General features: G+C 38.6%; 1 protein-coding gene across 1 annotated transcript; it reads left to right on the top strand.

The window, feature by feature from the left end:
* The first annotated feature begins 22,923 nt into the window (after positions 1-22,923).
* Positions 22,924-115,844, top strand: musk (muscle, skeletal, receptor tyrosine kinase). Its single transcript, XM_058997095.1, has 17 exons — positions 22,924-23,147; positions 41,862-41,988; positions 44,349-44,497; positions 48,155-48,282; positions 49,825-49,966; positions 50,984-51,108; positions 57,265-57,424; positions 66,337-66,343; positions 70,721-70,984; positions 73,068-73,240; positions 73,678-73,701; positions 74,958-75,046; positions 86,952-87,111; positions 87,767-87,947; positions 88,069-88,260; positions 106,815-106,963; positions 111,695-115,844. The coding sequence occupies exons 1-17, from the start codon at positions 23,069-23,071 to the stop codon at positions 112,375-112,377; spliced, it is 2,832 nt and encodes a 943-aa protein (XP_058853078.1). The 5' UTR covers positions 22,924-23,068; the 3' UTR covers positions 112,378-115,844.
* The last annotated feature ends 28,335 nt before the right edge of the window (positions 115,845-144,179 follow it).

The following is a 144,179-nucleotide window of genomic DNA, read 5'->3' on the forward strand; positions in this document are numbered from 1 at the left end:
AAATGTGACAGCCGACCAACTAGCACATGAGCTTATCAAAAATGGAAAAGAACCGGAGAGCATCTCCTTCGAACCGTGCCTATTCATAGCCAACCACCACAAGAGTTGACCATGCTATTCACTTTAGATGAACTAAGAGATGGACTAGATTGCTTAAAGCACAGGAAAGCAGCAGGAACTGATGACATCCTTGCAGAAATGCTCCAACATCTTGGACCGCTTGCTAGACAATGGCTCCTAGATCTATTCAATGAATGCATGCAAACAAAACAGATACCGAAGGTATGGAGGACATCCAGGGTGATAGCCCTGCCAAAACCAGGCAAAGAGCCTAAGAGCTATCGGCCCATTTCACTCCTCAGCATTATCTTCAAGCTGTACAAGCACCTTATTCTGCAAAGTATATCACCCATCATTGACCCTAAAATTATATTTGATCAGGCTGGATTCAGACCAGGTCGTTCCTGCGCAGGACAACTACTGAATCTCACACAACACATTGAGGATGGGTATGAACAAAAACTCATCACAGGAGCAGCTTTTGTCGACCTGTCAGCTGCCTATGACACTGTCCAACACCGTACAATGATACCCAACTGCAACCATCTCATCTACACAGACGATCTTTGCATTACCACCCAGCAAAAGAAGTTTGATCACATACAGAGGATACTAGAAGGAGCCTTCACAGAAATGTCAAGTTACTACCGGGAAAACCACCTCAAGCCAAACCCAAGCAAAACTCAGATATGCGCCTTCCATCTGAGGAACTGCGAAGCAAAGTGAACACTGCATGTCAGCTGGAAGGGTGCAAAACTGACTCATCATAGCCACCCTGTGTACCTGGGCATCAAGGCTAAAGTGGGTACACGGAACAGCATCCTGCGAAAACTGGTCAATTCCAAGTGGGGAGCTGTGGCAAAGGCCCCGCCCCTGTGTGCATTTCTGTGTTATATGTTGCGTGTGGTGTGTTAATGTTGCTGTATAGATATGGCTGCACGGGATATAAATGGGTGTGTGTAGCGTGAGTTATTTAAAATGTATAATTGTATTTAGGCAAGGGGATTGCACTTCACGTGCATTTAAAGTATTTAATATGTGAGCACGGGGTTGCACATAATTAGTTCAGGTGCTGGGATTCAAGTGAATAATTAATTAGTAATTGAATCCCGACACAACAGTATATATAGATGTACGTTCTACTCACTCAGGGTTGGGTGTTCGGTGAGTACTGAACGGGAGAGAGAGGAGGAGAAATATAGTTAAAAGATTAGCAATTGCTATTGCGTGCTGGTAGGACCAGCACGATACTTGTTTGTTTATTTTTACTCACGTGTTTGTTTGTCTGTTAGTGAATTGTTTGTTTAAGTGTTAGTCCATTTTGTTTGTCTATTTATTTTGGCGTTAAGTGCTGTGTCCTGTTTTCTGTTTTGTTCAACCTTTTTATTTTTTGTGTGTTAATAAAACACTGAGCGCAGCAGTGTCTCAGATTCACCACCAACTACTTTCTGTCTGTGTACTCCTTTCTGGTCTGATGTAACCACTATAGCCAGCTTGTCACAGGAGCCCAAACAACCACCCTACGCAACACCGCCCTAGCATTCTGTTACACAACAGCAGAATATGCCTGTTCTACATGGGGGCGATCAAGCCATGTTGAGCCTGTCGACATCGCGCTGAATGGTACTTGCCGCATCGTCACTGGTTGCCTTAAGGCTACCCCGGTACACTGCCTGCATGCCCTAGCTGGAATTGCCTCACCAAACATAAGATGAAAGATAGCAGGAGACAATGACCGTTCCACCCGCTCCACAAACACAAACATGTCCACGCCTGTCTTCAAGGAAGAGCTTTCTCGCCTTGACAGAACCACTAATAACCTCAGAGAACAGATCAATAGAATGGAGCGACAGAGGTATTCTACCAGTGGAAGTGATGGCATCTGGAGGCTCCCACCGCTGGTTGTCCTGGAGATGCCTAAACAGACTTCGAGTGTAGGTTGGGAGATGTAAATCCCTAATGAAAACCTGGGGATTGTGTGAGATGGCGGAGTGTGTTTTACAGACCATGCCACACCTGCTTTGCTGCCCATTGGCTTCCCAGTGTGCCGCAACTGATTTGCCTAACCCTACACCTAGGGCAATAGCATGCACAGAATTCTGGGAACTATCCATTTAGTTGGTGCCAGAGACTCGATGAAGAAGTAATTATAAAAAAAGAAAAAAAAGGAAATCACTAGAATGGAAATATTACATTCCACATAAATGTATATTTCAAAATTTGTTTTAACAAGCCTTTGTTAAAAATACATTTCATATTTTGTAAGGAAACTTACTGGTGTATTTCACAATGTGACTTCTGTAATTCATCTTGAAGGTCACTGGCATATGCATTTGTGATCTGAAACATATTTTAAAAATTAGTGGATTACTTTAACAGATTAATTACTTTAATTAATGCAATATCAAAACATACCTTGTTTGTGTCATCATTTGGCATCTGAAGCAGCATCTTGTTTGGTCTAAGATACATGGCTTTAGATGCAAATACTTTGTGAATTAACAACCAGGTTAGGCTTTACCACTTTATTATGAAGTCCCAATATAATTTCAAATCTGCATTTAAGATACAAAGCTGTATTAGAAACAAATACAATTTGTATTTGTATAAACATATTTTAAGACATTTATAATATAATATAAAATACACAATAAGAAAGTGTACATATATGCTAAAAATTGTAAGGTTTTCAATGTAATAATCCCTTCAAATGTATTTTGAAATATCTACAGTAACTTAATGTTACTATTTTTTTTAAAGAAAATACACACTTAACATTCAATGAAAACAAAAACTTTATGCACACATATATACAATCACTGAGGGGTGGAATCAATTTTATCTTGAAAAACCATTTGGAGATGTTCCATTATGGTCTTGGCATCCCAGTCTTTTTGAAACTCCATTGCGTTCTTGACATGACCATTATCAAACAGCTATTGCTTCGTTCCCCATCGAGGAACCAATTCAGCTGTAGGATCTGGGAGTAACACTACCTCCTTTGTGAAAGTGTCAGGACCACATCTCCCTCTTTTTAAGTTTCTATGATAGGAAAAAATAGATAGTAGTGTGGATCATTGAGAAAAATCACAAAGTGTGCGAGCAAGTTTTGGCTATACAGTCCTGAGCTATAAGGAAATAAGATTTGTTTGACCATTCCCGGCTGGTTGGTGTGAATCGATATAGAGACAATTGTTTACATTATGGACATTACCTTATATTGGTCAGCACCTCTGTGGAAACAGAAGCATAGCAGTGCACAGTGAAAAATAAAATCTACAAATTGTTCTAAATTAGAAGTCACATAATTAGTTGAATGGAGTCCACCTGTGTGCAATTAAGGTGTTTCACATGATTTCAGGGTAAATACACCTGTCTCTGGGAGGTCCCACAGTTGGTTAGTACATTTCCTAACAAAAACTACATCATGAAGACGAAGGAACATTCAAAGCAAATCCAGAATAAGGTTCTTCAAAAGCACCAATCAGGGGTAGGATATAAGAACATTTCCAAGGCATTGAATATCCCCTGGAGCACAGTAAAGTCCATTATTAAGAAATGGAGAGAATATGGCACAACTGTCAATCTGTCTAGAACAGGCCCTCCTCAAAAACTGAGTATCCAGGCGAGAAGGGCACTAGTCAGGGAGGCCACCAAGAGGCCTATGGCAACTCTAAAGGAGTTACAGTCTTCCACGGCTGAGCTGGGAGACACTGTGCATACGGCAACAATAGCCCGGGTGCTTCACAAAACTGGCCTTTATGGGAGAGTGGGCAAAATGGACGCAGCACAGAGAAATCCTAATGGAAAACCTGCTAAAGTCTGCAAGAGACCTGGGACTTGGGAGAAGATTCATCTTCCAGCAGGACAATGACCCTAAACTAGAGTGGCTTAAAAACAAAAAGGTCAATGTTCTGGAGTGGCCCAGTCAAAGCCCAGACCTCAATCCAATTGAGAATATGTGGAAAGAGTTGAAAATTGCTGTTCACCAAAGGTATCCATCCAACTTGACGGAGCTTGAGCAATTTTGCAAAGAAGAATGGGCAAAAATTGCAGTGTCCAGATGTGCAAAGCTGGTAGAGACTTATCAAAATAGACTCATGGCCGTAATTGCTGCCAAAGGTGCCTCTACCAAATATTGACTCAAGGGGGTGAATACTTATGCAATCAATTATTTTCTGTTTTGTATTTGTAATTAATTTAGAATAATTTGTAGATTTTAGTTTTCACTTTGACATTATGGACTTCTTTTGTGTTGATCAGTGGCAAAAATCCATTTTGATTCCATGTTGTAACACAATAAAATGTGAAAAAGTCCAAAATTTCAATACATATGCACAAACACCAATATTATTATTATTATTTATTTCTTAGCAGACACCCTTATCCAGGACGACTTACAATTGTTACAAGATATCATGTTATTTTTACATACAATTACCCATTTATACAGTTGAGTTTTTACTGGAGCAATCTAGGTACAGTACCTTGCTCAAGGGTACAGCAGCAGTGTCCCCCACCTGGGGTTGAACCCACGACCCTTCGGTCAAGAGTCCAGAGCCCTAACCCCTACTCCACACTGCTGCCCATAGTAATATAGTTGTAATACAATTCCAATACATATGCCAGCATTCCAATGTAGTTGTGGATATAGCAAGTGATTTTTTTCCTGAACGGCGCCTCATAATTTAACAATAAGTTCAGGACCACTTGACATTGTTATGTTATTAGAGGCAGTAACATGAATTGTACATGAGTTAAAGCTTTATGAATCTGGCTCCTCGTATACAATACCTTTAGATTTTCATATAGAGAAGAACCTCCATTACATAATATAGAGTACAAATAAGTTGAAGATTAAGCTGTAATCATTGCATTCAACTATTGATGAAATAGTCTTTGGGGTAAATATCCTAAAAGGGGCTGATGTTAGGATACGTGCAAAGTAATTTGGGTCTGCAAAACACCCATATTGCGGCCAAAATCATTTAAAAGTGTGATGTGTTTAAAAACACTGCCATTTGAGAAGGTGCAATCAAATCAATTTAAATAATTAGATGTATTATTGTTATTGTAATTAGCGCTATTATTGTAGTGCTTATCGTTCCTCATTCTGGCCCCATTTTTTTTTAATCTAGTTTAATTTTATTTGTTTAACCAGGAAAAAAATCTCCATTGGGAATGAATATACAGCATTCATACACAGCAGTTCAAGACACAAACAAAACTAAGTCACTACACACAATCAGAGCAAACCCCAGAATCTATATTCTCATACAGCTGTTTTAAAGCAGTTAAATGACCTTCTCCACTGGCACATCTGACCCGTGAGGGCTCGGTACGGTACGGGTACGTGTGGTACTCCACTGGCTATTTGTCGAGCTGATCGAGAACCAAACCGTGAAACTACAAGACATCTCAATCTAGCTCAAGCAACATGGCGGGCAGCGAGCGTGATGAGAGAAAAGTACAGCCTTGGGACGCTGAGGAAGTGCAGGCTCTAGTTTTTCTGTGGGCAGATAGAAGTGTTCAGGAAGATCTGGAGTCATATGTCAGAAATGAGAAAGTTTATGCTTGAATTTCTGATGATTTGAAGCAAATGGACATAAACCACAGGAATGGTACACTTAACTCACATACTGGAAAAACAACCCAGGCTCTCCTTAACTGCTCGGTACTCGGTACGGCCCTGGCACGGCTCGGTTGTACAGTGGAAAAGAGGCAATAGATAATGCCAATGTAGCAGGATATCCAGTACAGCAGGCGGTTCCTATGCAGACTCAGATGAGATCGACAGGGCAAGACAAAGGAACCCAATGCACAGTCTTCAGCCCCAAATCTTACAATCTTACACTGTACAAAAGAGCCAAACTCTCTTACAAGAGTTGTTACTGACCTTATATATTTTCCCTTGCATGCATTACCTTATTTAGACCGCAGGGGACAGTCTTGTATTAAACCCAAGTATTACATTACAGTATAGTGCTAAGGCAGAGACCAAGATTTTAAGTTTCAAAGTCTGGGAGATGATAGAAAATAGAATTAATTTTGTTGCTGAAGTTCTCAAAACAAACTTGTTCTTAATTGAAGCTTCTTAAAGTACAGTCTAACCATTAACATAAAAATAGTGTCATCAGCATATACATTTACAACAAAAATGAAGTTGTAAACAAGCAAAAAGAGAGGAAACTAAAGGACCAGATCCTGAGAAACTCCTTTTTTAAGCTCCTAAGTCAGAGTGAATGCATTGGTGGGTATATAATGTGTTAATAATTTTTGAATCCACATTTATTTTGTACCTCACTGTCTGTGCTGCAGTTGCAACATTTATTTTGACAGTCATAAATATTCTTAAGTAACACTGCACTGAAGGTTAAAGAGATTAACAAACTCATAAAATAGACTGTTTTCATGGAAACCTTGTTGAGAAAGACCTATAAGACACAGCTGTGTGCCCTTAGACTGCAGTAATAACAAGAAGACAGTCAAGTTAAACAGTATATTAGCCATAAAAAGTGGGCGCACTACTGTAGCTCATAAACTGAAAGTTCAAGTTTATGAATGAGCTGAAATAAATGGGTTGTCTGCAATCTTGGACTATTGGACACAAACTCAGACAGAGCTGGAAAATATTCTTTACATGCTCCATTTGCACTTTTTGTAAAGAAAATTAGTTTTTCCCACATTTGTAACCATCTCGTTTTTTTTAAATATTTTTATAAAAAATACACCCTGGCCGACCTAACCCTCTCTCCCCGGACGACGCTCGGCCAATTGAGCACCGTCCCCTGGGAGCTCCCGTCCACGGTCGGCTGTGGAATAAATAGCCTGGACTCGAACCGGCGACGTCCAGGCTATAGAGCGCATCCTGCACTCTAGCGAGTGCTTTTACTGGATGCGCCACTTGGGAGCCCAACCATCTCTTTTTAAAACATTAAAACTACTGGACAATACAAGGCGGAGGAATACCAAGTAACAAACAAAAGTCCTTTAAATAATTAATTGTAACAAAAACAGAATTTATAAAAAGTGGTGGAAATAACCTTTTTGGTCATTCCTTGCCATTTGTGGCACAACACTGATACAACACAAGATTCCAGGCAGTAACCTCTTTTGTTCCATGGAATATGTTTAAACTGAGTATGTTTTATACTGTCTTTCACCAGCAGATGGAGGTCAAGGTTATATTCCAAGGATGCTGCTTTTGCTGTGGCCACCCGAAATTGCACTAGTGTGCAGGAAAGTTATGGAAATGACACACGTTCTCATTCAAGTTTTTGACATTTAACTGATGCTGTTATACTTTGTATAACTATAGATTCAAATGCAGTTAAATACAGTACTTACCTAATATTTGTTTCAACCAGCACCATAGAATAAAGTTGATCCTTTAATAAAATAATCTCGAACCATACTCATATATTATCTACAGTATTTTAGTTAATGCAGCCAATTATCAGTTTAAAGTATTTGCTTTGCATTTATACTACATAGTTTCTTTATGCTTACCATACAGCCAGAACAGGATTACAGATAACTCACAAGCTGAACTATAACAAACTGAATTAATACTTGAAACCCTAGTTTTTGAGGTTTTGGTTGAATTATGCTATGCTGTAGTACACTCATAAAGTATTAATTCAGAATACCGTTTACAGTATAAAACTTAAACATCCTTTTTCTATTCTCTACTAAAAAAAAGTCCTCAATTGCATGATTTCAATAAACTATATCTGTCCATGTAAAATAAGTGGCAATTTAGTTTTAGCTATAGTATTACACAACTGTACTCAAAAGATCCAAAATCAAATGTATTATCCTCACTAACCCCTCTGTTAGTGATCATACTATGGATAATTAGTCTTCTAGTCTTTATGCAGTCATTCCTCCAGTGGCCCCCTGCTGCCTGTTCCACCCCTAATGTTAAAAGACTGATTGAGACCATACCAAAAAGGTTGGCTTAACATTCTTGACACGACTGCAAACCTATTTGTATCTACTAATGAATTAAAAAAATATCTAAATTATTTTAGATTCATAACCGGTGTTACTTCTTTAAAGATCAATGTGCGATGTATTGTTTTATAGACCACACAAAATCATATCTTTGCCATGGCCATATCTAAAACAGAATTCACATATTGAGATAACATCCTGGGATGAGAATGTATTGTTCCTATGTTTGAAACAATTGCCACATTTCAAGGGAAGTATTTATCTATTTTTGACTATTTTCGAATGCTTGCCACATATGGTGACAAACATAAATGTTACACTGTTTTGACCTTTGATCTCTCAGTGGCGCAGTTTCCAATGTAGTTTTCTTTTAGCCAGAGAAATTCTTCTTCCAAATACAAATAACCTAATTGATATTGAATAACTTGAACAAAAGTTATTGTATTTCTTGCTCTTATTGTATTACTTGTATTGTAACACTTGAAATGTATTTGCATACGATTGTAAGTCGCCCTGGATAAGGGCGTCTGCTAAGAAATAAATAATAATAATAATAATAATAAAATATAGGAGGGTATATTTAAATGTTTCTGTCTGAGTTCCAATTCGGCCTTGCGTGATGACTGATATCATACAGCTTTCTTAAACTGTGTTTCTACAAAGTTTTTAGATTGTGTTGAAGCACTGCAAGTGCAGCCTGCATCATTTGGCCACCAAAAAAAAAGTTGTGTACTGTCCTTGTAGTATTTGCCAAACATTTTGGACTGCATATGTATTATAAACCCATTATACAATGACAATATTAACAATACACAACTTTCCAAGAAATTAACTTAAATAAAATAAAAGTGAACTAAAACAAGGGGCTATTAAGAGAAAAGGCATATTACCAAAATGTGTTTAAATGAAGCACAAGTCCTTAAAACAATCCAAAATTCTGATGGCCCTACTATTTTTACATATTGCTAAAGAGTTAAGATAAATTTTACAATCATTAAGGAAATAAGAAAAATCAGGCTTTGAATTGGACTATTTACATTTATGTATAAAATATTTCCCTAGTAAAATAACAAAATGAACTAAAAAGACAATAGAATGGTCAATATCAGGATTAACATAACAACAGATATATATTTTAAAAGAGAAGCAAATTAGTATTTTATAAAAATCAAAGAGCCAATGTGTAATTTTTTTCCAAAATGAAATAGAGGTTTTACAGTTAAAAAATAAATGAAAAATAGTTTCAGGGAGAGCTACAAAAGGTGCATTTCATGTCCAAATCAGGATACATTTAAATAATAATTAACTGGGTAAATCTTATGAGTTACAGTGAAGTGAATTTCTTTCATTTTTGGCAAAAGAACATAATCAATAGTTATAGACCATACTTTTTTTTTTCCAATTGATACTACATTTTAGAATTGAATTCCAGAATAAACAAGCTGTAGGTCTAGCATTCTCTAATTTTGTAAAATGTTTTCTTAAAAATATGTTTTTACTAATGTGTAAATTATGAAAGGAAAGTTTTAGATGCAGAGAGAATTTGTATAAATTAAAAAGATGAAGTGGAATTGCTTCAAAGATTGTGGCATCATCTTTTGGTGTCACTGGAAGAGCTCATTTTTGCAAAAAATTGAAATAATTAAGAGGATAACCCTTACTATCAAAAAGGTTGCAAACAAGTATAATATCATTATCAATCCATCTCTGCATAAATAAAGACTTCCTTTTATAGAGAATACCTCTATTGTTCCAAATAGGTATTCTGTGTGGGGAGAAATTATGACAAAAGGCAAGTTTTGCAGCTCTCAGCACCTCTACATAGAATCCCGTAAGCTTGCCAGGTAATTTCCTATAATCAAAATCACATTTCATTAAGAATTTAAGGCCTCCATATTTATGAAAGATTATTTTAGGGATGTGAAACCACATAGAGTTCTCAGATGATTTTTTTTTTTATCCATTTCACACAAAAAACATTAAGTAAATTTGTAAAGTTAATAGCCTATAAACCTCCATTACAGTAGCTATTAAACAAAATGTTTTTTTTTTTTAGTTTGTGAACAGTGTTTTAGACATGCACTTCCTATAGTGTGTGGTATGTGCTGCTACGTCACATAAATCATGACGGGGGAGAGGAAGTATGGACTTTCTAAGCTACATGGAAACCCGGCCAGTGACAGTTAACGAGGTCAGCTGTTATTCAATGACTCTCTACTAAATTGTTTTTTAAAATTTATTTTTCTGATATCAAGGATATTCCCAAAATGGGGTATTTACAGTAGTGTTCAAAAGTTTGGAAACAACAAATGGTTTACAGCAAGACTAGGGGTGGAGATTGTATTGCCCATCGTTCCTCACTGAGACCCCTTACTTACTAAATACTCTGGTAACTCTGAATAGATAATCATCTCTGCTCTAAAAATATGCTAAACATTTTAATGCTCCATCATATATAATCATATATAATAATTCAATGCAAGAAAAGGTAAAATAAAATTAGATCAGTTTTTCTGTATGTGTAAGTTTTAGCATGTGTGTAAGGCTGGGTTCATACTAGACAACCTAATAAAAATGAAAAATAGCAAACCTGACAACCATTCAGACAATGTGGAAAGAAGACATACACACATACTGTATACATAAAAAAGCCCAGACACACATACAGTACCTGACACACACAGACATCAATGCTGAATACACACAGAATGTAACATTTAATGAGTAGGTTGCATTAAAAGGTAATTAAGAAGAACGGTAGTTCCTCGTGCCAATTTATCAACTGCCAGACTCTCTATACATTGAAGATAGTTTACATGTTTTCAGGGTATTGGCGCAGTGTGGAAGGGTATGGGTATTCAATGACACGGGAGACAGAAGTGTATTTGACAACACTGCACAGGTGCCCAGTTTTATTTATTGTTTGCAAGTGCTTTAGTTTAGCCCGCAGAGGGCGCTGTTGTCTGTGGCCTGAATACCAGTGATGGTAGACAGGACCACAGAAATACCCACAGGTAAACAGTCCCACTGACGCACTCGCAGGTGCTCTCTATTTCTACACGTTCCCTGGGATACGTAACAATTTATTTTGTATATTATTTTCTCTTTTGTATATTATCCCTCTTCCCCACCTCTCCGTGTCATCGCCATGACTGACAGATGGATCCTACCAGACTGCTGCCCTCTTCCTGCAGTACCACGCATGTGCCAGATAGTCAGCACAAATCCCCCCCCCCCCCCCCCCCCCCCCCCCCGTTACACGCAGCAAAAGTAAATCAGCCAAAAGCACCATTTCACTTTTAATTTGTAGTTCCCAACACACTTAGGTGAAATGTAGAAAAAAAAGTCAATACCTGTCATACAGTAATATGTCGCCAAAGTAAGATCAAAATGTCATTTTTTTGCAGACCGCAGGCACTTTTATCCAAGCATATGTATATTACAGGACATCAGAGTTTAATGACGATTAACTTGTTTTGTCAACATTGAAATATACTAGGGAACGTACTCATTGTGACATCTATATCATCTGAAAAAAAACACATTGGACATATGAAAAAAAACACCAAGTTATCAAAAGTGCCCAGCCATATAAAGTGGAAATATCAAAAACACAAGCCAAGTTTCAAGAAACCATTGGGGCAACCTTGCCCAGCACAAAGCAAATAGGCACAACTGTAAAACCGATGGGGGCCAAGGCTGCCTCAATTGCTTCTACTAACTTGGCTTGTGTTTTTCATGCAAGTTTGATCCACTTAAACCTTTAGAGTGCAATATATGTACGTGTATTGCTGTTTTGTAAACATCTGAACGCTCATTAATATGAACCATTGCTATGTTCCCCAGCTGTTTGGATGAACGGGCTTCTACTGTATGTTATTCTTAGTTAATTTTTAACTGTTGTTGAAATAATTCTAATGTAATAATTGTATTGTAATGCTTTCATGTTTAGGAAGTAGTACTCCGGGAGAAGGTGTTGAATTCTCAAAATGTTTGTTTTATTTGAAACTACAGAGAATTCCTGACAAACTGAACAGACAACAAGTCCTGCAACAAAGCAATTGTCTGGGTCGTTACAATATATTTTTAAATTTGAAAGTAAAAATATATGAAAGCATGATGACCTTTATGTACAAAAATCTTCACTAATATTCAATTGAACAAGGACTGTTGAGTATTTATTTTTGTTTCATACAGTATAGTTTCATACAGTATATTAAATGACAGTGTTTATTCCTGATAGTGAAAAGTAAATAATATATCAAGATAGATAAAGAAAGAACTGTCTATGTATTGATTTATGTATTCATTTATTTCAATATTTATTAATGTATTTATGTTTTACTTTTACCAAATATATAGGCTATATCCTTCAGCATTAGCTAATTCTCAGAAATTAACGTTCCTTTTTGTCCAGTGGGGACCACAAATAGCACTACTCTCATCAACCAGTATCGAGAGGGAACCGTGCTTCCTTGCGCCAATAGGGACCACAGTGAGGATGAGAATCTCAGAATAATGATGATGATGATGATGATTATGATGATGATGTCCAAGTCCCGAAAATCTGTGTTTTTGATATCGCCATTTTAAATGGCTGGGCACTTTTGATAACTTGCCATTTTTTCACAATTCCAATGTTTTTGTTTCAGATCCTATGTAATACCTAATATGGTTGAATCACATTGATACACAATAATATGTCTCGAGTGACGCAGCCATGAATGCATTACTAGCTCAAAACCAACTCGAGACATATTTTTGTGTGTTAATATGTTCTGACCCATATTATTATTTTATATATTCTATATTTCTTACCTTCTTTCTTAAGCTGTTTTTGTTTGGCTGAGATAGTTTATTTTGTTTGTGTAAACTGCTACAGGCTGCTATAGAAAATGCTGCATTTATAATTATGTCTGCACAATGCTACTAAGAATGCTTTGGAGCGAACTTGGTCAAAGTCATCCCCATTTTTATTAATTTGAAAATTCGAACGGTTTTTGCCCAGGTGTTTTTCAGGTATCTGGTGAAATTCTCGTTCCTCCCACTGTACGCAAATAGGACTTTGTGAGGTTTATGTAAGTAGCCCTAAGTATTTTTCTTCATGTATTTTCATTTTCTTGCTCTTTTAAAAATGTTTGTTTAAATTATTCTGTTATTGGTGTGAACCCTCAGGGGTAGCTGGTGGCCAGAAAAGGCAGAAAAGGCAGGAGAGGCAGAAAAAGGCAGAGGGCTAGGGGTCCTTAAGCCCCCAACAGCAGTATAATCTTATTATTGTATTCTGACAACCCTTTCATATTATTATTATTATTATTATTATTATTATTATTATTATTATTATTATTATTATTATTATTATTATTATTATTTTATTTGGCAGACGCCTTTATCCAAGGCAACTTACAGGTGTTACAGGGCAGTACAGGGTTACAATGCAAGCTTAATATTTAAATACAGTGTAGTTTATAGTAAGTGCAAATAATACTACAGTACTATAATACAATATGAAATAGAATGTTATATATAGGTTATATACATGAAAATTACAACTCCTGTTACCCACGCAGGTCAACAACTTGAAGTCACTTTTTAAAATCTCTTTAAGAAAACTGAATGTGAAATCAAATGATGCCATTTCCATTATTCAACAATTGTCTCATAATCGAGCACACTCAGTTGCAGTGCTCCAGCAGGGGGCGGGAGGGCTTGAGTTGGTCCTACAATTAAAACCAGGGATCAGACCACATCATCAAGTACTGTACTGTGCAGATAGGAGTTTATAACCAGTGTTGCCAGATCAACTTCTAGATGAATGCAAGAAAACCTCTAGAGAAAACATATTTAGTATGAGGGCTCAAGTTCCTGTTTTTCTAATTGTAAACACAAAGAGTTGGGCTGGTGAAATGTTCAGTACATACTGAATTTATTAAGAAACAATTAATGCAAGTAGTATTGAAATCCAACTTTAAATACTATCAGAAGCACATCATATTAAGTCATATTACAGTATATTATTGTTAATTGCAGAGCCCTGGTGCCTTCTGTAACTGTTTTATGCAATTAAAATTGTGAAGTACATTTTTTTGAAATTGTATATTCCTTATTCTGGTTAAATGGAAATGTATGTTCGTTATTCTGGTTAAATGCATAAAACTGTTAGGCACACGGGATATGCATTTCATAGTAATCTACTGCATGTGCATTTTCATAGGAAATGTATTTTTTTAAGTTAACAGGAATATGCAATTATCGTGTATGCAATTCATTAGAATGCACTGTACCGGTTTAATTATTAAACCTATGGTAATACTGTATTATATTGGCACACCATGGCTGCGTTATAAAAAAAAAAAAAATGTAGTTTTTTTTTTAAATTTCCACTGACTGGCACAACATGTAAACACTGCTCTTACAACTACATTTATTTCCTCTGAAACAAGTATTTGGCCCCCACCTGTGGCTCTCGCTCAATAGAAATTAGTGGTCGCAGCTGCCAGCTGGAATGATGTCACAGCGCATCTGCCCCCTTAGTAAAGGAAGGACTTGCACATTATGAATACATTTTAGGGAACATAATAATAATAATAATAATAATAATAATAATAATAATAATCTTTATTTTTAATATAGCGCCTTTTACAATACAAATTTCCGCAAAGTGCTTCATGTGAATAAAAACATTGACATATTAATAAAAGAATGCATGAAAAGCAATAAAAACAAAGGAAACACATAGCACAATAAAACAAGGAAGAGAATAAAAGGAACATCATTTTAGCATAAAAACGCTACATTATAAAAGTGTGTTTTTAATCTTGTTTTAAAAGCAGTGACACATGGTGCTTCCCTTACAGGGCTAGGCAGATCATTCCAGAGTATTGGGGCCCTATAACTGAATGCTCTACCACCTGTGTTTTTTTTTTTTTTTTTTTTTTTGTAATTTGTGGGACAATAAGCAACCTGGCATTCTGTGATATGAGTGGGTGTGTGACGGGGTACACCCTGCCCCTGTGTGTGTGTATTATTTTGTATTTGTTGTGTTATTATTTAAAATGTATTGTTTAATTTGTATAAAACACAATGTTTTGTTATTGTTGTTTTTGCAGTATGGATGGGGTTAAATGTCCCCATCCATGGTAAACCTGTGCAGAATGTGACCATCTCCAGATTGATTGATTAATTTATTACTAATCTGGAGACAGTCACATGTATATAAACTCGCAGCTCTGGCTGATCGGGGAGTGTGTTCAGAGGTGGAACGAGAGACAAGTCATGAGACGAGAGTCTATATTATTAGAAGCAATTGCTATCCGTGCTGGTGGTTTTTTGTATCTGTCTGTTTTGTGTTGGCCACCGTGCCGTTTTGTTTTGAGTCACCGACCAAGGCAATCTGTGACATATGGAGTCAGAGTGGGATAACAGCGCCTCCAACACTCAGGCCAGGGAAAGTACTGCAGATACACAGGTTTTTTTTTTTTTTTAAAGGATTTTTTTTAAAAAAGGATTTTTTTGTTTTTGTTGTTTTTTTTAATGAAGAGGATGGACCAAGAGATGGACACCTGCCTCGTCTGCCTCCCGTGGTGCTTTGCCGTCAGAGAGGTCGGGCATGTGTCATCAGACTGCCACCCCCCACACCAGGGGGTAGAGGTGGCAGCCCGAGCAGGGCTAGTAAGGCACCGGGGCCGAAGAGGAGGGAGGGGAGGAGCGGCCAGCCCAGGAAGAAGGGGAAGAAGCCGGTGCAAGCTCCAGCACCCCCAAGGGGAGAGCCTGAGCACCCAGTGTCCACAAAGGAGTAGCATGAGGGTCCAGGGTGCTCAAAGGCTATGTGGGACTGGCCGGCGGACCCTGAGGGGAGAATGAATAGGGACCTCTCGGGGGTGATTGACCAGATGTGGGCCCGAGAAGGGGAGCGATGGGAAGCCTGGGAACAGCAACACCACCCAGCATCCCTCCTAGAAATCGCAGCCATGGGTACTCAACTACCTGGCTGCAGAGATGGGAGAGGCCTCGCCATCTCCAGTCCCAACGGGAGGAGGCAGTAGGGACGTCCATTATTGTTTTTCTTTTTTCTTTTTAGTAAATGTAACACACTTTCACAGAACAACCGTTCATTCGGGCTACTGTCAGTCACATACCTGAAAACACAAGACAGCTGAGCTGCGTTTACCATTACAGCTACATACTTGGCTTCCTGTACTCCTTTTTATTGCATCTAGCAAAACCAGAGACACCGAAGAGATTAAGTTGTTCTGAATCTTGTTCGAGGTACCCGAGAATACTGTGGTTACTAACAAGTGATTGCTTAACATACTGTCATAGAAAGTATCAGAGAAACTAATTCCACATAATTACGTCTATTTGAGGAATTGGTGCCTTCATCGTGCCCTCTAAAAGGAAGGTTCTTGTTCTCTTTGTGATGTATTGTATCCCTATGCTGTTGTTTATCCATTTGAACATCAATCCGTCTTTGTCCAAAAGTTTTGAGTGTAACAGTGGCTCGCAAGTGACTGGCAACGCTCATGTTTCTGTGCTGACTTTGTTGGATATCCTTAGATTGCTGTTCCATATTGCCTTTTCTGTACTGAACAAAAGACAGTTCCAACAGTATTATTTTTTTTTAATTGACAGCTACCGGTAAACGACAGATGCCTTTTAATAATTACAATTTTGGAAGTGGCGAGTATATCCCTTCCCTTCCTGTGTCGGTTCGCGTATTTGTGACATATCTCGTTGTCTGATGACATTTTTTTTTTATTTGTACAAAAGTCAATCGAAATATTACTTTGACCTTCTCAATATATTTCTCAATAACGCTGGATGGATTTCAAGGCAGGCACAGTGTGCACTGTCTGCATAGATCAGGGGGATGTTTCATTTTTATTAAAAAAATTACTTAGATTTTTTCAAAGATTTTTCCAGTCAACCCTGCCAAGATTTTTCACCTCTGAAGTCCAGTGCATCGTGGGGCCACCCTCAACAACGGGGCCCCCCGCAGTGGCAGGGTTCATGGGAGCCTTTACCCGTCCCTGTTTATTGTTCTCAATTGAACATACCTTGAAATAAACAGTGAAGACTATTCTTAAGTAATAGCTAAACATACATTTTTAAATCACATAAAGAAAAGAAAAAAATCTTAGTGTAACCACCCTGTGTGTATTAATTCAACTGTTTGGACTGGACTTCCTTAAAGGTATGCTGGACCTGTACTAGACTTCCATAGATTTGACCCCTTATGAGGTTCGGTCCTTTCAATCCCTACTGATGTACTAAGACCCCATTTACACTTGCTATTTAAGGCGGCCCACAGCTATATGAACGCTCCAAAAAAGAAAAGGCAGCCAAGGACCGGTCTAGATTTAGGACACCGTTTTGATGCGGCCCAAGACCTGCATATATAGGAACGCAAAGCAGACTTAGGGCCGCTTTTCCGTATCACATGACCTTTGGTATGTAGCTCAGTAGACACTCCCATACTCCCACGCATGTGAAAGGTAAATAGAGCCACCCCCATATTCGTGTGCGAAAATATAAAAAGTGCATTCATAATTACCTTTTCTTCATGTTATTTAGTAACTAAGCGATGAATATAAAAACTGCAGGATTATGGATTTCAATAATGCTGGCGACTTGGCATATTCAGCTGCTATTGTTTATTTGGCACACAACGATATACATAGATACAGAAGTGTTCTTTACATTAAAATGCCAGTCATTTCTTTTAGCTGCTTGCTTTTACACACACATAGAATAATGTTCTCATCCACAAATATTAAGATTGTTGATACACCATAACATTGAGTCAAAATAGTCAATTATATATATATATATATATATATATATATATATATATATATATATATATACTGTATATATATACTGTATATATATATATATATATATATATATATATATATATATATATATATACTGTATATATACCATAAAATTGCTAATGTGCTGCATTGAAAAGAAATATTAATATGAAATATCTGCTACAAATCAAGTATTTATTACTGTGTATCCCGGTAGCTCTTCCATTCTGAGTGCAGGTTATCGTTCCATAAAAGTATGAATATATATATTTGTCACATTTCCGTATATTCCTTTTATCTGACAAATAGTAATAAATAATAATCATACTAATAATTTGTCATTTAGTAAGCCAAATCGGAGTAGTAACAAGCACTCAACCACCTTAGTATTAATTATATATATACAGTATATATCCTTCCCAACAAGCAATTCACCACATTTTAGGCCTGCTTTTCAGTCACATATGTGAACGCGCAAAGGCGCCTTAAACCGCAAATGTATACTGGGCTGCAGACCTAAATATATGGCGGCTCTGAGGTGGTCCTGGGCCAGTCCAGTTGTGTGAACGGGGTCTTAGTTTAGACAGAATTATGAGACCTCTATTGAGGCCTCCGGGGTGCTTTAACCTTCTAAGTTTAAAAAAATCACCAGAATGTGATGACTGGAACAGAAAATAATAGGAAGTGAATCTAAATAACAAAAAATAAATTCATTATGAAAACTATTAGTTCTTACCTATACCCAGTAAAATGTAGGATTTTAAGGCAAAAGGCATTTTGCTGAAAATAACCGAGAATATTATTTATGGCTATTGAGGAGTCTCACCTTATGGAACGAAAATGTACTTATTGAATTTTGATTACATAACAGAAGGGAAACTTGCACAAGTCTTGGTACTGTATGTGTTTTTAGATGAGGAACCATTTTGTTAAGATTTTTGTATAAACTAGTGGCTGCTTACTTAACCCTTGTACGACTGTTTATTTAATATTTTATAAGAAGATTCTGACAGGAAAACAATTTTACTGGAATGCTTTGGTGTGGGTAAAAAGTATATGAGTTAAATAAATGGCTGGTGACATCAGATTTCCATGTGAATTTCAAAAAAGCGCTGAATCTTGTTTTTTTTACTTTAGATTGAAATTAAAAATGAATCTAATCCATATAAAGAAGGAGGCACCATGTTTTATAAAGTGGTACCGCAAGGCTTTTGTTGGTCAACACTGTAGTGCAACCAAATAGACCAACAGAATATTTTGGTGTGAACCTGTTGGGCAACAGTTTATTGTTGGCCAACCGTATTGGTAAAGTAGACCATTGTGCCCTACTTTTCTGGTGTATCGGCAGACATTTTAGTTGTTTAATTGACTATTGTTGTTCAAACTACAGTAGAGTGCATTATATACATTTTTTATATAAGAGGTAGAGGAACCTGAAATTGCCCCTTCATTTAATATACCACTTTAATGCATATTCCAATATAAAAATGTAAGTAATTAAGAGGATAATGAAAATGAGAAACAGGTGCAATTACAGAATTGTAAACTTGGTTGCTTTTCTGCAAAGGAGAATCCACCCCTAACCAATACGTCATCAGTTGACCGCTTAGAGTCTGGAGGAAGGGTTGCCCTCAGCCTGAGGTTTCCCCCTAAAAAATAAAAAAATATGTGAGTAGGGGTTTTTTCCTTACCCGAGTGCTGAGCGGTTCGTATTTAGTTCTGCGGGGTGCGTGGTCGGGTTGGAGAGGCTGGGCTCTCTTCCCCAGCGCAGTCATGCTCTGGGGGATGGGCCATGTCTCAGCTGCTGATTTTCATTAAATTCAATATTTGGGGGATAGGTGGCAGGGCGCCACTGTGGAGCGTGTTAATTATTTATTATTATTCATTCATGGTTTGGCGGCTTCGTCTTTTCGGGGGGAGGTGGCCCACAGCCACTTCTTATCTGCGGCACTGGGATGCATGTAACTGTTCATGTATTTCCAGCCGGCCTCGCACAGATAGCCGTCGGGCACCCATGGACGAGGCCTCCGGACAAATTTATCTTTCACTCGGGCCCTGAGGGCCCATCACAGTTCATAAATCAGCTGCAATTGCAATCACCATCATTCATTCATTACGGATTCTCTGTGCTGAAAGTGAGATAATTGTATTTTTTGGCCTTATAAAATTAGCTAAATCATTCTGTTTGGTTTTGTGCGGATGTATAAAGTTAACAGCTTTGCTCCCAACAAATTTCACCAATAGTGTTATCATCGAAGTCAGGTCGAATGAGTTCAGTGTGAACTTGGCTTAAAGCACTATATCAATCAAAGATTGCCCCGCTAACACTTCCAGTAAATGAATCCCAGAGAAGGTTTACACGTTTACAAACAGTTTACTTTTGAAGTTTACAATAAAGGAATTTCAAAGGACCTATTTTTTTTTTTGGAAAAGCTTCACCAGCTCCTCTCCAGATTCAACATGATCAACTGAAAACCAGCAAACCACCAGCTCCCTCTCCCAGAGGAGGAGGTGCTGCACAGCCTTCACTGTCCCCTAAACAAAGTCCAGCTAGTTTGGGTACAGTATTTCTGTACTACCATGTGCATGGATTGTATTGGCATTCCTATGCTTCACAAACCTGTTTCAGCCCCATGGGCTGTTGACTTGGCATGCGACAAATAGTATACTCAGCCAGTTGCTTACTTTTGCCAACTTATTTACAGCTTTGTCTCATGTTATAATCCAACCACCTGCAGTTTAAATAAAAACCTTGGCCTCTTAACCTTGTTTCCTTGGAAACAGTTACAACAAAAAAATATGTTCCCCTTTAGAAGCAACAGTTGGCTACATTTAGATGAGAACAATAAGCTGTCATCACCCCCCCCCCCCCCCCCATGTATTAATTAATACAAGCTGATCAATTTGATTAGCTGGTCATATTAAAACTACAGTAACTACAGTATTAAGGAGCTTATTGGCCAAAGCTTTGCTCACGAAACACCTTTGTTGCATTTTATTTAAGACAAGATGAAAACACATTCTTTAAAGTGAATTGATGGTATTGAAGTCGTAATTCATAAAAAAAAAAACACTTACAAACTAATTCAAATGTCCAGCCAAAACAGACATATAAACCCACAAAAAAAGAATTTCTAACTAAAAACATTAACACAGCCCGTATTATAGATATCTGATGATTAATGTCCAATTCTGGAAGGTATTGCTTACCTCATTTTCAAATGCAAATGTTATATTGACTGAACTGTTCAAAATAACGGTGTCACCGGAAACTGGTAGACTGTGAAAAAAGTAGATATCACCTTTACTGCGCCTGCACAAATTTCAGAAATTAAAGGAAGGTTCACGCCAGTCTGCATTTTCTATCTGTGAACTTTATGTGTTGAACACCCATATCACCATTTTTCTTTTAAACTGGTTACCTTAAATTGTAAAACATAGCAAACTGTTTTAAACTTTTAAGATGTTGTCAGAATCCTTATTAAAGCTACATTTTAAGTGAAAAAATATCTAGTTAATGTACACTACAGACATAAATCACATTTTTGAATATGATATACAGGTACATTAATTAATATAATAGACCCTGTTTAAAAAGGGTGGTAAGGTAAAGTTACATTTCTAAATGTGACTAATCCTGCATTTACCATGTGATTTTTATTTTATTTAATTTTATTTTATTTTTTTATGTGCAATTAATGAGCCATTCGAAGAAAAAAAAAGTGATAATACCACAGTATTGACATCAAAAAGTGATAATTCCTCTAGAGGAAAATATAACTGAACTTTGGCCCATTCGACTCCTCGAGACCATATCACTTTAAATTCAAACACAAAATGTCTCATTTTCAATCACTCGACAATACCCGCATTACAGAAATGTTCATTAATGATCAACAAAATGAGAATACGTTAATACTGCTAAACCTCGTCTTCTTTAATATTAGCATCACAAGGGTATACATGTATTATGAAAAATAATAGATGGGCCTCTTCAGTGAGTTACAGGAAAACAATTCCATCTTGGGTTTCTGTGACAGTTTATAAATTACTCGACCTTCGGTCTCGTAATTTATGACGTCACAGAAACCCTGGATGAAATTATTTTCCTGTAACTCACTGAAGCCCATCTATTATATATATATATATATATATATATATATATATATATATATATATATATATATATATATATATATATATATATATATATATATTAATATAATTAATACATTGAAGATAAAAATAAATTAAACATGAATTTACTTTACACCTAGATACACATTTCCTGTGACACCGGAAGGGAACAGACATCTGTCTTCATGGCAAACAAATGCTTAAAGCCTCGTCATTCTGTGCTTAAAATACAACCATAAAGCCTGTCAGTCATGAAACAGGTGGAACCTTCCACACAAAGGCTGTTAGTATGATTATAATGAGAGAATACCAGACCAAAATTAGATTAAGGCCAAGCAGCAGTTGCCAAGTCCCCACTCACAAAATGTGAAATTTCTGTCTCACTTCTGGGAAAGGCATGACCCATGATAATGTTAGAAAGAAATGAATGACACCTTAATAGCTAGTTTTCTGGGGACACTCCCAGAAGTAAACAGCTAACTTGCAAGATATACATTTTTACAACACTTGTGGTTTCCGCACTGCCCACATCCTCGGCACACGTGGAATTTAAACTATACCTATGTTCCACTACTGTAAGCACTTGTCCAAGACATATTTAAAAAATACTACATGAATAAACTGTCTGCAGTAATTGTATTGTTGTGGCTTATTGGCTCCGACAGTGAAGTTTTATGTTGCATGTGACACAGTCTCAGTTTTGTCTGGTAAGGTTGGTCCTCTATCTAAAATAACTTATTAACTATGGTCACTCATACATGACACTGATCTAGAGATGGTAGTCCTTAAAGACACTGTTTGTCTTTGATAAAGTTAACAAGAGTATTGTTACTTCAGTCTTTTTTCCCCCTCCAGAGCTGTGCTTCCACTTTCTCTTGTTTCAGAACGGCCCACATGCTTCTGAGTGGAACAGCACCAGCTGCCCTTGTCCATCTCAACAGCCAAGTCTGAAAATTCCGGAAAGTATACTAAGAGCCAAAAGAGCGGCCTACTGTAGAGATGGTTAGATGTATGAGAACTCCGTAGCAAAACAGGGTTTTAAAATGAAACAGACGGATGCTATTGAACAGTTTGTTTGAAGTGCAGCCTTTAATGGAATAACTATGAAGCTTGCAGAACACATTCCAGTACTACAAATCCTCTTCCTGGCACATTTCAGCGTTAATGAGGCACTACAAAAAGGTTTGTGTAATGGGAATATATTGAATTTGCTGCCTTTTCTGGACCAGTATAAACAAGATGAGATATAATGTCCACTGCCTGGACCGGGATGTAGCTGTTCAATTCAAAAGCTATACTTGTATTACTGCTTTAATTATATGAGTCAGATAGGATTAAACACAATGTGTTTGATTTAACTAAATTCTATTTTAAGATTTAAATGTAGTTGATGTATTATGCTCAAGAAGAATTACATTTTCATCTCACTACATTGGCTGATATATACTAAACTGCTAAAAAAAAAAAAATAGCCTTAGCCCCTTTCCCTTGTTTTACCCTAATTTATGATGATAAAGCAACCTGTAATGGTAAAATATAGTGTCTAATGTGTTTTCAGTATACCAGGGATGGACACAAAATTATACAATACTATTAGTACAGTTTAGGGCTGTTTTCAAGTTGGTTAAATTGTTCTGGAGTAAAGTTTTAATATTACTTTAACTATTTAACTGTTACCCTGGATTTCTGAAAATATGATTATTGTATTATCTATCGGTTCAGCTCTGTCTATACAGATCAACCAAACAACTTCAAGATCAGATAATCCCCAATACGCACATTTGTTACTTCAATTTCATTAAGGAAGTTCTCCAGAATGGCCCATAAGTCAATCACTTATTTCCTCATGAAACATCAGTCGTTAGTCTTAGATATGGAAACACCAGTCAGCTTAGTTTACTATCAGCCTTTATCAAAACTTGTCGTTTTCTTTCCCACTGTAACTGATACAGGGAGATGCAACTTTTAAATATAACAGCAAGTCAGGGGTTTCATTTCTTAAATTATTCAGACATTTGAGCAACAGCTCATTTGCACACAGATGTGTGCTATAAGAACCCCCTGAAATAACAGGCCATGACATTACATTAACACACAATAAATGAACAGAAAAGTGAATATTTGCACAACAAAAAGTTAATGAAATTGCAAAAATTAATAGGTCAACCGGGGTTACAAAATAGAATAGGTCTAGAAATGTTTTTAATTTCAAATCAAAACAAATCCGAGAATAGGGAAAACACTGCTGAAACACTTTCGATTAGATTGCTTGAGCAATGTGAGTATAATAGTAATGACGGCTACATCGTAGTTTAAATAGAGAAGGATGGGAACTGTTTCTTTAGATGTTTAGGCGTGGTTTTATATGGTTCACAAAATAACCATCGAACAATCAGAGATAATGTAATAGAACTAATGGAAAGCAATATGAAACAATATGAAATGTACATCGACTCAGTGACCCATATTGAAAAAATGAAATTAAGTGACGGGAGTATAGATTCTTGGGCTACAGAGGCACAAGTTTTGCAGCTGCAGACCTCCTAAATAGGCCCATACATGTATACATAGACTTAAAGACTAAGGATTATTTTAAATATGAAGGCACAATAGAAACTATTAAAAAATAAGAACAATCCAATTAATCTCTAAAATAACAATAACCATTTCTCAGTTATTGTATTTAAAGACAATGAAACCGGAAGAAAATCTGAATACTGTGGTATAATTAAGAAAGATAATAAATACATATCACAGTAAAAATAAACCAGTTTAAAGTAAAGAATGCAAAATAGAGAATTAAACATCTCAATAAAACAGAAAGATATAAATGGTACCAAGTACACTAAAGATAGGACAGAAGACATAGTATTATTTATCAAGTAAAACTTTAACCACATTCCAAAAAACAGTATTGAGTAAAGGACTTAAGTCTATACTGACTACAAAATACATCGATAAAGATAAACTGTCCACTGAATTAAAGGAGTGGGAGAGACGCATGAGATTAGCAGGATATTTTTCAATTAAAATATCTCAGATTCAGAGGGTAATTATGAGCATGGGATTAAGGTTAATAGTACAAGCACTTGGACTCCTCTGGATGGAAGAGATAAATGGTTAGATATGTATATTGAAGTAGTTAAACAAGAAATATTAGTAGGACTAAAGAAAAAATGTAAACTTAATTTAACCAATATTGAAGAACAAGCTATAACTGAGTTGTTAAATGATGACGGTAAAGGTTCGGAAACAGTGATCATGAACACAGATGACTATAGGAAATCTGTAGAATAAATAATATGGATACATATGAAGTTAAAAGCAATAAGATCAATAAATCGGTAAGGAAATTGCAGAGAGACTATACAATAAAGGAATTATATCAAAAGAATTAAAAAAATACATGCAGCCACATAATGCAAGAACAGGCCTAGCAAGAGGAAATCCTAAAATGCACAAAGAAAATCATCCTATGCGAATGATAGTCAGTACAATAATCCAACACACATAATAGCTGAAATAACAGAAAAACAACTTAGGTCGCACGTTGAGAAATTACCAAGCAATGTTAAGGATACAACACAATTTTTAAAAAGACTTGAATCAATAAAACACAACCTTCCAGAGAATACAATTTTATTTTGCATGGATGTAAAATCCTTGTACCCAAGTGTCCCTTGTAAAGAAACTTTAGAAGCTTGTCAAAAAGCACTAGATAATAGACTAGATAAATCAATACCAACAGCAGAGGTGTTAAACATGATCAACGTAGTTTTAGAAAGTTATTTTACATTTGTTGATAAGAATTACAAACAAAACGATGGTACAGCAATAGGATCTAAATTAGGAATGCATTTTGCCAGTACATACATGGGAAAATGGGAAGAATAATTACTTACAAAATCGGAAAGAGAACCTTTAGAATACATTCAGTTTGTAGATGATATTTTGGGGGTTTGGACACATGGAGAAGAACCTCTTTTCCAGTTTCATAAAATGGCAAATGAAATACACAGTAATATTAAAGTGGACCTTCAATGGACAAGAAAAGAAATATAATTTTTAGATGCCATAGTAAAACTTGAAGAAGGTTCAATTGAGACTGACCACTTTTGTAAACCTAGTGACATGCATCAGTATTTGCACATGTCCTCTGCACATCCGATACACACTAAAAGGGCAATCCCAAAGGGTCTTGGAATAAGAATACGAAGAATATGCTCAAAAGAAAGTGACTATGTAAAACAAAGAAATCTATTAAAAACAAATCTTAAAAAAAGAGGATACAAAGAAAGAATTATAGAGAATTATAGAGAGTTAAGAACAGTGGTCAAAATAAAAAATAGAGATAAAAAGGTCAAAAGACTCAAAACTTGTGCCTAATATTTTTAAGATAGTTTGGAAACACTTGCAGATTCTACATAATTAAAAAAAAAAATGAAAAAAGTATTTCCTAAAGTCCCAGTTGTTGCATTCAAAAGAGAAGCTAATTTAGGTGATATTTTAGTTCACAGTAAACATAAAACAATAATTGACAGAATAGGTTCTACAAATACTTGCACTAGTACATGTAAAGTGTGTAAATAAATGGACAAAAGTATAAATATATTTAAACATAAGAACAACACATATCCACTAAAAACTAATACATTTAGCCTGTGAAAAATGTGATTAAATAAAATATGTTAGAGAGACTGAAACGACTTCATATAAAAGAATTCAGCCACCTTTCATTAATCTGAAATAAGAAAATTCACGAACCAATAGTACAGCACTTCACCAGTCAAGGACATGACATAAATGATGTAAAGTTTGTAGTATTAGAACAGCTCAAATTAGACAATGTGACATATAGAAGAATAAAAGAAATTAAATAGACTGAACATGATTATGCCAGCGGGACTCAACAGAAAAGAATGAACTAATTAACTCCAATAAATATATAACATTTAAATAAATAAATAAACAAACAAAATTCATTCAAAAGTCGTGCATGCTGACACGCTGGGGAGACCAAATCAAGGCTGATCCTCAGAGCCAGCATTGCATGATAATATAAATATAAGTTTATATAAACTAATATTAATTAGAATTAATACAGATTTAAAGATAGAAGTAAAAATGATGTCACAGTATATAGAACACCATTACATCATGTAAGAATAAATCATGAATTTGAATATAAACAATAACAGAAATAACAGAAAGATATGTACAACATATCTAAACGTTGGGAAGCTGCGCTAATATATATACAGTGCCTTGCGAAAGTATTCGGCCCCCTTGAACTTTGCGACCTTTTGCCACATTTCAGGCTTCAAACATAAAGATATGAAACTGTAATTTTTTGTGAAGAATCAACAACAAGTGGGACACAATCATGAAGTGGAACGAAATTTATTGGATATTTCAAACTTTTTTAACAAATAAAAAACTGAAAAATTGGGCGTGCAAAATTATTCAGCCCCTTTACTTTCAGTGCAGCAAACTCTCTCCAGAAGTTCAGTGAGGATCTCTGAATGATCCAATGTTGACCTAAATGACTAATGATGATAAATAGAATCCACCTGTGTGTAATCAAGTCTCCGTATAAATGCACCTGCACTGTGATAGTCTCAGAGGTCCGTTTAAAGCGCAGAGAGCATCATGAAGAACAAGGAACACACCAGGCAGGTCCGAGATACTGTTGTGGAGAAGTTTAAAGCCGGATTTGGATACAAAAAGATTTCCCAAGCTTTAAACATCCCAAGGAGCACTGTGCAAGCGATAATATTGAAATGGAAGGAGTATCAGACCACTGCAAATCTACCAAGACCTGGCCGTCCCTCTAAACTTTCAGGTCATACAAGGAGAAGACTGATCAGAGATGCAGCCAAGAGACCCATGATCACTCTGGATGAACTGCAGAGATCTACAGCTGAGGTGGGAGACTCTGTCCATAGGACAACAATCAGTCGTATACTGCACAAATCTGGCCTTTATGGAAGAGTGGCAAGAAGAAAGCCATTTCTTAAAGATATCCATAAAAAGTGTCGTTTACAGTTTGCCACAAGCCACCTGGGAGACACACCAAACATGTGGAAGAAGGTGCTCTGGTCAGATGAAACCAAAATCGAACTTTTTGGCAACAATGCAAAACGTTATGTTTGGCGTAAAAGCAACACAGCTCATCACCCTGAACACACCATCCCCACTGTCAAACATGGTGGTGGCAGCATCATGGTTTGGGCCTGCTTTTCTTCAGCAGGGACAGGGAAGATGGTTAAAATTGATGGGAAGATGGATGGAGCCAAATACAGGACCATTCTGGAAGAAAACCTGATGGAGTCTGCAAAAGACCTGAGACTGGGACGGAGATTTGTCTTCCAACAAGACAATGATCCAAAACATAAAGCAAAATCTACAATGGAATGGTTCACAAATAAACAATAAACGGGCAGCAGTGTGGAGTAGTGGTTAGGGCTCTTGACTCTTGACCGGAGGGTTGTGGGTTCAATCCCCAGTGGGGGACACTGCTGTTGTACCCTTGAGCAAGGTACTTTACCTAGATTGCTCCAGTAAAAACCCAACTGTATAAATGGGTAATTGTATGTAAAAATAATGTGATATCTGTATAATGTGAAATAATGTATAATGTGATATCTTGTAACAATTGTTAGTCGCCCTGGATAAGGGCGTCTGCTAAGAAATAAATAATAATAAATAATAATAAACATATCCAGGTGTTAGAATGGCCAAGTCAAAGTCCAGACCTGAATCCAATCGAGAATCTGTGGAAAGAACTGAAAACTGCTGTTCACAAATGCTCTCCATCCAACCTCACTGAGCTCGAGCTGTTTTGCAAGGAGGAATGGGCAAAAATGTCAGTCTCTCGATGTGCAAAACTGATAGAGACATACCCCAAGCGACTTACAGCTGTAATCGCAGCAAAAGGTGGCGCTACAAAGTATTAACTTAAGGGGGCTGAATAATTTTGCACGCCCAATTTTTCAGTTTTTTATTTGTTAAAAAAGTTTGAAATATCCAATAAATTTCGTTCCACTTCATGATTGTGTCCCACTTGTTGTTGATTATTCACAAAAAATTACAGTTTCATATCTTTATGTTTGAAGCCTGAAATGTGGCAAAAGGTCGCAAAGTTCAAGGGGGCCAAATACTTTCGCAAGGCACTGTATATATAGTAATCCGTTGTGTATCCGCCCGTCACATATCCGCCCTAGCCGTTTATCCGCCATGATCAACCTGTTCAGCAACATTAGTTTATTATTGAACAGAGGAGATTAGTTCAGATATTGTAGATCATAACTAAGTTTTCGTACACTGTGTTGTATGTGCTCCGTGCGCTGCCATTGCTGGTAGTGTCACGTGAACTGTTCAGTGTGTTGATATGTAAATAAATCCCGTTCACCTGTGGGGCGTATCCTCTTCAACCTCTGTCTTGATCTCCTGCCTGTCACTCAGCAGAGAATGCACACACCCACATGGCAGATGGCTACTCTGTCAAAGGAATTAGTACCCTATATCTGAATCTCAAAACAATAATTGTGTGAATATAGTAATTGTAACAGCTGTGTATTATGGTATTTAAAACAGGACTCATTCATCCGCCTTTTTACATATCCGCCCTTACTCTGGTCCCAGTGCAGTCGGATATGCGATGGATTAATGTAGTAAATATGGACTAGACAGGAGAGCTATAGTGTAAAATTATTGACCCGAGGGAAGACTATTCTTACCGACAGGGGGCTATAATACCCGAAGCCAAATATATACACTACCGGTCAAAAGTTTTAGAACACCCCCATTTTTCCAGTTTTTATTGAAATTTAAGCAGTTCAAGTCCAGTGAATAACCTGAAATGGTACAAAGGTAAGCGGTTAACTGCCAGAGTTTAAAAAAAAAGTTTAGGTTACCAAAAACTGAAAAATAATGTATATTTCAGAGTTATACAAAAAGGCCTTTTTCAGGGAACAAGTAATGGGTTAACAACTTACAGCTGTTCTGCAGCAATGGAAGTAAATTAAGCCTTGAAAGTTGATGCTAACAATTCCTACAGGTGTCCCAACTTTTGTTGATTACTTACAAACTCTCTGTCTGTATAAAAGCAGTGTTGGAACAGACTTTGTTACTACACCCTCTTAAGCATTATTTGGACAGTATTGTAGTGCAGGAATTAGTATATTGCTCTTATAATGGCAAGAAAAATGCAATTAACAAAGGAAGACAGACAGACCATTATAATCCTTAAAAGTGTAGGTCTTTCCTTTAGAGAAATTGCAAAGAAAGCCAAGGTGTCAGTGAGTACAGTTTCCTACACCATCAAAAGGCACTTGGAAACTGGAGGAAACTCTGACTCTGAAATCTTCGGTTCATCACGCAGGGTTTTTGTACGCCGTTGAGTAGGCGAAAGGATGGTTCCTCGGTGTGTGACACCAACTGTCAAACATGGAGGAGGAAGCGTGATGGTCTGGGGCTCTTTTGCTGGATCCAGAGTCGGCGACTTGCACAGAGTGAGTGGCACCCTGAACCAAAACTGCTACCACAGCATTTTGCAGCGCCATGCAATACCCTCTGGTATACGCCTAGTTGGTCAGGGGTTCATCCAACAGCAAGATAATGACCCAAAACATACCTCCAGGCTATGTCAGAACTACCTTAGAAGAAAAGAACAAGACGATAGGCTTCAAATCATGGAATGGCCAGCACAGTCTCCAGACTTAAACCCCATCGAGCTGGTTTGGGATGAACTGGACAGAAGGGTGAAAGCAAAGCAACCTACAAGTGCAACACATTTGTGGGAACTTCTGCAACAGTGTTGGGAAGAACTTTCCGAACAATATTTGATTTCCATTGTAGAAAGAATGCCACGAGTGTGTTCGGCTGTTATATCTGCAAAAGGTGGCTACTTTGATGAGTAAAAAATTTAGATTAAATTTTGTTAAACAAAACGATTCCATGATTTCTTTTTTATCTCCAATTGTTTATTTGTTCTATGCTTTAATTTCAGAGTACATTGAGACATTAAACTGCGTAAATTTCAATAAAAACTGGAAAAATTGAGGTGTTCTAAAACTTTTGACCGGTAGTGTGTATGTATGTATATATATATATATATATATATATATATATATATATATATATATATATATATATATATACACACACACACACACACATGTTTTCTTTTCTTTTCGGAATTTCCAACAATGAATTGTGGCCTTGAATGTTTTAAAAGAACTAGAAATGTTTTGAATAATGCAAAAGCATAATATAAAGGTAAAAACTGCAATTTTCAGATTATACCATGCACCCTTTTTCACATTTTGGGTTTATTTATGCTTGTTATACTTGTTACGAAATATATACAAGGTGTGCAGTACACTTGGGTTGGTGTTTTGATGGGACATTATAGAAGAGTGCTTGTTATAGAAGTCATAAGCATTATACACAGGGTGTGCTTTATATTTTAAAAATCAGTTATAATTATGATTATGTTTAAGAATGTTAATGAATTCCTGATTATGAGCCCTGAGAAATGTATTAAAATTTTTAAAGCCTGGTTTTATTTGCAACACAGATTTCTGGAGATTGGTCTGAATTAAAGCCCTTTTAGTGTTTGCTGAGAAGAAAGTCCACACTACTTGGACAACTTATTGTGAATGCCGAAATTCTCCAACCACCATGTTTCTTAAACAGGATCAGACCTTTGTAGAGAAGAAGCCCAAACCGCCAATAACAGTGCGTATAACCAAGGTCGGGGTTTTAATTGTTGAAGAAGCCAAAACTGCATACGACCATGGGCCTCATTTACGAAGCATTTACCGTACGCAAAACATGATTACCATGCCCAGTTCTGTCCCTGTCCTATTTACTATTCCCATTTCTGTGCGGAAAACAAGTATTTAGTGAATGCTAAAAGAAAGGGGCGGAATAGCACCACCACCTCGTGTACGTATACAAAGCAGCATGTTAAACACATATAATGAGTTGCCATACATTCATGAGCTATTCATGAGCTATTCCTGAGCATAGGTGGTGGAAGCTGTCTACGATTTTGGTGGTGAGGGGGGGGTGGTGAGGGGAGGGGGGGTGAGGTGAGGGGAGGGGGGGGGGGGGGGTCGTCAGTGTTCTTTTTGGTGTTCCAGCTAAAACAAAAGTTTTACGTTAATATTGAACATCATTAAGACCCTGCCAAAAAATGAGACATACAACAAACAGCTCTTCATTGTCTTATTTCATAAAAATACTGATTTGAAATAGCAGATATTTAAGGTCCTGTATAACCAGAACATGTTAATGTGACACTATGATTTATTTTGGACTAATTGTAAGTAGACTAAGAAAAAAAGAAAATATGCTTCGTTTCAATTTAAAATAATACTTTATTATCTACGCATCCTACAATGCATCAGCATGGCTTGTTTTGTACTGTAGGCTAGACTAAAAAAAAAAAAAAAAAAAAAAAGCCTAAATAATAACAAAATAACTAAATTAATTCAGCATATATTCTTCTCTCTCTCTCTCTCTCTCTCTCTCTCTCTCTCTCTCTCTCTCTCTCTCTCTCTCTCTCTCTCATATTTGTTATCCCTGCCGCTACCAGTAAGTAAGGTCTGTCAATAGAATAAATACTGTGCGCAGTTTTATTTTGTATTTTCGTGTCACGTGGTTCTTTGTTTACATTAAATAAATCTTGCATGCCTGAGGGGCATTGTCAACATCACCTCTGTGTGTCTCCCTGTCTGTCTGCGGATACCCACACCCGCTATGACAATATGTTCACTTACTTTCTTGTTACGTGAACAGTTTATTTTGGTACATTTTGTATTGCTCATTAAATAAGGAATCACTTTGAGCAAAGTACACAATTTCTGAATGTAAGTTCTACATTTCCATTCAGTCCTAGTCCTTTTTTAACCTAGGACCCCAGAGGTGAAGAGCTTTTTTAAGGCAGCATATTTCTGTTGCCCTAAGCTAGACCCTGCAGTGAACCTTTCACTCCAAAGTAAAGAATGTAACTGCTGTTCAGGACAAGGACTTGGCATGCACCAACTAAAGGAAATCCTGCTGCTTGAGAATGCCTAAATCTTATTTAGAGGTATCTGAAAAACATTTACAGATAACCTGTACTTATGATCAATCCAAGACTCAAAAACAACTCCAAACTTAAAATATAGCTTAAAAGCATTTTGGCCTCTTTGAAAAAAAAAACATGTAAAGATAACTGTGGATAATTATCCATCTGAAACCTGAAATTACTCTAAATATATGAATATCTTCAAAGCACTTTGAAATAACTGAAAGTTATTTAAATCCTTGCAGATGAAGCCAAGTTGTCGTTTGGCTCTGAAAAACATTTAAAGATAGCATAAAATAAGAATACATTTCATGACTGAATTTTAGGACTTTAAAGAAATCTGGAAATAATTCATAAAATGATTAGAAATAAATATGGGCAGCTAGCATGTCACGGAATAGAAGACAAATAATTTAAATTATTTTATTTAAACTATTGCAGCCATCACTTTTGTACATGTTATTTAAAAGTAAGAGAATATATATGCATAGAACTGACGTTTCAAATGTAAAAGCACCTGTGACAGACCGTATGATGGAAGAAAACAGGTTCATGTATATTGTACTATTGTAGGGTTGCAGTTTTATTTTTTGTGTTTTTACTGGTTAATTTCTAGTTTAACCAAGTCGTTGCCTTCTCCCTGTAGTTGTGTCTGTGGCAGCCCTGAATATGCACATGCAAAATCAGATAATTGTGTATGTTATGGTAAAAGTTAAAATCTGAAATATATTGCTTTTACCGGTTAATCTTATAATTTACAGAAGCTTGTTGTTAAATATTTGGAATTATGATCAATATAGGAAGCTTTAATGAGGCAGTCTGTGCTCTGCTGTTCAGAGCAGACCCTAACTGTGTTAATTAGTAGAAGCTCGATCTGTTTGCCTGAAGACAACCTTTTGTAGCAATAGAAATAAAAAGTGCATCCAGTGTTTAAATGCATATCTTTGACTCATGAACTCCATATCCCAAATGTCCTGCCCACTAACTTATCAAACCTCCGGGCAGAATATATGGGTTCAGAGCAGGAACCTGTTAAGAGACCATTAAAAACTTTAAGCATGTGTTGTCTTCCATTGTGTTGCTTCTTATACTTGTTGGTTTTCAATTTGGTTTACATGTGAAGTAACTGGAGTGTTAATGGTTCTCCATATACTAGTACAACAGTTTGCTATTTTGGCTGTTAGTTATCTGTGATTTGTTTGTAATGCTGCCATTTTTAGATATGACCTACTGTAACTGGTTTTCAAGTGATCTTCTGTGCTTCCTGTAATTATTTGTAACCTAAAGATGTTCCAGCAATCTGAACCATGCCTGCATACTCAGCACCCCATCTGCTTATAATTAGGGCTTGAAGTTTCCGGTTTGAACCGATAATACTGAAAAAACGCCCCCAAAGACCAATTTAGAAAATTCAGTTTATTTTTTTAATCTGATAAACCTGGGTTTTGGCAATATATTTTAAATAATGTCAACCATTCACTTCTCTCTACATAAAGAAAACAGCTTTCAGAAGACGGGCAGTGTGCAAAGACATTGCAAATGACCAATCATCAATTTTTGTGGACCTAAAATGTGTCAGTGATGACTGCACAAATTGGGCATTTGCCGTGGGTCCATGGCATTGCGTTTTTATTTGCTTCCATTATTCATGCTCCATATTTTGCTGTCTTTGATGACTGCATAAACATTTATTTTTATTTATTTTTATAAATTTAGTCGTCGCCAATTATTTTCACCCCGGTTTTCACCCCAATTTAGCATGCCCAATTATTATCTGTATCCCCGGCTCACCGCTCGCAACCCCCCCGCCGACTCGGGAAACGGAGCCTGGAACACGCGTCCTCCGAAACGTGCTCCTTCCAAGCCGGAGGACAACACAGATCTGGCGGCTCCGCTGCAGAGCCGCAGGCGCCCTATCGGCCACAGGGGTCGCTGATGCGCGGTGAGCCATGGATTCCCCTGCCGACCTAAGCCCTCCCTACCCGGGCAGCGCTCAGCCAATTGTGCGCCGCCCCCTAGGAACTCCCGGTCACGGTCAGCTGTGACATAGCCTGGATTCGAACCTGCGATCTCCAGGCTATAGGGCAAATCCTGCGAGGAGCGCCTTTACTGGATGCGCCACTCGGGAGCCCGCTGACTGCATAAACATTTAAGCAGGCAGAACATTCATAAAAACAATTGCACAGTCAATATTAGATTAAACAAAGTTACAATAAAACAAAGCATTAGACAACAATTTATCAACACAACAATAATAATTGGTCAAAGCAACTTCTATAGAGTTCATAGCAAGAGATTCTCTTATCGCTTAGCTTGGAAACTAAGTTGCATGCAATTACGATGGAAACTCCTTCATAGCTTACCATACACAAAACAAGAAATAAAACAAGGTTTTGGTTCTTTAAGTGCAATGCTCCATAAGTGAAATATCTGATTCTGTATCATAAGATATTCTCTACAACATGTAATATAGTATTACTTACATGAGACATTCTCTAAAATGACTTCACAATGAATACCACAAGTTACCACAATTACAATATTAACTTTTTTATTTATACAGTAAGATACCTGTTATCTAATCACATATAAGCATAGATTTTTACTCTACATAAAGTTATTCAAGTTATGAGATCATGTGAAGTGTAAGGGAAAAATGCAGACGAAAACAACACTTGAACATTAAAACTCTTGCCAGCTCTTTTGTGGCAAAAAGTATAAACTACATTGTTATACAGAGCAGTCACCACTAATTGTTTTTATACTACTTTATTAGCAGAGGCGTTATGACATTGCTGCCAACACCCTCATTTGATAGACGCTTTGAGATCCAGCATTCTTGAAGATGCACTCCATACTGTTAAGCTATTCCCTTCACCATGACTCTGCCGCTGCTGGATTCGATAGGCTAGTACATCCTCAGAGTTAATGTGATTTATTCAATGGGCCCAAGCACTTCTCTTCAATGTGATCTTGACATAATGTTTTTAAATATGGAGATCCTGAGATAATTTTCCTTGTGATCACAACATAACACATATCTTAAAGTTGACTTGATCACAGAGCCGATGCTATCTTTGTATGTTCTACTTGTGTGGTTTATAGTGACCAATATGTAGTACTAATGTAAATGCCGGTATAACATAGTGTGCAGGAAATCTACTGAGATTTGGTGTGATAAGATGGCTGAACAGAACTCTCAAATTCCAATGTTCAGGCAGCCAGTAGGGGGTTCATTATTGGGTTTATCTAGGTTCTTGGGCAAACCTGATAAGCATTAGCTTCATACTTACATGTGTAGACAAGTCATGTAGTTCTGTTCAGATAAAGCAGTGCATCTTAAGGCAGAGAGACCAGGATCCATGGTACACCTACTCGGCAGCTTTGCAGCCATTTTGAAGGGAAAATTTTGTGTTGCTAAAATTCAGGAACAATGAGAGGCCAGAGAGAGTTCCTGAATAGTTAGTCCTATCAGAGCCTAGACACTGTTAGAAGTAGAGGGGTCAATCACTGTCTCCTGTGTCAGCCAGACTTTGAGTAGGACCCCGTTCACACTACTGTGCTGGGCCAGGCCCCTCTGTGGAGTGACGTCCTCGGTCCCGTCTACCGAGGGAATAAGTAGTCACTCCGCAGAGCTCACATCCTCTTTTTGATATTGTTATATGTAAAGTTCTTGCATTATTTGTCTGAAGTTGAAATTGGATTACAAGCAATAGGAGTTTAAGTATGACTTGTGTTAGTTTTCAACCTATTGATTAAGTTGGTCTCAGGTCACAATATGATCTAATTAATTAATAAGTGTTGTTTATTTACCCTATTTTCACTGTGTACAGGAAAATCCCCCTGCAGAGCAACATCTTGTTTGCAGATGCTCCCAGCTGTTGTTACAACAACTTGAGTCATCAACAATATTACTTACAGTACAACAAAATGACAGCAATCCCAAAATAACAAACATTCCCAAACATTTAAACAATAATTTGATTTATGTGTGCAATAATTAAAAATAGTAATACATTTTCCTGTTGAAAAAAATATTACAGTAGATACATTACATTGGTTATACCAGATAAGTGTTATTTGTTTAATAAAGGCTTTCTACAATTCAATGACCTATAACAGGAGTCATAAGTTTCATCAAATTATTCAAGTTGCAAGATCATGTGAAGTGTAAGGGAAAAATGCAGACGAAAACAACACTTGAACATTAAAACTCTTGTCAGCTCTTTTGGGGCAAAAAGTATAAACAACATTGTCATAAGTTATACAGAGCAGTCACCACTAATTGTTTTTATACTTTATTATTAGCAGAGGCGTTATGACATTGCTGCCAACACCCTCATTTGATAGACGCTTTGAGATCCAGCATTCTTGAAGATGCACTCCATACTGTTAAGCTATTCCCTTCACCATGACTCTGCCGCTGCTGGATTCGATAGGCTAGTACATCCTCAGAGTTAATGTGATTTATTCAATGGTCCCAAACACTTCTCTTCATGATTTCCATTACATGAGTGTAGATGTTAAAACTTCATGCTGATTTGAACTCGGCTCTCGCCAAGATAAGCACCAACTAAGACGTAGCTTTACAGTAAACTAATGTGATCCATCTGTGTCTCCATCCATTTGCGTTTCTTTCCATATGATGAAGTAGATATCCTTCTGCCTGGTGTTGATGGCTGAAGTATAATGCTGGCTCCAGGGATCAGCTTATTTGACTCCCTAGCGCATCAGCACACACAACGGCTGCGATGCTGGCTCCGGGGATCAAACACAGTGCGGTCTCCCCAGCGCATCAGCATGACAACTGTCTGGATTGAGCTAAGTAGGGAACATCTCTAGGGTCTTCAAGTGGGCACCTTCCATCCTCAGTGTTTCGTCGACTAGCCCACAACACCTCAAGAGGGCTCAACGGTGATTCTGGCATCTCAGCATCACCCCCCTCCATCCCCCACTCAACTCAGCCCAGCTTACTTACCCGTACATCAGCGTTTCTTTCTTTCTATTGTGCTTGAGATCCCCAACCATAATCTTTCTGTCTCAACCACAGCCAGTTGCTGCTCCTCTCTGCTGCTTCAGATAAGTTCTTCACTGTGCGACGCAACTCTTGGCCACTAAATCTGACGTCTCTGAGAAACCGGGTTGTAGAGTGTGCCACAAATCCACAACAACCCACCTCCACTGGGTAAACCCAGACTCTCCATCCTCGCTGTTCCACTTCGGCGGCTAGATGAGCATACCACAGTTTCTTCCTCTCATACGCCTCATCTACAGCATCCTCCCATGGCACTGTTAACTCTACCAGGTGAACAAAGCATGCTGATCCAGACCACAAGACAATATCTGGTCGAAGGTTAGTGGTAGCAATCTCAGGTGGAAAAATAAGCAGTTGACCACCATCTGCCAGCATTTTCCAGTCTCAAGCAGCTTCCAGTTGTCCTGCGCAAGGCTTGGTTTTAACACCTTTTCTTGGTGGTTGCTCTCCTGGGTGGAGGAATGTTGTCTTTTGTGTGTAATGTTTTGATGGAACTGGTGGCAACTTATTGGCCATGTTATGTTTGTCTTCCAATGCTAAACAAGGCCAAACATCACAGCACCTGGTCATGGCACCAAGTAAACCGAACCACCTTACATCCTGTCGAAATGTGCCTTAATGTTGCAGGTGATGAACACAAAGGACATGAGGGATCCTCTCCTACCGAGAGGTTTAGGTTCTGTGGTGATGGGAGAACATCATATGTTGACCTGATGAAGAAACTGCTCCTGCTCTGTTCCATTGCCCATAGGTCTTGCCAGCTGATCTTGCGTTGTTCCACACTCTCCCATCTCATCCATTCTCCCTGCTTGGCCTGGGAAACGGTCTATGCACTTCATCCTCTCCTCCTGCTTTTGCACCTCATTGACTACCAGCTTCCTCCGTTGAGCTGTGACTGCCTTGTGCCATATAGGAGGAGCTGAACTGAGACCAAGACCCCCTCTTCCATGCTGAACTTGCCCCATGATATCACCGATTCGAAGGGCAGCCTTAGCATCTTCCATGGCTTTCTTTGCTGCCCACTTCCAGTTTTCAACACAGGTGCTGCCTCCCTTACGCATTTGTCATGTGACTCTACTAATGTCATTTCCAGTTGGACCTTGGCGCACTTAAACTCCTCGGTTAGAGCGGAGACTGGTAGCTGCAGTATTCCTTTACCATAAAGTCCCACTCTGCTGAGGCTGTGTGGAACTCTCAACCATTTCCTGATGTATGAACTGATTAAAGCTTCCAGCTTCTCAACTGTTGTCAAAGAAACCTCGTACACAGTCAGTGGCCACAGCAGCCTCGACAGTAGACCAAACTAAAAGAATCAGAGTTTTAGTTTGCCTGGTAAAGCGTTGCTGTCTATGCTCTTCAACCCTTCCACTGCTTGTTGTCTAACTTTTCCCACACAAACTGTGCCCTTTAGATCCCCGTCGTACCATCTCCCAAGACTTTTCACTGGCTTCTCAGACACTGTTAGTATTGCCTCACCATTAATGTAGAACATTTTATCTACTACTTTACCTTTAATTATAGAGATGCACCTTGATGTAGTGGGCTTGAATTGAATTTGTGCCCATTCAATGTTATTGGTTAATTTGCCCAATAACCGATTAGTGCAGGCTACTGTTGTAGTCATGGTTGTCATGTCATCCATGTATGCTCGAATTGGTGGTAGTCGCATTCCAGAAGCCAAGCGCTCTCCTCCCACTACCCATTTTGATGCCCTAATGATTACTTCCATTACCATGGTAAAAGCCAGTGGAGAAATGGTGCATCCTGCCATTATTCCAACTTCTAGGCATTGCCATGTAGTGCTGAATTCGGAAGTTGAAAAACTAAATTGCAAATCTCCAAAGTAGGCTTTCACTAAATGTGTTATTGTCATCGGTACACTGAAAAAATCAAATGCTGCCTAAAGAAGTTCATGTGGCACTGAACCATATGCATTAGCCAAATCCAGGAATGTCACATGGAGCTCCATCCTCTCCTTTTTAGCTGATTGAATTTGTTGCCAGATCACATTGATGAGTTCTAAGCATCCTGGGGAACCTGGAATGCCCGCTTTTTCAATTGTTAATGAAGCAGTTCTTTAATAGATAAGTTGACAATCGCTGAGCAATAATGCTGAAGAAAATCTTGCCTTCTACATTTAATAGGGAAATAGGGCAAAACTGACTGATGCTTGTAGAATCTTTTTCTTTAGGTATAAAGACTCCACCTGCTCGGCGCCATGCTCTTGGTAAAACCTGTTTTTCCCATGCCACTTTTATCTATTTCCACAGGATTCACAGAACTCCTGAAGCACACTTGTCCACTCTGTACGGAACTCCATTAGGGCCTGGAGATGATGAAGCCCTTGCTTTTTTCACAGCTCGCTTTACTTCTTTCCACTTAGGTGCACAGTCCTCCATTTGGTATTCTGGTGGATTGATAGGTGGGATGTCTGAAGGAATTGACATAGGCTCCTGCCTTTTTGAATCTGTATGTGTTTTCTCCATACTCATATCCGTCTCCGTTCCTAAGTCGTTAACTGTGTTGTCCAACTTTGAGTCATCTTCCGCCCCCGCTCTCGCAGACTCTAGTTGTATTTTTCTCTTTAATTTCTTAGAAGCCTTGGGCAGGTGTCTCCATCATCCTGTAAACACAGAGCTGGATACTGCCGACAAGGGTAGTTAACCCTTGCCAGCCCCAATGGGGTCTCTTTCCTCCTGTCAGCTGTCTCTCCAGGCTGTCACAAGGTCTTTCCCTTGTTGCCAGCTGCACTATTCACAGCAGTCACTGGACGTATCCAGATCTTCATGATTTCCATTACACGAGAGTAGATGTTAAAACTTCATGCTGATTTGAACTTGGCTCTCGCCAAGATAAACCCCAATTAAGACGTAGTTTTACAGTAAACTAATATGATCCATCTGTGTCTCCATCCATTTGCGTTTCCTTCCATATGATGATGTAGATATCCTTCTGTCTGGTGTTGATGGCTGAAGTGTAATGCAGGCTCCAGGGATCAGCTTATTTGCCTCCCTGGCGCATCAGCACACACAACGGCTGCAATGCTGGCTCCGGGGATCAACCACAGTGCGGTCTCCCCAGCGCATCAGCATGACAACCGTCTGGATTGAGCGAAGTAGGGTACATCTCTGGGGTCTTCAAGTGGGCACCTTCCATCCTCGGTGTTTCGTCGACTAGCCTACGACACCTCAAGAGGGCTCGACGGTGATTCTGGCGTCCCAGTATCACCCCCCTCTGTCCCCCACACAACTCAGCCCAGCTTACTTACCCGTACATCAGCGTTTCTTTCTTTCTATTGTGCTTGAGATCCCCAGCCAGAATCTTTCTGTCTCAACCACAGCCAGTTGCTGCTCCTCTCTGCTGCTTCAGACAAGTTCTTCACTGTGCGACGCAACTCTTGGCCACTGAATCCGACGTCTCTGAGAAACCGGGTTGTATACACACAGTATATCAAAATGCTCCTAATAATTAATTTCTTACCTATTTGATATCATATTACACATGTGTTCAATATCTTCTTATTATGGTTTCCATTTACTAACTCAGTTGCAGAGCGGGCATAAAGAAAGTATTCATTTTTAAAACCCTCACTTCAAATTAAATATTCCAAACAGGTAGATTCTATGAAGTATTCATGTAATACACATTCAGTCTTAAGCTTTATTTCAGTCTCTTTTATAACTTTCAATAGTTACTGCAATCACAATGTATTGAACCGTGGTGTGGTAAAGCGAAGGATTTTCGAGTGAATGTGATTGTTAAATGGATGTTTGTTTCTCCTCAGCACCTCGCATTGCCACCCCCCTTGAGACAGTTGATGTTCTGGTGGAGCAGAATGCCACTTTTATATGTGAGGTGAAGTCATACCCTCAGGCAGATATTGTCTGGAGTCGCAATAACTTTCCAATTCGGTAAGATTTATCTTAAAATGTTTTCTTTTTTTAACAACATTGTGACCTTTATACTACCATATGTAGTTAAATGACTGGTACCAAATACATTTTCAAACATTTTCTTAACAGTAGCAACATTATCACAGGTCCTCCTTTTTTGTGTTGAAGATACTTTTTGTATATGCAAATATTTTAAAGACAACGCTGTAGAATTAATAAAAAATGCTGCTGCTTCTTGATACTTACTGTTTTGTAGTTCAGTTTCACACAAATGGTCACTTTCTAGTAAGGGCTTTTCTGTAGATTACTATTATAAGGAAATCATAGTTTTTATATAATTATTGAAGTATTTAAATGCATTTCTAATGTTAATAATGTTTTATTATGTAGCATGGCTTTAATGCTTTTATTGTATACGAAAAAATTTAAATACAGAACCCTATTAAGGAATGTTTAGTTTTTTTAAGCACATTTTGATAATTAAACAAAGTTTTCAGTTCATGAAACTGTTTTAGAATTTCTCAAAAAACATTCCTTAAAACAATACTTCAAGTTTTGTAAATTGGCCTACAGAGAAATGAAAAAGGAGCAGAGCAGATTGCGATTTTACTTTAACAAAAAACTAACAAGGTATGTTTAAAACACAGCAGTAAAATTAAGAACAGAAACTAAGAAAATAATTGAAAAGGCTGAGGTTTATAATTCTATTGCTATTCCCCACCACCTCTACATATTCAATTTAGGCGACCTCCAAGGGACGCATAGTTATTTTACTCAGCTTTTTTTTAAAGCTGAAGGTTAAATAGTTGTGAATTAACCAGGAAGCCAGGTGGTAGATCCTTTGAGGCAAACCATTTCCTGCTGCGGTTGCTACCTTTTCTGCTATCTCCTGTGACAGACACAGCCGCGTCATTAGTTTGCATTAAAATCCAAGGTCATGGGAGTCTAACTCACGAAGCAGACATAAAAAGGGATATCAGAACGTTGTCATGGGAGACCTCTTCATACTGTTTCGAGAGGAGCCATTCTAAAGGAAAGCAGTACCATATGTATTGGCCCTAATTACTTTAGGGTGTATTTTGTTCAATTTCCATTTCCATATGTGTAATTTGATATCAAATAGGTAAGAAATTAATTATTAGGGGCATTTTGATATACTGTGTGTGTGTATATATATATATATATATATATATATATATATATATATATATATATATATATAGTATATATACACACACACACAGAGCATATCAAAATGCCCCTAATAATTAATTTCTTACCTATTTGATATCATATTATTATTATTATTATTATTATTATTATTATTATTATTATTATTATTATTTATTTCTTAGCAGACGCCCTTATCCAGGGTGACTTACAATCGTAAGCAAATACATTTCAAGTGTTACAGTACAAGTAATACAATAAGAGCAAGATAAATACAATGACTTTGGTTCAAGTAAGTACAAGTGTGACAAAATACAATTCAATAATACAGCAGATAACAGTGACAGTGATAGTTACATCAAGATCTGATTAAATACAAAATACTACAGATTAAACACTTGGCAGATTACAGTACTCTGAAGTACAGGATTAAATACAGTAAAATAGGGGGCAGATAAGAGCAAATAAAGCGCATTTAAGGAAGGGTGATAGTGTCCCAGGGGAAAAACAGAGGAGTTCTACAGGTGCTGTCCGAAGAGGTGAGTCTTAAGGAGGCGCCGGAATGTGGTCAGGGACTGGGCGGTCCTGACATCTTACATATTACACATGTGTTCAATATCTTCTTATTAGATAGTTATTTACCATGCATACTATTCCAAAAAAATGTGCAAATTGCTAAAACATTATGCAGTGTGTACAAGAAACAAATAATTTCATATTTTCTGCACCCTGTGTTGTTTGTGAACATCAGCTGGAAATACATTTCTCAACTTTTATTCGGGAGAGTTCATTTGGAGAAATTTCTCTCATGAACATAATAGTGTAACCAAAAAATGCTCCCTCGTTAAGCAATGTTGTTACTCTGATTGAAATGAGTGGCTATTGTTGGAAAAGAAAACAAGCAGAGTTGCAGGCTGAAGCATTATCTGGATACACTATGCTGAATTCTCTCCTAAAAATATTATAACTTTTTTTTCAGCCGATTTAATGACCCTGGAAGTATGAATAAAAATATCATCACAATACAACTTGTTTCTTGTAAACACTACAGGGTGATCTGTAACCTTTTAATGCTCGTCAGTATTTTATTTTGTATGCAGTCAGGGATACCCCGGCAAATCATAGAGATTTGTGTAAGTTATGTACCAAGAAATACAGTAACAACTGCAGCAAAAATTAATAAACAGTTTTGCTTCCTTTCCATACAGATCTTTTGATACTCGATATAGTATCAAAGAAAATGGCCAAATGTTAATAATTACTAATGTGAAAGATACGGACAATGGAGTGTACTGCTGTGTCGCCAGCAACATTGGAGGGTCTGCAGAAAGCTGTGGGGCTTTACAGGTGAAAATGAGTAAGTTATTTAACATCTTGAATACATTGACAAGGTTTTGAGTCAACATAAAAGATTCACCAATTAAGTGTTACAGCCCTTCCTTGCTTTTGCATATCTTGTGGGGTATTTTTGTGGTGTGGTCTAAAGAACCTATAACCACATGTTAAATCTGACCCCACGAAATACATTACAGTAAATGTATTTATAAACCATTTGTAAATGTTGACACTGTTTAATCTTACCAATACATTTTGACATAACCCATGTTGTGTTTACAAATGGTTCCTTGTGCTGGGGTGTTTTTTTTTCTTTTTTGTGGTGTTGTGGAACTTTGCAACTCCACACTACAAATAAATAGCTACTGAATTTAATATGTAAAATGAAGCAGGCTCCACACAGGCAGTAATTTCATTCTCAAATTCAACAGCTTTTTAGCACAGGACAAATAAAAAATAAAGGACCACTGTCCATCATGGACCACTCCAAAGTAAAACCAAATAATAAAAAACTATCTCCCTGTGCTAAATTCCAGTCTACCTCTTGCTCTCACTCAGGCAGCCTCCAGCTCTGTCTCTTTCTCTGTCACTCACTGTTTGGTTTCGTCTTCTCCTCACACAACTCATTCTCCAACTTGCGCACACTCAGGCATGCACTCATATTTATCTCTTTGCATTAAACCGTGCCCTCCATCCGCCTTCGCCAATCCCAGGCATGCCATTCAGACCCCAATCTCCCGCCAGCATTCTGGGGGTGCAAATGCATGTCCAGGATTGTTGAGCCCAAACAGACTGTCAAACCCCCCCCCCACGGTCAATGTCACCAAGGCCAATTTTTTCAATTTACCAAGGGTCAGATTAAAGCATGCTGACTGTATAATCTCTTTACAATATTGAATTTACACTCATTTCCACAAGACTCGAGTGAAGCGAGCAACATGAAAACCCCCCCGAAGCTTGCATCCCATGTATTTCAACATGCGTGTCCATATTGCTGGGAAGAGATAGCATCTGTAGCAAGGCAACTTTCCCGATCGCTCTCCACAGCGATTTTTTCGCCCTTACCCACTGCCAATGCACAGTAGCCAATCATAATAAAGCAGCAAGTGTGGAGAGAGAAAAACATGTCAATCACAACCATGTTGGAGAGAATATAGTTACAGAACAAAACTATATAATTGTGCCCCTACTTTTTTACAGCATAAATTTCAAGGAATAGATCTGCGTATCAATTTTACTACTCTTGCATTATTAATAGTATCTTTTGAACTTCATGTGATACTGTTCAAGATGCAAGCCTTATTGTAACATGAATGAAAAATGATTAAATGTATATATAGATTAGATTGCTATTTATAAAGCTCACTAGAATCACCATTGACAGGAACATGAAGAAACAGTAATACTGGTCTCTCAAAGAAGTGATGTACATGTACATCAATGTAAATGACAGTACTACAATTTTATTTTTCATTTGTAATTATTATAAAGAACAAAACCACCACTAGATGTTTCTTTTTATAAATAATGTGCTTAACAACCCCCCACTCCCCTTATGTAATGTCATGTTATTAGGAAGCCCGTCAGGAACATCATCAAAAAAATCTTGCTACTTTGACTGCTGCCATTTGGTTAGTATTTGTTGTGGAGGTAAAGTTTTGGCTCAATTGCTTTAAAAAAAATAAAATAAAATAAAATAATTTAGCCCCCATCCAATCGTCAAAAAGCTGATGTTATTACCTGTCTCAGTGTGGAAATAATGTTGAAAATAATGTTGGGTAGGCTGCACAGAAAATCCCATGTGTCCTACTGTCGTGATTTCCATTACATGAGAGTAGAAGTTAAAACTTCATGCTGATTTGAACTCAGCTCTCGCCAAGATAAGCACCAACTAAGACGTAGCTTTACAGTAAACTAATGTGATCCATCTGTGTCATATTATTAATACTGTGCAAAGGAAAGACTAATTGAAAACATGTTTGATGATAGCGGTTTGCAGCTGAATGAATCTCCAAATTGATTCTGAACAACGGTATGGATTTTTATAGGTACTGTAACTTTACAGTGCTATTACTCCTGCATTTGACTGATACAGTGAGTGTGATGTATTTGTGTGGTTGAACTTTGACTTAAAATTTAAGGCAGTAGTATTAAGTTAGGGCTGCATCAGTTTTCCAACAGTAGTAAAACAGTTTGTGTACCCATAGAGACGCGTTGTAAAGCATAATTTTTATTAGAGCTTCATTTTGTGTTTCTTACGATCTCAAGCCAGACCCCCTTGTCAATTTTACTCACAAAGTGGTATAATGATTGTTTCGTAAAATAGTGAAACTTTAATTTGAATTAATGCTAGTAGCTCTGTCACTGTTGACCAATCAATACGGTACTTGTTGGCAGCAGGTGCAGAGGAAACGTTTTGTATGGACAGCTTTTCAAATTGGAAAAAGACAACGAAAATGCAACGATCACCAAAAAAGCAGTTCACATGTTTCCATAGCTGTGAATTTGTTTTGCCCCGACACATTTTGGACCCAAATCCCACGTATGACCAAAGCATTATAACCATGAAATGCTTGGTACACAAAACCACGTTGTCTCATTGAAGTGTGTAGTATAATGTGTGAAGTGGCCACATCATTTTATCTAAGCACCATGAAAGAAATATGGTTTATATCAGGTTGCATAAATAGTCTTAAGCTTTGCGAATATGAGCTTTAAGGTCAGGCCCATCATGGGAGCCAAAGGTGAGCCCATTGCCAATTCAAAATGAAGTGTTATAATCTAATTTTAGCTCTTGAAATTTAGGGAAGATTCACTAGAATAAAGAATGTTATTTTCATTAGAATTTAACCCACTTTGATAAAGTGATTCCTATTTATATGTTGGATCATATAAGCAGTTTCAGTATGTTATTTTCTACTGTAAATATTGAATGCCTAGTAAAGTGGCTTTGGTTGAAACATAATGTAGTCTACAGTATGAGGAAGACATGACCTTAACACTTACCTATTGCCAGACCGCTCGCTCTGCACCCCACCTCCAGATACACAATCTGTTAGCTTTGATTTGCGAATGTGTTTTGATTGACAGTCCGACAATACTACCTTGCTACGGTTTATTTTTCTAATCCCAGTAGATTAGACAGTGCATATTATGTTTTGTCATTAAAGTGGGCAAAGAAATTGACTCAGAGCTGGGGGCTGGGGGCTGGGGGCTGGGGGCTGGGCTCCCCCAAAGGCTGTTGAATCCCTTGCACTCCCCCTAGCCATGTATGAACTTTAAATCATTGTTCACTCTTTTAATAACACAAAGAAACAACATTGTAGATGCTATTTTCTGTGTGCAAAAAGCATTCACAGTTATATTTTTATATACAGAAATGAATAACAGATGTATAGTAAATAGCAGGTGCACATACAGTGTATGTGTAAAGTGGTGTATGTCTAAATCTGCCTTTAGACTGCCATTATCTAATAATTGGTTATAAATTTGTCTTATACATACGCCACTGAAGTTTTACAGGAGAAATGTGTGATTCTAAGACTGCCGAGTAGGCCATGAACAATGGAATGATATGGAATTATGTAATAGAACCATGTAAATAGAGTAGGAGTTTCACACAGAGCCAGACAGGCAGAATTGTTTTTTTTTCTGCTAACAAAATGTACTTTTATTCCAGAGCCTCAAATCAAACGACATCCTACTAACGTCACATTATTAATTGGCTCAAAAGCTGTGTTGCCATGTGTCTCCGTGGGTAACCCCAAACCAGATATCTCCTGGATTAAAAATGAAGTTGTTGTTAAGGTAATGTTGAGAAATGACTGTATTTTTAAAAGGATTTGAAATGGAACTGAGTTCATACCCCTCAATGGTGAATATTGGGTAGAATTCCCAAAGTATATGAGTTTTTCTTTATAATATAATTAAAATAAACAGCATGGGAATTTCAATAAGTTGAAACTGCAAACTGGATTTTAAAATACTTGATTATAATTATGTAAAAACAGTCAGCATTGGTGCATATGAGAATCTAGGATACTAACCTTAATTTGAAGACTGTGGTTGCATTCTAAGGAAATTTTTGCCAAATGTGTTAGCAACACACTATATTCCCTGCATGTGCCCTGACTGCAAATGGAATACCTGGTATTCTTCATAGTTTGATATTGGATTCGTGGTGCTGGAAACATGGCATCAGTCAGAGATGAAGTACTTTGCTAAAATAAATACATACCCAGATAAAAATAGTAGAATGATTGTAGTCAATTAATTGGTCAATGCTAATATTAGACTGCAACATAAAACTATTTCAAAAGGTGCCATCGAGGATAAAAAGGGAGGGGTGGGTGGGGGTTACACTGTTGTGTGATATTTGTTAAACACTTTTTATAACAACATGGTGATTCAGTTCAGACTACAAGAGTAGCATTTAACTAATCTTTTCAAGTGTGCAGTCATTAGTAAGAAAACAATATAAAAGACCACAGAATGGTCATTCAGGGTGTTTTAAGGGTGTGTCTGGCACAGCACAAACCAGTTCTAAAAAAATATTAAGCAGTTGTTTGTATAAAAAGCACAGTAAATTCTTATGATAAACAGTTACAACACTTAAAATAATTATAAATGTATATGAATGTCCTACCTTTGCAATCTAAGAACTGAACCAGTGCTACTTAAATGAAGATACTGTGCTTGGGTACAAAAACATGCCCTTACATGCTCCATTACCATTCAGTATAGAAGGTGTACTGTATATTGTGCACTTTTAAATATATTTTAAAAAATCTATAAAAATGTGGTCATATAAATAAAGTTGCCGTGTTCCACAATCTTATTTATACAAAAAATATATTTCTAGGTGGTGTTCTTCCAGAGTTTGCCCTGCTGTGCACTTACTGTAACTAGAAAACCAGACCTTGTTGGTTTTCCATTTTATTCATATTCACTGGTTTCAGCTTGTCATCCTGCTCAATGGCCCACATACCTATATTTTTTCTAGACAGTTAGACATACTGCATTGATTAATTACAGCAGCTGCTGTCACATTTCCTCTCAAAAGTTTACCATAGTAAAAGCATAGTAAAGTATATAAAGCATAGTGAAAGCACTGTACAGCATAGGTAAGCACTGTAAAACCCAGAGAGGTATGGTAAAGCATTTTTAAAAACATGGCCATGGGGAAACTGCAAAAATACTGTGCAAATTTACTGTGATAAACTTTTAAAAGGGTCAGCTCATCAAATTGATCAGAAAATGTAATTACATGCACAGTTTTGTTAAACAATTACAAAATTTAGCAAAGTAAAGTCCCTTTTCCAATGACTAAGCCATTGAATCTACTTGCAGGTCAATGATCGTATCTCCATTCTTGATTATGGAACTTTAAAAATCCATGATATTGAAAAAGCCGATGCTGGGCAGTACCGCTGTGTAGCAAAAAACAGCTTTGGCTTGGAGTACTCAAAACCTGTGACCGTGGAAGTGCAAGGTAGGTAAAATGTATCTGAATTAAGTTAAAATATACATTCTTCCCTTTATTGAATAAACAAACTTTATGAGGTGCCCAGCTTAACTTCTTACAATGTTCTCCCATACTGTATGTGTCAGCAAAATCGCAAAATGGAGGTGTGACAGGAGGAAACGGTACTTGTTTTCATTCAAACTCAAATTGTATAATTAATAGATGTGCTAAGCAGGTAGTGGCTGCTTTCTAAAAGGGAGAGGAGGCACTGGACAGTGGACAGTGGATATGAGCACACAGTTGTCTTCAAACAAGCTAGCTGTGTGCTCCTTTATTGTTAGTTTGATAGCTGTTTTGTTTTCCTGTGATTAAAAAAACTTTTATTTTATGTTTACCTGTGGTCAAAAGGTGAAATAATGGGACCAGTTCCCACAAAATCCAATAATGCCTTGTTTTTCCTGAAGAACTCTGCTTGTCCTGGTGCCGAGGTCATCTGCATTTACAGAATACTTAATTTTGTAGCTGTTTAATTTCCTATTTACCAGTACATATGTTTTGTATGTTGTTTTTGCTAAATTCCCTATTTACCAAACTTTAACTAATATCTGTTCTCAAACATATGGTCTCTTCTAAAAAGCTAAATTTCTGAAAGAGGTTGTTTCAGAAATCACTGTAACCTCTGACCCCTCTGCAACTGTGGCACTATTATTTTTAATAAATGTTTATAAATTACAGTTTCAGAGGGGACAGAAATTAAAGCTGCACACAACTAATTGTGCTTTTTCATACATAGTGGCTATAATACTGGAATAGTTAGTAAGCATGGTAAAAAAAAAAAAAACTAAGCAGAAACAACAATAGAGAATGATAGATAAATTAAAAAAAAAACTAACTGGATATCAAACAGGTAAGAAATACAATAACAATTGTAACTTCAAATCTTAGTTAATGTGACCATTTAGACAGGTTTACTGTAGTTATCTTATAATCTTGTTTATGTGAATGTTAACTGTTGTTTAAGTTTTGATGTTTTGCTTTTAACAGTTCCTGCCAGAATATTAAAGGTTCCCGAAACAAAGAAAGTAGCTTTTGGCTCGGAAATTACCATGCAGTGCAATGCTACTGGTGATCCAATTCCCACTATAACATGGCTGGAAAATGGAAACACTGTAAGTACCAATATAAGCAGGACACATGGTAATCTATTGTAGCAGTCGTATTTAATGAATCTTTTTGTTAAATCTGCCAGGTCTAGTCAAGGGCCCATTATCATAAACAGCATTCTAACAATTCAAGTTCATAACCCTGTGTACTCATATATAGATCATGCATTGAAACATTGTATCCATTACTCAACAAGACCTAAGTAAAACAGAAATGTAATGCTATCTATTTTCAGGGCAAGCCAAGCAGCGTACATTAACACACAGTGTACTGCACCTGTGCTACAGGGCTTAAACAAAGCCCTCAAAAATGCATGATGTCATAATGAAGCCATATGTTGATTTAGCAACTTAGAAATTATCTCCCTAGGATCTGTAACAGGTCCATAATGTACTAATTGTTTAAAAATACTACCTTTCATTCAAAAAGTGCCAATTTCTATAAACTATAAACTTTCCCACAATACCAGGTTTACAAATCTCTACAACATAAAGAGTAATCCGAATTTACAAGTAAATATAAATTTACCATGTAGTAGCAATGATCTTTTCAACTTTGACTTCCCTAAATCTTAAATAGTATTATTATTAGGCTTCCAAGCTGGCTTGGGAAGCCTGTTGTTATTGTAAAGATTTTTTTTATTATTTATTTATTTATTTTTATTCACGGGGCGGGAACCAGGGCTGCGAGAGGAAGGGAGTGTTTTGCAACTTGGGAGTCGAGGCTCAGCCTCTAGAGCAGGGGAGAGAGAGAGAGAAGGACGGGCCGGACTCCAACCGAGAGAGCCTTCCCTATGGAGTCGAGGCTAGCTCTAATGGCCTCCGGGCCCCTGAAAAGACAGAGTCCTCTGACTTCTCGGAGAGTCGTTATAGACTCGACCTCGTGACTGGGTCCTAGTTAGCGACCGAGGTCGACCCTCTAAGGACGGAACGGCTCATACAAAGCCTTGACGTAAGGAAGAAAGAATCTGAAAGAACACAAGTAATTGTTAGTTATTATTATTATTATTTAGCAGACGCCTTTATCCAAGGTGACTTACAGGGACTAGGGTGTGTGAACTATGCATCAGCTGCAGAGTCACTTACATCTACGTCTCACCCGAAAGACGGAGCACAAGGAGGTTAAGTGACTTGCTCAGGGTCACACAATGAGTCAGTGGCTGAGGTGGGATTTGAACCGGGGACCTCCTGGTTACAAGCCCTTTTCTTTAACCACTGGACCACACAGACTCGAGCAGTAAGATTAAGAGGGCCTCATCCCAGGAGGGTAAAGGAGCCTTCTTTCGTGAGGCAAGATATATAGCGCATGAGCTGCGAAAATTAGTGTGGCCGGTGGTCTCCTCTGACCACACGAAGACCCTGCAGAGTTACTAGAACTCAAGGTCGGGGAAGTGAGACTCACTATCCCCCCAGAGGGGACCGACACAGAGGCATGCGGCATATGAAAAAGTGAGGAGGAGGAGGGAGGAGGAGGGAAATGACAGACAGGTGAAATTAGTCAATGATGATAGGCAGGTGAAATTAGGAAATAGCAAAGCCCTGGTTCACACCCCCGAATTTTCACAAGTTAACATTTATTGTTGTTTTTCCTCCCAAAACTTTAAACTGCTCCTGTTCGCACACTGTGTAACCAATCAACATGAAACTTGGCAGGTATCATTCCGTGTAGATTACAGTTTGCACTCCTGCGTCAACCAAGATGGCGCCCTGTCGCATTTTTTGGAAAAACCTTTCAAAATCTTCTTCTTGGGAACCGGTGGACCAATTGATCTGAAACTTTGCATTAGTCATCAGCAACCAAATTCGCTTCAAATTTGCGAAGCAGAAGTTGCAGCGATAAATTTTAATATCAAAATGGCTGCCAGTAAATTCACTGAAACGCACCACAACCATCAAACTGCTTCTGTTTGAAAACTGTTTAACCAATTAGCTCTAAACTTGGTAGGCATCATCCTGGGGACAAAAATTGTGTTCTTTTGTAAAACAAGATGGCCACCAGACCTACATTTTCTTCTTAAATTTAAAACGATTCAGTTGAAAAATTGTTTATTTGATTAACTCCAAAGTTGACAAGCATCATCCCTGTGTCAATACAATTGACTTTTTCAAAATTGGTGTTTGTACGTAAACCAATATGGTCACCTGACGCATTTCTTTAAAAACCTTTCAAAATCTTCAGTCAAATGTAATACTAACTTATAACTCCTTACAATGTGCAGATAGTTTAATGGTTACTATGGAACATACAGTATATAGTAAAACATATGTGCTCTATCCAGAAATTACCTTGCCTGTGACCTTTGACCTCTCCTTAAGTTAAAATGTAAAACTAGCTTATAACTCCTTACACAGTGTATATAGGTTAATGGTTACTATAGAACACATATATGAACCCATATATGCTCTATCCAAAAATCACCTTGCCTGTGACCTTTGACCTTTCTAAGGTCAAATGTAAAACTAGCTTATAACTCCTTACAGTTTGTAGATATGGCCATGGTTACGTTATAAAGCATTGTGAGATAATGAACTAATGCGGTATTTTGAATTGAAACTGCTCCATAAAACTGATCTGTTGCTGACACTTGTGCTGCAATGCTACAGCTTGCCAAAATTTCCAACTGGTACTGAGCTTGGAAGCCGTAAAACTGCCTGGCAGTTCTAGTTGGTATTGTTATTGTTATATAATAATAATAATAATAATAATAATAATAATAATAATAATAATAATAATAATAATAATAATAAGTGTATGTATAGTGTGCACATACCACAATTTATATTTAATATCTGTACATTTAAGATTTCAGTTTAGTTTAATGTAACTGTAGTGCTCAAAATTGTGCGATTGGAAAAGAAAAAACAAACTGAAAAATATATTTAGAAAGATAAAGCTAATTATAGAGACCTGGTGATGTGTAACCCAGGATTAAAAAATACAGTTCCACTTTTTTTCATAAAAGGACAACAGGAAATGGTTTATGCTGGGGATACAGCCAGCGCAAGATGCAAACACCACTAGGAACATCTTACTGTTTTAGCGGCATCTCATGTTATTTTTGACCTTGATTGCACAATACATCTCTTATAAAAACAACATACCACAATATATCTCTTATAAAAACAACATACATTTAGTTACTTTTGTGTTTACTTGTGTGTGTAAATGTAGATGTTCCTGTTCTACCTAAGTGCTGTATTTTCATTCTTTTAATATCTCTGTCCCTTGTGGTCAACATAAGTTGTGACTGATGAACTAAGTGTTAATTGATCCCAGCTGTTGCAGTTGATGTGATGTTGGCTCCATTTCGGAAGTAGCAAGCTGAAGTGACCAGAATATATTACACATTGGCTCAAATGAGAAGGCTCTTGGTTCCACACAGCATTCAGCACACACAGTTTGTTCCAACCAATATGCTACCAGGACGTTCCCGGTTCAAATTCCATCCCAGCAAGTCACTTAGCCTCCTTGTTCTCCGTGCTTCGGATGAGACCGAGTTGTGATGCATAGTTCACACCCAAGTCTGTAGTCGCTTTGGATAAAAGCGTCTGCTAAATAACTAAATAATAATAAAACTTTGACAAACCGCTAACCGCAGTTAACAAAACTGTAATAATAGTGTTTTCTTTTTTTTGTATTTCTTCTACTCATAAATAGAAAATGCTATTAATTACAGTTGTCTTAAGTGCAATTAGCGGGTTGTCAAAGTTTTGATTTGGTCCCAGCCCTAGTTAAGAAAGCATCTGTTTAATCTATGTTGTTTTAAATACTTTATGTTGTACTGATTAAAGGTCGACCTACGAAATAAGTATGTTGTGTTCAATTATGTTTAAAAAAAATACAGCACGTAATTGAAAAATAATTCATTGAAATACAATGACCTACAGATTCATGCTAGTATTATTACTAATGCTGTACTCATATTAAGCATACATGTAGTGTATGGAAAACAGTGAAGGATTTATACACTTTGATTATTTAAAATGCTTCTACCTTTTTAGTTTCTTTTTTTTTATATATAAATTTAGTCGTTGCCAATTATTTTCTCCCAATTTGGAATGGCCAATTATTTTATTATGCTCAGCTCACCGCTACCACCCCTGCACTGAATCGGGAGGGCGAAGATGAACACACACTGTCCTCCGAAGCGTGTGCCGTCAGCCGACCGCTTTTTCTCACACTGCGGACTCACCATGCAGCCACCCAAGAGCTACAGCGTCGGAGGACAACGCAGCTATCGGGCAGCTTACAGGCAAGCCCGCAGGCGCCCGGCCAGACTACAGGGGTCGCTGGTGCGCGGTGAGCCGAGGATCCCCTGGCCAACCTAACCATACCTCCCACCGGGCGACGCTCGGCCAGTTGAGCGCCGCCCCCTGGGAGCTCCTGTCCTCAGTCGGCAAAGGAATAGCCTGGATTCGAACTCGCGAAATCTAGACTTTAGGGCGTATCCGGCACTCTACGCAAGTGCTTTTACTGGAAGCATCACTCGGGAGCCCTAATTTTAGTTTCTAAATACATTTTTCAAAATGACATGAGTCACCTGAGGCTATATATAGCGCATATTTCTAAGCACATATATCAATAAAAAATACATTTTATTTACAATACCGAAAGTTCACATTGAAACCATGGCGATGAATACATTAAAAGCGTATATAATCACATGGACAAAATACCTTAAAACGCTGACGCATGTGCATATCTCAAAATTAGGAAAAATTCAGCACGACAACACCACTAAAACTTGAATAATATGGAAATATACAGGCTTCCTGAAAAACGAGAGATGCTGGTAGTGATGCAACCGATGACATAGAATAAACTAATTCTGTTTTATTTTTGCTAATACCCTATTTATAATTGATGTCCTGTGCATTAGTATCACCACCAGGAAGATATACTGTGGTTTACAGTATTTAATGTTTATATATATATACTACATTAAAATGCATCAACTAAAATATATTTCATGGTATAGATTGTGTATACAGTGGCTGTAAATAAAATGCATAATGTAACAAAACAAGGAAGGCTTGTATAAAATATTGTATGTTATAAAAATATACTTGCATTGCAGTGGTCAGTAAGTATTTAGCAGTGAAACATACTGGCCATTTCTACTAACTTTAAGCACATTGCTTAGCCCATTGATGATGTTTACAAGCAGATGCCGTTTCCTAGGTGGTCAGTCAAAAAAGTTTTTTGATCAGTTAACCCTTTCTTATGCAGTGGATTGTGGGATACTACTAGTAGAAGACTAACCCCCCATTTCAAAGTGATGCTCCAGCAGCTTGCCGAACTCAATTGAAATTAAGTACGCATTACAGCCACACTTCATTATATTCCATGAACCAATTGAGTTCATACTGGTGAACTGAAGCGCGCCACACTTATTCCAAAGCAATCTCCCACAATGCAGTGTAGTAAATAATGACAAAACCAGGAAGTGAGTGAGTGTGAATGTATGTGTTTGTTTACGTTTGTTATCGATATTGTGCAATTGTACCAAATGAAAACATTTACCCACTCTATCACATAGCACTCCGTGTTCTAGCTAGCTAGTTAGATATGGATTCAAGTGATAACACAGTGAATCATTATTTGGAAGATTCTTCAAGAGACAAAGAAAAGAAGAAAGATGATGGCTATTCTCAGCATCATGATGGCAACAAGAAATTTCTTCATGAAATGCTTAATTACAAGTGTGAGACTCATAACTGGTTGCTCCTCATTGATTCTGGTGGTAACAGGTGACCAGTGTAGCATTGTGAGACACATGATACTCTTTAGCATATCATTTGTTGTGAAATATAATACATGGACCTCCCATAAGTTTGGCAAAAATCTGCAGAGCCAGGCCCATTTTTTGGCAGCAAACTTTGTGGTTCCTTATGTATGTTGGTTGACTGCTTTATAATTTATGTCTTACCCTCTGCCTAATCTATGCAGAAGTCTGTTTCACCAACTCAACACGTTGACCCACCATGTGCTAGAAAGTATGGGTCTCTTTTATAAAACCTAAAGTACATTTGTTTATTCATTTCTTTGTAAAAACAGAGTTATGATAAGCAGAAAAAAGTGTATCAACTAATTTGGAGTGTTGTTCAAAAGGCTCGATAGTAAAATGTATTTTGTGACATATTCCTGTGTGTTTATTACAGGTTTCGGATGCATCAGTAGAGGAGATTATAGTTGAAGAGGTTATTAACTCTACATTGAGAGTTGTTGTTAACAAACCCGGGCTATATACCTGCATAGCAACAAACAGACACAGTGGAGGGGCCAGTACAGTGAAAGCCACTGCAAAAGTTACCATCTCAGGTAGGTCTAAAATGTATTTTGCAGTTATTTGAATATGAAGTATCATTTGCATAGCCAATAATAATTCAAGCAAAGGCCAGTGGGAGTCAGGAGACTTAGGTTTGAATAACATTTAGGCTATTACATGTGTAAAATTGGAAAGTAAAAGTTACTCTGGGGGAAGTAAATGTAGGAGGATCCATTGAAACAAAAATATTTGTGAATGATATAACCTAACTTGCTAATTGAATCACTTCTAGAAAACATTATTGTAATACCATTACAATACCACAGTGGTCATGATATAGTAGAATACTGGTACTGATATGGTACCATGGTACTGTGTTGAAATGGGTTACCACAGTGTGTATTGGTTTCTTCTATTGTGATACCATTGCTAAGAGAAAATCTGAAAAATGTTACAACTTTGGTACCTATCAATTAATGGATCTCATTGGGGCTGCTCTTTGTGCTACCAAATACATTGTCATTGTAGTGTCACTGCATTACTGTTAAAGATTATTAAGACGGGGTTTCCATATTCAGTTGTGCAAACATTGGGGATGTCCAAATACTGTAAAAGTATAAATGGGTCACTGCTCTTAGAGACAAAGATAACATCATCTCTTGTGTACCAAAACCACATAAACATGATTAACTAAAACATATGAGGTAAACTACTTTTTGTTTGTATAATTTTATTTAGTATTAATCGTCTACATTTCAAAATCACTCATATTGCAACTGCACTAAAATTAAGCTGTTTTCTAGAGGTACAATGTTATTAAATGTTGACCACAGAATAAAGTTGGTAAGGGTTTAATCATAATAAGGATGTGTACCCAGCATGATCTCTTTCCTCATCTAAAAACTCACTGTGCTTAAGTAATGTAAGCCATTTGTTTGTCTGCGATGCCATAATGAAACACTGATTCTGAGAAACATGACAAATACTGAAAATCAATGCTGAAAAGTTTTAATTTAAAGTAAACATTTGGAACAACCCAGTTAAACACTATATTTTAGTTATTTTTAGTATCCCCTTTGATCTACGTGTGAGTGTGTTGTTGACCTCACGGTACCAACAGGAACTCCATCTGACAGTTAGCAGCTGTTGAAAGCTGTGACAAGGGACTTCACAAGTGGTGGTTAGTCATTTCAGTGCTGACTCACAACTTCTATGTTCAGAGGAATTAAATAACCCCTTTTACCTAATTTCTGTGGTAGAACATGAAATTAGGTATAATTATCTGTTTTTAGAATGCATCACATTTCAATATAAATCATGTATATCAACAGTTGCCCACTTCACTTTTTCTAAATAGAATCTTTGTGGTTTTTTTTTTTTTTTTTTTTTAAATGTTATTATTTGTTGTTCTGTACAGCTATGTCCAAAAGTTTTGCATTACTCTATAACACTAGTTTTGTTTCATAAAGTCAAATGAAACCTGCTGAATAATGTTACTTTAACATATTGAATTACATACCGCTTTGCAGTTTTCCATATACTTAATAAAAAAAAAAAAACTGCCAAAAATTGAAGAATGTTACATTTCGAAATCTAACATGAAATACTGTACTACTATTTATTATGGCTTCCGGGTTGTTTTTGCGACATCATAGTTACTTTGATTACATGATGTTAAATAACATACACCCACACACACATTATATATATACAGTATATATATATATATATATATATATATATATATATATGTTTAAAGTATGTCTCAATCCTAAAATTCTAGGTGATGCAAAACTTGTGGCCATAGCTGCAGGTTGTCTAGAGTTGTAATTTTAGTAGTTTAAGCAACTAGAACCACACAGCAAGCACACAAACTGCACAAGATGACATCTCTTAAGCCATTGGAGGGTCACAACGTGTAAGGGTCACAATTAACTTGTATCAACTTATATTTGTTTACATTCAAAGTAGCTGTTCTGAAGTTCCAATATACAGACGTGCTCAAATTTGTTGGTACCCCTCCACAAAAAACGAAGAATGCACATTTTTCTCTGAAATAACTTGAAACTGACAAAAGTAATTGGCATCCACCATTGTTTATTCCATATTTAATAGAAATCAGACTTTGCTTTTGATTTTTTATTCAACATAATATTGTAAATAAGAAAACAAATGAAAATGGCATGGACAAAAATAATGGGACCGCTAACCTAATATTTTGTTGCACAACCTTTAGAGGCAATCACTGCAATCAAACGTTTTCTGTAGCTCTCAATGAGACTTCTGCACCTGTTAACAGGTAGTTTGGCCCACTCTTCCTGAGCAAACTGCTCCAGCTGTCTCAGGTTTGATGGGTGCCTTCTCCAGACTGCAAGTTTCAGCTCTTTCCATAGATGTTCGATAGGATTCAGATCAGGACTCATAGAAGGCCACTTCAGAATAGTCTAATGTTGTGTTCTTATCCATTCTTGGGTGCTTTTAGCTGTGTGTTTTGGGTCATTATCCTGTTGGAGAACCCATGACCTGCGACTGAGACAGAGCTTTCTGACACTGGGCAGTACGTTTCGCTCCAGAATGCCTTGATAGTCCTGAGATTTCATTGTGCCCTGCACAGATTCAAGGCACCCTGTGCCAGGCGCAGCAAAGCAGCCCCAAAACATAACAGAGCCTCCTCCATGTTTCACTGTAGGTATGGTGTTCTTTTCTTTGAAAGCTTCATTTTTTCGTCTGTGAACATAGAGCTGATGTGACTTGCCAAAAAGCTCCAGTTTTGACTCATCTGTCCAAAGGATATTCTCCCAGAAGGATTGTGGCTTGTCAATATGCATTTTAGCAAATTCCAGTCTGGCTTTTTTATGTTTTTCTTTCAAAAGTGGAGTCCTCCTGGATCTTCTTCCATGAAGCCCACTTTCGCTCAAAAAGTGACGGATGGTGCGATCAGAAACTGACAGACCTTCACCTTGGAGTTCAGCTTGTATCTCTTTGGCAGTTATCCTTAGTTCTTTTTCTACCATTCGCACTATCCTTCTGTTCACTCTGGGGTTGATTTTCCTCTTGCGGCCGCGCCCAGGGAGGTTGGCTACAGTTCCATGGACCTTAAACTTCTTAGTAATATTTGCAACTGTTGTCACAGGAACATCAAGCTGCTTGGAGATGGTCTTGTAGCCTTTACTTTTACCATGCTTGTCTATTATTTTCTTTCTGATCTCCTCAGACAACTCTCTCCTTTGCTTTCTCTGGTCCATGTTCAGTGTGGTGCACACAATGATACCAAACAGCACAGTGACTACTTTTCTCCATTTAAATAGGCTGAATGACTGATTACAAGATTGGAGACATGTGTGATACTAATTAAAGAAACTAATTAGTTTGAAATATCACTATAATCCAATTATTTATTATCTTTTCTAAGGGGTACCAACAAATGTGTCCAGGCCATTTTAGAATATCTTTGTAGAATAAGCAATAATTCATCTCTTCTCACAACGTCTTTGCTTTATTCTATGACATACCAAAGGCATGCAAGTATACATGATAAAATAGCTTTTAATTTCATCACTTCTCAGGAGGAATGAAGCATTATTTCAATGAGCTGTAAGGGTACCAACAAATTTGAGCACGTCTGTAGATTGAATCATAAACCCATTCACTTAAGCCTCTCATTTTATTTCTGGAGGTATATTAACATTATTATGTTATAAACTACCATTTTCATGTCACATGCCATTTTTTAACCTGGGAGCAAAGATCTAATAGCCTTGCACTAAAAACAACTAATGTCAGTATTGTGTGCACACGGGTCTGCATGAATCTGTCTCTTATTCAGTACTGGCTTGGCAGAGGAGCAGTTAAAAAACACAATCATTGGAAATACCTATGGCTGCATTTTCAAAAACTTTAAATGAAGCCAGATAGTAATATTGGTGTTAAGCAAACCAAAATGCAATCATTTTATATTGGTCCTACAGTGGTTACATTTTCATAAGTGGACAAACTAATGGCACCACAGTTTGCTACCATATAATTTATGGTAATAATATTTACCCATATCCTTCCAACACTCTTCCCCTAGTGTGTGCAAAGTGGAAAACATTAACCTTAATGTTGAGACCTTTGTGTGCTAGACATACTTAGAGGTTAGATAAGATTCTGAGATATATTTACCTTAGCTTGTATGAGTGGAAACACATGTGACATTTTGGGATGAAAACAAAACCTTTACTAAAAAATGAACCCTTTCATGCCAGTAGTGTATAAAGCTGCATACTCATTGCATTGGTGACCGTGGTATTGATCTGTGACTCTCACATATCCATTTTGCTTTATATGCTTTGTTTTTATTCTCAGAAACTCAAGTTTCTAATTCAGTCATTGCTTTTAATTTGCATTTGTGTCTTTATGTTCTCCGGTGTTCCCTTCCTGCTCGTTGAAACACTGATACAGACGAATTTGTCTACACCTGTGTGGCTAGCACAGATAGCGTTTGTTCCTCCTGATATCAGTTCAAATTATACATTTTCAATTAACTGATTTATTTTTATAACTAGCTTCCCCAGAACCCTTATAAAGTTGATAATAGCGAAGAACCAGCATGTCTGATGAAATGTAGAACAGCAACTCTAACTCTAACAGCTGACCCTTCATCGTCATTGCCACTGCAGTAACAGTCAAATGAGAGCTAGTGGAGTCTGAAAAACATTTGGAGCAATTCTGGGTCATCAACAAAAACTACTTCAGATGGCCATGATATTATATTTAATGCAGCATTTTGAAGACCCCCTCCATATACATATAAATATCAAAAGTATTTGGGCAGTTACTTTTTTTTTTTTTGAAAAACCACTAAAAAAAGTGATTTTTATCATTTCTAATTGTTCTGTAAGACAAAGAGAAGGAGATGTGATACCTTTTATTGAACTAACTAAACAATAATTAATCACAAGCTTTGAAGACCTCAAATGTCTCTTCTTCAGGTGAAAGTAGGAAAGAGAGATCGATGTTTACATTCAAATGTGGCATCAGAACTTTAACAAAAAGAGCCCATTTTGATCACTACAATTCCATGCAAGCAAAAAAGCTGTGTTGAAAAAAAAACAGGATGAGTGGCTGCATAATAAACAATGACAATAACAAAGACCAAATAAATACATTATAAGAATAAAATGTAAACATTTTAACAGTAAATACTAATAAAGGGAAATAATAGTGAAAAAATAATTGTTCTATTGAAAGATATAAATTAAAGTAGAGATTCAGCTTTATAATAAAACAACAAATTATTACATAACATGAAAAACTAATTTCATACTTTGACAAAAGTATTTGGGCACCCTTACATTAGTATTTTGTGTGCCCACCCTTTGCTTCCTTTACAGCTTGCAGTTTTTTTTTTGTATTTTGAAACCAGTTCCTGACATCTTTCCAGAGATATTTTGCCCATTCTTCAACACATACAGCTTTGAGTTCTGCAATCGACTTTGGTTTCCTTTTTTTGCAAGAGCAGCCTTCAAGTCAATCCATAACATCTCGATGGGATTCAAGTCTGGGGACTGAGATGGCCAATCCATAACTGTAATCTTCCTTTTTTCAGAATTTTCTTTGTAGACTTCGCAGAATGCTTAGGGTCATTATCCTGCTGGAAAATAAACTTCCGTCAAATAAGCCTTCCAGCACTGGGTAACAAATAAGAGTGCAAAATGTCTTGATATTTTGCACCATTAATTGATTCTTCCACAATACAAAGGTTGCCAGTGCCTGAGGAAGAAAAACAAGCGTATACCATCACACAAACGGCACCATGTTTAACACTGGGCGTGATTAACTTTTCTTTTCTCCTCTCTTCCTCCAAACATGTTGCTTACTTGGTGAAAAAAAATTATTCTGGATTTGTCTGACCATAAAATCTGGTTGAAGAAATCGTCAGGCTTCTTAAAGTACAGTAATCCGTCGCATATTCGACTGCGTTGGGGCCAGAGTAAGGGCGGATAAATGAATCCTGTTTTAAATACCATTATACACAGCTGTAACAATTACTATATTCACACAATTATTGTTTTGAGATTCAGCTTTTATTAGGAAGCTCCCCTAAATCCCTTGTTTAGAAAGATACAGGGTATTAATGCTTGTGTAGCCATCTGCCGTGTGGGTGCATGCATTCGCTGCTGAGTGCCAGGGAGGAGATCAAGACAGAAGTTGAAGTTGATACATCCCGTGGGCGAACCAGATTTTTTTTACATATCAACACACTGAGCCACTCACGTGACACGACCAGCAATGGTTACACACGAAGCACATACAACACAGTGTATGAAAACTTTGGTAGGATCTACAATCTCTGAACTGTACTGTGATTCTTGAAATGTATTTTTTGTTTACGACTGTAAGTCGCCCTGGTTAAGGGCATCTGCTAAGAAATAAATAATAATAATAATAATAATAATAATAATAATAATAATAATAATCTTCTCTGTTAAATAATAAACTAACGTAGCTGAAGTGATTGATCATGGTGGATATGTGACAGGCGGATACGCGATGGATTACTGTATTCAATTGAAAACTCCAATCACTTTCTTTTGTGTATTGTTTTTAACAAAGGTTTGCATCTTGGTTTTCACCCATGGACATTCATCTTGTTAAGGTATTGTTGAATTGTTCGCTCGTGAATTTCTTGACCATCTTCTCTCAATTCTTGTGTCAAATCTTTGAAGTAATCCGAGGATTTTGTTGGCTGCTCGAACCATTTTTCTTCCAGATTTTGCAGAAATCTTTCTTAGGCTTCCAGACCTGGAGCTAGCTGCAGTAGTTCCTGCTCCCCTGTGTTTGTCAATAATAGCCCACACAGTGCTTTTCGGTAAACCAAGTCCTTCTGCTATTTTTCTGGTAGTTTCTCCTTTTTCGTTTAGTTGTATCACTGCCATTTTGAGATTGTTGCTGTAAATTTCCAATTTATTTTTCAGCATTTGATGATTACACCGTGTAACAATTTTTTTTTTTTTGTTTGGTTCCTGGGTAGTAAGTGTTATTTCCTAATTGCTTATGCCTCAAAAGTATAGAAAATGGCTATTATTCCCCACAAACTTTGCTTTTGTGACCAGGACAGTGATATTTTGAAATTTACCTATTTTCTAGAACATTCCAGATAGATTCAGTGCTGAGTAAACTTGGAGTAACTTCTAGAACTTTCTAGAACTTTCCAGTAATATAAATAGTAGTATAAATACAGGGGCCTTAAGCCCACCAGTTCAGTTTAGTTCCAGCTGCCTAAGTGGATACATATCTGCATTTTTCTGAGATGGCATCAAGGTCATAGGAGACTTCAAAACGGTGGCATTCCTGATGGGTCTCCAAGGCGGTTTTACCAAGTTTCCCTGCTATCTTTGCCTTTGGGACAGCAGGGACACCAAGGCGCACTACCACAGGCGGGACTGGCCACAGCGGACCGAGGTCTCTGTGGGGAGCAACAACGTCAAGTGGGAGCCACTGGTGGACCCCCGGAAGGTGCTGATGCCACCACTGGACATCAAAATGGGCCTTATGAAACAATTTGTCAGAGCTCTAGATAAGGAGTTGGCAGCCTTCAAGTACCTTCCAGACTTCTTCCCTAAGCTGTCTGAGGCAAAGGTCAAAGCCAGTGTCTTCGTCGGACCACAGATAAAGAAGATCCTGGAGTGCAATGAATTCCCCAAGAAGCTCACTAGTAAGGAGAAAGTGGCTTGGAACAGCTTTGTCCGCCGCTACCAAGGACAGTATAACGAGAACATGATGGGAGACTACATTTGGGGGCTGATTCGTGAACGTGATTTACAGTATAATCGTAAATCTCGAAAAACAACTCACTTCTAAATCTTTTGTAGTCATTTTTGTATTACTTTAGAATAAATACATGTTAATTTGGATTCATATGTTGTTTTTTTCTGACTTTATGTGAACGAAAAGACACAAATTTGCCCGTTTTCTCATTGAAAATAGGTACATTTCAAAATATCACTGTCCTGGTCACAAAAGCAAAGTTTGTGGGGAATAATAGCCATTTTCTATACTTTTGAGGCATAAGCAATTAGGAAATAACACTTACTACCCAGGAACAAAAATTGTGTTACATAGTGTTATGTATTTATTCTACAATTATCATCAGGTGTTGGTTTTCAATCATGATAATTGTCAATAATTATCAACAAATGGGTTTCATGCAAAATATGTTGATTGCCCAGATACTTTTGTCAATGTATGAAATTCGTTTTTGCATGTTACTTTTCATTGTATCTGTGTTATGTAATAATTTCTTGCTTTATTATAAAACTGAATTTCTATTTTATGTCTTTCAATCAAACAATTAGAAATTACAGAAATCACTTTGTGGTTTTTCAAATTAACTGCCCAAATACTCTGTGACTGTGTGTGTGTGTGTGTGTGTGTGTGTGTGTATGTGTGTGTTTATATATATAACACTCATGTTTATAGTTATTGTGAAAAAAGACAACACAATACATGTTGTTTACAGTTTTCCTTATTTTTTTCAATTTCAAAGATTAGAAACAAAAATAATGTACAAGCATATTACAATGTAACAGAGAAAGAGAGATATTAATGGAGAAAAAAAAAACATAAGCTGCTTCCCACTTCCCATTGCTTGTCCTATTATGTGTCGTGAGCAGCTGGGTTTTTAGAACTGTTTTCTTTGTTCAGAGGTTTCTATGAAGGAAGTGTTACCAACTTTGTTTTCTCAGACTGTAACAATCCAGCCCTCGTCAGGGCCTATGCGCCTGTTAAAATTCACACCTGTTCCCAGACTCCAGGTCCCAGACACAATCCCAGGCTGATTCCATCATATCAGCATGGTTTGCAGCTTCTCCATGCACACACCGACCTCTCTCATTAATGGGTGGAAACTATGTAACCTTCTTTTTCTTCTTTTCTCCAATTATTCTCCTTGTTTATACTGGATCCTGCCGCTTCCCTATAGAATGGAGGTAAGCAATTAAACATTTATAATCAAGTATTTTAAAGTATAATAAAACGATGGTACCTTAGAGGTTATCAGCCATTCTGTTACTTCTGCCTGATGCTGATACCAAGTAACAGAAGTCAATCTAATTTGTGACTTGTAAAGGAACCACAATGAACATTTTAAAGCATCCATGTTAAAACCTTTGTATTCATATAATTATTGGTGCTGTATGTATAAGGGTATATGTTTAGTTTTACGTAAATTGACACACAGATTACATTTTGTTTGAAGTTTGCTAATTGCAATAGATGGCCAATAGGCTTTATGCTCATGCAACAGTGGTCAGTGATTTATGTAATCACAGTAAGTTACAGTTTTCCTTAAACTGAACAGACCATACTTTTATATACATGTGTGGCAGGGCAAGAGCCCTGCCTGTGTATGTACTGGGTATTCACAGTGTGTGTGATTATTTTGTAGTGACCATAGTGGTGGGTTGAAGTAGGAGTCTGTGTGAAGTCTGAAAGAAACTGTAAAGGTACTGTGTGAACCTGGGTATTCAGTGTAAAACTTGTATACCGTATGTAACAAGTGGTTTTGTTGAAACGGGTAAACCACTTAGCGGTCCCATGCTAGTGTAAGTGTGGGTAAAAGTTTAGCTAGTGCTCCAAGTGGGACCTAGGCTTTTGTTTTGTGTTCTGTTTATTTTGTTTATCTGTGTGAATAAAAGTGCACGAAAGTGCGAAACGTGCAGTTCTGGTATCTGGGTCTGCTGTTTGAAACGTGCAGTTCTGGTATCTGGGTCTGCTGTTTGAAACATGCAGTTCTGGTATCTGGGTCTGCTGTTTGAAACGTGCAGTTCTGGTATCTGGGTCTGCTGTTTGAAACGTGCAGTTCTGGTATCTGCGTCTGCTGTTTGAAACGTGCAGTTCTGGTATCTGGGTCTGCTGTTTGAAACGTGCAGTTCTGGTATCTGGGTCTGCTGTTTGAAACGTGCAGTTCTGGTATCTGCGTCTGCTGTTTGAAACATGCAGTTCTGGTATCTGGGTCTGCTGTTTGAAACATGCAGTTCTGGTATCTGGGTCTGCTGTTTGAAACGTGCAGTTCTGGTATCTGCGTCTGCTGTTTGAAACATGCAGTTCTGGTATCTGGGTCTGCTGTTTGAAACGTGCAGTTCTGGTATCTGGGTCTGCTGTTTGAAAGGTGCAGTTCTGGTATCTGGGTCTGCTGTTTGAAAGGTGCAGTTCTGGTATCTGGGTCTGCTGTTTGAAAGGTGCAGTTCTGGTATCTGGGTCTGCTGTTTGAAACGTGCAGTTCTGGTATCTGGGTCTGCTGTTTGAAAGGTGCAGTTCTGGTATCTGGGTCTGCTGTTTGAAACATGTAGTTCTGGTATCTGGGTCTGCTGTTTGAAAGGTGCAAACCAGCGTTAGCAGAGATGCTTTGTTACTTATGGTCCGTGCACTACAAAATGATCACACACACCATGAATACATCTGAAATGACTGTTTAATGAAAATGTGTAGCAGGGTATGTTCCACTGCATAAATTTGCTAAAGGAACTGATAACACAGTTATTAAAATGGTTTATTTTAAATCATCAGTGTTTCAATTGGGGATAAAGCAAAGCAGATGGAATAGAATTTGAATAAATGTAAATTTATGAGATGCAGTTCCCATGTCAAATGTTGCCTCCAAGTAGGTTTGTGTGATTTATGTGAGGTGTAAGAATGAATTCCATGCAAAAAAAAAACAAAACAAAAAAGGGTTCATAGCTCCACTGTCTTCGGTAATTAACAAATAGAAAATAAATTATTTAGTAAAGGAGTAAATAATACATAATATATACAGTTCTATTAATAAAAAAACATCCATAGTTAATAAAAATAGACTTTGTATTAAAAAAACATTTAAGTAAGGAGGTAAATACTCACTCGGTTCCTCATTTCAAGCTAAAAATGTATGCGCTTTAGTTTCAATACCAAAATTACAGGAAGATGGTGTTTTGTTTGACTGACATTAAAAAATCATTTTTCATTTGGATTATTCTGGCTCTTAAAATGTATTTTTAAATGTTGTAGAAAACAATACAGAACCAGCAGTATTTATTTTTGTTTAAAAAGGTCTTTCTGTGAAAGAAATAATTTTCTGGTTGAGAGGAAGTTCTAGAATCGAGAGTCATATTTTGTTGAAATCTAAGGATCCATAGTTATCCAATCCAGTATACTGGAATCATTTCATGGATCAACTATGGTTCCTGTTTATGCAATAAGCTCCATTGCAGGATGTGCTTGTCCCGCAATGGATGAGAAATACATATTATTTATGTTTTCAAAATAAATAAATATTACCAATGAAGCACAGTATAATATTTGTTATACGTAGCCAGTGACAAGATAGCACTGAGGCCCAAGATGGAATTTGAGACTCAGAGACAGAAGCTGCAGTGAAGCACTGTTGCGCACATTTATTTAACACAAAAACAAAACACAATAACAAAGTGAAAAGGCACAAGGGTCAAAACAAAAGGTTTAAACAAAATCCACAAATGTACACAATCACTGCTGTCAGACTGGGCATTCGCCTTCACTGACCTGATACAAACACAGTTTTACATACCTAATAAAACCTCCCTCTCATAAAACAAAGGCTTTAACCAGGGCCGGCCTTAGAGCAAGGCCTAGGGCCCCACACCTAAGGGGCCCCCGCGCGCATCTTCAGAGTCGAAACAGTCTCGCAAGTATTATGTCGGCCCCTCGCACAAGTCAGGCCATTGTAAAAGTAAAATTAAAAATATAAAGAAATTCAAGTCAACAAGGAGCTCTGCTGTCGTATCAAGACAAACTGGCAAATAAAAATCTGCTTCGGGAAGCAAATGAATCCGATTCAGACTCTTCACAATAATCATCTCCAAAATATTGATTTCTGCTTACCAATGTAACGTTACCACATTTGCACTTTCTGACAGACAAAGTGGACATATTTCGTCATGTGAGTGTACTCGATCATAAGAAATTTATTTTTAAAAATGCAACATCTGAGGGTTAGCTGTCTGATAGGCTAATCAATAGTCCCTCTTTACATTCCACCGAAAAAACCAAGACACGGTGCAGGACAGTGCAGCATCGTCTTTTAGTTTTACTGGAGGCTTTTCTTAAAGTGAGTAGGCTACTATTAATCGATAACAAAATCGAGATTGTGTGTATTAAAGTAAGACGGACCACCACACCAACGGTCTGAATAGGTATCTGCAACAAATGTTTGGAAGTACACTCGCAAATGCAGCGTGTGGGATAGTGTTTTTTTTTTGGTGGGGGGGGTCGTCACCCTCCAGGGCCCTGGCTTTAGCCGCATTTTATACATGGGGCCACTCCCCAATTAACACTCAATTACCTAATAGGGAAATAGCCACACCTGTGATTGTTGGCAGGGACAGATTTAATCCCATCCCTGCCAACCTTACATTCCCACACACACACTATTTACATTTTAGAGCTTTCGCCCTGCCACAGAGCCCTATGATGAAGCAAAGGCACAAGTAATGGTACAAAACTAGCAAGACACAACTTGGTTAAAATACTGTTCTGAGTATCTTATCACCAGAGCTATACAAGTACATTTTTTCCTCCCTGAACATGTTCCTATGCCTTTGTCCATGGTCTACTCTACCAGGATCAAAATGTCTATTGTAACTTTCACAATATATCTGTATTTTGTATGGAGAGTCAATAGTCTGCCACAAACCCTATAGCTCCATATGGAGGTACAAATAACATATAAAACTATAGGATACTGGGCAGATACAAATTTCAGCCTTTAAAATGCAATTGTGAAAAAAAAAAACACACACACACACTTTGGTTGGGCTGGATCAGTCTTGGATTTCAAGGGCACCTAGACTAAGAGTACTGTTACTGTAGTATTTAAATGGGTTTATGCAACTGCTGTTGAGATCTGCAGTCATAGAACTGGAATATGCAAGTCAGAATATGCAAGTCAGAATATACTAGTAATATCCTTATATAATGTGTCAAAGTATTACAGTTATAAACTTGAATCTAGTTGTGTGGACAAATATAATAGACATCTGTGGTGGATTATAAACTACATTAGCCTACATACTGCAAGAGGGTGATATCAGTTCAGATTCAGTAAGCATTTGCTACACAAAGTACTGTAGGTAGGCTCTCTTAAATAAACACACGTTTTTGAATATTAATTTAATGTATCCTTTCAGAAATACAAAATGAGTGCAAACATTTGACTGGGCATGTTGGGCACCTAGTTTGCTCAAGGTACAACTCAAAAGCAGCAGCATTCTGTCTTGAATCATACTTCTAAAACCAGTTTGTTGTGCCACAAAATTGTACTTGTGTTAATACCTGTTGTTTTTATGCACCAGGTTATACAAAGGTAGTTCAGGCTACTGCAGCACCTACCGGGGTAGCGTGTGCAAAGGCTCCTTGCAGAAAGAATCCCTCATTTTCTTCAACTCCTCGTATGCGGATCCTGAGGAGACCCAGGAGTTCCTTGTCCAGAGTGCCTGGGCAGAGTTGGATGCAGTCAGTTCCTTCTGTCGTCCGGCTGCAGAATCCTTGCTGTGCCATTACATATTCCAGGACTGCAACCCATCTGGACTGGGGCCAGCTCCCAAACCAATCTGCAGGTATAGTGCAGTATGTTTGTTGGATATTGCTTTGTAAAGTAAACTGAACCAAGCAAGTACTTCATGAAAACAAGTATTGTAATTGTATCATACAGATAGTTATGGATGAATGGACTGACAGACTCCTCCATTTATCTCCACAATCATACATATACTCAGTCACTTTTGCCAAATAATGTTAATACCAAGTTTCATGATAATTGGATAATCTGTTCTCCAGATGTATGAAATAATCTGAAGTGTGATATATGTACGTACGACTGCCTTCACTGTATCCGCTTCGCAGGGCATTTCATCCCCAATGGGGGATAATAAGGGATGTATTTAGAAGGAAGGAAGGGCCTGACACCCGGATGAGTGAAAAAAGGTTCTTCAGAGAATGTAACCCTGTTATCGGGGTTTTTTTAATACACAAAGCCAGCTGACCCACTTACTTTATTCCCAATGTTTAACAGGGTGAAGAGCCTGTACATTTATTTGTTTATTTATTTTTAGAACGGGGCTTCCCCCTCCACCCCGGTGTTATTTTGTATTTGTATTATGATTTATTTATGTTTGTAAATATGATGCCGAAGGGCCGTATGTTTTGTTATTTTGTTTTATTTAGAACGTGTTCTGGCAGAGGCGAGATTGGTGCTCGTCCTCTGCCAGGAATAATTAATAACCTTGTGCAGATTGTGGCCGAGGGGTAATGAGATAATTGATAGTTAACCCCTCGGCCACAGTAAATAAAAGCCTGCAGCTCTCAGCACTCGTGGTGGGTGTTCAAGAGGAGAAACGAGAGCGAGCAAGGAGCGAGAGATTAATCTAAAAACGAAACTAAAACCTATAGGTTCCGTGAAGGCTCCTGCCCAGCCGGACCTCAGTATTGAGTTTTTGTGTTCGTGATTTGTTTTGTTTAATTATTTATTTTCACTCTGTGAGCAAGTTTCTTTCTGTTTGAACTTTTTATTTTATTTTTGTATTTAAATAAACGGCGCACGGTGCATCTTTTTGCTCTGTAGTACTTGCCTTTGTTTGTTTTTGTTCCTGGTGCTGGCCTGACGTCACCACTTAGCCACCCTGTCACGCCATGTAATAGGCAGCTACCCCTTTTGGCCTCTCTTACACACCATTTTGTGTTATTCAAGAATTGTAGTTGACTTGGTCTTTCAACTTCTATATATTATATAAAGTAGTATTATTAATTAAACATTCCCAAATGTTAAAAGTAAAAGTATGTTTTTAAGTTTAATTGTTGATAATTTATGATTTACTTTTGATTACTCTGAATCTTGCAATATGTTTAGTTTTTAATAGAGAAACACTGAAGAGTATGTCTATGGTATCCCAATGCAAGACTAAAATGTGTTCCTCGTGGGCACCATAAAACCTACTGAGACAACAATATCCTTAAATGTAATTAAGATAAAAAAAAAATAGATTCCAGCCAAAATGGTTTCTGGCCTTTGCTTTATAAATTGGTTTTAGTCTAAGTAAAAAGAGATAAGCTTACGGTCGCTCATCAACAATGGAATGTGAACCAGCAACGGAATGTAAAGTTATTGATCATTTTGCTGAACCGAAAACAGATGAAGACCTAAATATAATTGCCTGTGATCGGTTTTCAAGAAGTACTCAAATGTCCTTTTAATTTCCTGTTATACATATTCACAGGGATGTAACGGTTAAATAAGTGTCAGAAGCCATCTACAGAGTTCTGTTTATTAATCTGCTAATATGTATTTTGTAGTAATGGGATGAGCAAGTAAAATGGTTAATGTAATGCGATAATTGTTAATTGCTCATTACGTGGCTTACTGTGGAGGCTATATCGACATCGTGTGGCTAGAGGACTAAATTACAGGTTAAAAAACAAGTTGTGAAAAACACAGGGCCCTACTAATGCACGCGTAAACCCCTTGGTCACATAAAAAAATAGTGCCCATAGTGTCTAAATTGGAGAGTAAGTTACTCAATGATGCAAAACCTTATCTGGAGTGCTGGGACTGGTTCTTTCTGGTGTTGCCCAATAGTGCTCTTCTGGAGTTTTGATGTGGGGCATCCTGAGAAAAAAAGGTTTTTTTTTGTTTGTTTGTTTCAGAGAACACTGTCTGGCTGTGAAAGACCTCTACTGCTACAAAGAATGGCTTTCAATGGAGGATAACTCCCGTAAAGGGATTTACACCTCCGGATTGAGGCTAAGCCTGCCTGACTGCAATCACCTGCCAAGCATGCAGAAGAACCTCTCTACCTGTACTGGAGTGCCATTCATTGGTACTCAAGAAACCTTATTTATAATCACAACCATAGCATTAGCATTGACAAACGCAGTTTCTGTATGTGATGTACCACTAGGGGGCCATGATAACTTGAGTATGTAAAACAAAGAAATACCATATCAAATGTTTATATATTGGATTTGTTTTTGGTTTATAGTTACATGTTCTCCAAACAGATACTGTACACAGGACATATTACATTGACAACATTATTTAGTTAACTTTGTATACAGAATTTGAAATATACTTTATAAATCATACCGTTGTTAATATTGTTCATCCTGTAATGATAAATGCATGATCTATTAAATGTACAAGGTACAATATTAATGTTTAAAAGCAGTAAGCAGCTAAATGTTTCTCTGTGCTCATACATTTTTTCATAATCTACCCTTGGCAATTCATATATTCTCCCTTTTTTGTTTCTTGTAGATATCAAGAAAGATCAGGTCACTAGTAAGTACCTATTTTGACTGTTTCCTAGTACATGGTCCTTCCAAAATATTTTTTCAAGTAAATCTTACCTAATATATATTGCTATAAATTCTTAGATCTCAGATTTTCCTATAGAAGAACATGCACATTATGGTAAAGGTGATGTTTTTATTGGTAATTTGTTGGAAGATAAATGTGTTTATCGAACGCTCCTTGCAGATGCAGTACTTCAATGCTGATTCCGGTCACATAGTCACATGAAGGAATGAAGTTGACACAGGCGTGGTTTACATGCAGTTTAGAAAATCCGAATTATCTCTCCATTTGTATCTTAATAAGTGCAACATTATAAAATATATATTATTGTTTACTGATATTGATTTGGGAGTCACAAAGGCACAGTAGCACAAATGAGTTGCAGAGCAGCAAGTTCGCTGCTGAGACGGGCCACTCAAACTGAAAGCGCATCACTTATTCCTACCCCTGTAACTCTGAAATCACACCCGATATGTTAGTAATTCAAAGTGGTGTGTCTTCCTGACACAAAGCACTAACCAATCATGGACGTTTTGAGCATTTGGAAGGTGGTTACAACTTCGAAATACCGCTTCAGAAAATTAAAATTAGGTTTTTTTTTTATGTTCTTGCTGTCAGTCAGGTCTTCAGAAAAGCTTAAATGGTATTACGTTTACTTAGATGCATTTTGAATGTATGACATGATCTGGACCAATGTGGCCAACTCGAAATAGGGAGACCGCAACTGAAAATTGCGGTGCCACAGACATGTCGCAGCTGCTAAGTCTCGACTGCTCATGAATATGCATAACAGTGGCAATTTCTGTCTACACTTCGGCGATAAAGAGCTCTTGTCAGGCCAGGTCAAAACATTGATTATAGAAATAATAACACATGTTTGTTAAGGAGGGATGTCTCTAAATAAATCTAGGTGAATCGTGTTTAAAAATACAATCATTTTAAATAAAGAGAAGGCTTGGAATAGGAAATGAGGCAGATTTTGCATTATATAGATAGGGAAAAGTTGCTACCAAAACTCTTTGCATTCCCATGATGCACCACTCAGGCATGGACGGAACTTCCTATGTTAAATCAGCAGAGTTGACCATCTTGTCTATATACAAGATTTTTTGTACAACAGTTTCGCCAAATCAGGTTGTCCAGCAGTGTTGCCAAGTCTCCCAAGAAAAAAAAGCGACACTGCCTTTCAAAGTCTAAAGCTCCTCACCCTCTGATCTGCATTACTTTCTTTTGTTTTAAAGAAACCTGTTACAAGGAGAGAGGAAGATTTTACCAAGGGATTGTCAATGTCACAGTTGCTGGTATTCCCTGTCAAAAATGGAATAAAACGGTGAGTTGTCAGAACTGTTTTATCAAGTCCTCAATTAATCTGAAATACAAAAAACCTACTGTCCGGTGTCTGGCTAGTTTCCAATTATACTGTTATCCACCAGAAAGAAGTGTTCTCTATATATTCTAAGAGCCACCTAGTGCCTACAGTTTTATATGTGAATAATTTTCACCATTTTAGTTATGTTTTTATTTAGAAATTTGTTTAGACACCAAAATTCAAGCAGAACTGGACAAAGCTCACAAGAATAGTAAAATATATTATTTTCTCAAATGACTGTTTAATGCCTACAGTGCAGTGTTGCGTAACTGAATACTGCACTATTCTCCTACTGTACCCATTAACAAATGTGTTAATTAAATTAGTGAAGTGCTCCCCCCATTCCCCTGCTTTCTTCCACAGCAATATGTAAGAATCTAAAACATACTATTAAAAACCTAAGCAATACATCAATAGCTGCCATCTTTCAAGATACCAAGATGCCTTGCCAGATATTGTAATCATCCGGTTCACAGACTATATAAATGAACCGAGTGCACTTGCAAACTGTGATGTCAACAGGACCAAAACAATTAACTTTAGCTTGCATCCAAACGAACTCGGTCCCTTTGCTCGTAGATAAGTGTGAACCACGCACATTGATACATTGTTTCAAATGAAACTAACCGTTTGAAACAGACCTAGTGTGAATACAGCCAAAGAAATGTCTTTAGATCAGTTAATACTTTCTTATGCAGTGGATTGTGGGATACTGGTGGTTCTTTATTTTTTGGGGTGTGTTTAGTTACAAATTGTTAGGACTTTCTCCCAAAATAAATCTGGATGTAAGTACGGAACTTGGACCCTAGTCATCTCCAGTCTTTTGTAGTTACATTGGCTTTTATATTACAAATTATAATACTGACGGCAAGGTACTGTTAAATTATTTTTGAACTGGATAATAACACCGTGTAACAATTTTTTTTTTTTTTTTTTGTTCCTGGGTAGTAAGTGTTATTTCCTAATTGCTTATGCCTCAAAAGTATAGAAAATGGCTATTATTCCCCACAAACTTTGCTTTTGTGACCAGGACAGTGATATTTTGAAATTTACCTATTTTCCAGAACATTCCAGATAGATTCAGTGCTGAGTAAACTTGGAGTAACTTCTAGAACTTTCTAGAACTTTCCAGTAATATAAATAGTAGTATAAATACAGGGGCCTTAAGCCCACCAGTTCAGTTTAGTTCCAGCTGCCTAAGTGGATACATATCTGCATTTTTCTGAGATGGCATCAAGGTCATAGGAGACTTCAAAATGGTGGCATTCCTGATGGGTCTCCAAGGCGGTTTTACCAAGTTTCCCTGCTATCTTTGCCTTTGGGATAGCAGGGACACCAAGGTGCACTACCACAGGCAGGACGGGCCACAGCGGACCGAGTTCTCTGTGGGGAGGAACAACGTCAAGTGAGAGCCACTGGTGGATCCCCGAAAGGTGCTGATGCCACCACTGCACATCAAATTGGGCCTTATGAAACAATTTGTCAGAGCTCTAGATAAGGAGTCAGCAGCCTTCAAGTACCTTCAAGACTTCTTCCCTAAGCTGTCTGAAGCAAAGGTCAAAGCCGGCGTCTTCGTCGGGCCACAGATAAAGAAGATCCTGGAGTGCAATGAATTCCCCAAGAAGCTCACTAGTAAGGAGAAAGCGGCTTGGAACAGCTTTGTCGCATTGGTTCGGGGCTTCCTGGGCAATCACAAGGCCGAAAACTATGTGGAGCTGGTTGAGACTCTGGTGAAGAACTACGGCACAATGGGCTGTAGGATGTCCCTCAAAGTCCATATCCTTGATGCTCATCTTGATAAATTCAAGGAGGACATGGGAGCGTACTCGGAGGAGCAAGGCGAGCGCTTCCACCAGGATATACTGGACTTTGAATGCCGCTACCAAGGACAGTATAACGAGAACATGATGGGAGACTACATTTGGGGGCTGATTCGTGAAAGTGATTTACAGTATAATCGTAAATCTCGAAAAACTACTCACTTCTAAATCTTTTGTAGTCATTTTTGTATTACTTTAGTATAAATACATGTTAATTTGGATTCACATGTTGTTTTTTTCTGAACGAAAAGACACAAATTCGCCCATTTTCTCATTGGAAATAGGTAAATTTCAAAATATCACTGTCCTGGTCACAAAAGCAAAGTTTGTGGGGAATAATAGCCATTTTCTATACTTTTGAGGCATAAGCAATTAGGAAATAACACTTACTACCCAGGAACAAAAATTGTGTTACATAGTGTAATTTAGAATATGTCATTATTAATGGTATTCTTTCAACCTTCTTTTCTCTTTTAGTATGCTCGAGTAGTTTATTTCTATTGAGTTTGTCAACTCGTTTGAATCCTTCTCAATAATCTGTTTATAGCCTCTTTTTTTGCATATATTATTATGCCTTTTTACCGAAAGTTTTGTGGGACCATTTTTAATTTAAGCTACAAATCTTTTATAATCTGCCCATGGTTTGAGTTCACAAATTATTTAATAGAAACATTTCTTACAAAATATGGTCTTGTTACTGCAGGGCTTTTGTAGACCACCCAGTGTGTGGCCTAAATTGTCTTGGCATCCCTCCATTTTGACATCTGTGCTAATAGTCCGTAAATCAGTTATTGATACAGCCAGATTACAGTGTGTTACTACAATAAACCAAGCTGCTGACAAATGTCAACAACTGTAGCAGATCACTTGTGTATATCAATTGTATATTACCGTGGAAATGTACATTTAGCAACCTATTAGGTGTTATATTTATTATGACAGTAACTTGTCCAAACGGAATCCTTTTAAACTGCAAGGCCTTAACAGTGAAAATATTATAGCCTGTAAATATTCAGAAGACTGTAAGATTCAGGGGAAGTTGTCAAAATATTGCTGTGCATTTTTACATTCATTATATAGCTTTTTTATGATATACTCAATAACTTGAGCTAAAGAAGGTACTTGGCACATTTCATTCAATTAGACACACAACCCTCTAAATGTAGAGTATGTAAAAATGTTAGTGTGATATGACAGTGTATCCCAAGCGGGAGATAACAATCCTGGCGTACACTACACCAGTACAGGCCATTGAAGACTTAATAGTGATGCAGGATCACTTTCCTTTTAGCTATTCTGCTGGCTGCTGGAGCAGTATGGCTTGCATTGAAAAGGGCATGCATGTTAAAATAGATTAACATTCTATATCTAAGAATGCTATTTTTATTATTTAATATACAGTAGCTATTATAATACATGAGTTTGGGCTCAGATGAAATCCTAAAGGCTGGGTTTGTCATTTCAATGCATAGCATAGCACAGACCTTCTCATGAGAGCTTTGTATCCTGCCCTCATCTGTCGTTATTTACAGAAACAGTTTTTGAGCTGGACCCTGCCTAGCCTCGGGGTTCCTGGATTCGGACCAGCCGAAGGATGGCCTGTTACACCCTTATCTGGAAGCAATTAGTCTTTGTAGTAAGAAAGAAGTGATTCTTTGTAGTTTATACCCCCTCATGAATAAACAACCTCTACAATTTCTTGTGTGCCTTAACTCAATTAAAATGGCTTATTATAAATAGGGCATGTTTCAGATCAAGCACTACAGTTCAAAAAATGAGTTGCAGCACACTAGTTGTATTGTTCATCGCACAGCCTTCTCCTGACTTAAGTTAGTACTGTATGTGATTTTGTTTTTTTCTCAGAAGCTACCTCTGTTTTTGTAATTGTTGTTGCTGGTAAGGGAAACAAAATATAGCCTCTAATTTACAACCAAGGGTTTCTGCATTTAGAAGGTAAAAGAAATGTAATACAGCAATCAGATTGGTTTTACATCTCATTACTGTTTTAGCTAAATGTATTAGAGCTAATCAGGGTCTGTGAAACAAGCTGTTAATTTTGTAAAAGTTTTCTTTCCATCTTTAAAGGACAGACAGATGGGATATATAGTTGTAGTCAAAAGTTTACATACCCCAATGGAAATCTATAATTTCTAGAAATTTCTTGAAAAACAAAGAATTTTAGGAAACATCTTTTGTAGCAAAAGTTTTGCTTTTGTGGATAAGGAAAAAAAATTACAAGAAATAGATGTCTACAATTATTATGTCAGCATTTTTTTTTAAAGAACTCAAAAAGTGCTAATTCAAAACTATTTATACCCTTTGATGCTATCATAGTATTGTCTACAAGGTGCTAAAAATTTCAATATGATAATGCAGAACCTAATTCTAGAAAAGGCTAGAAAATGCTGGATTGTAGGAGAACATTCCTAGATAGTTTAAAAGGGTTAGGCATAGGATGATTGCTGTCATTGCCAATAAGTCAATATGAGAAAAAGTAAAGAGCTATCTGAAGACCTTAGGCAGAAAATTATTTATTGTCATGGATAAGGGTGTCTGCTAAGAAATAAATAATAATAATAATAATAAAGCTGAAGATTTGAGTATCCCAATTTCAAATATTGTTTCTATTATCAAGAAGTACAGCACTCCCTCGGTCTGGAAGAAAGATGTTCTTTCACCAAGAACAAGTAGAGGAATTGTGAGGAAGGTTAATAACAATCCGAGATTGACCGCCAAAGAAAGTGAATTGACTGCAAGTGGGACTGGGGTTTCCATTTCAACCATAGGTCGAGTATTGCATGGTGAAGGTGGTCGCAGGCCAAGGAAAAAGCCACTCTTAGGAAAAAGTCACAAGAAGAATCGCTTAAAGTTCTCAAAACGGCATTTGAATAATGGATATGAGTTCTGGTCAAAGGTTTTGTGGAGTGATGAAACAAAAATTGAGTTATTTGGTCACACTGGTAGTCGTTACATTTGGAGAAAGTCTGGTGAGGAGTACAAAGAAAATAACACCATACCTACTGTCAAGCATGGAGGTGGTAATATCCTTTATGGGGCTGTTTTTCCTCTAATGGCACAGGAGATTTAGTTCCAATACATGGTGAAATTTATTCTATAGCATACCAAAAGATATTGGCCAATCATCTGAAACCCTCCACTACAAAACTTGGTTTAAAGCGCAACTGGATGTTCCAACACGACAACGATCCAAAGAACACATCAAAATCTACTTCAGAATGGTTAAAGAAAAATAAAATCAAGGTTCTGGAATGGCCTAGTCAAAGTCCCGATCTAAATCCAATTGAGAATATTTGGTATGAGTTGAAGATGGCTGTGCACAAGAGAAGTCCTTGGAATTTGAAAGAGCTGGAACAATTTTGTGTTTAAGAATTATTCCAAAAGCCCACAAATATCCTAATTATTCAAAAGAGGTTATTTTTGCTAAAGGTGCCTCAACTAGATATTAATTAATTTTTCCTTGTCAGGGTATTAATACTTTTGAATTAGCATTTTTTGAGTTTTACAAAAAAAAAATGATGAAATAAATGATTGTAGAATAATCTAATTCATCCACAAAAGCAAAACTTTTGCTACAAAAGACTTTTCTTATAATTATTTGTTTTCGAGAAATTTCTAGAAATTATAAATTTCCATTGGGGTATGTAAACTTTTGACTACAACTGTGTGTGTGTGTGTGTGTGTGTGTGTGTGTGTGTGTGTGTGTGTGTGTGTGTGTGTGTGTGTATATATATATATATATATATATATATATATACAGGCTAACTTCACTATAACAAACCCTCATGGGACCTGGAGAAATGTTCATTGTATCAGGCTGTTCACAATAATAGGGTTTGGCAATTTGCTGCATCAGAATATTGAAGAAACGCCCAATTTGAATTGAAAATCAATATATATATATATATTACTTTTATGAAGATTACTTCACATTGATCAACATTTAAACAGTATGTTTAGAAGAAAACAGTAAAGAAATGAAAAAGGAAAGAATGTACACTTACATGCTGAATACAGCAATTACATGTCCTTTCGCTTGAAAAAAAAAAAAGTCCAGCGTAGATTGCTTCATATTTTCTGTGCTTTTCTCAATGCACTGTTTGCAGTCGCCTCCTCACGCCCGTTGCCTGGTTGCAGTTTATGTGAAGATGGTGAGCAGGCAATGATTGCATAAGTCATGCACGATTCACACTACAATAGGTTATCTTTGAATTAGCCTTATCTTTAAATTAGCCAACCATGGTCTTGGTTTTCACTGAGAGAACAGTACAGTGTCAGTCAGTACTGAGATTGTTTTATCCAGTTAAATCGTGTAAGTGATCATTCTTATAGGGCTGATTTCCATTGAAAAAATTGGTTAATGTTGGGATCGTTAAAAACGGGGATTCGTTTTAAGAAGGGTTCGTTATAGTGAAGTTAGCCTGTACATATGTGTGTGTGTGTGTATATCTATATGTGTATGTGTATGTGTATGTGTACACCTCATCATAGGAGGAAAAATAGATTGAACTATGGCCCTAACATACTTACACCACCGGTCAATAGTCTTGGTCTGTCATGTGATTTGTTCACATCACTGTCAGTCCCGCCCCTTTTCAAAGGAATGCCTTTGTCCCCTGCACTCTTCACAAGAGAAAATGGCTGAACATCGATTCTGTGAGTTAGCAGAAAATTAATTACAAAACATACTACAAAAGAAAGATGCTCCAAACACTACCATGGTGATTAAAATGTCAGTGTCACTGTTTTCTGACATTCTGAAATTCACACAAATTCAACTCGACGATGTAAACAAATATGACGGGTAGGATATAAAGTGGATTATGCAGCAGTTGGCAAGCCAGATGGAGAAATGTTATTTATTTCTGTTATTTATTTATTTACTTATGCTGTATCAGCTATATTTAAACAAAATACATAAAGTCGTATTTACTGTCCAACCTTGCCTCGCTTATTTTCTTGACTGATTCATATATTAAATACGTATTGCAGACTGAGCCATAGTGGAAAATTAAATGCCCTTCAGGAAGACTATTGTTACCTCCAGGGTGCAATGCCCTCAGCCTGTGGTTTCGGGCATTTAGCCCCCCGTCGGTAACAATAGTCTTCCCTCGGGTCAATAATTTTCTACTATAGCCTTCCTCTCCAGTCCATATTTACTATAGAGATAGATAGTTTAGTTTTAAAACTAACCTTTATTATTCAATTATAATCAACAATCATATACAACAATACATTTTACAGTTCAATTTTTTTAATTAACAAAAGATTTTAAGAACAATTAAACATACAATATCTAAATATTTACCATCCCATTATTATACCCCCCCCCCCCCCCCCAATTCCCCACACCTGCTGAAACACTTCAATCTGGTGGGTGAGTTTATAGTATGCAGACTCCAGCTTCAGTATGTGCACCACAAGTACACAGTAATCACATCACCTGTCAGGACATCAGTCACTTTATTTGTTTTGCTTTTAATTCCACCTCCAGTCCCATAAATAGATCTGATAGGATCCTGAGCAGTGGCTGTAGTTTGGGGCAGTACATAAAATAATGAAACACTGTCTTTCTCTATAAACAATAAGGGCACTTCTACTCCTGGAGAATGACTGCCAGAAAATAATTTGTGGCCACGATTTCGAGTAAAATTCTCCATTGTAAATACCCAACTCTTTTCTAAAGTGGTGGCTTATATAGACTCCTCCAAGCTGGCCCTACCCCCTCATCTACACTTAGTATCTCTCTCCAATGTGTATCTGACAACTCTCTTAGAGATTTATAATGAGCTTCTTTCACACAAAGTCTTTCTTTTCTATTGACCTAAAACAGAAACTCCAGAGTAGTTCGAAACTCAGGAGATGTCCTGACTGATCACCATTCTGGTTAACAACTGGTCCAGCCTGCAGCTCAAACAGTGGAGGCTATGCTTGTATAGAAACATCCCCTGAAAAAAACGGACTCAGGACCCTCAGACCCTCCGAACAATTTGTTGCGCAGAACTTAAAAACTGTTTCAAATCAGAGAAATGCTCAATTACGCTAAACCCTTGTCTGCTATTGATAATTTCTAAAAAAAAACAGAATGCTTTCAGCACTATATCCACCCCCTTACTCTGTGCAGTAGTTATTTCTTGTTGGCAGCAAAATAAACAAGGGGCAGAACACTGCACAGCCTTACACGGTTTATGTGTATTTTTAATTGTACTGTAGATATACAGTTTATTAACACTAGTGTTTTTCCATTAGTCACGCCCGCTTGATCAGGATACTGATAATCAGGATTTGTGCTTAAATGAGACATAACTCTGGGAGACAATTCTTCCTAATGCTATTTATGTCATTTAATTGGGATGTCACTTCATTTAATTGGAATACAGTATTTTCAAGTGATGAACGCAGATCGCTTTTCAAAGCAAGATAGGTTTGCGTAGCACAGTGCAGTGAGTATGTGAGTGAACTCTTGAAGGAGCTAGAGGGAGTCTCCTGTGATTTCTCAAGCTGCTGTGGCAAAGAAAGTCTCGCCTTGTGATAAGATGTAATTTCTTTATTTTTTATTTAATTTAGAAATAAAAAACAGCGATTCATTTTGTTTATGAATTAAAAAAAACAATTGACAATGTATTTTAACATGTATTCCTAATGTAATTTCATTGTGTTCCTTTTAATTTTGAAATTTAAAAAAGTAGAAATACTTCTCTCTTGCACATGAATGTAAATTATGAATATAAGTGTGACTAAGGTCATCTCAAATGCCTCATTAAATTGGGCCATCCGCTTACTCGGGATTGTGGCAAAGTGGCTGTAGTGCGCAGGTGTACAAGTAATGACAAACAAGTGATTGCAAAAATGTTTTATTTGGGGCAGGCTTTGTAATCCAGGTCGTTTGTGACCGTAAACAATAATCCTAGGCAATACACAGTAATGTGTATTGCACTTTTTAAACTACGGGTTACATTCCCGAAATAATATACACAGTATTAAACACACACAAGACACACACACGATCATAAGTCCACAGTGAGTGCTAACGTGCAAGTGGTGTAATTACAATTTATCTGTGAACAATGGTGAAGTGTTGTTCAGGTTTGTGCTGGCTTTAAGAGACAGCTCTGGATCGTGTTAGCTGTCTAATAAATAACAAACAGTACAATTAGACTCGACAAAACAAACACTAAACACTCACGGTTATTTTTCTTTCATCCTTCAGCGTTTCTCTCTTAACCATAAACAAACGAAGAGATCACCTAGCCACGTCCTCTTTTGTACCGTCAGTCACGCCCCCTTGGTTAGCGAGTACAACCATTTCTCCTCCAATCTGCAGTTGCCACATCACTTCCCTTCTGGGGTGATGACTTGTTGTACCGTAGCTCCGCCCCCTTTCTAGATGGCCGACTTCCACCTAACCCTTGGAATGAATTGTCCGACCATCCAGTCTGGGGCACTCTGTTCCCTTTACGCCACGCTCTCACAGGTCGGGAGGGAGATTTATTTATTTATTTATTTTTATTCATTTTTTTTATTTAGTCGTTGCCAATTATTTTTTTATTATTTTTCTCCCAATTTGGAATGGCCAATTATTTTTAGGCTCAGCTCACCACTACTACCCCTGCGCTGACTTGGGAGGGCGAAGACGAACACACACTGTCCTCCGAAGCGTGTGCCGTCAGCCGACCGCTTTTTTTCACACTGCGGACTCACCATGCAGCCGCCCAAGAGCTACAGCGTCGGAGGACAACGCAGCTCTCGGGCAGCTTACAGGCAAGCCCGCAGGCGCCCGGCCAGACTACAGGGGTCGCTGGTGCGCGGTGAGCCGAGGACATCCTGGCCGACCTAACCCCCCCCTACCTCGGGCAGCGCTCGGCCAATTGAGTGCCGCCCCCTGGAAGCTCCGATCCTCGGTCGGCAAAGGAATAGCCTGGACTCGAACTCGCGATATTCAGACTATTGGGCACATCCTGCACTCCACATGGAGCGCCTTTACTGGATGCGCCACTCGGGAGCCCCCGGGAGGGAGATTTATAACCAAGATTCATTCTTTCTCTGTCACAGGGATATTTTTACATCTCCAGAGTCATCCCGATATAGCGGCGCCAACTTCATTTCTGTTTATACTGTATGCATTACATACTTTAAATAAAATATATGTATGCTGTGCATGAAAGGAAGTGACCAAACACAGTTCTACGGTCAAAACCATCTTCACCTTTCCATGAGCAAATAATAATGGGCTGGTGGTACACAACAATGGGGTCCCGAAATAATAATCCAAAACAAGACAATACAACACTAACAAACAAACACACAGTCACAAGTCCGGTGAGTGATTTAGCAGGGTGCAATGGGGTGGGGTTGTGGGGTAGTGAAGTCCGGGTTTGATGCTAGCCTCTGAGCTACAATTCCTAGGGTGTAAGGTTTTAGCAGTCTAGCAACGACAGCACAAAACGTTAACACATACGCTAATAACACACTCAACACTCATGGTTTCTCCTTCAGTTCGTCAGTCCTTAATTAGCCACAACAAAGGAACAGTTTAGTTCGCCACACCCCCTTTTATACCGTCAGTCACACCCCCTTGGTAGCGGATGCAATTGCCCTTTCTTCAATCTGCCTTTGCTACCACGCCAAACGTGCAGGCAATGACTGCGGTATTGTGGCTCTGCCCCTTTTCTGAATGGCCAACTTCCAACTTTCCCTGGAATTAATTGGCAGCCCATCCAGTCCAAGGCACACTGTTCCCTTTACACAGCACCCTCACAGGTCGGGAGGAAGACTTATGATCCGGATTAATTCTCTCTCTGCCACAAGTTATTATAAAGCAAAATACATCTTCCCTTATTTCACCAAAAACACCACAAGCTCTTCACTTGAAAATCTGAATGCTCGGTTTTCATGACTGCTCCGTGTTTATTAAATACTTTTGAGAGCTTTGTGGAGGACATGTGAACTGTGTCAGCAGTGTGGAGTAGTGGTTAGGGCTCTGGACTCTTGACCGGAGGGTTGTGGGTTCAATCCCCAGTGGGGGACACTGCTGTTGTACCCTTGAGCAAGGTACTTACCTAGATTGCTCCAGTAAAAACCCAGCTGTATAAATGAGTAATTGTATGTAAAATAATGTGATATCTGTATAATGTGAAATAATGTATAATGTGATATCTTGTAACAATTGTAAGTCGCCCTGGATAAGGGCGTCTGCTAAGAAATAAATAATAATAATAATAATAATAATAACTGTATTTTGAAAGGGATTACAGTGCCTGCTCATGACGAGACATAAGATACACAAATAATATGAACTTAAGACCTGCAATACAGCATTTAAACATGCATTATATCGTCTAGTGCCCACTCCAGTTGTATAAAAAAGATTCATTAATCTGAACGGGCATGGGCAATATTCCATGCCATAACAAAACTTGCTTGAGTTGTTACATCACCTTCTTTACTGAACGCAGGAATGAGCATCTGCTGACTGCTGTCGTGCTTTTAAGGAGTCTGGTTTGTTTCTCCTCAAGTCTGATCCAGGAGGATAGTCAGATGAAAATGTGTTGTGATTTGTTTCATAGACGTTTGAGGTTGCTTGCCTTGTACAGACTACAGTGTGTAAGCAATTTGTTGCAGATAAGACACAGATGTTTACCACTGTTTTCAGTGAAAGCAAACTCTTTCTCCCATTCTGGTTTATTACTCGTAGGGGGTTTACTCAATGTCATTGTCTCCACAAAACGAATAAGCGCTTAATTCAAAACTGACTTTCAACCACACATCCTGCTTTCACTTGAGGTGATTGAAATACGCATGTGCAAGCACACAGTGTGGAAGGTCATAATAAACTCGTATTTTTCATTTTTCTCTCTTATTTTCACTTTTGTTTATTATTATTTCTTCAGTTCATTTGAGCCACAAAGTGTGCGTAACCCAGTAATTCAGCGGAAGCCGCACTTGAACTGCCCGCGAGCCGTGATTTGGCCACCTCTGTGATAGACAGAGAGATAGATAACTTCAGTCCTTGAATTTATTCTCCACAGGCCCCTCATTTCCATAGACTATCACCTGAGGTTATCCCAGAGCTTAAGAACTCAGAAAACTATTGTCGCAACCCAGGCGGAGAGAGTGAGAGGCCATGGTGTTACACAACAGATCGGACTGTAAGATGGGAGTATTGCAATGTACCTCATTGTGGGGATGGTAGGTACAAAACAATACATTGTAGACAGTATAAGGTGTTTCTGGACAGGTAGACCAGGGAAACATTTTCAATGCAATGCAATTCTGGGAAAATTATGCCACAGGAAACTCATGGAATCATTGTACTGTTATCTATTTCAGCATGGGGTCCCTTAGAGGCATGCTAAGATTAAATAGAATTTAAGAATTTAAGTTTATGTGTTTATTGATTTTCAAATGAAAGTTTTGAACAATAATGTTATTTATGTCACAATTCCTGGAACTCTACGGTAATCATTAATTATTATTTTTTGTTTAGGTTTTATAATCCTATGAGTGAACTAGTTCAGTTTTAGAAATGTATACACAGGGTCCCCAGTGGCTCACTTAGTAAAGACATTGACTCGTGGAGTGCAAAGTGAGTTGTGCAATCAGGAGCTTACATTGGAACTACATACCAGCAACCCCTACTGACCAGGCAGGGAGTTACTGAATTCAGTAGCTTGGCGACATCCTCTGCTTGATTTGTTGGATGAAAATAGGCAATACAAATGTTCATATACAATAAAGTACTGTTTTCCCCATAAATTATACTGCACATTAAACATGATTGCATTGTACTTTTAAAATGGGCTAATGTGGTTTTCTTTGTTTTTAATTTTTTGTTTTATTGCAGTTTCAATGCCAGTGGCTGCACACCCCAAATATGCTACTCCAAACTTGCCTCCCTCAGTTTCTCCAGCCTACTCCATGACAGTCATTATATCCATAATCTCTGGGTTTGCTGCTGCAGTGTTTCTCATCATTTTTGCTCTCATGTGTCGACGTAGACAGAAGTTGTGGAAGAACAGGAAAAGGTTTGTATGAAACAATAATTGTTCTCTTCATATAATAATTACTATAACTGGAAATATCAACTCACAGAGACCTTTAATTTAATGAATTCAGCAAACTCCTCTCTTGCCTGTGTATTGCCAGGGAGATGGAAACTCCAACTCTGACCACCCTTCCTTCAGAACTGTTGTTGGACCGTCTTCACCCCAATCCCATGTACCAGCGCATACCTCTACTCATCAGCACCAAGCTACTCAGCCTGGAGTATCCCAGAAATAACATTGAGTATGTGAGAGACATCGGAGAAGGGGCCTTCGGAAGGGTTTTCCAGGCAAAGTAAGCTCAGCTGGAGTTATACAATACCTAAAAATGTAGATCGAAGAGCCTGTCGTTCTTAAAAGCTGGAAATAGTTACCCTCTTTTTTAATAGACCTAACAACATTGGTGCAGTTAAAAACAAGGGAAGCTTGGAAATGTCTTGTAGTATTATTGCAAATTAGTTAGTTGTGAATGTTAGTTGTTTAATGTCTGGTTTTAGAAGTGGAAGTTGTGTGTGTGGATTGCAAGAATTCAAATGTGCTTTTCCTGGTATAGATTAATTTGAAATAAAAGAAGCAGTTAATAAGACACGTCTTATTCTGTCTCCAGTATAACTTGTATTGCATCCTTTCTCTGACGTAATGATAAATGAGGGCTTTCGATACCACCATTGCCCTATTATCTTTGACTGGGAAATGTCGCTGTTTTGAATTGTTTAAAAAACAAAACAAGTTGTAAACTCGAACTCAGTCAAAAGTATACTAGCTATAATATTTGGCATCCCCCGAGAAAAAAAGGCCATTCTACAGGGGATGGCAAATACTATAGCTGGTATACTGCATATAATATCATGGGTCCGGTGGGACCAGGCACAGTGTGATATGCGTTGACACCATTCCGTAGTGTACCTCTGCCTTTTTTCTCGGGGGTATGTTGCTATATTAGTTGGTATGTTGCTATAATATTTGGCATCCCCTGTCTTCAAGGGTTAAAATAAACTATGACTGGGGGCTCCCGAGTGGCGCATCCAGTAAAGGCGCTCCACGTGGAGTGCAGGATGTGCCCTATAGTCTGGACGTCGCAAGTTCGAGTCCAGGCTAGGGTGTCCTCAGCTCAACGTGCACCAGCCACCCCTGTAGTCTGGCCGGGCGCCTGCGGGCTTGCCTGTAGCTGCCCAAGTGCTGCGTTGTCCTCCGACGCTGTAGCTCTTGGGTTGCTGCATGGTGAGTCCGCAGTGTGAAAAAAACCGGTCGGCTTACGGCACACGCTTCGGAGGACAGCGTGTGTTCGTCTTCGCCCTCCCGAGTCAGCGCCGGGGTGGTAGCGGTGAGCTGAGCCTAAAAATAATTGGCCATTAACAAATTGAGGAGAAAATAATAAAAATAATTGGCAACAACTAAATTTATATAAATAAATAAATAAATAAACTATGACACAAATTGAACTTATTTTGTGAATATTTATTAAACATTTATGGTATGCATCTGTAGCACATGAAAGGGGTCTGCATATCTGCTGGCCTATGTCTTGATTCTGTGCAATTCCAGTGAAAACACAGGTTGCTGGCATCACACACAATCTGTAAAAACAATCAAGTATTAGAAATGGAATTTCTTGTGCCGTGTTGTACTAAGAAAACAAAATAATAAAAAAAAACGTGTAATATACAGGCTTACAGCAATGACTGAATTCAAGATGCCAGTTTGGCCTTAAAGTTATTATTATTATTATTATTATTTATTTCTTAGCAGACGCCCTTATCCAGGGCGACTTACAATTGTTACAACATATCACATTATACATTATTTCACATTATACATTGTACAGATATCACATTATTTGTACATACAATTACCCACAAAGTTCTTGGAAGTATGAAGTTTGTATATATGAACTGGCGTGCAAGGTAGCTGGACCTAAATACCATGCACTTCTGTAATGTGGGTTACGTATTTCAACCAGTCAACAACAGCTAGAATCACTGCAGACTGTATTTATACCCTGAGGTGAGCAAACAGTCATTGATCTCATAGGACCTCATTAATTATAATCTGGGGACATGCCTTATCTTGTTTTTTTTGGCATTATTATTTATAAACAGTGCTCAAAATGTATTTGTTTAAACTATGTATCCCTTATCTTGGCCACTGTATAGACCAGTCTCAATCCTGGTTCTGGGGACCCCCGTGCCTGTTGTTTTTTGTTCCAGCTGAGCTCACAATTAATTAATTGAACCCTCAATTGCACAAACAATTTGCCTATTCAAAGCAATTTAATCATTTTAAAAAGCTATGTATAAAATTGTACAAGGAACTCGGCATCTCCAACAAGCTAAACTTTTTTTTTTTTTTTAAATCTAATTATTAGTACAATTGAGTGTTCAATTAAGTAATTGAATCTAGAGTATATTTGAAAAAGAATATTAGTTCCAAATTTATAGTATGGAAGCATGCAAGGTTAGCGTAAAACAATAAATACCTTTGGAACAATAAACAAAAGATGAACATTGATTTTATGGAATAAAGAACACCAAACTTGAACATGAACATTGTATTAAACATTTTAACTCTACATGTCTGCTTTGTGAGAATGGCATCGGCTCAGAATAATGAATTTGCCATTGCAGTCACTAAATACTTTAACTTAGTTTAAATTTCTAGCTTTGCTGAACACAGTACTTCAAAAGACTGAAATACTGGTTCTCAACAATCTAATTATCACTACAGTTTTGCAGTTTTCCACTGTTTATGTCAGTTTAAAAAGTAAAAGGTGTAGAAATTAATATAAACATTTACCTGTCACTATTTACTAATAACTTAAATACCTGGCTCATTTATTAAACTCTCAGCTATCTGCCTCTGAAATACATTGACAGCAGCTGTGCTGCTCTGGAAAACAACGGCGTCTTTATTCAAATTAAACTCTGCAAACTACAGTATAACACAAATATTATTTTTCAAAAATTAAACAAATGTATTTAAAATGTGTGCATTGTTATGTTTATGTTGCAGTTTTGTCCCAACTGAAACAAAATAAAAATAAATAAATTATTATAAATATACTGTACAATTATAACATGCACAAACTATGTTAAATAATTGTTTAAAAGTTATATGTGACGAGTCTCAATATATTTGATTGTCTGCTTTCTATTATATAATTTAAAATATCACAGAATATTACCTTGCACACAAAAACTCAGCAAGAAATGCTGTCCTGATGTCTAGGGTGAGCAACAGTCGAACATGACCACCTAGATATTGGCACACCTTTTTTTCTCAAGAAAGCTCTTAAAATGTAAAAAAACAAAAAAAAGAAAAAGAAAAAAAAAGCATTAGTTAAAGATGTTTCCTACTAAAAATTACAAAAAGCTTTTGTACCAGAACTAGCAACAGTTACCAGATCAGCATCATTTACATGGAAAAACTGTAAATATCTGGTGTAAAGAATTACTAAGTGGATGTGTTGGAAAAAAGGAGTGCATCTCTTTCCTCGCAGTACATTTGTAGTGAGCATCGGTCTTCAGGTTAAAAAGAAAGTCAGTCAAGCCCCAAATTGAGGTTGAAATATGACTTAGTTTATTTCAGATAAGCAGGATTCATCTGTCTCAGAACAACAGGCCCAAATGAACACACAATACAATTTGTTACAAGTTTTTATACATTGAGAAAGACCCCCCCCCCCCTCCTCTTGAGGAAGGATGGTCGGTTGTAAAACTGGTTTTGTTTGTGGAATCATGTTCACAAAGCCGGACCCTCTCTAAAGTAGTTTATTTTTGAATATAGGCAATAACTTACTTCCCCCTCTAACAATCTGTTAGCTTAAGAATCAACAACTCTTGTTTCATTAACATACAATGTGTTATCTTTTTTGGCTTCAGGCTACTTGCTCTCTGCAAATGTTCTTTGAAAATGTCATAAGGTTAGCCAAACCTGGCTGTTAAAACCATTTCTCATTTACCGGCTTCTTGTTGGAGCTTTAGCTTAACACGGAATTTCATGTTTAAATTTGAGTGAACATTAGATTTCTCCTAAATCTGCATTCTCTCAAACTATAATTTCATATTTCTATGTTCCAACAGGATGTATAGCATATTTCATTCAAAAGAACTTCTTACAGCCATTTATGGATACTATATGTGACGCACTGAGAAGAACTGATAATCAAATACCTTGTGACATCTCTGCTCTTTTTAATCTGGGAGTTTAGCTCTCCTAGAGCATTGAGGTACACTGCCCTCTTTTCACTGGGATAAATAGCCTATAACATAAAAAGTTATATGTAGATACATATCATTTTGGTTTATTATATGCTTGAACATTGCCTGTAGTGTTCAAAGCCATTTACATTTCAGAATAATTGCAACACAGACCCTTGTAGTAAAAGAAAAGACCCCTGTTATTCACAGTAAACCTCACATCTGAACAATACTGTAACTGCTAGTCTGGGAAACTAGGAAACACTTATCTAATATTACTGGTGTTGCTGCACAATTAGAATGATAGGTGTACAATATTTTCTGAGCTATCTTTATTTTAAAACATAAAATTGTACTTTTTATGTACTTACCACTAATGCCCGGTGCTGACTATCATTGACAGCCCCAGTAGCACCTTAAACTGAATTGGATCAACCTAAAAAGAATTGTCAAACCATTAACTTATATAACTCTTTTTATCCTTTTAGCAATAGTATATAGCAATAAGATATGTTGTTTGGCACAGTTACTAAACTTTTTTTATGCAATACACTGTACATCGATTTACTAACTTGTCTCATTAAAGGTTTCTTCCCATCCCAAATCTGTGTCATAGCATAGCTGTCAATAAAGCAAGCTTTACCTGCTAAGTGTCCATTGTGTGTTCTTATTTTAGAAAACAGGTAGGCATTAATCACCTGCAATATATCATTGTGTTAGCTTCTGTGGTATTTAATAATGTGCTTTAAATGACTGTATTTACTTGCAAAACAGTTACATTAATCCATTGCACATACCAAATTTCCAAATACTTATTTTAGCAATACTGGTTTTACATGAATGCTACTCTTTACAGCTATGTCCAGAATTAATACCTACACAGTTCCATTAGTGAATCAGAAACAGTCACTGTGTCAACAAAGTTGGTAAGTCGTATTCAACATGAGCAGAATTAAGTCAGTAATGCATAGAACAGTTCCCTAACTGACAAAAATGAATACGTTTAAATACAGAAGTACCCCACTTTCCAGCTCCTGGCCTGGTTTCAGCTTTTGGATGTTGGTGTTGAATATTTTATAACACCCAATTTTTGACAATAATATGTGCCCTCTTATGTGAGCCCAAGCATCGGAAATACCTGAAAAATAAATATAAATTATAAATGAATTATCCAAAATGTTAGTTTTTAGTTTTTTTTTTTTTTTAAATCAGCTTAAATTGGGAAGTACTTTTAGGACATCCAGTGGTTCTTTTGGGTCTGGGGACCCAGTATCTGCCTGTAGAGGTGGTTCTTCTGGGTCTGGGGACCCGGTATCTGCCCTTAGGGGTGGTTCTTCTGGGTCTGGGGACCCGGTATCTGCCCTTAGGCGTGGTTCTTCTGGGTCTGGGGACCCGGTATCTGCCTGTAGGGGTGGTTCTTCTGGGTCTGAGGACCTGGTATCTGCCTGTAGGGGTGGTTCTTCAGAGTCTGGGGTCCCAGTATCTGCCTGTAGGGGTGGTTCTTCTGGGTCTGGGGACCCAGTATCTGCCTGTAGGGGTGATTCTTCTGGGTCTGGGGACCCAGTATCTGCCCGTAGGGGTGGTTCTTCTGGGTCTGGGGACCCGGTATCTGCCTGCCAATTTTGTCACTTTGCCCTTCAATAGATTTTGTGGAATCCGTTCAGTGGAATCTCTAAAGAGCTGCAAATGATCGATTGATTTTTGAAAATCTTTTTCCACTTTCGCTCCAAAGATCCACCAGCTTTCCTTGAATATGCTCCACAAAGAAAGGACCCAAAAGGCTTGGGTCCAGTTTGCCCCCTTTTCCTTGTCCGTACGTTCCTTGTGTTGTATATTTCTCCTCAGCACCTTGTCTCCAATCTTTAAGAGTGACTGCAACATTTTGGTCTGGCTTTCTTTTTTTCCCAAAATCCCTGATTGTTTTTTGTGCGTGTTTTCTTTGACAACACCTAATATTGTGTCGTGCAGATGAATACAGTCTGCAACTGTTTCACATGAAACAACGCCTTCAACATCAACTGCAGTAATCTGAAAAAAATAAAATTTTACAAATGTCATTAAAATAATCAATCATTATTAAAACTGTGGATTTTACCATCACTGGCGAACAACACTTTGCAGATATACTACATTTAAACAAATATACCTATTTAATAAAGATGAAAGACAACATTTAAACATTATGAATGAATAATTACAACAACTCTTTTGGAGCACTGGCCTGTTTAATAATATTTTTTAAGCAGTTAGGTCTAAACATGATAGTTTATGACGTCATTCAGGCATTTGTTTAAAAAAAAAAAGATGTTGTGAGCTCTTCATTGGCACATGAGCAGGTTGAAGGAAACAAGTAATGTGACCTGTTTTTTTTACAAATTGGTTTTACCATGTAACCCAACCCGTGGCTCACATGTTGCCCGCAGCCCCTGTAAATAATATACCGTATATGTTTTTTTTTTTTTTTCATTTCCGATCTCAAATCGTATTACGGTAAAAAAAACAAAAAAAAACATAATGATAATCCCTACCTACCTCCCCGCCCATTACACAGTACCAGTTGAGTGGCAGGCAATTTATACAATCCGCATTAGGAATGTGTTACGTCACGTTCCCATGACAATGGGGCTTCGGTTTCTGAACTGTATTTCCTTGTGCGCGAAAGAGAAGTACAGAGAGCTTTACATTTTAATAATGGCCTACCGTGACACAGGTCCTCCACAAAAGAGAGCAAGAACGTACACATACAACTTTAAAGAAGATTTTTTCTTGCCAAGCTCCCACGGATAGTGTGTGTGCTTAATTTGTTACGGACATGTCAGTGTGGCGAAGAGATGCAACGTTGAACGACATTTTACCACACACCACAAGAAGTTTGCAAGTGACCTCTCAACAATCTATTTTTAAGAAACATGTTAGTAAGTCTAAAGCAGCTACGATTGCATCATTCAAAATTGTGCATGTTCTTGCAAAGAACAAGAAACCATTTGAAGATGGTGAGGTCATCAAGGAAGCCATGCTTGTGGCTTCTGAAACCTTGTTTCAAGACTTTAAAAGCCATTCTGAAATTGTGTCTGCAATTAAAGATATTTATCTCTCTGGAAATTCGGTAACAAGGAGGACTGAAGCAATGCATGCTAAAACATGATTTAATGCGCTGCAAATTTTTCAGTCTACAAGTTGACCAATCAACAGATGTATGCGACAGTTATGCATTTTTCTCAGGGCAGTTTTTGAGGATTGTAGTGTGAAAGAGGACATACTGGCTGTTGTACCATTGACAGACAAAACATGCAGTGACGATATTTATCAGGCTTTTAAGCATTCTTTACAGGAGATCGATGCCCCTCTGCAAAAACTTGTGTCAATAACAACTGATGGTCCACCTGCAATGCTAGGAAAGAAGATCGGCTTCATTGCTATGTGCAATAACGACCCTGACTTTCCTGATTTTTTTTAACTATCATTGCATCATCCATCTGCAGGCTTTGTGCGCAAAAGTACTCAATTGTCAGCATGTCATGAGCGTAGTTGTGAAGATTGTCAATTCAATCCGAGCCAGGGCACTGCAACACAGACTGTTCAAGACACTGCTCTCTGAACTTGATGTGCAGTATAGTGACCTTATTTTGAATTCAGAAGTGTGATGGCTCAGCAAGGGAAAAGTTTTGGAGCCTTTTCAGGAACTCCTTCCAGAAATAAAAAACGTTTTTGGAAGAAAGAAATTAACACTACCAAGAGCTCAGTGATCAACAGTGACTCACCGATTTAACGTTTCTTACTGATTTGACTTCTAAACTGAACACCGTGAACCTTTAGCTTCAAGAGAAGGACATAACTTTGACACAGCTAATTGGATCAGTGAATGCGTTCCGAAGGAAGCTCAGATTGTGGAGCGCTCAAATCAAGAAGGGAGTTTTCACACACTTTTCTGGCCTAGCGAAGAAGCAGGAAGAACATGCATCCTTCGACAAGGACTTTTATGCTGAACAAGTTGAAAAAATTGAAGTAGACTTTGAAAAATACAGTATACAAACGTACAGTGTATAAAAGAGAGAGGAGGAAGGAGAGGCATGCCCAGCCACAGGGAGGTATATTAACCTTTTCACACTCGCTGTTTATTTTACACGCACTGTTTAAAAGTAATTTTATTCACAGTAAAACAGGTTTAAAAGGCACTGCATATCAACAGGACACTCAGTACTGCATCTCCAGCCCCGCCCCACCCCTTGTTTGCTGTATTTATCACATATCTCTTCACAGTAGTGCATACTGATAAATCATCTCCTGATCACTCATTTTATCATCAAACTCCTCAATAATGCTATCCAAGTCATTATTTTATTACTATAACATCTCAAAAAGCTTGGCAAATGTCAGTGATATTCTTTGAGCGCTGTCTTGTTTGTTTATGTCCGTGTTATGTCTGTGGTGAAGGGACTATGCGTATTGCTCAGATCCACCTCCTTTTTTTCGGCTTCTCTCGGTTTCTATCGGACTTAATCGGCCATTGAAAGCTTTTCTCAGCTTTTTCCGGAGAAAAAACAACTAGAGATCTGTGCTTGATGTCTTTTTGATGATGTCGGACAGGGTCTGACATCGGACCGGAAAGGAAAAATTGTAATGTCGGACCTGGTCCTACATAGGACCGCAAAGGGTTAAAAAAATGAAATGTCAGGGCTATATTATTTTAAATGTTCTATTACCTTGTTGCAAAACTCTTTTCCCTGGTCAGTTAAATGTGTTTTGGTGCTCCAAAACGATAGAATAACAATGCAATCAGCTACTGCCATAGTTGATTTGCTTTTTAAAGGGTAGGCTTTGGTCCATTTAGTGAAGTAATCTATTATTGTACAGATGTACTGATTGTCTCTTACAATTGTGGTCAGTTTGCCAATGAAGTCCATACCCAGCAGCTCCCATGGTTCATTGACCTAGCAAAATAATAATAATAATACATGTTAGACTGCAAAACAAAATACCTTTCTTTTTTTGGTGGAAATTAAATGGAAAATAAAAGTCCATATACCAATATTGTGCAGTGTTCTGTAGGCGCCTTGATACTTATCTTCCTTTTCTGGCATTCAGAAACTTAAAGTAAACAGCCGTATAAATTAGTTCTAATTAAATGGAAACAAAAAATAGTACTGATTTGTATTGCTGAAGAAACAGATTTAGGCATTACAGGCAAAATGAAGGTCATTTTAAAACAAAAATTTAATTCTGCATTTCATTTCTACATTTCTAAACTTTTGGCATCTAGTATGCCCCCATACAAAACTCTTTATAAATTACTGTTTGCAAAGGTTATTACCATTTAGATAGCTTTTAGCAGCTATAAAGCATAAAACATGTTTTTTTAGAAATTATAACAAACATAAGGTATAAATGCATACAAACACAAAAGAAACACTTACCCATTTTTATATGTCAGCATTCATAGCTGGCCAGCAATAATGCTAGGAAATTACATCAGAAGTTTTTATAATCCCGCAATGTGCCTTTACTGGACTGGAATGAAATTCCTTAAATATGTAATTTGCTTCCTTGGCGCAGGAAATTACTTTAGCTGCCCATTTCCTATCAGTCAGGGCATGCAGAATTCAAGGGGATGCAGAATATTACACAACACCGGAACAGAAAAGAATCCGGTTCGTATCCCTGTCTCTGCCTCACCAAACAACACGATGCTGAAATTGGCTTCTTATTCAGTCAACTTCTTATTCGCATCCCACAGATGTAATTGGGGTATTTCAAGGGTAAAATTGCTTTGGGCCACTGTGACAGTCTGGCTCGCAGTGGTGACGTCACGAACCAGGAAGTAAAAACCAAAACAATGGATGGGGGGTTGAAGCTGAGTGCAACGGCACTCAGCGTATTTATTAATAAACAAAACAAAAGATTTAAACAAAACAACAAAACACAATACAAAAAGGCACAAGGGCCAAACGAATAAACAAATACTGTTTAGCAGTCGTCTTTAACTGTCGTTATTTTTTTCGCTCGCTCTCTCCGCTCCCAGTACTCTCCTCTGTACACTCCACCCCGAGTGCAGAGAGCTGCAGGTTTATATATTCTAGTTGTTAATTATCTTATTACCCCTCGGCCAGAGTCTGCACGCGTTTGGTAAGGATGCATGACTGTCAGCTAGTTAAATAATCAGTAGCTGATCAGCCATGCATCCTCACGGGGTTTTTAAATATAATAATAAAAGACGCAGCGCTTTTACCCGCGCCGCAAACAAAAATACAAATAATAATACATAGGGGCGGGACACTCCGCCACACATGCCCCCCCTTGTGCGCAGCACACATGGCCTTTTCGGCCACCTCCCCCCTTAGTCCCCAAAGTCCCGGTTAGCAGTCCCGGCGCAGGAACAGGGGCAGCAACGGGCCAAAGGTGGCGGCCACGGTGAGATGTCCTCCTCCCACCCAAACAACTGTAGCGTCCCAGTGGACGACGCACAGGCCGGTTCCTCCCTGCCCCCCCTTCTTCATGGCCGGCAGCTCCCCTCCGTGGTGCTCCGGCTACCCTTTCTCCTGCAGCGAAATTGCTGCGGGGGAAGCTGGTCTCCTGACCTCCCCCCCTTCTTCATGGCTGGCAGCTGCCCTTCACGGGGCTCCAGCCACAGTATTTCCTGCAGCGAAATTGCTGCGGGGGAAGCTGGTCTCCTGACCTCCCCCCCTTCTTCATGGCTGACAGCTGCCCTTCACGGGGCTCCAGCCACAGTATTTCCTGTCACGAAAGTGCGGCTGGGGGAGCTGGTCTCCTGACCTCCCCCCCCTTTTCCGTGGCCAGCAGTTCCCCTTCATGGGGTTCCAGCCATAGTATTTCCTGCCGCATGGCAGGACTGGTAGCGACCCCAGGCAAAACAGGACCCTCGGGAGGTGACGGCAGCAGCTGCAAACCTTCGGCAGGCGACGGCAGCAGCAACGGACCCTCGGGTGGCGATGGCAGCAGACCCTCGGGAGGCGACGGCAGCAGCAGCGGACCCTCGGGAGGCGACAGCAGCAGCAGCAGCGGACCCTCGGGAGGCGACGGCAGCAGCAGCGGACCCTCGGGAGGCGAACTCGGGAGGAGAGCCCCTGGCCATGGAGGCGGCAGCAGGAGCTCCACTTCTCCCTCGTACCCTGTAACTGGTGGCTTTCCAGGCGATGCGGAGCAACAGGCAGCCCCAGGCGATGCGGAGCAACAGGCAGCCCCAGGCAATGCAGAGCAACAGGCAGCCCCAGGCGATGCGGAGCAACAGGCAGCCCCAGGCGATGCGGAGCAACAGGCAGCCCCAGGCGATGCGGAGCAACAGGCAGCCCCAGGCGATGCGAGACAGGCCTTCTTGGGCGAAGCGAGGCAGGCATCCTTGGGCAAAGCGAGGCAGGCATCCTTGGGCAAAGCGAGGCAGGCATCCTTGGGCGAAGCGAGGCAGGCATCCTTGGGCGAAGCGAGGCAGGCATCCTTGGGTGATGCGAGGCAGGGCAGGAGCAGTCCTTCCCATGATGGTGGATATGGAACCAGCAGGTATTCACCCTCTGCTGGTGGAGATGGAGATGGAACCAGCAGGTATTCACCTTCTGCTGGTGGAGGTGGGAGGGGCAAGCAGTCCTCCCACAGCGGTTGAGGCGGAACCAGCAGGTATTCACCCTCTGCTGGTGGAGGTGGCGGAGGCAGCTCCTGCTGCTCTGCTCCTTGCGGTGGTGGAGACAGAAGCAGCTCCTGCTGCTCTGCTCCTGGTGGTGGTGGAGATAGAGGCAGCTCCTGCTGCTCTGCTCCTGGTGATGGTGGAGACAGAGGCAGCTCCTGCTGCTCTGCTCCTGGCGGTGGTGGAGACAGAGGCAGCTCCTGCTGCTCTGCTCCTGGTGGTGGTGGAGACAGAGGCAGCTCCTGCTGCTCTGCTCCTTGCGGTGGTGGAGACAGAAGCAGCTCCTGCTGCTCTGCTCCTGGTGGTGGTGGAGACAGAGGCAGCTCCTGCTGCTCTGCTCCTGGCGGTGGTGGAGACGGAGGCAGCTCCTGCTGCTCTGCTCCTGGTGGTGGTGGTGGCGGAGGCAGAGGCAGCTCCTGCTGCTCTGCTCCTGGCGGTGGAGGTGTCGGAGGCAGAGGCAGCTCCTGTCGCTCTGCTCCTGGTGCTGGAGACAGCGGCGAGGGCTCCTCACCCTCTGGCGTTGGAGACAGCAGCAATGGCTCCTCTCCTCTGGGCGCTGGATGCACGGGCTCCCCCCCTCTGGGCGATGGATGCACGGGCTTCCCCCCTCTGGGCGCTGGATGCTCGCGCTCCCCCCTTCTGGGTGCTCGGGCTCCCCCCTTCCGGGCGCTGTAGCCTGTTTCTTTGCCTTCTTGGCACCGCCCCTCCTTCCCTTCTTCGGGACCAGCTGTTCCACCTCCTGCCACGGAGGGGGTTGGTCGGGTGGTTTGTGCCCGACCTTGCCGACGGCAAAGCACCACTCCTCCCCTTTGAGGCAGGTGAGGCAGGTTTCCTGATCCACCTGCGGCGATGGAATGGCCTTCAGGTGGATCCACTCCACCACAGTCTCCACCTCACCTCGATCAAAGGCCTGCACAAAGAGGGGGTCTTCATATGGGCACACCTCAGGGAGGTGTCCATACTCCAGGCAGGCGAGGCACCACTTAGCCCCTCCTTCCTTTAACTCCCTCTGATGCTCATGCCACCTCTTCATGTATGCATCAACTTTATCCATTTTTTTTTCTTTTTTTTCAAACACAAAAAAACACTATTTGAAAAAGAACAAAAAAAACGTCCTTTCCTTTCCTGGTCCGGCTGTTGGAGGCGTTGTTTGTCCCACGCAGGACACCATATGTGACAGTCTGGCTCGCAGTGGTGACGTCACGGACCAGGAAGTAGAAACCAAAACAATGGATGGGCGGTTGAAGCTGAGTGCAATGGCACTCAGCGTATTTATTAATAAACAAGACAAAATATTTAAACAAAACAACAAAACACAAAACAAAAAGGCACAAGGGCCAAACAAATAAACAAATACTGTTTAGCAGTCGTCTTTAACTGTCGTTATTTTTTTCGCTCGCTCTCTCCGCTCCCAGTACTCTCCTCTGTACACTCCACCCCGAGTGCAGAGAGCTGCAGGTTTATATATTCTGGCCGAGGGATTAACTAGTTGTTAATTATCTTATTACCCCTCGGCCAGAGTCTGCACGCGTTTGGTAAGGATGCATGACTGTCAGCTAGTTAAATAATCAGTAGCTGATCAGCCATGCATCCTCACGGGGTTTTTAAATATAATAATAAAAGACGCAGCGCTTTTACCCGCGCCGCAAACAAAAATACAAATAATAATACATAGGGGCGGGACACTCCGCCACAGCCACTTATTTCAAAGTTGATTCTCACAGAGGGGGATTCCCTCTATGTCACCCATATGTATTTATCGAAGCGAAGGGATTTTTTGGCTGCTAGCCCCTAAAAATGTATTTATTTATTTATTTACATTTTTATATCGCCTTTAACCAAGGCGCTTTACAAATTTAAACATAATGGTACGAGCAAGAAAAATGGATGAAGAAAGAATGTAAGTTATTGGGTTATGGTGGGGAGATACAATTAAATGCTAATATGAAAGCAGAGGGCCAGGGGCTAGGTCAGAGTCAGGGAAGCAGGGTCATAACAAGAGGCCAGGGTCCAGGAGTATTAGTAGGATGGGCTAGGGAGAAGAGATGCGTTTTGAGGGAGAAGCGGAAACTACGCAGTGTGAGTGACTGTTTTCTGATAAGTGGGAGTCTATTCCAATGAAGGGGAGCAAGAAGGGAAAAGGAACGGAAATGGGATTGGGCACAGGGCGAGGGTGGGACAGAGAGGGACAACAGAGATTGAGAGCGTAAGGGACATGGAGGCACATAGTAGGTGATCAGTGCAGCCAGATAAGGGGGTGGCAAGACTATGGAGAGATTTGTATACAAGGGTAAGGAATTTGAACAGGCAATGATAGCAAGGCGACATTTGCACAGCAGTTTCTGAAGGACCCTTAAACCGGTTACTAAGCAACACAACTCAGAGCTTTTAGTATGTCAGTTAAAATGCCACAAATAAACTGTCAGCGAATTACAGTATTAAGAACAAATAATTAATTTAAAAAAAAAATTAAACAGGAAAACACACACATGGTATTGAAATAATATTTCATAAACGTTCAGAGAATATCCATCATTTATTTATTTATTGAAAATCGTAGTATTATAACCTTCGACGTAACACTGTAGCAGAACCTAGTAGCTGCTACAGCCAAATCATACCCGTTGGCATCTCTGTATATGGTATAACAGTAAGGACCCCAAGGGTGTCCTTCACAGTGCCATTTAATGTCCCAACCATACTGTTTACAAATTAACCATCTTGAAAATAAATTAACCATACTGTTTAAATTGACCATACTGTTTGTAAATTAACAATCTTAAAAATAAATTAACCATACTGTTTAAAAATTAACCATCTTGAAAATAAATTAACCATACTGTTCATAAATTAACCGTACTGTTTGTAAATTATTATTATTATTATTATTATTATTATTATTATTATTATTATTATTATTATTATTATTATTATTTATTTCTTAGCAGACACCCTTATCCAGGGCGACTTACAATTGTTACAAGATATCACATTATTTCACATTATACAGATATCACATTATTTTACATACAATTACCCATTTATACAGTTGGGTTTTTACTGGAGCAATCTAGGTAAAGTACCTTGCTCAAGGGTACAACAGCAGTGTCCCCCACTGGGGATTGAACCCACAACCCTCCGGTCAAGAGTCCAGAGCCCTAACCACTACTCCACACTGCTGCCCGAAACATACTGTTTGTAAATTAACCATTTTAAATGAACCATACTGTTTGTAAATTAACCATTTTAAAAATAAATTAACTATACTGTTTATAAATTAACCATATTGTTCATAAATTAACCAATGAATTATTTCCTGAACGGCACCTCATATAAGCATGTATCAAATCTGATGAGATGCATTCGGATGGCCGCTCTAAAATAAGTTAAACTGCTTTCTTACCCCTGGCTCTTATTGTAAAGCCCATGCATGACAATTTTTTTTCAGCAATATGAGAGTAGTCTAATATCCCTAGCTGCTACTGTAGAACAGTTTTAAAACATGATGTTGTACCGCTATGTGTTTATTGTAGCAGTAGTTATAGTATGTAACTGAAATGTTTACTTAACTGGGATATCGAAAGCTGAGAACAGAGCAGTTCAGTTAACGTTAAAGCCTTTACCCACTGTAAAGATTTAAATGAAAACGATGACCATAACGTTACACATTTTATTACTATAAAATGAGACTTAGGCCTGGACCAAATCAAAACTTTGACCCACCCGCTAATTGTCAGAAGGTTATTCCTTCTCCCCCAGAAGGAACCTGCTATTAATACTGGGTTTGTAATATGCGATTAGCGGGTGGGTCAAAGTTCTGATTTGGTCCAGGCCTCAGTGGAATGACATTTTAGTTTGTTATAAACCAGTGCCATTCTTTTCCAAATACTTGTGTTGCACATTTTATATAATTTATTTTCAGAATAAGAATGATGTTGACAAAGCGCAGCACGCTATCTCGTTGTAAACTGGCACAATTACTGCCGGTTTTTCACATTCGTGATGCTATTTGGGACATAACTTTGCCCCCCCAAATTTTTCTGAAATAACGCCCATGGTCCCAGTGCTCAGAATGTTGTTGGTATTTCATTTACTGTATAAAACACATCCAGTTTGACAAGAAATACAAGCAGTGATATATTGCTATTGGAGAATAATTTGTTTCAAGTTTTATTTTAAACAGCACTTTCATAAAATCATTTTTCCATATATATTGGGACATTTTCAGGTAATTATTAAGGAGATTATTAGCTAGACATGCAAGTAGATTGTGTTTATTTTATTAGATTGTAGTTTTTATTTGTTCCTTCGAAATGTACTCCCATATATTGTCTTTCAAATCTGTATCTTTATAATTGTTATGATCTTTGTCATAAAGCTCTGGGTATTATTGGCATTATTGTTTTCTCTGTCATTTTGGATACTGCTTCACCCTGCTGGACCACATGCATTGAAGCTGTTCTCTGATTGCTCAATGTCCTAGTTGATGCGCATCAAAGCTAAAGACTATTGTAAACTATGACTTTATCTAGCCTACACATTATGCTAGAAAATATGTATCCTATTTCTTCAGTTAGTTTGTTGTGTGAATATTTTCTTTTAAAATAAATGTACTATTTGCGGTTTACAAAATCACCTGCACGCACAAATCATATAGACTGTAGAGACGCAGTAATAGTGCTCTAGTTTTCAAGAAATTTCACATTGTTTTAATGCTCTGTCTGGGCAGTTTTGACTTGGTCCAGAAGCATTTTATTGTATTATTTTAGAATACAGCCAAATCAATGTAAAACGTCTATATGAGGCTAGGAGTGTATGACAGAAATTTGGTGAAGATTTATGCAAAATGAAGCCAGTTATTGTGATGCGACATTGCCAGTACAGGTATGTTTCAGTCAAAAAGCAACGTTAAAGGCTACTACCCACCAGATGTGGCAAGCAGATCTGTGCAGTGATGCGTCAAAATAAATAGAACCTATACTTTTGATAAGTACCTTTCACACCAGAGGCAACACGACAGGCGACGCGAGAGCGACACCAGGCCTGCACCGGAGCGACGCGAAATAAATAGGATTGAATCCTATTTTTTGCGATTTGATGCGCATCAACTAGGACATTGAGCAATCAGAGAACAGCTTCAATGCATGTGGTCCAACAGGGTGAAGCAGTATCCAAAATGACAGAGAAAACAGTAATGCCAATAATACCCAGAGCTTTATGACAAAGATCATAACAATTATAAAGATACAGATTTGAAAGACAATATATGGGAGTACATTTCAAGGAACTAGATAAGCCTGATTTATTGCCATATGTGTTGAAATACAGTCAGAGAAGGCACTCGTAATTACTACATCATGTTGACGAATATGTATTAGTCTTGCTCATAGGTTGTCAATAGCAATTTTTAACAGTTGTATAGATCTGACAATTTTCAAACCTGTCGCATCGCCTCCGTGTCGCTTCTGGTGTGTATGGGAAAGTGTCTCGTAGGCAATTTAAAAATTTAAGTATTTTTAGGGAAGATTGCAACAAGGGATATATTTTTTCAGACATCTACCACCCATCCAGTATCAATATCAATATAGTTTTTGCCCCCTCTTCCCTCTAAACCTTGCATCCTTGCAACACCCCTTGCTCAGGATATGGATACTCCTGGGAATACAACTGGGGGCTATATATATTGCATGCAATCTTCCCAAAATAGAGACATTAATACTTAAATTAGCCAGCTGTACATTAGTTTCAGTCTAAAACTTCCCTGTAGACAACTCTGTTAGAACTGGCTGGCAAGGAATCTATAGATAACTTAGCAGTAGTGTTTACTTCATTTAAGACCAAAAAGGGATCACACAGACTTCCAGGAAAGGAGGTGGCTGGCTCATATGACTTGCTAAATTATTTCTGAATGGCAGCCATCTTTACTCAGCTGTGAGTCTACTTTTCATTTCATTAATGACCTCCTTATTCTCTTTAATACAAATATTTACTTAAAGTACATGCTGTTTTTTTTTGTTTTGTTTTTTTAATGAGGAGCTGTCGTGTCCAAGTTGTTAACATTTAACTGAGATCGGCTGGAAATGTTGTTCTGGGGTAGATCAGCCTACACCAGGAATACTTGGAACTCAAAACTGGCAACAGACTTGCTTTCTCTTTCTCTCGTTTCTACATTTATTACCGCAAGAGTGTATTTTCCCCCTGGATCATTTTTGCTGTGGAGAGGCAGATCCTTAGTTGTACTTAATCTGTTAAAGCACCTCAGCACCCTTGTCACCCATAGTTGTTTTCACTGGCGAAAGCTGACCATTCATGTCAGCCTTGATAGTGATTGAGTTTGGAAGTCCTAAAATAAGTTGCTATTATGTATGTTTATTAGTGTTCGGTGGCTACCTCTAATCAAATTGAGAGTGTATTTCAACTTGATTAGAGGAAGCCATCGAACACAAACGTATTATAAGTTATTAAATCTAAATAAAAAAACACAGAAAAGCTGATTATAACATATTCTGTTTATACAGTGCCTTGCATAAGCATTCACCCCTGTTGGGCTTTTCCACATTTTGTAGTGTATAAAGCCTGTTGTTCTTTAAACATTCAGAATTATTTGTCAAATGTAAAAACTAAACTTTCTATCCATTTAAAGTGGTAATAACCAAGGCTTTTACATGTCCTGTACTTACTTGAACTCCCTTATCCTTTATACTGCCACAACACCGTTCACATCTAGTCCAGCTTTTAACAGGGAAGATCTGAAGAGAATTTAAGGTGACATCAATTGCCCTCTCTTCTGACCAGTCCTTTAGCAAGCTACTGCAAGAAGTGGTAGAGCTCTGCCAGTAGAGGTAAAGTAATACACTCTTTGTGAAGAATGAGAACTTCAACCTGGATAACAATTCCATTAAGGGACCAAAAGTTTGGTCAGAATATTGCAATTTCAAATGCAATTAGAATATTTTTATTGCAAAATTATTATGCACAGATCTCTCTCCTCATTAATGTTTTTGTGTATTTCTCCCAAAGGGCCCCTGGATTACTTCCTCATGAACCTTTCACAATGGTGGCTGTGAAGATGCTGAAGGAAGAGGCCTCGGCAGACATGCAGGCAGACTTCCAGAGGGAAGCAGCTCTAATGGCAGAGTTTGATCACCCCAACATTGTCAAACTTTTAGGTAACAAATTATTAATACAGTTATGCTGTTTTATGCAGGGTTTCTTTAATTTGGTAATGGGGATATTTTATTACATATGGTTGTGGGTTGGCTATAGGTAGGTAGTTAGAGCTTGACCAAACTTTGTCGTTACCACACATACTAACACGCCAGTCCTCTAGTGGGCCCTGCATCTTGGTGAAATATCTCACCAGTCAAAGGCTTACTTGTAACCTGAAAATGATCTGAGTTGTTTACAGGGCTAATAGTTATAGATTGCAGAGTCAATTTATAAAGACCAGAGTAGACTTATTTAAGTTTACACTAGAACATTTGCATAGTGATATTCCAGTTTACCACTTGTACATACTTATAATATACATTAGCCACACTCTACCATGCCTTCCTGATTGTCTGTGCTCCCCTAGCTTTTTTAATTCTTCCACTTTGCTATTCTTTCGCTATGTCATACGACAGCTGATTTCACTGTGATATACAGCAGTTGCAGTCCAAGCAGCTTTTTTTTAAAACGCTTTACTTACATTAATTAAACCTTAAAATATGATGTTTTGTACTGTGTGCTTTCAGTTATTTTTATGGAATTAACTTACACAATATTAAAATATGGAATCTTACACAATATTAACGATAATTCCTAAAAAAAAAAAAACATATTATCCTACATACAGAAAGCTCTATGAAGAAAATATGGTTAATTGACATCAACATTTGGCCTTGTTTCTTTAATATTAATGTTTCAGTCCATCCAGCTTTGAACATTGAAAGCAAATAGGACATTGATCTACATGACCCATTTGAGTTATATTTGGTTAATATTTTCCATAAGAAAATGTGTCTTTATACCTTAAAAAAGGAATGGATGCTTAGCTAAGGATAGTTTCATTAATTTGGATACTCCGTTTTATACTACAGTTATAATTAAATGGTTAGATGGTTTTGTGGATAGGGAAAAAGAAGCAGACGTTGTTCTCAAGCCGATCTTGGCTTATTATGTTGCAATTAAAAAGACCTGATGAGATAAATAGTTTGAACAATAAATGGTTTGAAAAAGTTGAATGGGTGGTCCAGCTTGTATAGTATTTTGAATGACCTGAAGATTAACCGAGCAAGAAATGTGTCAATTTGTCTGTCAGATTTTGATTTTAATAGCCTGCTAATGAATACCATACAATTTCAACATGCATGGATTTTGTTCATTCTCTGCATTCTTTTGCTAAACACTACTGCTCAGTTATAAGGACTTGATATTATGGTGTAATATACTAAGTTGACAGAATTTAAAAGTGAACATTGATAATGTATTATGGTGTTTTCTGATTTTTATATATATATATATATATATATATATATATATATATATATATATATATATATATATATATATAGTTCAAATATATATACATTTCATAGCAGTAAGTTTGACCCAGAACATAAGAGATTCTTCATTTTAAAACATTACCCAATTGAACGTGCGCAACTCTGGGCCAGTCCATTCAAGCATAGAGACTTAATTGCATTAGTTTGATTTTGTTAGTTTAACAAAAATAACTAAAATTTGCTTGCAAATATTGCATAATTTTTTCAAGTTGCAGATTTTTATTTTATTCTGCAAGTCTACAAAGGGCAGCAACCTGAAATTCTACCACTGGCACAATTTTAAGTATAAATAATAATAATTAAAAACGCTAACTTTTCTTTGCAATAGACCTACTCCCATTCTGTGGGCACACTGGCCATACTTTTGCATATTTACTTTGATGACATAACTCTTCACTGTGGAAAACAGAATATTAAAGCTGAAATACAAAAGCAAAGCAGATTTAAACTTTTAAATGATAAAAGTGGATACATTTACTCAAAATCTATTTTCCAAGTTTGGATAATCAAGCATTGGAGTTTTTAAATGAGCTAGTTGAAGAAACAAATGCAATAAATAAAAGTTATGCATAGTCACAGTCTGCTGGAGATTTTTTTTTTTTTTACCAGCATCCTGGTAATTTAGCCCTAATGGATTATATACAGCTATTAAATAACTTCACACACACACAAGTATATATTTTTTGCTATTTATTCTTGTAACTGTTAAGATTGACTTCATCGAAATCAAATTGAAATTGAGAGGTTGGAAGCCATGGAAAGCAATGTTAAATATAAACAGACATCAGAAACAGGGCACAGACCGACGACCTAGCATACCGCAAGCAAGCGTCTTAATCATTATGTAAAAGAGCCGGGCTCGTCTGCATTCGTGGTTATAGAGTTTTTAACCTCATCTCATCTCGCCGACAGGGACAGAGTCTGTAGCGGCAGTGCATCTCCCAACATTGCCAATTCCACCTAAATGTACAGAACAAGAGGAAGGTAGTTTAATTGCTAATAAACTTTCCGGTACATTTAACAGTTCACACGCTTTCTTGCACAGAAGTACCCTCTTTCAGTACACGTCATTGATTTTACAGGCAAGTACCTAGTGTGGGGTTCCATGTGTGGGGGTTCACCTCATGTCTGCTGCTTTGGTACTCGGACGAAGTCAGTGTATGTGGAGTGTTTCAGGTCTTTTACAATTGGGCTGCAGTCTCTGAGACTTCCCTGAAACTGTGCTGTATTATAAATTCTCTATATTTTAAGGTTGAATGATTCCTGCTTTCAAGATTAACATTGGTACAGCACATATAGATTGAACTTGAGTTTATGCCCTTGAACCCAGTTGCTAACAAATTGCTATGAATTCCAGCATAATGCATGGAAATGGGGTCATTATTATACAGGAAGGGAATGCACAACACATTTAAACTTGAATAGGATTATGATGAATGGGCTAACAGTATGAAAGTCTGAATGTAACACGAGTTCATATGCTATAATCAAAAACTGGAATTCCAAATGCATTACAGAGAAGGGTGCACTGTAGCTCAATTATTATACTATTTCTCAATAGCTCCATTATAGGATCAGGAGTACACATGTATTATTTTTTATAAATAAAATCTGGTAAATGTAGCACAGCAAACAATGTTATCATGGTTGGACTCAAGCCCATTGTATTTAATGTAGCTAGCCATCTCTTGTTTTTCCTGTATAATTGTCGTGTTTGTTTTCTGTGATCACTTCTATTCCTTGGGATATTCACTCTTGTTTTATCTTCTCACAGTGATATACAGAGGACATATTTTATAATTGTCAATATATAAAAAAAATACATCTGATTTCTAGTGTAAGAGTGCAAGTAGTAAACATATTGTAGAGGAGGGTAATTGCATTTTGCTTAGGGATTAACATGAATATAGTCTGCATCAACCCTTATAAAAGGCACATTTGTATGCTTATGTAGCTGTGCAACTGAAATTTCTGCAACTGTGGCAACTTTGGGTTAGAGGGAAGACTTTTATGCATCTTATTTTTTTACAGAAGCTCAGGCTTTTAGTTTTGTTCAGACCCTGTGTTTTGAAATTATTTTTTTTAGCTGGAGTGGTTAGAAAACATATTAAATAATGATCTAAACTAAAGGTCAGCTCGGGTATAAAAATAAAACGGCCAATCCGAACCTGACCCAAGCCTGAGACCTTTAAATTTTTTTTCATACCCGACCCAACCCCAATATCGCCATAAATAATATCAAACATGCTATTGAAATACAGAAAGCATATTTCGAGTCAAAACACAAATTAAAAAGAAAACAAATACTCTCAGCAAAGCATCCAGTTAGATGAACATTTTACTTGGTTGGTAGTCTCAGATACAGACATATAGCATCTTGTTTGGATAAACCTAGCTAAAAAACAGCAAAGTTACTGTTGAACATCAAATTATATGTCGATGACTTGTCATTATATCACACCAGACTTTAAACTCAATGCCAGAGTTTTAACAACAACAATGTTTCCACTGGAGGACACCAAAACTGGTGAAAACAATGTCATTTAAGTTTCTCAAACCATGGAATTACCAGGTTCAATGCAGGATACTGGTCTCCCTCAAATTCTCTCTAAGCTTTGTAAAATGGTCGAAGGAAATCAACCCTAAACTGCAACACATCTGGGGCGATGTTTTCCAGCCTGTAATTTTCTCCACACTGTTTTTCTCGGTCTGTACAAACAAAGTTATGTACGACTGACTTGGCCCTGCTGCAGGGCAAGTACCCTTTCCAGCGACAGAAATTTCCACCGCTAAACATTCTCCAGTAGACAGCTTTCTTTTTATATCAACAGCCTCCATACTTAATAATGTAGAATCACTTTTTGGCTGTATCTTTTACAGCATAAACACGAGAACGCAGAGACGCCTCTCACTGCACGCTTCATACTTTATGCTTTGCTCACGTGGGATCCATGATAAGGCAGAAGTAATTTTAGGAGGCATTTGCATTTGCAAGAGGAAAAAAACTCGCTAAAATAAAACACTGAGCCAGCCCAGCCTGGCCCCGACCCAAGCCCGTGCTTGACACAGAATATACACCCGACCTGAATCGAACCCGACACATATAGTCGGATCCCTTTGGGTTCGGGTCGGATAGCCAGGCTTTAATCTAAACAAAGCAAGAGAATGGGAGAGAACACACATAGCATGATACCATATAAGTAGAAATTAATTATGACATAAATGTAGATATAAAATAAATGTCATTTGATGAAGAAAAGTAGATTATGTATAACAAGACAGTCTTTGTTCTAAAACTTGTATACTGAGTGACACTGTGAATTCTAACCTCCTGTTGGCCCTTTTCTCTCACAGGAGTGTGTGCAGTGGGGAAGCCTATGTGCCTGCTGTTTGAGTACATGGCGCACGGGGACCTGAATGAGTATCTGCGCAGGTGTTCTCCAAACCAGATGCGCTGCTTCAGCCAGACCAGCTTGTCAGGAAGAAGCACCTCGACCGAGTCAGAGTTAGGTTCTCTCAGCTGTGTGGATCAGCTCTCCATCTCCAAACAGGTGGCAGCGGGCATGGCTTATCTCTCTGAGCGCAAGTTTGTGCACAGGGACCTGGCCACTCGAAACTGTTTAGTTGGGGAGAGCATGGTGGTGAAGATTGCTGATTTCGGGCTGTCAAGGAACATATATTCTGCAGACTATTACAAAGCCAATGAAAACGATGCCATCCCCATCAGATGGATGCCTCCGGAGTCCATATTCTACAACCGCTACACTACTGAGTCAGACGTCTGGGCTTACGGTGTGGTGCTGTGGGAAATCTTTTCGAATGGCATGCAGCCCTACTATGGCATGGCCCATGAAGAAGTAATTTACTACGTGAGAGATGGCAATATCCTTTCCCAACCAGAGAATTGCTCGCTGGAACTGTACAACCTGATGCGTCTCTGCTGGAGCACCCACCCAACGGACAGGCCCAGCTTTGCCAGCATCCATCGCATTCTGGAACGGATGCACGAACAGACTGTACGTGCCAGCGTAGCATGAAGCAGAGTGGTTGGCCTGTTTCAAAAGTTAGATTTATCCATCTCCCATCTGCTGCATATGATCTAGTGTCAATGCTTTGACTTGATGCAGAGATAATCGTTCCTGGTATTATGCACGACTAGTTATGACATGTGCAATAAGGCTAAATATCAAAGGAATTTCTAAAAGAAACATATATTAAGTACACTATTAAAAAGCTTTGACGGGAGTATATTCTGGTTTATATAGAGCATCTGATACTGTTATGGGAAATATTGGGCCATATTCATAAAGCATGTTTATCTCTTAGATGCTTGTAAAACAACTGTGCCCAAAATCCAATGGTTATTTTTAGTCGCTTATTCATAAAGCATATTTATCTCTGCATGTGCTTAAGTCTGTTCAAAATTGTAGACACGCTAACCAAAATACAATAGAATGTGTTCAACAAGGGTAGAGCTTGTTTAAGGGTTGTTTTAAGCTCTTTCAGTCACATTTATGCAGAGCTGAAACATTTTACTACTAATTTAAATAATCAAATTTGCCATTATAAAAAAATGACATCATTTTTTGTTTTGCAATTTTTATTAATACATTAACCAACGGCAATGAGGTGTAAACGCACCCATCCCAAAACCCTTTGAAATCCCTGGGATCACCTCACTGTATTTGATAACTGAATTCTTTAGAGTATCCTTCTTATTACCTGCTACAGTACAATGTTCGAAAATATGATTGTATTATTTTTTCTGACTTTCATGAGTTGCAAAAAAGACATGTCTTGAATGCTGTAGGCTGCTACTATAGCGCAGCTTCTGTATGCCTGCAGAATAGATTGCTGAGATTGTTGAAAACTAATATTGCTTCTTAAAGTATTGCTTTATCCCTACATATTCATGTTTAGCCTTATGCAGTCAATTTCCAACTTCAGAATCATACAAACATGAAGCTGTGTGGCAATGTGTGTATATTATAGGGATGCAAGCTGGTTATGATTGGTTCGTTTTTTTTTTTGTCAACTCTTTCAGCTGTTTTTGACAGCCAATCAGTTTTCATTAAAACCAAAATGAAAGATACAAAACCGAAAACCGAACAGCATATGAGCAGCCAAGAGAATGGAACATTCCATGATTACATCCTTTTTTTTGTGATAAATAAGCATATTACAGTGTTATTGTATCATTCATAACAATTTATTATACAATTAGACACAACGTAGAAAGAATCAAACACTGTATTAAGAGACATTAAACTTTTGTATGTATTATTTTCCTGGTACCTCCATTGTTACTGCAGCGGATTCTAAATCAACATGCAAATCAACGTTCTGGCTTCAAAGTAACTGAGATATATGGCAGCATTTCAAAATAGTTTCTGATGAGAAAATGTAAACTAAAGCTAGAACTCGGGATGCCGCCAGACCTCCATAAAAACATATGCAAAGTTTGCATTTAATATGCTGGTTTATTATGGCTATTACAATAATACATGTCTCAATATGCCAATAGAATGCAACAGCAAAGTAATCAGACAATCAAAATTAATTTCAATACATGCACATAATGGTGCTACCTTAATCAAAATGAACTGATCTGCACAAGGCTTTCAGATATCTGTCCACAGTATCCCTTTCACTTGTTTTGTAGCTTCGCCCAGTTTACTACTTATTCCAGTTTCACAACGGTTTGGGATATCAACTAATGTTTTACTGTCTTTTAATACTGTTTAATTTGGCTGTTTCAGTCAGTTTATCATCATTATTTAGTTGTGACTAGGTCTACACTGAGTAATTAAACAGAAAGGACAGATTCAACAACTTCCAGCTTCAGCTTTTCACTTCTTAATATGCTTTTTTAACAAACGTTTAAGTTAGGGTACACAGGCTGAGTGCGTATGCCTGCTAGTACTAGCAACACTATCTTTCAAAAGAAAGAAAACCGCCTTAGACATATAGTATGAACACCCAGTCTAAGTAGGAAGCTGCGGTTATCCCTACTGAGGGCAATCAGATAAGTTCTGTCATCATTTTGTATTATAATATCATATTAAAATTAATAAGGGATGTTAATATGAACTGTCTTCATGCAATAAAGTGTGCAATGAGTTCCCGAAAATGCCACCTGCACAATGCTGAGACTACCAACGATTTTTCATTGTACAAAAAAAATTGGTTCGGTTTTCTCTTTTTTCGGTATTGTTCATTCTGGAATTTTATGCAAATGTCAATTTTGGTTTGGGAAACTCGTAACTTTTGCATACCTAGTGTATAACACTGTAGCGAACCAGTTTTTCAGGAACAGTGAAAGGGTTAGAAGAGATCAAACAGGAGACTGTAGTTTCAGCCCGGAAATTAGGTTACACTGCACACAACACTCACAGCAAGCTTCCCCAAATTCTGCCCCAAAGAGCTTGCAGGCTCCCCTTAAATAATCAAATACAATGTATCACCTTTTCTCGCCCCTGGCTCTGTGTCCTTACTTTTAGTCCAGGTGCATCCCAGATATCCCCTGAATCCCTTAAATCCCTTGAATTGCCTTGTCAAAGGCTCACCGCTAGTGCAGGAATGTGCCAACGTTAGCCTATGGGGCCTGTTCGCGGCAGCCCATGCAAACTCTCTCTGTTGCCCGCCCCCGGGAGCGACTGTAAGCAGCCTCCCAGTATCGCCTCATTAATGGAGTTCCTATTTGTTTTGTTATGTTTTCTTATATGTGTATTTCACGTATTACATTTACTATGGGTTTGCTGTTTTCAGAAGGTTAGGGTTAGGATTTCACCATAACAGCCTATGCTCCACTCACAGCTGTTTAAAAAATTGTGATTGGGGGTTGTTTTTCTCAACCTGAAATACTGTAGTATAAACATTAAAGAGTAAGTAGCGATGTTCCGAAAAAATATAGTGTTGCACGTCCCCAGGTGTTGCTACAACTGTTCAAATAATGTGCCTGTATTTTTTTTTCTTTTTATTGTTAACATCTTGACAATTTTTTACACTTATAACTTTAAAGTCTGTTTCAAAGCTCTTTTCAAAATGGCCACTCTAGTGCGCTGTTAGTACAAGGATTATTGCCCACACTGTTAAACAGGTAACACAGCAATAACGATCCATGATGTGGTATGGAACAGAATAGCCAGAGTACTTGGTGTTTTTTTGTATTTTTTTATTGCTCTTACTGCAGTGATTTACAGGACAGATCTCAAACCCAAGTGCACTAGAGCAGACATTTTGAATAGCGCTTTGAAACACTTATAAGTGTAAAAAGTTGTCAGGATGTTAACAATGAAAAGAAAAATTACAGGTACATTATTTGAACAGTTGCAACACGTGGGGATGTGTAAGGCTATATTTGTTGGAACCACGCTACTTACACTAAGTTATAGGATGTCCTCATTTCAGGATACTGGACATATAGGTGCAATTAAAGTTGACCAATAGCGACAAGCAATGATTTTTAAAAGTAAAAATAAAAGCATTCTAAACCCACAAAAAAGACTACCACTGCTTCCTTGGTTTTCCACTGTCAGTTGATAAACCGTTGTTCTTTGCTTCTCTAAGATAAGTATTGGGAGTACAATGACTTATCCAAAATAAAAAAGGACAATGTCACTATATACCGGAAACCAGTGCTTCTAATATACCAGAGCAACTCTCATCCTATTGCAGTTGAATTATGGATGATTTATTTAGTTTTGTTAATTTCCAGTAAAACCTGTACAACCCTTTCTGCTTGCATTCAGGTTTTCTCTGCTGTGTTTACTGTAGCCATCTTTTCAGAATGTCTAAAATTGTTTTTCTTGTGATTTTACGTTTTTCACAGCTCTTTGTGTGTTGATTTAGGCTAATGATCAGCTTTTTTGATAAGTGCAAATTTTAGCTCATTTTGTGGATGTTTAAACATGTATTTGCTGTGTATTAACTGCAATCAAAATTGAATACTAGTTTTATACTTAGAAAAGAAAAATCACATGACCCAGTTCTGGATTGCACAGTTAGATTTACATTGATTTTAGGCAGAAGAAACTTAAAAATCATGCCAGGTTCCGGATTGTAGAGGGTATCACACCACTTATTTCAATAGGTATTTTGTCAGGGCCCAAAGATCATGGAAAATTATACAGATGTAGAGGAGTTGGATTAGACCTGTTTTACTGTAATTTGAAAAAGGTTGTGCTCAATGATCAATAAGGTGTATCATAGTTAACAAATCTGTCTGTCCTCAGAAGAGGACAATGGAAGCTTATGGATAATGTAATGTATGTTTCAAAACAATAATAATGTTTTAAAACAAAACAGGAGGTTAGCATAGTTTAAGGCTGCACACAGGAACCTGGCCAAAAAATATCTCAACATCATTTCCTTGATGATATATAACATGACTGTTTTAAAATGACTGGTATACAAAGCAGTTTAAATGACATATAACTCACTATAACATAAATCTTGATTTTTGTATATAGCATTTAGTGTAAGCAACAAATCACTTTACTAGTCATCAACTTCTAGTATTAAACACTGAATATATATAATCTTGTGTTACCTAATTTGACTGTAACGTATTTCTGTGTTTTTTTTATATGTAACATTTTTCATTCCTTTTTTCATTATATATATATATATATATATATATATATATATATATATATATATATATATATATATATATATATATATATATATATATATACACACACACACACATACAGTGCCTTGCATAAGTATTCACCCCCCCCCCCCCCCCCCCCCTTGGACTTTTCCACATTTTGTAGTGTTACAACCTGGAATTAAAATGGATTTAATTGGGATTTTTACCATTTGATTTACACAACATACTTAACAGTTTGAAGGTGCAAAATATTTTTTTATTGTGACACAAAATTAAACAAAAAAAAAGACATTTGTTGGTTGCATAAGTATTCACCCCCCAGAGTCAATACTTGGTAGAAGCACCTTTGGCAGCAATTACAGCTGTGAGTCTTTTTGGGTAAGTCTCTACCAGCTTTGCACATCTGGAATTTTTGCCCATTCTTCTTGGCAAAATTGCTCAAACTCTGTCAAGTTGGATGGGGAACGTTGGTGAACAGCAATTTTCAAGTCTTGCCACAGATTCTCAGTCGGATTGAGGGCTGGGCTTTGACTGGGCCATTCTAAGACATTCAGGTTCTTGTTTTTAAACCACTCCAGTGTAGCTTTGGCTGTGTGTTTAGGGTCATTGCTGGAAGGTGAACCTCCGCCCCAGTCCCAGGTCTCTTGCAGACTGAAACAGGTTTTCCTCTAGAATTTCCCTGTATTTGGCTCCATCCATCTTGCCCTCAATCCTGACCAGTTTGCCAGTCCCTGCCGATGAAAAGCATCCCCATAACATGATGCTGCCACCACCATGCTTCACCGTGGGGATGGTGTTCTCAGAGTGATGAGCAGTGTTGGCTTTGCGCCACACATAGCGTTTTGCGGCCAAAAAGTTCAATTTTGGTCTCATCAGACCAGAGAACCTTTTTCCACGTTTGCTGTGTCTCCCACATGCCTTTTGGCAAAATATGATATGGGTTTTTTTTCAGCAATGGCTTTCTTCTCGCCACTCTTCCATAGCCCAGCTTTGTGGAGCGTCCGGGTTATAATTGTCCCATGGACGGTTTCTCCCATCTCAGCTGTGGATCTCTCCATCTCCTTCAGAGTTACCATTGGCCTCTTGGTTGCTTCTCTGACTAATGCCCTCCTTACCTGGTCACTGAGTTTTGGTGGACGGCCTTCTGTAGGCAGAGTCGCGGTCGTGCCATATTCTTTCCATTTTTTAATAATGGATTTAACGGTGCTCCTGGGAATGTTCAAAGTTTGGGATATTTTTTTATAACCCAACCCTGATTGGTGCTTCTCCAGAACTTTATCCCTGACTTGTTTTGATAGCTCCTTGGTCTTCATGATGCTGTTTGTTTAGATATGCTCTCTAACAAACTCTGGGGCCTTCCAGAAACAGGTGTATTTAATCTGAGATCACGTGACACTTTAATTGCACACAGGTGGACTCCATTCAACTAATTATGTGACTTCTGAAGGCAATTGGTTGCACCAGAGCTTATTTAGGGGTGTCACAGCAAAGGGGGTGAATACTTATGCAATCAAGACTTTTCCGTTTTTTTATTTATAAATAATTTTGAAAAATATGTAGATTTTTTTCCCCACTTCGGCATTATGGACTATTTTGTGTAGATCAGTGACAAAAAATCCAAATTAAATCCATTTTAATTCCAGGTTGTAACACTACAAAATGTGGAAAAGTCCAAGGGGGGTGAATACTTATGCAAGGCACTGTATATAATATAATATTTGACCAGCCCACAATTGTGAAATTTACCCAGTCAATGTACCTTCAGTAACAATACCTTACCTTCAGATTGATCTAACAACAACCATGCTGTACAACAAGGCTTACAAATGTCTACACAAATCCATTCTGCAAAGCATTATGTTCCTTAACATCCCCCAGTTGATATAAGAAATACCATTCAGAACAGAAGTGGTATTTGTTGTTTTCAGTAGGGGCAGAGTGTTGCAGGGGCCAGATTGTATCAAATGTACTTAAGAGATCAGACATATTTCTGAGAGCTATATTGAGGCCACAGTGATGCTTTAAACTTAAGAACTTTTTAGATTGTAATGACTGAAAAAGAAACAGATTCAGAAAGTGAATCTAAACAACAAACAGATGGAAGGATATGGACTTCATCCATTGTGTGTTTATGGTAATTGTGGGCCTTATAACAATTCAATGAATGGTACTTGTCTAAAAATGAAACTTGCTTTATTAATGCAATGTATAAGGTAAATGCAATATGTATATGTATAAAATAAATGTAATCCAGTTATGATAAACAGATTTTGTGGTTTCTGTATATAATGTCTAACAACATGTATATTTGCATGCTATTGATTTCCTTCACATATATGGGGGGGGAGAGGGGCTCGCAGTCACAAGCATAATACTTAGGCCCTAATAACACCTGCTCAGTTAAACAGAAACATCACAAGCTTGTTGAATCAAATATTTTCTACTCAATCAATTGGATGTAAAATTTCTACTTTTTGGTAGAAAGACTCCATTATGTGTGTTATTAGATTAAGTAGTGAGGTTCTGAAAAATATAGCGTTACACGTCCCCACGTGCTTTATAAAAACGGTTTAAATAATGTACCTGTAATTTTTCTTTTCATTGTTAACAACCTGATAACTTTTTACACTTATAACTTTAAAGTCTGTTTCAAAGTTATTTTCAAAATGCACTGGGGTTTGAGATCTGTCCTCTAAATCACGGCAGGATACGCGATAATTAAAAAACAAACAAAAAAAACAAACATAAGTGCTCTGGCTTTTCTGTTCCGTACCACATCATGGATCGTTACTGCTGTGTTACCTGTTTGACAATGTGGGCAATAATCCTTACATTATCAGTGCACTATACTTATAAAGTTAAAAGTGTAAAAAGTTATAAGGATGTTAACAATGACAATAAAAATTACAGGCACATTATTAAAACACTATTTTTGGAACCCGTACTTACTCTTTAAAGTCTGCTGGATTAAGACAAATATATATTTGTTTGCTTTATTATTTAGGGGATTCCTTGTTTATACCATAATCAGTGTTGGTGTATTTTAATTATATTTTACAGATGCCTTTTTACACAGGGGTAATGACATGAAAAAGCTTAAGAAGCACTTGGTAACTGTCTTTTTAATATGTATGTTAAAAAGGAGGATGGAAGGGGCCCCTATGTGCGGTGCCTGTGGAGAGTTTGGGCACGTCCGGGAGGTCTGCCCTTACGGGGACCCCCAGTATGAAGAGGCATGGAACCAGGGTCTGGTGGGGGATGCTGCAGAGTGGTTCTGGGCAGTGGACCAGACCCGGCCACGTCCTGCGCCTGAGAGGGAGGAGTCAGTGCGTCCACAGCCCAAGAGGGGGGAGTCGGTGCGTCCACAGCCCAAGAGGGGGAAGGCCGAACGTCCACAGCCCAGGTATCCGCCAGCAGAGGGAGAGTTCCTGCTGGTTCCGCCTCCACCTCCGTGGGAGGACTGTATGTCACTCCCACCTCCGCCAGCAGAGGAAGAGTACCTGCTGGTTCCACCTCCATCGCTGTGGGAGGACTGCGGGTCGCTCCCACCTCCACCAGCAGAGGTAGAGTACCTGCTGGTTCTGCCTCCATTGCCGCCACCAGCAGAGGGAGCATGCCTGCTGGTTCCGCCTCCATCGCTGCCACCAGCAGAGGGAGTATGCCTGCTGGTTTCCCCGTTGCAGCCAGAAGGGGAGGAGCCCCTGCCACCTTCGCAGCCAGAGAGGGAGGAGCCCCTGCCGCCTTCACAGCCAGAAGGGGAGGAGCCCCTGCCGCCTTCGCAGCCAGAAGGGGAGGAGCCCTGCCGCCTTCGCAGCCAGAAGGGGAGGAGCCCTGCCGCCTTCGCCAGGAGCAGAGCAGCAGGAGCTGCCTCTGCCTCCACCACCACCACCTGAGGGAGAGGAGCAGGAGCTGCCTCTGCCTCCACCACCACCACCTGAGGGAGAGGAGCAGGAGCTGCCTCTGCCTCCACCACCACCACCTGAGGGAGAGGAGCAGGAGCTGCCTCTGCCTCCACCACCACCACCTGAGGGAGAGGAGCAGGAGCTGCCTCTGCCTCCACCACCACCACCTGAGGGAGAGGATCAGGAGCTGCCTCTGCTTCCACCATCACCCAAGTGAGAGGAGCAGGAGCTGCCTCTCCCTTCACGAAAGGATGGACCGGAACAGGAGGCTAGCGGTCCGCAGCCGCCCTTGCATAGGCTGCTGAGCACAGCAAGGGGGAAAACCGCCGGGTTGCAGCGGCTGAGAAGAGGGCCAACCCTAGCACCGCCGCTAGTCCTGGCTCCCCTCCTGCAATCGCCTCCCGAGGGTCCGCTGCCGGTGAAACGCCGCGGGTTTTGTTATTGTTTGGTGTATGTATTTAGGATGGCGTAGCTGATTTGTTTGTTTGTTTTGTTTAGTAACGTGGGTAGCCCCATCCACAGCAGTTTAATTTAGAAAACTCGTGCAGCCACGGTATATAAGCCTGCAGCTCTCTGCGCTCGTGGTGGGTGTGTTAGAAGCGAAGAGAGCGAGAGGAACGAGAGAGAGAGAAAGAAACGAAACGAAATGAAACTTAAAAAAATAACAATCTAGGAACAGTGAAGTCAATTGCTCAGCCTGACCTGGGTTTTGTTTATATTTTGTGTTCGTTTCATTTAAACCTTTTATTTTCGCTCTGTGAGCAAGTGTTTTTGTTTAAATATTTATTTTATTTTTGTATTTAAATAAAACAGCGGCCAGCCACGTCTTTATTATTTGAAAACTGCAGTGCCTGGTGTCAGTATTTTCAGTTCCTGCTTCTGCCGTGACATCACCGCCCAGACACCCTGTCACAGGTACTAATTTGCATAATTTACTGGTAACGTCACCATAGCTACTTGTTGATATTTGATTGAAAATCCTATTATTTTACAGGTAAGCCATATAAATTGAATAAAACATTAATATGTACTTTAAAAATATGTTATATAGAACAGTAACCATGTTTTTATAATTTAAATAAAAATAAATGTTGTTTATTTACACGTAATTGATGCTGCTTGCGAGTAAGCTTGCATTGCAGCAGCACTAACTGCAGCGGACTTGGGCAAAACAAACTTCATTTAACAGTCACCGTTCCAAGCAGGTTATCAGTCACAGTCACTTTTTACTACTAGGACTACTACGACTAATAATAATAATACGATTGTAAAGTGACCCCAGAGTGGATGTGCCTCCATGATTCATCAACAAACGTTTGCACAGTTTGCATTCAACTTTTTTTTTTGGTTATCTGGGCATTTAACAAAAAAAATCCCAAAAAGCAGAGGGGTTTCAAGACATTTCTTTCAATACAGCTTACGCTATACAGCGCTTTGCTGTCGAGATGGCGAATAAAGAAATTTGCCATCTGGAGGGAGGAGGGATGGACAGTGCTCAGTTTTTTCGAAATTAAAATTATTAAGTTTTAGCGTATATTTTGTATGCTTCAAACATATTCTACCATAGCACTTCTCTTACATTGTCTTGTACAGTAGGTATTCAGTGTATTCAGTACATATTTTACTGAAGCACTACAACCACTATGGGTCCCGTCCCCCCCCCACTACAACCGCTATAGGTACCCCCCCCCCCCATCTCTCCCCAGTGTTTTGGCACACTATACCCTGCTTCATACATGACAACGGCGCCATATAGAGTTGCTACATATAACAATTTGGTAGTGGATTTTAATACAACAACTTTTGTTTAAGTAATATGCATTATACAAATCAAAAGATCGAATTTTGCATGTGAGGGACATTTAATGTGTGATTTATAGTATTCACACATTGTCAAACTTTTTGTGTGAACAAAAAAAAATGGAAAAAAAAAACATGAATGAATGGCATCTGACGAACCTTCGAAGGTTTAAAACAATCTTCGAATTCCTGGCTAGCGAACCTTCTAATACAGCCCTAGCTGATTTTATCTGATTTAATCTGTTTTGCTTGTGTTTACACTTACTGTGATTTTATTACGTGCTTTATTTTATTCAAGGTAGCTGCATTATTATTGCAGCAGTATTCAGGAAAAATGCTGACAATGTTGTGTCTGCAGTCCTTTTATGGCCTAGGGGGCGGGCACGACTGCGTCACGGGCACTGTGTGCAGCTTTAATATATCTTTTCAGGTTTTATGGTCTTTAAGGATAAATACCCATTTGGTAATGGATACATTTCTATTTCAGAGAACCAGGGTTATGATGATAATAAACTAACGTTTTCAATTCAACAATATATAATATATGTTATTTCAATGGATAGCTTTTTTTCAAAAATTGAGGCGATGTAAATTAGGAACTACTTATAGCGAGAAAAAAAATAACATGCATTCTCTTTTACCATAATGATAAGCTTTGACTTTTTTATTACTCTCCCCCATGAATTTATGAAATATTAATAACGTGTAGATTAATTGGCAAATAATGGTAATGTAGAAAAGAATATAAAGAAATGCAAGCAATAAAACAAACTCAAAAGGCAGTTCTTAACTTAATCCAGCCATATTGTATATGATATGGATCAGAAGTGAATGGGCCATATGCACAAAGCATTTACCACCATGCTAAGTCTGAAACTTTTTTGTACTTGTTTTTCTGGTAATCTTACAGAACTAGCAAGAAACAACTAAGGTGCATACAGGAGCTGTTACATTAAGCATGAAACTTTAAACCTCAAGGTGGTGTTATTTAAATGATTAAAATAGGACACCCTCGGCATTCTGTGATTAAAAGTGAAGTCACATGTGGAAGTACATTCACCTGCACCTGCGAGTTATTAAATCAGAGCAAGTAGGTATCAGTTTCACCAAGATAAAATGAAATAGTAGTGGTGGGGACCAACCAAGACATAGCTTTGCTACAACATCTGCACACATTGAAGTAAGAGGTGAGCCTCCAATGCTTTTCATCTGCCAGGAAATGTGGATTTCCTATTGGCCTGGATGTTGATGGCTGAAGTGTAATGCTGGCTCCAGGGATCAACCAAAGTGTGGTGTCTCTATTGCCTCAGCATGGCAACAGATGAGTCGCACCGGGTATTATTATTATTATTATTATTTGTTTATTTAGCAGAAGACGCCTTTATCCAAGGCGACTTACAGAGACTAGGGAGTGTGAACTATGCATCAGCTGCAGAGTCACTTACAACTACGTCTCACCTGAAATACGGAGCACAAGGAGGTTAAGTGATTTGCTCAGGGTCATACAATGAGTCAGTGGCTGAGGTGGGTTTTGAACCGGGGACCTCCTGGTTACAAGCCTGTTTCTTTAACCTGGTTACAAGCCTGTTTCTTTAACCTGGTTACAAGCCTGTTTCTTTAACCACTGGACCACACAGCCTTCTTACATACAGAGCCCTCACGGTGCGGTTTTTCCACTGCAGAGCAGAGCCTTACTGACGTCACACGCAACGAAAGACAGATGTTATTAATTAACTCAGTTTGCTAAAATATGCGCAAACGGTGTTCAAAAATTAACAGACCAATGGTACAGTTGTATCTTGTATTGCTATATTTTGTAAATATATTTAGAAATGTCTTTATAATCAACATAATCAACGCATTTTACTGATTATATCGACTTACTAAAGTTAAATTAATTCTGTTGAAGGGGAAAAAAGAAGGTTTTAAAAATATGATTTGCCAAAGATATCTCGTTTAAGGATAGTTGGACACTCCAACAGAGGGAGCCCTGCTACCTGTGTGCCTGGATCACTCCAACAGAGGGAGTCTGTACCCAGCTTACCTGTGTTCCTGAATCACTCCAACAGAGGGAGGCTGTACCCAGCTTACCTGTGTTCCTGGCTCACTCCACCAGAGGGAGCCCGTACTCTACTTACCTGTGTTCCCGGCTCACTCTACCAGAGGGAGCCCATACTCTACTTACCTGTGTTCCTGGCTTACTCCACCCGGAACAGACACCTTTCACTGCTTGCCTGTATTGCAGTATCCAGGCATTCTACAGGAAGAGCCTGCAGCAGCTTGGTCGTCATAGAATAGCATAGAGAGGGGAGAAGAAGTGAGTTGGTTAGTGGCCTGTACAGGGCTTAGTATGTTTTGGTTTAAGTTAATTCCTTTATAAACATTGTAAATAAAGTTACTCACCTGACTACGCAGCGTGTCCAATTCTGTCCGTGGGGAAGAAAACGCCGGAGTATAATAGCACCACACTACCACTCGTTTACAGGGGATTTTGTTTCATTATCATAGAAAGGAGACACGCGGGGTTTAAAGATAAGGGGAAGTAACCAGAACCCCTGGGTAGAGGTGGTAATTCTACTTACCTGAGTGTACGTTTCCTTACGGGTTCATCGAAGGTGTTGGCCAGTCAGCGGTTTGAAGTCCGGGTGGTGGGTGTGGTGAGATCCTCGGCGGGTTCGGGCTGCGAGGGAAGCGGACATCGGGGAGAGGGGTCTCTTGGGACCCCCCGGAGCTATCAGAGGCTGATTCCTTCTTTTTGGCTTTTCCGCCATTTTGGTCAGTAACCTTTCCTTTTTTTAGAGAACTACCAACAGGAGGGGACTGCCTGGTGTGTTTTTTTTTAATTTTTTGTGGCTTTCCCTATCTTTTTTTTTTTTTAAAAATTGTTGCTGTGTGGTTTTTAGTATTCTATTTTAACCCTTTTATACCTACCCAAGTGTCCAGTATGTGTATATTGGAACCCGGGGATAAAAAGAACCTGCACATGGGAAATTACTATCTACTCGGTCATCAAGGTCCTTGTCCAAGGTGGCATAGTCATTACAAATTCTACAAGCAGGTTTACTACGGTTAACAACAAACGTTTTACTACAGTTAACAACAAACATAGCATGTGTCACAGGTTACAACCTGGCATGGCATGTGTCACAGGTTACCACCTGTGACACATGCCATGTTTGTTGTTTTTCTTTCTGGAGTGTACTGACTGATGCAATGTAATAACCAAAATCCTTAACCCTGCCCCTGGCTCAGCTTGCAGCCAGATTCAGATGTCTTCTGAGGCTAGAGTTTGACGGTTTTGTTCTCGCTCGACTCGACAAATAGCCAGTGGAGAACCACCAGGGGTTTTAGCTCCACCAGGAAAACCAAGCGTGCTGAGACTGATTGCAGGACAATGTCAGGTCGAATGGTATTTGTAGCAATGGGTGGGAAAATAAGATGCTGGCCAACATCTGCCAGCAGCCTCCAATTGTTCCAAGCAAATCTTTGTTTCAATAACCTTTCCTGTTGGTTACTCTCCCGGATGAAGTTATATTGTTCTCTGGATGCCAGCTATCACTGATATTGATGACGAGCTGTGGTAGCCGAACTGAGACCAAGGCCTCCTCTTTGCTGCTGTACTTGCCCCGTGATGTCACTGATGCAAAGGGCAGCCTTTGCATCTTCCACCGTGTCCATTGCAGCCCACTTTCTCCCAGTTCTCACTGCCGGTGCTACCTCCCTCAAACACTCGTCGTGTGATTCCATCAGTGTTATTTACAGCTGAACCTTGGCGCACTTGGAGCTAAGACTAGCTGCTGCAGTTTCCCCTTACCATAGATTGCTACCCTGTTAAGGCATTGTTTAACTGCCAGCAATTTCCAAATGTATGAGCTAAGCAAGGCCTCCAGTCTCTACGTTGACAGGGAAACCTTATACAGTGGTAGCCAAAGCCAGCTATTCACCCGTCAGAAGTGCGCCAACGCAAAAATATCGATTTGCAGTCCTGTTTTTTCTGACCAACATTGAATTGGCGGCACTTCATTAGTCCTGCCACCAGGTAGCAGAACAAAGCAGAAAATGCATTAAGCAAAACAGCAGGCAGCACTGTGGACTTAGGGCCCCATTTTCAAACGAGAGGCGACGACACAGCGGGGCTTGCACTGCTTTTTTTGTGCACAAGGACAGAGTCGCAGCTGCGTCCGATTTTCAGTATCAGAGTTTGTGGCAAAGTGGCTGATTGGAAACAGGTGCAGGGGTGATGCAGTGTGGTAATGAACAGACAGAGAGGATTAATTCGGTTTGGAAAGTGATGCTTTATTTTTGTATCCAGGTCTGGTGACCAACAATAATAATAATAAACAATACCCGGTTTGCAGACTCAAACAATAACAATAATCCAACACGTATCCACCCCACAATTGTACATACACGGTCACCAGTCCTAGGTGAGTGGAGTAGTGCTTGTGGTGGGTGATACAGTTTATTTGTGACAGTTGTGCAGTGCTGTTGCGGATTTAGTGCTGGCCCTCGGCGACAGCTCCGGAATCGTGTTAGCCGTCTAGTGCAGTGTAACAAACAAGATGATTACACGCAGACAAACAAACAAAACCCCCATGGACCCCTTGGTAAACGAGTGCAACCGCCTCTCCAATCTGCGGCTGCCACGTCATTTCCATTCCGGGTCAATGCGTTCTTGCAATGGAGTCTCACCTTCATCCAGACTGTCCGACTTCCCGACCCTGGGAAAGAACTGTCAGACCAGCCCATCCAAAGAACTCTGTTCTCGCTGCTTAGCGCCCTCACAGGTCGGGAGGGAGATTTACAACCAAGAATCATTGTATTTCTGTCACAGAGTTGCACTGAAAAACTAGCCTTGCGTTTGATTCAGGTTTTGTCAGAACTTTCTGGGTGTTTCAGGGTGTTCTCTGTTTTTTTGACCCACCTCCCAGTTAACCTGCAATTTTCAATCGCCAGAATGATCGCATCTGGCCAAGTTGCGTTTCGTTTACTTAAGTCTGCTCAGAGTACTTCTAAAGTAATTCACAGTTGTTAAGACCCTTAAAAGCTTTGAATGCAGAATAACTGAGTTTGTTAAGTTTGTAATTAATGACAGCAATATTTGAGCAGAAATACTGGCTTGAATAACAGGCTAATGTGGCAATAATAATAATAATAATAATAAGCATTTTATGAGGTTAAAAAAATAATGTTTGTAGGTTTGTTTTAAATAGTAAAAACAACAATAATACATAGTGATTTTCCATATGTAATTGATAATATTCAGTACGACCATTGTGAAATAAATGTGAATTAAGTGTACCAATTAAGGGAACTATGTAAACCTAATCATTATAATTGATCACAGCATGTGTGAATGTAACAATTTGTACTTAAATACAAACGTTCACAACCACTGCTGGAGCTGTTTAGAATTGTGACAAAACGTGGCATCACAAGTTTTACAGTTCAGAATGCCAGACCAGAGTGACGTTCCTTGACGAATCAGATGTACATGTCGTGCAGAGATACAGGCTTGATAAATAGGCTATAGCACACCTGTGTTCTGAGTTGTGCCATACCAGTGCATGGCAAGATTACAACTGCCTTAACTTTATTGTTTTTATGCAACTGGCCCATTCCAAACACCAGCTGGGGATATTTCTGGTATCCGTCTACCATGTCGAAATGCATTAGCCAGGTGACGGCTGCTTTGGTTAAAAGAGCAAATACATACATCGTTTTTCCTATGACCCCTGTGCAGCAAATTAAGGTGAAGCGTGAGTTTTATGAGTTAGCATAATTTCCGAATGTACTCAGAGCCATCGATTGCACACATGTTCGTATTCCTGCACCTGAAGACATTTACCGAAATAGAAAATGTTTTCACTCCATGAACATGCAGCTGTTCTGTGATGCAAGCTGTCTCATCACCAATGTGGTCGCAAAATATCGCTGTGTTACTTCAGGAAGATCTGGAGTCGTGTGTCAGAAATGAGAAAAAAATATAGGTGGAGGATAGCTGCTGGGTATGTATAATAACATGATATTGACAGTAGGCCTATTTACAAAAAAATACATACTAGAGTCCTGCGTGGGTCCGATTTTTTACGACCTGCTTCCAACCCGGACCCGCTACTACAGGACCCAAACCTGCAACCCGCTGCAACACCGTCTTCTTACCCGCTTTAATAAGACCTGCAACCTGACCCAAACCGGCAAGTGTTTGTCCTTTACCTACTGCCTGCACCGACTGACTCTCACGCTCTCCCATTCACACACAGATATCTCTACCATTCTCTACCATTCTCCACGGTAGAGGCTAATATTGTACTCAATAGGCTATACAGAGTGGTAGCTTTCTCTAGTAGTCTGGATATATTTTAACATTGTAACATATTAACTATCGCTACTTACTTTACTATAAAATACCTGTCTATTCCTTTCATGCCACCAGTTGAAAAGGAGCTACACCTGTGCTTTCACAGAGATGTACCAGTTTTGTGGCTGTCGTTCACAAAAACATGATAGGTTTTACAAGCAACTAATCCAGTCACATGTTTATTATTTCCATTCGCTGTGATTCCAAAACAATTCCACACTTCTGATTTACCTCTCAAACTATTATCCACCACATGATATAAACCCTGTGCAATCTTTTGTTACACCTCATCCACAGGCATTTTTAATATCACCAAGCAGACTTGATAAAAATATCTTGCAAAGTATCAAACAAGCGAGAACAACACTGCTTAGTCAGCTGACTCCTCCCTAATCGCCTCCTGCTTTAGTGCAGGAAATACCGGTACATTCTAATATGTTATTTGGGAAAGGGTTACAGACGAGTACGCTGAAAGGACAGAAGATGTTTTTGGTGATTGTGGCAAAGTGGTGAGTGAATACAGGTGCGTGCAGAGTGGATACAAAACAGACAGACAATGATTTCCAGGTGCAAGGGTGTTTATTGATTTATTGAACAATGTCCAGAGCCTTATGGCGAACACCTGTAAATAATAATGATGGAGTGATACAGCGGCGTGTATCACTCGGTATTTGTAAATCCCCGGGTTTGACCCGCAACCAAAAGTCCAGTTTTACACACCAAAACTAAACACAAAACACAAACACAGTTCTTAGTGATAGTGAATAAGTGCAAGTGGTGTATTACAGTTCTCCGTGAAATGTAGGGTGAAAGTGATGTCCGGGTTTATGCTGGCTTTCCCTACAGCTCCGGATCGTGCTACTGGTAGTCTATTAAAAAACAGACAACAGTTAACAAACACTAACAAACACAAGACAAAACTCATGGTTCACGATACTGCAACACAGACTCCTTGTAGGTTTGAAACATTAACCATTTACCAAGGAACAGATCACTTGCACTACGACCCCTATTTATACCCTCACTCATGACCCCTAGGTTAACGAGTGCATCCTCTCCTCCAATCCTCGGATGCCATGCCGTTTCCCGTCCGAGTCATTGAGTTTGGGTACCGTAGCTCCGCCCACTTTCACTTGCAGTCATGTACGATAACGTTCTTAATAAATGAAATAGCCTACACAGATTAAAAAAAAAAAAAAAAAGCCTTTTCACAGTTTAACACCACTGTCTGCATTTGCACATTCAAAAACACTGGGGGAAAATAATCAGGATATGGACTACTGTAACCTAAATATTAGCCTATGTAGACAAAAATAACCTTGCAGTATTATATACAATACCATTATTATTTAATATCAGCCACCACATATTGTGATATCTAAGCTAATTTGCTTATGTAGAATACTCAATGACCCATATCACATTCTCCTAAATACACTTACACACATGCCAGAGCTGCTTACATACATCCTGCCGATTTGCTTCAATTGTGGAATTAGATGGTGTTGAATCTGTATTAGGCATATTATTTGCAATGTGTTTTAAGCTATTATTAATACCTGCAAGTGAGCAGTTTATGCTATTCATTTTATTACACAGTTTGACCTTTAACATCCTATTGTGCCTCATTTTTTTCCTTAAGAGCCTCAGTTGTTACTGTTTCATTTAGCTTTTTTTCAATTATGTCATTTAGTTTGATCTGAAAATCAAGCAATGTGTGTTCGGACACCCGACGTCTTCGCCCTGTTGTGTGACCTGAGCAGGTTGATGTTGGGTCATTTTCTGGGATCAGCTCTTGTGGGTTTTGTTGCAATGCCGTGCCTTCAGTGTGAGGAGAACGCTCTTCATTTATGCTGTCCTCCACATTCGGACGCTCTTGAACAGTCAATATGAATATTATTGTACAACCTACAAAATGGTATTAACATGTTGAAAATATACCAGCAGTATATAGTATCCAGTGTCACTGTTTGTAGTCTGTAGCCTATGTGTAAAATGGTATTGTCTATTTTAGCCTTTTAACTTTTAATGTTATTTGCACTTTACCTTGTTCAGGAATTGTCTGTGCCTGTGACAGTGTGTCGTCTCCTGCATGAAACTCTGCCGCTTGAGGGGCTACTGAAGAGCAGCTGCCACCTACTGAGATTTCCGCCTGTGGATCACTGGACATTGCTTCATTGAAGCCTGCATCAGGACCACCCACTCCCCCAATAAGATGCGGGTGTATTATTACACAAGCCCGTTCCTCTGTGCTTGTTAATTCTGTGTCTGTGGGAGAGCCTCCCATGCCTTTCATTGCTTTAATTTTTTTGCCAATTTCTCTTCAGCACAGGCTTTCACATCACGATACCTTTTTTTTATTTCTGCAATATCTCTTGCAAGCCCGACATCGCATTCACCGTACACCTGAATTTAGAATAAATGGGACCCTTAAAGACTAAACTTTCATGGCTTCACATACTAGTTCTCCATGCGCAGAGATCACCAAAAATCACAAAGTAATTGTTTTCGAAAAGTGAGCTTCAGTGTATTATCACATGATAAATACACAAGCTTGTCCTGTACTACTGGGGGCAAGGCTGCATTTTTAACAGCATCTTCTCCAAATGGGTTTCTTATCCAAAGGCTACCTGTTGGTGTAACTTGAGGAAAATAATGTTTCAGCTGGTTTTGTAGGCCTTGCAAGTGTGACGGCATGATGTCCTTTATCTTCAACTACCAGAATTAATTTTCTCTCATGAAATCTACCATCAGAGAGAAAGTTTCAAAACTGCCATCCTGCACACGTGAACACCTAATATTAAGCTTTTGAATGAATGCTTCTGTTTTATCATTCATAAAAAGAAGGTTCATATCACATCCTTGTAAACTTTTGTTGAGCTCATTGAGCTGATCGGACATATCCGTGAGATAATCAAGCATTGCAGGCCACTGTGATTCTTGGAGAAGTCCAGCATAAGATAATTGCTTCTCGTCTCCGCTCAAACAAACGTGTCAAAACCTTCCCACGGGAAAGCTTTCGTACTTTAGTATGAAACAGCAATTGCTGATGTTCAAAACCCATTTCTTCGCAAAGCACAGAATACAAACGTGCATTAGTTGGTCGACCTTTGATGAAGTTCATCACTTTAACAGCCTCATCAAGCACCTTGTGAAGATCAGCAGGCATATTCTTATCACCTAATGCTTCATGATTTATCGTACAATGTTTCCAATTAGCATTGTGTGCCACATGCTGAATTCAAGTCACCAGAAGACCACTGTCTCGTCATAGCTCTGGCACCATCAGCACAAACACCAATACACCCCTCCCAGTCTAGCCCAGCATCTTTAGCTGCCTCAGAAAAAGTGTCATGAATGCTTTCCACAGTAGCTCAACCTGAAAGTGTACGACAAAACAATACATCCTCCTGCACAGATCCATCGCAAATGTGTCTTATAAAAGCTAAGAGCTGTGCAGCCCCTAACACATCAGTTGATTCATCGAGTTGGATAGCAAAAAAGCTTGTTTGAATCGTTTGAAAGGGGTATAATTTTTAATTTACTTGTGAATCAGGTCCCAGGATAATGGCTGCCATGTCAGTAGCACTGTGCTATAGTGTTTCAGTCATGGTGTGGGGATACAGCCTTTTGCTATCCTTAAAGCCACCATGTAGGACGTGCGGAGAGCTTTAGTATTCACACTGCTTGCTTGAAAAATGACATTGTGTTGTTTTTTTCAGATTTGCTAACTTCCTCTGGGAAAAAAATGCTTGGTTTCTAAATCACAGTGCATTTTTGAAGGCTTCATACTTTCATGAGCAAGTATTTCACCACAAAGAACACACTGCGGTTGCGGGTTAGTCACGGATCCAGCATATGTAAACCCCATTTTTCGTCATATTTCCGACTTTTCACTTTTGAAACATGACTTCCATGCTCACATTCCTCACTGGCCATCTTAGAAGCCGGTTTTTTCAAAGACCGATCCATATTATTACACAATGTTGTAGCATTAGCTACACTTGTGCAGCATAAGAAGTTTGCTGCCTGCTATACTTAATTGGATGGCAGAAAACCTGGTCAGGTTATCAGTTTAACTGAAAGCTTATTAAACATTTATATATTAAAGCCACAAACGTAATTTTTGCTGAGGTTTCCTGGTAAAGGCTGAAAATTATTTAAATCTTTATATAGTCTGTTTTCCATACATAACATATTAGTAATTATCCCTGCATCAGTTCTCCTATTTATCTAGTTGTTTAAGTGTCCTTATAGCAATGGCCTGGTTCTACTTTAAATGATCATCTTTATCTCATTAAGCCATTTGGCAATTTCTTTATTACAGTCACCTCACTGGTTAAGAGAGAGTCAGTTTATGTGCAGAGAGGAGAGAGAAGGGTGTGGTGGATGTGTGTGTTTGTTAGAAAAGGTATTTTCTAAGCTACTGCTTTTAAAGAAAAAAAAACACTTAGGAAAGAAGTTTAATATAAAAAAGTGGAATCAATGCTACAATTAACTTCTTTACCTGGGTTTGAACTTCGCTTTAGCAAATTAATTGAGATTTATTGAATGTCCAGCTTCTGGATTACTGTTCATTGTCTCACCAAGCCATTCCTGTTTTACCCTGGGATTTAAAAGGATTATTCGTCCAAGCTACCTCTCCATTCGGAAATCATTTCTTGGATGGACATTTCCAAACCAGGGTGATTTTGCTGCTGTATCTGGTTTTTTTTTTTGATTGATCAGATTTATTGTTCTGTAATTGTGGGATGTGATTTATTTTTGTTCACTTATCTATCTTAGTGCTCTACCCGTTTAATTGTTATCCAGTATTTCTACTCTTACTTTGTGGTTTGTTTTTATTGCCTCGATGCATATTTATTTTAAGGATTACTGTCTTACCCCGCGTTTCTTTCTTGGATCTGGCACTCAGCTCACCTACCTGTAATATCTGGGTTATTGTGGGTGGGAATATAATTGTGATCAGGTCATTTAAAATTATTTTGATTGACCTCTAGAGTTGAGTTTGTTACAATGTAGTTTGCTAATGCTGAAACTCATCCACAAAAAAGCTTGTCTTTGTAAAATGGTCACTTAGCTTACTACATTTTCATATGTAATTAACTGTTCTTTGCTTCATTGATTGACTCTTCTCTTATGACGAGTGGCGGCTCGTCATAAGAGGCTATGCAGGCTAAGCCTACATGCAATTTTGTAAAACTAAAAAAAAAAAAGCTTACCTTACATCATGCTTTCCAAAGTCTACTGTATTGCTGTTGGCTAACATGTTGCCTCAAAATGGGTGGGATTCTGTGTGTATTTCACCTGCAATCACCCTCTGTCTGTCAAGTTTTCTGTATTTGTATTGGCTACATACTGCAAGCTTGCGGATAGCCTCTACCACTCATATAATTAGACTTAAACATGACGTGTCTGTTGCCAGGCAGGTTATTGGTCACGTGTGGCTACTCCCTTAATTTCAATTTCACTATACAGTATGTAGTATATATTTTTTTTATAAGGTTGTAGATTATTTTAATTAATACACCATTTTCCAATAAAGGTCGTCCAAAGCCTAAATTGGACCTTCTTCTACAGGGAGGACCCAAACACAATTGCCTTCTTAATTGCTCATGGTAGAGTTTGGTTTTTAAAACCGGCTTTTCATCTTCCCAGTGGATTTCTGCGTGCTACAGTGATTTGAAAAATCTTCCATGGGCTGTAAAAATATTTTTCTCTACAAATGACATCACTGAGAATTCATCAATCAAGTAGGTCCACAATGTTTTTGTTATATTCAGTTGCTTGCCGTATGTGTTGCATATACAGTATATTTCTGTACATTTCTTATTAAATTACGAAGTACCTTTTGAAACATGCAATGTTTTATTGCGTATAATAAAAAGTACATAAGCAATAAAATGTTTCATAAGCATGCTTTTGTTTCATCTAGAATTGATTATTGTAATGCACTTTTTCCTGGTGTCCCAAAACGTGTGGTGTCTCGCTTGCAGCTTGACACCGCTAGAATTCTGACTAAAACCAGGCAAAGTGAACATATTGCCCCGTTTTGGCCTTGTTACAATGGCACCCTGTGCAGTATAGAAGAGATTTTAAGATTTTGCTGTTAACTTACAAGATTTTGCTGTTAACTTATCTTCCAAACCGCACTCTGAATTCACAAGCTATGGGGCTGCTGGTTATTCCTAGGGTCAACAAAAGCAACAAGGGAGGTAGGGCTTTTTCTTGTAGAGTTCCTAAATTATAGAATGCTCTACCTTCATCTGTCGGGTACCGTGACAGTTTTCAAGTCAAGACTAAAAACGCACTTTTATAAACTGACTTTTCTTATCTTAGTGGGTCTTTATGTAACTAAAATTGCTTCTTTTGTATTATGTGTATACTGTTATTTAAATCTGTTATTTAAATGGTCTGATTGTGGCAGTTGTATGTGTGACATGCTAGGCAAATGTATTGTGGTTTGTTATTATTTTCTGCTATGTACTGTACAGTGCTTTGCGATACTTTTGTATAAAAAGCGCAATATAAATGCAATAAATGAATAAATAAAAGCAGGTTTTGTTGCTTAGCCTCCCCACTTAGTTAGTTGCCGCTACTGTTAGTGAGACTGTGAAGGGTGAGCGATGAGTCTCTTTAGAATTGTCGTATCTACCAAATCCTTTGCGACCCCCTTCAGACATCCCCGCAATCCCCAGTTTGAGAACCCCTGATCTAAATAAACTCTCCTTGTTGTTAAGACTGGGCAGTTGTCCTTCACTGAACTTTTACCTCCCTAAGCTCACACACAAACAAAGGCTCTGTCTCCCTGTTTTATACCATGTTGCTAGTGCTTGATTGACCATCAATTAATCAATCAAGACCCAGCCACATTCCACACGTGGGTTTGGCAGGAATTCTTGTCAAATTCAATCTAATCAAAATGTACACGTGGCAGTGGCTTTGGGCACTCCGGATGCACTGACTAGACTATTAGTGGTCTGCTTGTAGTGTCTGACAAAGTACTCCATTAGTGCAGTGAAGGAGCTTTATTTCAGCACTGCTCACAGCAAGGGAAGATCAACAAGTAGAAAAAATTGACTTTAGGATCATCAATGCCCCTGCAATACAATACAAGTTAAAAAAAGGTAAATGGCATTTAAGAAAAACGATGAAATACTCTGATGCTAAATATTCTCTTTCACTCAACTTAAATATACCCTACTGCTTTAAATCACACACATTATACAGCAGGGCTTCTCAAACTCGGTCCTGGGGACCCCCTGTGGCTGCTGGTTTTCATTCCAACCGAACTCTCAATTACTTAACTAGACCCTTAATTTAACTGATAATTAACTTAATTTGACCTTTTTACTTGTTTTCAGCTCTTGAACAGTTGCATATTTCAAGTTAGCTATAACATTTGATAAGTAACTTAAACTGCAGTATGGACGTTTCATATTCTGACATTTACGCAAATGTGGGGTAGTTAATTAAATTGTTGTTATTCTGGCTATAAATAACCTATTTAATGAGAGCTCAACAATACAAATTGTATAAAATAATTTAAATAGCACTACATTCTGAGTAAATTTGGATTTTTTTTTTGTAATTGATATTATATGCAACGTGCGAAACCTGCATTTTGATGATCTGTAGCTCCAACATGCAAGAAAAAAACAACACCAACCACATATTTTAAAAGCATATTTCATTTTCAGTAAAATAACATGTTGAAAACATATATAACAAAGGAATTTCTTAATTTAAGGTACATGTCACAAATACCAGTTTTTTTCATGACATGTGCACTGTTTCTATTTTTACTTTATACTTAAAGTAAAAATAATGCATTACATACCAAATATTAAACATTAAGTGCAATATAATAGCTTTTCATAATAAAGATAAACTTGAACAACTGTTACAGTGTGTGACAGGCTAGCTGTAGGGGTGACGTCAGACCAGAAAGAAACACACAAGCAGGCAGTACTATGGTTGAAACTGAGACGCAATGGCTGCGCTCAGTACGTTTATTGCAAAATAAAAGGTTTAAACAGAAAACAGGACACAGCACTTGAGGCCAAAATAAATAGACAAACAAAACAGATTAACACTAAACAAACAGTGGACGAACAGACAAACAAACACGGTGAGTAAAAATACTTATATTTTCCTTTATTTTCCTTTTTATTTTCTCCTTCTCCACACCCGTTCTCCACTCACCGAAAACACAACGCCAAGTGAGTAAAACGTGCATCTATATATACTGTTGTACCGGGATTCAATTACTAATTAATTATTCACTTGAATCCCAACATGTGAACTAATTCTGTGCAACCCTGTGCTCACATATTAAATACTTTAAATGCATGTGAAGTTAAGTGGAATCCCCGTGCCTAAATACAATTATACATTTTAAACACTTGTGCTCATTACCCGCATTATATCCCGTGTACCAACTACAATACACCAACATTAACACACTACACGCAACATATAACACACAAATACACACAGGGGCGGGGCACATTGTCACACAGTGCCTATTGGTTAAGGTGACCAGATTTTTAAGGTCTTAAACTGGGACAGTATGGAAATATTGTGAATAACTTCCAACATCCAAGCTACGGGGAAGCTCTCAGGTTTTTATTTTCAGTTTGGCAATGTTTGATCTAATATTATATTGAAAGTGAATGCAGAGAGTCATGGTGATATTCAGAGTAGAATGTTTTACTTTAAAAAACTTTTTCTTGTGAATAAATTATCTTATTAGGCTTCCAGGCCAGAATGGCTGGGAAGCCTATTGTTTCTGTTAGGATTTTTATTTATTTTCTTCTTCCCTTTTTTCAAATGGCTCTAAAATCAACACCATTGCATGGTAGGGTGGTAGAGGCCTTTGGGAAGTTGTGTCACATATTTTGGTGGCCATATTGGATTTTTCAAGAATTTTGGACAATTCAAAAGAAATCTCCTTCTCCAAAACTGCTTATCGTAGCGATGTGAAACTTGGGGCACAGACTACCCTTATGCCCTAGATTTAGATTTGTTCAAGAGAAGTCAATTTGTCACATGGTTTGGCGGCCATTTGGATTTGTCAAAAATATTTAAACGTCTTCTTCTCTGAAACCGTTATGCCGAAACTTTGCATACATGGCCTTGGCAAGGTTGTCTGTCAAGTTTGTTAAAGGCAAGTTGCTACATAAAAAAAACATGTCCGCCGTGAGCCAATCAAATTTCAGCTATGGTCAATTTGCATATATTGCAGTATTTATCTGTGGTAGAATGAGGTAGAGTGATGAAACTTCATAAGAGTAGTAGAGGCCTATGGAAATTAATGTCAACGAAAGAATGAAGTAGATTGGTCACATGGTTTGGCAGCCATATTGGATTTTTTTAGCCAAATCTTCGAATGTCCGTAAAATGCAGCACTGGCTTTATAATTCCTTAGAGAGTGCAGATAGAGTCATGGTTACTGTGGAACACATGTAGAAACCCACATATGCTCTATCAAAAATGTCCTTCATAGTGCCCTCTGACCTCTCCTAAAGGTCAAATGAAAAACTAGCTTAACTCTTTAGATGGTGCAGATAGAGTCATGGTTACTATGGAACACATACAGTATATAGTAGAGGCAGAAGTGTTAAAGGGACTAGGAGCTCTTAAAATAAACAAATCCCCTGGGCCAGATGAGAGCCTCCCAATAGTACTCAAAGAAATGAAAGAAGTTATTTACAAACCGCTAACCAAGATCATGCAACAGTCTCTTGACACAGGGGTTGTACCAACAGACTGGAAAATAGCAAACGTAATACCAATCCACAAAAAGGGAGACAAAACCGAACCAGGTAACTACAGACCAATAAGCCTGACTTCTATTATATGTAAACTTATGGAAACTATAATAAGATCCAAAATGGAAAATTACCTATATGGTAACAATATCCTGGGAGACAGCCAGCATGTCTAACTAACCTACTTGACTTTTTTGACGATGCAACATTGAAAATGGATAACTGGATAACTGCAAAGCATACGACATGGTTTATTTAGATTTCCAGAAAGCTTTTGACAAAGTCCCGCATAAAAGATTAATTCTCAAACTGAACGCAGTAGGGATTCAAGGAAATGCATGCACATGGATTAGGGAGTGGTTAACAGGTAGAAAACAGAAAGTACTGATTAGAGGAGAAACCTCGAAATGGAGTGAGGTAACCAGTGGTGTACCACAGGGATCAGTATTAGGTCCTCTGCTATTCCTAATCTACATTAATGATTTAGACTCTGATATAGTAAGCAAACTCGTTAAATTTGCAGACGACACAAAAATAGGAGGAGTGGCAGACACTGTTGAAGCAGCAAAGGTCATTCAAAATGATCTAGACAGCATTCAGAATTGGGCAGACACATGGCAAATGAAATTTAATAGAGAAAAGTGTAAAGTATTGCATGCGGGCAATAAAAATGTGCATTATAAATATCATATGGGAGATAGTGAAATTGAAGAAGGGAACTATGAAAAAGACCTAGGAGTTTATGTTGACTCAGAAATGTCTTCATCTAGACAATGTGGGGAAGCTATAAAAAAGGCTAACAAGATGCTTGGATATATTGTGAGAAGTGTTGAATTTAAATCAAGGGAAGTAATGTTAAAACTCTACAATGCATTAGTAAGACCTCACCTAGAATATTGTGTTCAGTTCTGGTCACCTCGTTACAAAAAGGATATTGCTGCTCTAGAAAGAGTGCAAAGAAGAGCGACCAGAATTATCCCGGGTTTAAAAGGCATGTCGTATGCAGACAGGCTAAAAGAATTGAATCTATTCAGTCTTGAACAAAGAAGACTACGCGGCGATCTGATTCAAACATTCAAAATCCTAAAAGGTATAGACAATGTCAACCCGGGGGACTTCTTTGACTTGAAAAAAGAAAAAAGGACCAGGGGTCATAAATGGAGATTAGATAAAGGGGCATTCAGAACAGAAAATAGGAGGCACTTTTTTACACAGAGAATTGTGAGGGTCTGGAACCAACTCCCCAGTAATGTTGTTGAAGCTGACACCCTGGGATCCTTCAAGAAGCTGCTTGATGAGATTCTGGGATCAATAAGCTACAAACAACCAAACGAGCAAGATGGGCTAAATGGCCTCCTCTCGTTTGTAAACTTTCTTATGTTCTTATGTTCTTATATGGGAAGTAATGTCCACAACTGAATGAAGCTCGTTGGTCACATGGATAGCAGCCAATCACAATGCTTAAATTTCATGATAACACCTTGGAAGCCGTAAAGTTGCTTGCAACTTCTAGTTGTCTGTAATTTCATTTCTACACAACAAGTATAGTTATTACAGTATACAGTAGCAATTCAATGATATCAAATTCTGAGATTATATTATATTGCTGATTACTGCTGCCAATCTAGTCCCTTTTCTGCCTAATACCACATTTCCATGAACCACAGAACTCGGGAACATGCTCAAGTTGTCCCCCCACACCTCCATTTACTTGTTTTTAAATTACTTGAGTTGGCTCCCAATTCGGGCGGGAGCCTGAATTCTGGTCTGATTTTAATCCTCTGGCTGTCCTGGATTCTAAAGTCTGAATTCAGGCTGGGAGGAGATTACATCACTAAATGTCAATCAAAAATGTTGTAGGGGACGGGAACATAAATTTTGGCTGGTATTAAATTCGGCAGATTGGGGGATTTTGACGGTTTTTTAATTGCTGTTTTTCACTTGGCAGGGTCACAAAGAAAATGCAACGTTTTTGCATTTATACTGTTAATTCCAAAAAGATTCAAATAAATGTTTGCTTAATTAAATCTGTCTGCTAAAACATTATCTCATTTACAGTAACTCGTTATACTAGTATCTACAATGTCACTGCAACAACTTGCATAACAACAAAGAAGGCCTTCTAATCAGGTAAAACCAGCTCTGTTTTATATGTTGCAGAACTAATATATTTTAACATTTTGTTTTGTTTAAGGACTTTGCGATACCTGCACGGTGGGCATCTTTAGTAATATCTACAATGTATCGACAATAACAATCAACCATTTTGTTACAGACTTTCGACCACGTCTGGCATAAACAATTTTGGTTGTTTATTAAACCCTTGTAAAATAAAAAAGAACACAAAAATGCTTAACATTAAAAAGAACAGTCCTACTACAGTAGCAGGCACAGTCTACAGTGTCTATGTGAGGCTAATACATCCCTATATTTCATAAATAAATTAATTTTTTTCTGCATTTTCCTCATTTTATTGTTCTTAAAATGACCTATTAAAGATTAACGACAAAAAATGTGGCAACATTTTCTATTTTTGAGTGTGTGAGTTAAGTGTACCATTATGTATAAATCATAATAATACAAATAAAACAAACAAAATAACGCACAAATATCCATAGGGGCGGGGCTCCCTGCCACACATGCCCCCCCTTGCACACATGGCCTCAAAGGCCACCTCCCCCTTAAAAACCAAACAGTCTTGTGCCAAAAACAAAGGCTTTAAGGGTCTCACTGGTGGCAATCCGGGCAGTGGCAAACTGGCAACCCTGGGCAGTAGCAAGGCTATCCCGGGCCATGGCAAGCAGGTGACCCTAGGCGCAGCAGAGCTGGCGACCCCAAGTGACGGCGAGCAGGCAACCCCAGGTGAAGCAGACTCAGTAGCCCTGGACAGTGCAGTAGAGGGTAGGAGCATGTCCTCGAGAGGCAATGGCTGCAGTGGACTCTCGGGAGGTGACGGCTCTAGACCCCTTAGCAGCGGTGGTTCCAGACCCACAGACAGCAGTGGTTCCAGACCCCCAGGCAGTGGTTCCAGACCCCCAGACAGCGGTGGTTCCGGACCCCCAGATAAAGACAGCTCCGGGCCCTCCTGCAATATAAAAGGCAGAGACAGCATCAGCTCCGGCCCCTTCAATAGCAACAGCTCCAGACCCTCTGACAGCGACAGCTCGGGACCCTTGGTCAGTGAACTTGGGAGGAGGAGTCTCTGGCCAAGATGGTGGCAGCGGGAGCTCCACTTCTCCCTCATATTCTGTAGCTGGCAGCTCCCTTTTCTGGGGCTCCAGCCCAGACGGTGACTTGAAGGCATCCCCGGACGGTGACTTGGAGGCATCCCCGGGCGGTGACTTTGAGGCATCCCCGGACGGTGACTTGGAGGCATCCCCGGGCGGTGACTTGGAGGCATCCCCGGGCGGTGTCTTGCAGGTATCCCAGAGCAATGACGTGCAGGCATCCCCGGGCGATGGTGAGCTTGCCTCCCCAGGAGGTGTAGGCTAGGCAGCCCAAGGTGGTGCAGGCTGTCTGGGAAGGGCGCTGGGTGGTGCTGCTGTTCTCAGGCTTCCCATCACTCCCCATCTTGGGCCCACAGGAGGTTGATCACATCGGGGTGGGCTCCTCGACATTCCTCTCGGGCTCCACCAGCCAGCCCCAGATCCCCTCAGAGGAGAGTGAATTCGTCCGCCTCAGAGGACGCGGATCATCTCCCACCGATGCCAGATGCTCAGGCTCCTCCCTCTCCTTCCATGCATTGTTCTGGCTGAGGGGGAAGGTAACTAACCTCGCCACATAGGAAGTACCATCCTTCTTCCTCCAGACAGGTAAGGCGTAGCAGGGACGTGGCGGGACTTGCGACCAGCCCCGCATTGGTGTTGGTGTGCCTCCTGCTGCTGCTGTTGTTGCTGCTTTCTTCGGCTGCTGCTTCCCATTTCTTTTCACACAAAAACTTCCAAAAAAAATAATAAAAAAGTACTGTTCCTGGCCTGCGTCTCTGGAGGAGTTATGTCCCACTGCTTGACACCTTGGCTATGGGGGTGACGTCAGACCAGAAACAGAAGGAACACACAGACAGGCAGTACTGAGGTTGACACTGAGACGCTATGGCACTCAGCGTTTTATTAAATAATAAAACAAACAGTTTAAACAGGCTTTTATATCAGTGACCGAAGGATTAACCAGCTATAATTATCTGATTATCCCCCGGTCACATTTTGCACAGGTTTAATAAGGATGCGTGACTGTCAGCTAGTTAAATAATTAGTAGCTGATCAGTCACGCATCCTCACAAGGTTTTTAAAATATTAAAACAATAATATGGCCGACGACACCTCGCTCGTCCTTGCCAAACAATAAATCAAAACACTGCTTTTCGCCGTCATGTCTAAATCATAATAATACAAACAAAACAAACAAAATAGCGCTCCCTGCCACACGTGCACTTTAATAAACAAAAATAACACCAAAAAAAGAGCACAAGGGCCAAAACACAAAAACGTTTTCAGGCTGGGCATTTGCCTTCACTGAACAAAAATAAAATACATCCACACCAACAACACAGATCCACAACACTTACCAAATCCTCTCCCCAAATGGAGCCCTGGGCTCTCCTTTTATGTGATGTCTGTGATATTCTTTGAGCGCTGCATGCAGAAGCAGCTATATTGTTTGTTTATGTCCGTGTCATCTATGTGGTGTCAGGGCTATCTGATACGCCTCTTTTTTTTCAGCTTCTCTCGGTTCCTATCGGTCTCACTCGGCCATTGAATGGTTTTCTCGGCTTTTTTCCGGAGATAAAACGACTAGAGACCTGTTTTTTACGTCTTTTTGATGATGTCGGACAGGGTCTGACATTGGACCGGAAAGGGAAAATTGCAATGTCGGACCAGGTCCGACATAGGACCGCAAAGGGTTAATCTTCCTTAAGCATTAGCATATGTAAAATACGCAGAGAAGTTTTCAGGTTGTCAGGAGACACTTTCTCATTATCATTGATTGGTAATGAAAAACGTATCATTGACTGGTACTGAAAAAATACATAGACAAGGTAGGAAATGTCATCATATAATTGACACATTTTTAACAGGTTCCTTTCTGTTTTAAGTGAGATCTGTCAGCTTAAAACATGTTAAAAAGGACATTTGGAAATAAAACTATTTGGAGAAACTTATAGGGAACGACACCACCCCCAGCCCCCCAGTAATTCAAGCCATGACATTTGCCTAAGAACATATTTTATCAATGTGTTGTTTTTCTTCTATTAAACAAATAGCTTTGTTTGACAGAGGTGGCTTGAGCTCACACACAGACAGACTTAATTAATAAATTAACAAAAATAAAAAGGTTATAACAAAACGGGAACACAGAACAAACAAACCAAACCGGCATGTTGGCCAAA

Source organism: Acipenser ruthenus, chromosome 2 (assembly GCF_902713425.1).
Source record: "Acipenser ruthenus chromosome 2, fAciRut3.2 maternal haplotype, whole genome shotgun sequence".
NCBI lineage: Eukaryota > Metazoa > Chordata > Actinopteri > Acipenseriformes > Acipenseridae > Acipenser > Acipenser ruthenus.

What these genes read in the sequence shown, in the direction of transcription:
- musk (XM_058997095.1), top strand. Translation starts at nt 23,069, where the DNA reads ATGAAGCTTGCAGAACACATTCCAGTACTACAAATCCTCTTCCTGGCA. An exon ending in CGCAATAACTTTCCAATTCG is followed by an intron (nt 41,989 to 44,348) that starts GTAAGATTTATC and finishes CTTTCCATACAG; the next exon opens with ATCTTTTGATACTCGATATA. An exon ending in CAACATTGTCAAACTTTTAG is followed by an intron (nt 106,964 to 111,694) that starts GTAACAAATTAT and finishes TTTCTCTCACAG; the next exon opens with GAGTGTGTGCAGTGGGGAAG.